At 39.1% G+C, this 144,179-nt stretch overlaps 5 protein-coding genes, 3 non-coding genes and 1 pseudogene across 9 annotated transcripts; 3 read left to right on the top strand and 6 right to left on the bottom strand.

Annotated features, from left to right (window-relative positions):
* Positions 1–21,572: 21,572 nt before the first annotated feature.
* Positions 21,573–25,120, top strand: LOC103698505 (cytochrome b561 and DOMON domain-containing protein At4g12980-like). Its single transcript, XM_008780534.6, has 3 exons — positions 21,573–22,569; positions 24,104–24,358; positions 24,582–25,120. The coding sequence occupies exons 1-3, from the start codon at positions 21,967–21,969 to the stop codon at positions 24,900–24,902; spliced, it is 1,179 nt and encodes a 392-aa protein (XP_008778756.4). The 5' UTR covers positions 21,573–21,966; the 3' UTR covers positions 24,903–25,120.
* A 5,294-nt stretch (positions 25,121–30,414) lies between these two features.
* LOC120113192 (small nucleolar RNA R71) lies at positions 30,415–30,521 on the bottom strand. Its single transcript, XR_005514996.3, has one exon. It is a non-coding gene; the product is annotated as a small nucleolar RNA R71 (small nucleolar RNA).
* A 21,569-nt stretch (positions 30,522–52,090) lies between these two features.
* Positions 52,091–53,102, bottom strand: LOC148703695 (uncharacterized). Its single transcript, XM_089930333.1, has 2 exons — positions 52,749–53,102; positions 52,091–52,639 (listed from the first exon to the last, which is right to left on the bottom strand). The coding sequence occupies exons 1-2, from the start codon at positions 53,100–53,102 to the stop codon at positions 52,091–52,093; spliced, it is 903 nt and encodes a 300-aa protein (XP_089786459.1).
* A 1,062-nt stretch (positions 53,103–54,164) lies between these two features.
* On the bottom strand, positions 54,165–71,202 carry LOC103696800 (U3 containing 90S pre-ribosomal complex subunit). Of its 2 annotated transcripts, none has more exons than XM_008778517.6 (6): positions 70,718–71,202; positions 69,888–70,083; positions 69,544–69,616; positions 66,974–67,023; positions 54,718–54,831; positions 54,165–54,617 (listed from the first exon to the last, which is right to left on the bottom strand). In XM_008778517.6, the coding sequence occupies exons 1-6, from the start codon at positions 71,037–71,039 to the stop codon at positions 54,491–54,493; spliced, it is 882 nt and encodes a 293-aa protein (XP_008776739.3). In that variant the 5' UTR covers positions 71,040–71,202; the 3' UTR covers positions 54,165–54,490. The 2 variants fall into 2 exon arrangements, 1 of the variants encoding a protein (XP_008776739.3); XR_015977073.2 differs by having other exon boundaries at positions 54,319–54,617; positions 60,365–67,023; positions 70,718–71,197.
* Positions 71,203–72,034: 832 nt separating this feature from the next.
* On the top strand, positions 72,035–81,663 carry LOC149753633 (uncharacterized; annotated as a pseudogene).
* Positions 75,139–75,247, bottom strand: LOC148703694 (small nucleolar RNA R71). Its single transcript, XR_015982325.2, has one exon. It is a non-coding gene; the product is annotated as a small nucleolar RNA R71 (small nucleolar RNA).
* Positions 81,664–100,770: 19,107 nt separating the features above from the next.
* Positions 100,771–100,876, top strand: LOC148703693 (small nucleolar RNA R71). Its single transcript, XR_015982301.1, has one exon. It is a non-coding gene; the product is annotated as a small nucleolar RNA R71 (small nucleolar RNA).
* Positions 100,877–112,474: 11,598 nt separating this feature from the next.
* LOC120112351 (uncharacterized) lies at positions 112,475–116,977 on the bottom strand. Its single transcript, XM_088719736.2, has 6 exons — positions 116,822–116,977; positions 116,632–116,691; positions 115,779–115,905; positions 115,133–115,234; positions 112,855–113,022; positions 112,475–112,785 (listed from the first exon to the last, which is right to left on the bottom strand). The coding sequence occupies exons 1-6, from the start codon at positions 116,932–116,934 to the stop codon at positions 112,768–112,770; spliced, it is 588 nt and encodes a 195-aa protein (XP_088575862.2). The 5' UTR covers positions 116,935–116,977; the 3' UTR covers positions 112,475–112,767.
* A 2,304-nt stretch (positions 116,978–119,281) lies between these two features.
* LOC103722520 (U-box domain-containing protein 9-like) lies at positions 119,282–121,494 on the bottom strand. The gene is made up of 3 exons (XM_089930347.1): positions 121,456–121,494; positions 121,210–121,422; positions 119,282–120,371 (listed from the first exon to the last, which is right to left on the bottom strand). The coding sequence occupies exons 1-3, from the start codon at positions 121,492–121,494 to the stop codon at positions 119,307–119,309; spliced, it is 1,317 nt and encodes a 438-aa protein (XP_089786473.1). The 3' UTR covers positions 119,282–119,306.
* Positions 121,495–144,179: the final 22,685 nt, after the last annotated feature.

Genomic DNA, 144,179 nt, shown 5'->3' with positions numbered 1-144,179 from the left:
ATATGGATCAAGTCCTATTATGCATTAATGCATCAAACTCTAGCCCCATAGCAGCACACCAGTTAGGATCTGACACTGCCTGTGAGAAACAAGTAGGCTCAGATTCAGTTAGAATGCTAGAAAGAGCCCGGAGAGGATGACGAGTAGAGTAGAAGATTTGGAAATCCAGGAATTGTTTCGGTTTAGACTGGCCTGTTTGAGACTGGGTTATAATAGTGTTTAATTGTGATGTAATTGGAGGAATGGGATGGTCAGCAACCTGATCTAACTGGGATGATCCTTAAGACTCCTCATGCCCTACTGTTCGACAGAAATAACACAAAATAGAGAGATTTTGATACATGAACTCTTGCCATCTTCTTCTAACCTTTGCCACAATATCAATACCAGAACGACAAGGCTTGGATAAATCAATTTGAATGCAAGCTTTTGCGTACCCATCCCTGATGGTTTCCTCAGTACAATTGTCAATGAACTTTGGAACACCAGACACAAAAGCAATGCGCAGGAGCATCCTCCGCTCCCAAAGCTCCATGGGACGATTAAGGAACCTTACCCGCATCGTAGCGCTAGTATTAATGGAGTCAACACCAGCACTGAAATTCCGCTGCCAAACTTCGAAAGCCACAGTTTGCCCTGCTATGGTCCACGGCCCATTCGCCATAACCCAAACCTTCCCTGTTTCCTTCTCAATGCGGAACGCCATATGTCCAGCAGGTAATTAAGGAAACGATTTTGAACTCCCACACACTACCTCATCTCTCGTTCTTTAGAGAGAAGCCTAAAAGGAAAGCCCTTACCCAGCAATTTAACGAAGAGGGAGTTGATCCATTTTTTGCTGGCCCGCCAATTTCATCATTAAGGAGGACAATGAACTCCGTAAACTTTTCCTAATAAACTCAAACGGTTTGGCTTTGTGTTTTGAACTCCTGATATTAAATTATTAAGCGGGTGTATAGAGAATTTTACACACAATGTATACGTAACCATCTCAATGTGTGTCATGCCCCGAGCCCGAGGCGCGGCAGACGCCGCACGCCCATACGGCGGACCGCACAGGCGTGCAAGGCAGCAGATCATATCAAAGCAATCACACATATTTAAAGATGACATAATTATTTAAGTTGGTCAAAAACAGTCTTATAGAGTTCCAAAATAACATTTGGTAACATAATTCAAAATACTCCAAAGTGAAAATCAAATGTCCAAACTAATTCAAATAACATATGCCAACATAATTCAAATGTCCAAACTAATCTAACAGAAATGCCAATAACTGAAAAATCATCGAAAAATCTAACGCACTTCCCAATCCCGTACAATCAAGCTTCTGGATCTGAAAAATAGAGAAAATAAAATAATGAGCTACACTAGCCCAGTAAGCAACAAAATACCCCAAAGTGGGGTCAGAGCATATCAGATCAAAACACAGGATAATGACTGGAATAAATTATAAATAACATCGTTTTACTGTTTTCAAAACTTATTATCATTTTTTCAAAAACTCTGATACCAGAATCTCAACATGATAGACTATGGCCACGTAACCCAGTGGCATGGGTTGCACAAAATGCCAGAAACCACTATTCTAATCACCGGTGGCGCGGTGTCGAAACCGATTCCTCACAGATTACAAGTCGACAGGTCCAACGTATAATCCCCATTGGCGGGGCCAGAACAGAACAGAACATAACAGATCATAGCCATGCTGAGAGTGCATATATATAAAAATAGCTTTCATAAATTATCCAGTCATATTTCATGGATTTCAGAGCATATAACATGATTTTTAAATAAAATTTAACATGCCTGACCCAATTTACTGAATACAAAATATATGTCAAAACTTAATCAGTTTATCAAATAATTTATAAATCACACTTGAAGTATTAAGTCACTTACCTCTTCTCGCTTAATCCCTACTTCAGATAGGCGAATCAGGTTCACCGGTTTAAATTTAATTAATTCTTTGTTAATTTCAGAACTAAGCAAAATCTAAAAATAATTCTATTGGACACGGCCCAACAGGGCCTAGAGTTGGCCCATAATGGGCATGGCCTGATAGGGTCCATATCGGACACGGCCCAATGGGCCCGCATAGACCCAGCTGAATAGGGCCCAAGGTTGGCTTCTAATTAGTTCATTTATACAATAAAATTTATTACAGGGACTAATACTTAATTATAGGGTACTATTCTATAGAGCTTGAGTGGACTAAATAAATATAGTTGGGGACCTTTATGTAATAAACCTTTCCTATATGGATCAAATACAAATTACAGAAGGCCTTTTTTTTTTAAATAGTACACTGCCAAGGGCTTAACTGCAAAACTTCATTTATTGGCTAAATGGGTTCGGGTTTCGGGTCCCGGGTTTCGGGTTCGGGTTCCGGGCTCGGATCTGAACTGGGCCCAAGTTGGGCCTGCAGTGGACTAGGCCCAAGTTGGGCCTGCAGTGGACAGGGCCCAACGGCCCATCAAAGGTGCTCACGGCCCACCGTGGGCCTTCTTCCTCCACAGCTCCCCATTGACAGGGGAGATGAGAGAACGGAAGAGGAAGAGGGATCAGCGGGGCGGCCGGCCCGGGTGGCCTCCGGCCACCTCTCGGTCGACGACTAGCCGGCCGCAGTGGTGGCCGGCGGCCGTTGCGGTGGCCGGGATCAAGAATCAACCGAGAACAGTCTCGGTTCATAGGGCCAAAACAAAGGGAGGAAACATGCATCGGCTAAGATCGGAGAGCACAAGAGGAGGGAGGCTCACCGGCGGTCGACGGAGGTGGCGAATCTCAGCCGAGGGAGGCTCGGTCCGGTGTCAAGCGGCGACGGCGATGTTTGAAGCCGAGAGGTTGGATCTCGGAACAGGGGATGGCCGTGAAGGGAATCCGGGCGGTGCTCGGTCGGGAAGGCACGCCGGTCACCCAGGAGAGGAGGAGGAGGGAAGGAGGGAAGAGGAGGAGGAGTTCGGAGGTGCCCTAGGAAGGAGGGCTTGGGAGGTTTTATCACCCCCCTCGTGATGGCTCTCCGCCGCGAAGATCGCGGCGGCCGAGCGAAATCCGCAGCCGCAGTTCGGCCGCGGATTAGCTGGAGGGGGGGTGCCGCGGAACTTGCGGCATCCTCACCCCGACCGCCCCCGGAAGAGCCGGAGAGGATCGCAATCGCGATCCTCTGTTCCGGTCTTCCCAAAAGAGGGAACGGGACTGAAGTCGGCGGGGCTGCCGACTTCAGCTCGTGTCTCACATTCTCTCCCCCTTAGAAAAATTTCGTCCTCGAAATTTAATATACCTTAGCTTGCAAAAAGGTCCGGATATTTTTCCTTCATCTCGTGCTCCAGCTCCCACGTAGCCTCACGTTCTGAGTGATTGCTCCACTGAATCTTAACATAAGGAATCGTGCGCCTCCTCAACACTTGCTCTTTTCTATCAACCACACGTACAGGCTGCTCGGGATATGTCAAATCTTCTCTAAGCTGCAAGGGAGCCACTTCTACCACATGGCTCATATCTGGAATATACTTTCTTAGCATGGAAACATGAAAAACATTGTGAACTCCAGACAGTGAAGATGGAAGTGCCAATTTGTATGCCACAGCTCCTACTCTTTCTAGAATCTCAAAGGGGCCCATATAGCGTGGACTGAGTTTTCCACGTATTCCAAATCGCATCACCCCTTTAGTAGGAGACACTTTCAGAAACACATGATCTCCGACCTGAAATTTCAATTCCCTTCTTCTATTATCTGCATAACTTTTCTGTCTGCTCTGAGCTATCTGGAGGCGTTCCCTGATCAGCTGGATCTTCTCTACTGTTTGTTGCACAATCTCGGGGCCCATAATTTTTCTTTCACCAACATCATCCCAATAGATAGGTGATCTACACTTTCTTCCATATAGAGCCTCATAAGGTGCCATTTGAATACTTGCCTGGTAACTGTTATTATATGCAAACTCAACCAAAGGCAAGTGACGGTCCCAAGAACCTTTCATATCCATTACACAAGCTCTTAGCATATCTTCCAAGGTCTGAATGGTTCTTTCTGATTGGCCATCAGTCTGAGGGTGGAAAGCTGTGCTGAAGCTCAGAGTGGTCCCCAAGGCTTTATGCAAACTACCCCAAAAGTGACATACAAACCGCGAGTCCCTATCGAAAACAACGGATACGGGTACTCCATGCAACCTCACTATTTGTTCAATGTAGAGCTCTGCAAACTTTTCCAAGGTCATTCCTACTTTGAATGCCAAAAAGTGTGCCGACTTTGTCAATCTGTCCACAATCACCCATATAGCATCATAACCTTTAAACCCGGAGACGAAGTCCATAGTGATGTGTTCCCACTTCCATTCAGGAAGTGGTAGGGGCTGCAACAACCCTGCCGGTCTTTGATGCTCTGCTTTAACTTGCTGACATGTCAAACACCGAGCCACAAATTGTGCAATTTCTCTCTTCATATTATTCCACCAAAATGTACCTTTCAAATCCTTATACATCTTAGTACCTCCAGGATGCACTGTATATCCAGTATTATGAGCTTCCCTCATAATTTCATTCTTTAAATCAGAGTTATTTGGAATACAAATTCTGTTCCTGTATCTCAATGATCCATCCTCATGAAGTCTGAATTCTGATTGAGAACCTGATTCAATATCACTTCTAAGCTTTTGCAACTGAGGGTCATCTGCTTGAGCAATCCTGATCCTCTCTATCAAGGTAGGTTGGACACGTAGGTTTGCCAAAAGTGCATCAGGATCATGCCAACATACCTCGATTTCTGCTCTTCTTAGATCTTCCAAAATTCTCCTCTGAGAGGTGAGTAAGGCAGCAATACTACTAGTGGATTTTCTGCTCAGTGCATCTACTACCACATTAGCTTTTTCCGGATGGTAATGAATAAACAAATCATAATCCTTCAGTAACTCTAACCATCTTCTCTGTCTCATGTTTAGTTCTTTCTGGGTAAAAAGGTATTTCAAACTTTTGTGATCAGTGTACACCTTACAAGATTCACCATATAAATAATGTCTCCAAATTTTTAATGCAAACACAACAGCAGCAAGTTCAAGATCATGAACAGGGTAGTTCTCCTCATATGACTTTAATTGTCGGGAAGCATAGGCAATCACCTTATCATTCTGCATCAACACACAACCCAATCCTTTCTTTGAGGCATCACTATAGATTGTATAACCTTCACCACTAGAAGGAAGAATAAGGATGGGAGCTGACACCAAACGTTGTTTAAGCTCCTGGAAGCTCTGTTCACATTTATCTGACCACTCGAACTTAACTTCTTTACGAGTTAGTCGAGTTAAAGGTGCAGCAATAGAGGAAAAACCCTCAACAAATCGTCTGTAATATCCTGCTAGGCCCAAGAAACTGCGAATCTCAGTAACACTGTTGGGCCTGCTCCAGCTGACCACTGCCTCGATCTTCTTTGGATCCACATAGATACCCTCTTTAGATATTACATGCCCTAGGAACATTACACTGTCTAGCCAAAATTTACTTTTCTTCAACTTACCATACAACTGCTCTTGCCTTAGGGTTTCCAGTACTAACCTCAAATGCTGCTCGTGCTCGACCTGACTCCCAGAATAGATCAAGATGTCATCAATAAAGACCACTACAAATTTGTCCAGAAAGGGTCTGAACACCCTGTTCATCAGATCCATAAAAGCTGCAGGGACATTTGTCAGTCCAAAAGGCATGACCAAAAATTCATAGTGCCCATACCGAGTACGAAAAGCAGTTTTTGGCATATCTTCAGCTCTTATCTTTAACTGATGGTACCCAGAACGAAGATCAATTTTGGAAAATACCTGAGCACCCTTTAACTGATCAAATAGGTCATCTATTCTTGGTAGAGGATACTTATTCTTTACCGTTACCCTATTTATTTCTCGATAATCAATACATAATCTCATGCTACCATCATTTTTCTTTACAAATAAGGCTGGAGCTCTCCAAGGAGAGACACTAGGTCTGATGAAACCCTTATCAAGAAGATCCTGCAACTGCTCCTTTAATTCTTTCATTTCAGCTGGAGCCATTCTATAGGGGGTCTTGGAGATTGGTGTGGTACTGGGAATCAAATCAATTGCAAATTCAATTTCTCTATCTGGTGGCAAGCCAGGGAGGTCTTCCGGAAAGACATCGGGGTATTCATTTACTACTGGAATATCTTCAAATCTTTGATCTGATAGTCTAGTGTCAACCATTGTGGCAATATATGCCAAACTCCCCTTTCTAAGTAGTCGCTCAATTTGCATAGCGGAGATAATTCGAGGGGAGGTATATGCACCACTGCCATAAAGCTGAATTCAGTATCTCCTGGGGTCTGAAAGTTTACCCGTTTTTCATGGCAGTTAATGGTGGCAAAATATGATGCTAACCAGTCCATACCGAGGATTATGTCAAAGTCATGCATATTTATAACTATTAAGTCAGCAGGCAAGTCTCTACCTACTATCTGAACTGGACAAGTCTTCCAGACCTGATTACCAATCATCCCACTTCCGGCAGGAGTGCTAACATGCAGATCATACTCTAATTGCACACAAGGCAGGTCATGTTTTTGCACAAATGTAAATGACACAAAGGAATGCGTAGTACCAGAATCAAATAGTGTATGAGCATAAACAGAAGCAACTGACAATGTACCTGACACCACCGTGTTGGATGTCTGAGCATCCTGCTGAGTCAGTGCATAAATACGACCCTGTGTGCGCAGTCTCCCCCCTTTCTGCTGCTTAGGAGAAGAAGGCTGAGCTGACTGAGCCGGAACAGGAGAAGCTTGCACTTGCTGGTTTCTTGTAGTTTGAGGCCTTTGAACTGATCGAAGGTCCTGTTGAGGACACTCAGCTACCTTATGACCCTGCTGGCCGCATCTGAAACAAGCACCAGATAATCATCTACAGTGTTCAGTCTTATGCATACCACCACATGCATCACACTTATGCTTCTCTTGCTGAATAGTCTTTCCATAAGATCCTTGCTTCCCTGATTGCCAAGATTGGTTATGTGATTTTGCAGTCTTGCTAGAATTCTGTCTACTGCGAGCATCATAATCTCTGCTTCTCTTCTTTTGTTTCCTATCTTTGGCATCATATGTTTCTTTCCAAACAATTTCCAGATTCTTAGCCCTGTCTACCAGATCATCATAGTTCGTCGAGTGTATTGCGGCCAAACTCCGACGTAAGTGAGGCTTCAATCCTTCTTCAAATCTTCTCATCCGGGACTCTGCATCCATGACGAGGGTGGGAGCAAACCGAGATAGCCTGTCAAACTCTACCTCATACTCATCCACAGTCATAGTTCCTTGATTCAGATTGAGAAATTCCCTCTCTAGCTCTCTCAGGTGACTGGAGGGAAAATACTTGGAGTAGAATGCTGTGCGGAATCTTTGCAAGGTGAGTGCCTCTTGCTCGGGTGCCAATGTGTGCTCCACAGACATCTACCAATGATGAGCTCGATCCTGAAGCATATAGGTGGCAAATCTGACATTCTCTTCATCGGTGCACTCCATTGCCCTGAAGGCTTTCTCCATTTCATCTATCCAGGTTTCGGCCTCTTGAGGACTAGTAGTGCCTTTAAAAGCCGAAAGTGCCATTCTCTTGAATTCTGCTATACTTCTTCTTTGCTCAGGAGGAGCAACATCCTGCTGGATTGGTTGCTGAGGTTGTTGCCTCTGTTGGCGTACTAACCCGACGACCTCCTCGATCAGTTCGAGCACCCGAGTTTGATTTCCGGCGGCAGCTTCTGGAGTTGATTGACCCTGGGGCCCTGAGTTATGCGATGCCTCGCCCGCTTGGTTAGTGGGGGCTCTTCCCCAAGAGCGCCCAACCATCCGATTCAAGCTACGGACACGGCGAGGCGGCATTCTGATTTAGTGAAAATATATAAATTTTAAAAATTTATCCAAACAAAATAATACAAAATAGTTAACAAAACAAATGAACATTATCCCTTTGTCTAGTTACTACCCCATCTCTCAACTTTCCAACGAATCCTAAGGATCTTAAAATTTAGGCTCAAATATGACTGTTTCAAACATAATCCCTATGAATCTGAAACCTAAGCTCTGATACTACCAAATCTGTCACGCCTCGAGCCCGAGGCGCGGCAGACGCTGCACACCCACACGGCGGACCGCACAAGCGTGCAAGGCAGCAGATCATATCAAAGCAATCACACATATTTAAAGATGACATAATTATTTAAGTTGGTCAAAAGCAGTCTTATAGAGTTCCAAAATAACATTTGGTAACATAATTCAAAATACTCCAAAGTGAAAATCAAATATCCAAACTAATTCAAATAACATATGCCAACATAATTCAAATATCCAAACTAATCTAACAGAATGCCAATAACTAAAAAATCATCGGAAAATCTAACGCACTCCCCAATCCCGTGCGATCAAGCTTCTGGATCTGAAAAACAGAGAAAATAAAATAATGAGCTACACTAGCTCAGTAAGCAACAAAATACCCCAAAGTGGGGTCAGAGCATATCAGATCAAAACACAGGATAATGACTGAAATAAATCATAAATAACATCGTTTTACTGTTTTCAAAACTTATTATCATTTTTTCAAAAACTCTGATACCAAAATCTCAACATGATAGACTACGGCCACGTAACCCAGTGGCATGGGTTGCACAAAGTGCCAGAAACCACTATTCTAATCACCGGTGGCGCGGTGTCGAAACCGGTTCCTCACAGATTATAAGTCGACAGGTCCAACTTATAATCCCCATTGGCGGGGCCAGAACAGAACAGAACATAACAGATCATAGCCATGCTGAGAATGCATATATATAAAAATAGCTTTCATAAATTATCCACTCATATTTCATGGATTTCAGAGCATATAACATGATTTTTAAATAAAATTTAATATGCCTGACCCAATTTACTGAATACAAAACATATGTCAAAACTTAATTAGTTTATCAAATAATTTATAAATCATCCTTGAAGTATTAAGTCACTTACCTCTCTTCGCTTAATCCCTACTTCAGATAGGCGAATCAAGTTCACCTGTTTAAATTTAATTAATTCCTTGTTAATTTCAGAACTAAAAAAAATCCAAAAATAATTCTATTGGACACGGCCCAATAGGACCTAGAGTTGGCCCATAATGGGCATGGCCCGATAGGGCCCATATCGGACACGGCCCAATGGGCCCGCATAGACCCAGCTGAATAGGGCCCAAGGTAGGCTTCTAATTAGTTCATTTATACAATAAGATTTATTGCAGGGACTAATACTTAATTATAGGGTACTATTCTATAGAGCTTGAGTGGACTAAATAAATATAATTGGGGACCTTTATGTAATAAACCTTTCCTGTAGGGATCAAATACAAATTACAGAAGGCCCTTTTTTTTTAAATAGTACACTGCCAAGGGCTTAACTGCAAAACTCCATTTATTAGCCAAATGGGTTTGGATTTCGGGTTCGGGTTCCGGGCTCGGATCTGAACTAGGCCCAAGTTGGGCCTGCAGTGGACAGAGCCCAACGGCCCATCAAAGGTGCTCACGGCCCACCGTGGGCCTTCTTCCTCCACAGCTCCCCATTGACAAGGAAGATGAGAGAACGGAAGAGGAAGAGGGATCGGCGGGGTGGCCGGCCAGGGTGGCCTCCGGCCACCTCTCGGTCGACGGCTAGCCGGCCGCAGTGGCGGCCGGCAGCCGTTGCGGTGGCCGGGATCAAGAATCAATCGAGAACAGTCTCGGTTCATAGGGCTAAAACAAAGGGAGGAAACATGCATCGGCTAAGATCGGAGAGCACAAGAGGAGGGAGGCTCATCGACGGTCGACGGAGGTGGCGAATCTCAACCGAGGGAGGCTCGGTCCGGTGTCAAGCGGCGACGGCGATTTTTGAAGCCGAGAGGTTGGATCTCGGAACAGGGGATGGCCGTGAGGGGAATCCGGGCGGCGCTCGGTCGGGAAGGCACGCCGGTCACCCAGGAGAGGAGGAGGAGGGAAGGAGGGAAGAGGAGGAGGAGTTCGGAGGTGCCCTAGGAAGGAGGGCTTGGGGGGTTTTATCACCCCCCCTCGTGATGGCTCTCCGCCGCGAAGATCGCGGCAGCCGAGCGAAATCCGCAGCCGCAGTTCGGCCGCGGATTAGCTGGAGGGGGGGTGCCGCGGGACTTGCGGCATCCTCGCCCCGACCGCCCCCGGAAGAGCCGGAGAGGATCGCAATCGTGATCCTCTGTTCCGGTCTTCACAAAAGAGGGAACGGGATTGAAGTCGGCAGGGGCTACCGACTTCAGCCCGTGTCTCACAATGTGTATATAACTCTAATACCATTTGTAACAACCTAGTATCTCATCCAAAAAGGTTAGCTAGAAAATATTATTTAGATTTCTTAATTCGTTATAAATACTTAATATCTACCCAGCAAATAATTGATGTAGGACTAAACATATGCCCACGTGGGTCTAACAATCCATCGCATGGAAAATCTCCTGAGCCACCTCTATGATATTATCTGATATATTTCAATCAGGTATAAGTGCTCTTTGTTTAGCTGAAATCAAACTAGGCATAAGAGGCTTGAAGCGGTTGACCAGAACTTTAGCAACCAATTTGTAGTGCATCGCAAACACTAACAGGCCTGTAGTGTCTCACCTCCTTTGGTCAATCATTCTTCAGAATAAGAATAATATAAGCAGACTTCCAACCTCTGGGCATGTATTATGATTTGAAAGCTTCTTGAACAGCAGCAATTACATCAGATTTTATGATGTGCCAAAAAGATCTGAAAAATAAAGGTTGAAGACCATCAGGACCTGAGGCCCTATCCGATGGGAGCTGAGTCAAAGGAATTTTCAATCTTCTTCTCAGTTACCTCATGGGTAAGGTGCTGGTTTTGCTGATCTGTGACCGTCAAGAAAACTCATGGCCCCATGGGTAAATAAAGAGCTATGCCGACTCCAGAACCACTTTTGGATAGAAGGAAGCTCAGTGGATTGACATGCCCGCCTTAGAAACGAAAAAGAAAAAGAAAAGAAAAGGAGGAAGGAAGCTTAATGGAGGAAGTAGGGCCGGGGGAACACCAATGATTCTGAAAGAAATCTAATATAGTGGATGCGATCTCTATTTCATCATATGTCATATTTCCATCAAATTTAGTAATGCTACTGATTCAATTTTTCCTTCTTCTGAGAATAGTAAGTAGAGCAATGAAAGAACGTGTCGGCATCACCTTCTTTTAGCCATCTCAGCCTGGATTTTTGACACCAATAAACTTCTTTGGATCTCAAAAGCTTTTGATATTCATTAACCTTCCTTGTAAGTGTAATCTACACTTGAGCATCGGTTCCACCATATCGGATATTCTCTTCTTGAAGATCTTTAATTTGAGGTTCGAGTCTTTTAGCCCTGTGAAACAAGTTACCCCCATGCATGCTCCTTATTCCACCTTTGTAATGCTAGCTCGGTATTTTTTAGAAGGTGGAGAATTTCAATAGCAGGAGAAGCATTATTACTATGCAGCCAAGCTCTCTTTGCAACTTCATCAATTCCATCACAAGAAAACCCAAACTTTTCGAATCTAAAAAGGAAGGAGTGCGTTGCTTAGAACTTCTATTAGAATCAATCCACAATAGTAACAGGCAATGATCAAACCCAATTCCAGCAGGGTGTAGGTGTGAGAACCCATGCAGGCGTGTATTTAGCCACACCTCGGTTATTCGCCGAAGAGATCTTGAGTACTTATACAGGTATAAGGAACTTAAATGGTACCTTCTAGCTAGCCATTTTGAGTGCGGTCCTAGGTTGTTACAAATGGTATCAGAGCGAACTTAACCCATAGCCTATATAGAATAGCAGACACTGCAGCACGGGTTAATAGACGTTGACTACAGGCCTATCGTGGTGCATGTGATTAAATTTGAATGAATATGAACTCCTAGCTTAATGAGAACGTCAGGGCTTAAATGAAGGAAGTATGTAAGGACCTATATAGACGTGTGTTTAGTACCACATCGGTTATTCGCCGAGAAGATCTTGGATACTTATACAGGACTAAGGAACCCAAATGATACCTTCCAGCTAGCCATTTTGAGTGAGGTCCTGTGTTGTTACAGTAGGAGCTTTGTTTTAGGAAACATATCCACCCAGTCTGTCCGCAGTTGCTCAGCCCAGGTTACTACAACAATTTTTCAGGCCCGAGCCTAGCTTGCTAAATAATCTACTTGCAAAAGACCCTCCCAACCCCAGTACCAATGTCCTAATTCGGTCCATCTTGCTTCAAAAAAAGTATAGCTCCTCCCTTGCTTCTCCGATGACGCTTCAACTCTATTTTCTTCTTTCTTCATCCTCTCCGCCTCTTTTCTTCTAATATGAGTGCACTTAATGAAAGAAAACTAAGAAAGATGGATAACTGGTTTGGCCAACTTACCAAACCACGTACTGTTCATTCAAGTATTTATAGAGTTTTGGAGAGAGAAAGTCCTAGAGTTTCAGAGAGAGAGAGGGAGTTCCAGGTAATCGTTACAACAAACTTTAGTTATAACAATGTTTAGTTATAATGAATATAACAGAGAGAAAGATGGGCTCGTGGGAAAACTCTTCCGTGTCCAAACAGCTCGTGAAGCTCGTGGGAAGGACTTTGAACTGTCTGCACCGTTGGAAGGAGCTAGCCGTTAGGAGAAGTTGAGCTAACACCCCCTGCAAACTGATGGGGATGTGACATACCATCAGTTTAGCTCTCAAGAAACTGAAACGAGCGGTAGAAAGACCCTTCGTGAACACATCAGCCACCTGATCTTCAGTGGCAATATACCGAACCGTAATGTCTTTGTTCGCCACTTTCTCTCGGATAAAATGATAATCAACCTTGTTGCCCAGATAGACAACCCAAGAGGGGGGGTGAATTGGGTTTTAAAATAATTTTGCAATTAAGACGTTTGTGGATGACTAATTAATACCTTTGCAAGATGATTAATTAGATGCTATGTGCTGTGAATGAAATGAAAGTATGAGAGAGACACAAGCAATCACAAACACAATGATTTTATAGTGGTTCGGAGCTAACCCTTGCTCCTACGTCCACTCCCCAAGCCTCACTTGGGAATTCACTATAACCCCTCGGATTACAGCCGGTTGTTTTACAAGCTCACAACCCAACTTGTTGTTTTACGAGGTCACAACGAACTCGGTCGGTTTTCCCAGGCTCACCGACTAGAACCACCCGATTGTTTTTCCGGGATCACAATCGAACCCTTACACGTTGGTTTCAACCTAGGCTCACCAACAAACCTATATACCCTTGATTCAATCCCCTGATTGAATCAAGTAAAGAACAGGTAGTCTAAAACAAACAGAAAAAGAAAGCTTCTTAAAAGCGTATTTAACAATTTAAGCAAGGAAGAGTAAGAAGCCCTCAAACTATTTTTGGAGATGAAGGAAGGGGCTTTTCAAACTCTTTGACTCCTCTTGAATTTGATGTAGACTTGCTGTCAGGAGGAGAGCCTTGAATGTGAGGAAGAGAGTTGGAAAGTTGACTTCAATGCACTTCTTCCTTCTTTTTCGTGTAATCACTCTAGAGAGCTCTTGGTTGGTGGGGATCTCTTTAGCTTTGAATGGAGTCTCTATTTTCTTCCTTGCTATAGTCCTCTATGGCTATTTAAGCCATTCCCTACAGAAACTAGCCGTTAGACACACTTTTCTAGCCGTTCTGCACATTCTGCACATCCTGATAATGTGTCCGTTGGGATCGGAGTCGACTCGCGCGATCTGGAGTCGACTCGACTGTAGCAGGAGTCGACTCATGCTTTTCTGGAGTCGGCTCGGCAACTGTTCCGGATTTGAATTAAAGTGGTCTTCTCGACTGGGAGTCGACTCGACTTAACCCGAAGTCGACTCCCCAAAGTCTGGAGCTGACTTGGCATTTTTGGAGTCGGCTTATTCCACGGAATCCAAGGATGCATTCTTCAACTTGGCTTACTCGAGTCGACTCGTGAATTCTGGGAGTCGACTCGGTACTCAGAGCCCGAACTCCCGATCTTCTGTCTTTTGGCTTGTCCAGTCTTGGAGTCGACTCGAACTGTTCCGGAGTCGACTCGGCTCTCAGTATCCGAAAAATAGTCTTCTGTCTTTTTGGAGTCGCGCTGCCTTGGAGTCGACTCGAACTGTCTTGGAGTCGACTCGAGTCTCAGAGACAAAAACACTGTCTTCTGTCTTTTGGTGTAGCGCTGTCTCGGAGTTGACTCGGGCTTTGCGGGAGTCGACTCGGCTCTCAGTGTCCGAAAGTTGCTCTCTGACTTTTGCCTTGTATTACCCTGAGAGTCGACTCTCGCTTTCTTTGGAGTCGACCTGCCAACCATCGGAGTCGACTCGCGTTCCTCAGGAGTCGACTCGGCTCTCAGGGTCCGAAAACTCCTCTCTGACTTTTGCCTTGTATCACACTGGGAGTCGACTCTCGCTTCCTTTGGAGTCGACCTGCCAACCATCGGAGTCGACTCGAGTTTCTTCGGAGTCGACTCGGCTCTCAGGGTCCAAAATAACTTCTCTGTCTTTCTGTCTGTAACTCCCTGGAGTCGACTCGTACTACCCTGGAGTCGACTCGGCAAACATCGGAGTCGACTCGCGCTCTTCAGGAGTCGACTCGTTGACAGGTTCTAAGATGGATCTTTCTGTCTGTCTGTCTGTTCTCAGTCGGAGTCGACTCGTAATGTACAGGAGTCGACTCGAGCCTGTGCCAGTGCTTCTGATACGCTTGGAGTCGACTCGTAATATCTCGGAGTCGACTCGAGTCTCAGACTTTGGTTCATATTGACTTCTTAACTTATCCAAAATGTGTTGAACCAAATCTAGAGACACTTAACCATAAATTTACAAGGATTACACTAAAACACTAGATTGAATTCATTAGTAAACATCATAAGATATACTCAAATGCTTTGAGCTCATCAAAATCAAATAGGGTTATAATCAATCACTCCACAAACCTCTATATGTTCAGTTCGAGCATGGAAGACTAGATTGGATGCAAGATCGAGAGCACCAATATTGTCACACCATAAAATAGGAGGTGAGGACAAAGAGATGCGAAACTCACAAAGCAGCATCCGGAGCCAATATAGTTCAGCCGTGGCGAGAGCCATGGATCTGTATTCCGCTTCCATACTAGAGCGAGACACCACAGGTTGCTTCTTCACACTCCAAGAGATTAGATTTTGGCCAAGAAATACACCATAGCCACTAGTGGACCGACGATCATCCGGGTTACTAGCCTAGTCAGAATCACTGAATGCATGTAACTGAAGGGAAGACAGTGAGTAAAGTAAACCAAAATCAATGGTACTCTTGAGGTAGCGAAGAAACCGCTTTGTGGCAACCTAATGTGGGACTCTAGGGCTGTGCATAAATTGACAAAGTTGATTAATGGCATAAGCGATGTTTGGACAGGAGATGGTGTAGTATTAGAGGGTGCCAACAACATGTCGATATGCAGTAGGATCGGGCAGCAAGTCGCCTGTAGCAATAGAAAGCTTGGTACCAGAAGCAAGTGGAGAAGCTAATGGCTTGGCGCTAACCATCTTCTCTTGATCAACAAATCAGTGATGTACTTGGTCTATCTCAAATGCAGCATGGTGGAATCCCTTGAAGCTTTAATGCCCAAACAATAGCTTAAAGGACCGAGATCCTTTGTATGAAAGCAGGACTATAGTTTACATATGAGATCCATGATAGCACTTGAGTCTGAACCAGTGACAATTATGTCATCAACATATACCAACACAAAGATAAAAGCTTGTTAGAGTGGAAAGTAAACAATGAGTAGTCAACAGAAGATTCGATAAAACCAAACTCCAACAATTACTGTGACAGCCTCCTAAACCAAGTTCTTGGGGCTTGTTTAAGGCCATAGAGAGATTTGTGAAGATGACAGACGAAATCTGGTTGTGAGGAATCAACAAATCCTCTCGATTGTTCCATGTAAACCTCTTCGTCTAAAACCTCATGAAGAAAGGCATTAGAAACATCCAATTGTCGGATTGGCCAGTGAAATGAAACGGCAAGAGCCAAAACAAGGCAAATAGTAGATGGTTTGATAACTGGACTGATGGTTTCATGGTAATCCACTCCACTTTGCTGATCAAAACCCTTGGCAACTAGACAAGCCTTAAACCTTTTTATACTGCCATTAGGTCATCTTTTGATCTTGTAAACCCATTTATTTCGGATAATGGAATGATTTTTAGGACGAGGGCATAAGGATCAAGTCCCATTATGCATAAATGCATCAAACTCTAGCTCCATAGCAGCACACCAGTTAGGATCTGACACTGCCTGTGAGAAACAAGTAGGCTTAGATTCAGTTAGAATGCTAGAAAGAGCCTGGAGAGAATGACGAGCAGAGTAGAAGACTTGGAAATCCAGGAATTGTTTTGGTTTAGACTGGCCTATTTGAGACCAGGTTATAATAGTGTTTAATTGTGATGTAATTGGAGGAATGGGATGGTCAGCAACCTCATCTAACTGGGATGATCCTTAAGACTCCTCATGCCCTACTGTTCGACAGAAATAACACAAAATAGAGAGATTTTCATACACGAACTCTTGCCATCTTCTTCTAACCTTTGCCACAATATCAATACCAGAATGAAAAGGCTTGGATAAATCAATTTGAATGCAAGCTTTTGCGTACCCATCCCTGATGGTTTCCTCTGTACAATTGTCAATGAACTTTGGAACACCAGACACAGAAGCTATGCGCAGGAGCATAATCCGCTCCCAAAGCTCCATGGGACGATTGAGGAACCTTACCCGCATCGTAGCGCTAGTATATATTAATGGAGTCAACACCAGCACTGAAATTCCGGTGCCAAGCTTCGAAAGCCAGAGTTTGCTCTGCTATGGTCCACGGCCCATTCGCCATGCATAACCCAAACCTTCCCTGTTTCCTTCTCAATACGGAACGCCATATGTCCAGCGGGTAATTAAGGAAACGATTTTGAACTCCCACAGACTACCTCATCTCTCGTTCTTTAGAGAGAAGCCTAAAAGAAAAGCCCTTACCCAGCAATTTAACGAAGAGGGAGTTGATCCATTTTTTGCTGGCCCTCCAATTTCATCATTAAGGAAGACAATGAACTCCGTAAACTTCTCCTAATAAAGTCAAACGGTTTGGCTTTGTGTTTTGAACTCCTGATATTAAATTATTAAGCGGGTGTATAGAGAATTTTACACACAATGTATACGTAACCATCTCAATGTGTATATAACTCTCATACAGACACACACTGCGCGTAGATTCAACAGGAATAGTGTTTGTATGCGTGCGTGCATCTGTCCGTGAGTGTGTGTGTGAGAGAGAGAGGAGAGGTACATAAAAATGGCCGAAATGTACGTGTTCAAGGCTTCAAGCCATATTGGGTCTCTCTTGAGTCGAAGTTTGGGCCTACCCGGAATCCGAACCCGGAAATGGTTACATCCGGCGTCACGCAGTCGACACGATGACGTACGTGTTGTTCTATGAAACCCCCTCTTCTTTAACGAACCACCCTGGTCTTCCTCCCGCGTCCTTTTCACCATCCCTCCTTCCACGGCAATCACCATCGGCGTAGGAGACACGGACGTCGAAACCTCTATTCTTTAATTTGCCCCAACAACAGTCTCGTCTCCTGTCTCTCTCTCTCTCCCTCTCTCACTCTCTCAGTCGAGTCTCAAATCTCCATATAAATATTTTTTTGACGGCAGTGTAGTCCAGAGCCGAAGCCTCTCCTCTTTCCCGGATCTGAGGGAGTTGGTCTCCCCAGTTCCCATGTGGACTAACATCCCACCACCATGCAGTGCAAGAGTGTGTGTGAAGTAAAATGAGAGGTAATGGATGTAGACGTCTCACCTTTTCTTTTCGGATTGTGATAAAAATCATAAAATAATTTTATCTATTTGTAAAAAATAATAAAAGAAGTGAGATGCCTCATCCATCTTATGAATCAAAGAATGGTACATTTAAAAAGATGTCAAATTTAAAAAAATGATAGAATTTGGGGATGAAAGACAGGAGAAAGAAATTGAGAAGTGGAAGCAATCAGTCTACAAAGCCAGGAGGGCCGGATAAGGAGCTCTAGAGTTTTCAGCGACTATCAATCAATTTATCTGAGCATAAGTTCTTGCAAAGTCGAAATTTGTTTGGAGTCCTTTAGATTACAATAAAACAATTTAATCTCGGATCTTAAAATATATTTGTATGTTTAGATTTGTAGTAGCACTTCTTGTTAGATACGATTGAAGATCCAAGAACTGAGTTTCAAACTACTGCAAAATGTGACCAATTCATGAAGAATCCACTAGGCTAATAGAAGAGAAACGACACCATGGAACGAGGATGGCAAGAGGAGACGTGAGGACACAAGAGCCATTGAGCATCCATCCATTAGTCCAACAGGATATAATTGAACCTTGAATTAATCAAATAATTCATATTTTCCTCTTTGATTGATAAAATGATCCTCATACTCAAACATTATATTAAACACGAATAAAGATATCTTGGAACACCATCATAAAAAAACATTCCATTTATTTTCTCATCAAAATGTTAGGGCCGTTAAATTTCAAATTCAAATTGTATCTTATATCTTCAGCAAATAATACTGATTGTCCGTTTCTTATATACTCTCCTCTCAATCAAGGAATGTATCTAGAAAATTGTATGTTTATATAATCTCCACTTCTTGATCAAAAGATGCTTATATATTATTTACACTCATTCAATCTAGTGGAATGACAACTCTTTTCTGTTTAACAAGTTTGACGGGCTACATACAGCCATTTTTATTAATATACCATTAGATAATTAAACTGAAGTTTACAATCTAAAAATAATCTATAAAGCTATGCAACTTTAAGATTAAAGGCATGCTGTCGGCCAACAAGGATTAATAAAAGCTCCAACTTTTGCTTATGCGACAAGCAAAAGTTGCAGTTGCATTACAAGGGCAAACAAGCGTCCCCCATCTATTTGCTGAACCACTTGCATGATATGCATCACGATGATGTTTAATATCAAAGTTTAAATTAGTTTAATTATAGTGTGTTCGGTTGCTTGCATCCCTATTTGTTGTGAGAATAAGGCATTATATTATTGCCATCTCCTTCTCATCCATATCTCTAATATAAGATTAGTGGTCTAATTCCGAATTTTTAACTCTGTGGGCCCAGTAAAGATGCCAGTGACTCAGACCAAGTAGCTGAGTTTGTGCTGACTAGTAAGCATTGTCTCTTTGCCTATGTTCACTGGCTGTGGACTAGGTTTGTTTCTTTAAACAAAATTGAACCAGAGAAATATCCATAAAGATTGATGTTCAAGATAGCATTTAAACCGAAGTTCTTCTATCCCTGGCTTCTATATTGCACTCTCTTTTGAATCAATAAATATTTCCTTCTAAAAACTTTAAAAATTTTATAAATATTTGGAAAAATAGAAAAATATTATGATGCAAGTTAATGAGTCTAATTCAATTTTTTTTTCTTGGATTCTTGAAAACCAAAACAGAAATCAAGAGAGATAACGGGCCACCTTATTTTTGCTTGGAGTGGAGACCACGAGTGAAGTTTCCGTTACTAAAAGATCTGGCATGTGAGTGAATAGTGTAGTTAGGTGCTGCCATTCTTTAGTCAATGCTACTAGTAGGTGACAGTACCCACTGCCAAAAAATATTGTTAAAATTTAAAGTTAATTAATATTTTTGTAATTTATAATCTTAAAAAAATTATATCAAAATTGTGTTGTGTTAAAATAAATATAGTATCATAATAGTGCTATTAAGACAAATGTTTGAAGTTTATTGACGGAACCACCCAGGATCATATAACCCACTTAATTATCATCATGGGCACCTGTACGTCCACTGTCTTTTTTTAGACTCCTCAGCCCTATGTCATCCCACCCATGCATCCCAAAGCTATCATAAACCCATACATAAACATGGCATGTCCAAATTCCTTCCTCCTTCAAATTATGACCCAGTATTTTAGACAGAATGGCAAGCAGTGCATCCTATTGGAGCTTAACAAAGTGGGACCATGCTTAGCTTACATAATAATTGAACCATTCGTTGGTATTTAGAGCCTTACCCTCAAGCTTATGCATGGCATGACTAACTAGTATTAAGGGAATTTAGAGCTGTGCACAAGCATCTTGCTTAGGGAAAGGCAAGAAAAATTTCCCAGATAATTAAGCTTCAGATTCATTATTAAAGAAATGCTTATTTAAAGGAAATTGAAATTTTGGAATTTTTCATATAGACATCGGTATATCTATTGAGCAGTTTTTTTAAAAAAATTATTAGTAGAATGAGGACAGGGGGATTGATTCAGATAATTTATATCTAACAGCCAATGACATTACCAATTCAATCACTTGGCATGCTAAATTTATTTCCAAAAACAAAATCAATTCACTTTTATGCATTCATGAATAGCTTGATTGCAATCATGTTTTTAGCATTGGTTATCAAAAGGCATTGAGCAGCCATAGTGGAAATAAAGTTTCCACTATGCGGCCAACAAGAACTACGCTGTTTTGGTGTACAGGGCTTATTTGGTGCTCAAATGTAATAAATTTTTCAAGCCAATTCACATATTGGTTCTGAAACCTTTTTTTACTCCAAAAACATAATACTTTCTTAAACAACCCTATGTCATCCCACCCATGCATCCCAAAGCTATCATAAACCCATACATAAACATGGCATGTCCAAATTCCTTCCTCCTTCAAATTATGACCCAGTATTTTAGACAGAATGGCAAGCAGTGCATCCTATTGGAGCTTAACAAAGTGGGACCATGCTTAGCTTACATAATAATTGAACCATTCGTTGGTATTTAGAGCCTTACTCTCAAGCTTATGCATGGCATGACTAACTAGTATTAAGGGAATTTAGAGCTGTGCACAAGCATCTTGCTTAGGGAAAGGCAAGAAAAATTTCCCAGATAATTAAGCTTCAGATTCATTATTAAAGAAATGCTTATTTAAAGGAAATTGGAATTTTGGAATTTTTCATATAGACATCGGTATATCTATTGAGCAGTTTTTTTAAAAAAATTATTAGTAGAATGAGGACAGGGGGATTGATTCAGATAATTTATATCTAACAGCCAATGACATTACCAATTCAATCACTTGGCATGCTAAATTTATTTCCAAAAACAAAATCAATTCACTTTTATGCATTCATGAATAGCTTGATTGCAATCATGTTTTTAGCATTGGTTATCAAAAGGCATTGAGCAGCCATAGTGGAAATAAAGTTTCCACTATGCGGCCAACAAGAACTACGCTGTTTTGGTGTACAGGGCTTATTTGGTGCTCAAATGTAATAAATTTTTCAAGCCAATTCACATATTGGTTCTGAAACCTTTTTTTACTCCAAAAACATAATACTTTCTTAAGAACATATTTATATATGCCTTTATGTGTGGAAGTAAATTTAGCTGAATAAGAGTACATCATGGCTCTACTAAGAGACTAGGAGAATGCAAAGTGAAAGCAAAATATTTTATTCTCAGAACATAGTCACAAGATTTAAGAAAAAGAAGGAAAAAATTAATAAGGAGAGAGTGAACAAGGTGTGATGTAACAATCAAAAGACTTTGCTAGCTTGATAGTCTCAAATCACTTCTAGAAGCTCTGCTCTTTGATTCCCTTTGATTTAGTTGAATTAAATAAATTGAAAAAAGAAATAAATGATTAAGCTACTTCTCCCTTTTTACATATTAGATTCATTTTTAATCAAATGAAATAGATAGATTAAAACGTAACAAAATGAAGCACACGAGTCAAGCATCTGACCCTCCTCCCCTTATAAAATCTCACAGGCAGCATAACCTCCTCTCTCCAATGCTCTCCCTCTCACTTGTTTTCTTCTCCATAGCTCACACCACCCATATATTTAAACACTCCAAACACCCCAAAGGGAAGAAGAAAAGCTGCTATTCATTCCCTTGGTCATGGCATCAACTCTACCTTTTCTCTTCTCTCTCCTCCTCCTCCTACCTCTTCCATCCTTCTCCCAGACCTGTTCCTCCCAAACTTTCTCCAAGAATCGGCTCTTCGCCACCTGCAACGACCTCCCCCACCTCTCCGCCGCCCTCCACTGGACCTACGACGCCGCCAACTCCACGCTTTCCATCGCCTTCGTCGCCCCCCCATCCCGCTCCGGTGGCTGGGTTGCATGGGCCCTCAACCCCACCGGCTCCGGCATGGTGGGGGCGCAGGCTGTCGTCGGGCTCCGCCAGTCCGGTGGCTCCCTCGTAGCCAAGACTTTCAACATCTCTGCTTATGGCCCTGTCACGCCGTCGCCGATCGCCTTCGAGACGTGGGGGCTCGAGGCCGAGGAGGATGCCGGCGGCGTCATGACGGTGTTCGCCATGCTAAAGCTGCCAAGTGGCGTGACGAGGATGAACCAGGCGTGGCAGGTTGGGCCGAGCACTACTGATGGCTTGCCTAACAAGCATGACATCGGGGTGGCGAATTTGAACGCCAAGGGGACACTGGATGTGGTCAGTGGGCAGAGCTCGGGAGGAAAGGATTCAAGGTTGCAGGAGAGGAATGTAAGTGCTTATGGCTCTCTCTCTATAATAAACAGAGTAAAGGTTTTTAGAACTTGGCAAGAGTTTTAATTAGTGTTGATAAGACTTTTTTTTTGGTTTATCTGAAAGTAGAACAATATTTTTTTTTCTTTTATAAATATGATGGTAAGGAAAATTGGAATGGGTTTGGGGAGTTTGAGTGAACTCTGTTCCTACTCTCTCTGAGAACATTGATTTTTTGTTAGTTGGAGGATTGAAGGGAAATGAATATTTATCTATCGGCCGATCCATCGATCTATATAGATAGATATTGAATTGGTTCTGCACAATTTGAGTGGATTGTATTCTCCTTTGCCCTTTTTTTTTTTTTTTGGTTGGTTGAGTTGTGTATTGAATTGCGGCGAACCGTCTCATTTTCTAGTTTTAAATGAAGACTATGTTTTCTCACTGATATTTTGGATTTTCTAGTCTTTTTTCCATTTCTCCTTTTGCGCCAGCAGAGGGAACGAGAAGAGCCAAAGAATCTATACACTTACATTTAAAAGAATAAAGTGTGGAACGTAGATAATTGTGGAACACTGATAATTTGTACGCCACTATGCTTTCTTTTTTAGCAAATCTTTAATGGAGTTATTTTGCAACAATCAGAATCTTGTGCAACTCTCAATGACAACCATCAAAAGATGGATGGCCATGGAACAACGCACAGCATACATAACATAGTATACACTTGTGGATTCTTTTGTTTGATGGCCATCCATCTTCTAATGGCAACCATCAAGAGCTGCACCGCTGTGATATTACAACCCGTGCATAGCAGAGGATCAGTGGCTATGCCATATTAATTCTTACAAGTACTTTATTTTTTAGATATTATTTCTTTATTTCTTTATTCTTGTTTATATATGTATTTTTTCTGCTATTCACTATTTTTCAGTTTGTCTTTTTTTGGCGCCTCTCTTTTCTTCTCTAGAACCCTTCAATTATATTTTCAGAATCTAAATAGTGAAATCTGCAGAAAAGTTATTTGTCTTGTCTTTCAATTTTCCTTTACCTTCTTGGCGTTTCATGCCGATCCCTGCAACTGTCACTAAGGCAGATGGAAGGTCCTTGTCATGTTACTTATTATAGTTGATAGACTTGTTCAGTGGATAAACATGTCTAATTCTTTATTACTAGTTTCCTCTACAACTATGAACATGGTGAGCTATGGATACCACCATGAAGAACTTGAGGGAGCCAAAGTCCCTAAAATTAACAGATGGACTTCATATTACTATATTTCCAGTGATCACCATCCTAACTCACCCTTTGAATAAGATGGCAATTATCTTCTAATGTTTCTGGGAAGTACTCTCAGTAAGCAACAAAAGTTTATTGCGTCAGGATCACTATGGCTATTGTATATCAAGCATATATATGTTAGAGAAAACTCTTCAAAACTCCAGTTTGTTTTGCAAAATAATTCTGAAAACTTTCTTTAGATCCATTTTGTTGTAATCAATATTTCAGACTGTTTTCAGTTCATTGCTTTTGGCTTTTCTTTGTGGTACAGATACATGGCATTCTAAATGCTGTGAGTTGGGGAATTTTGCTTCCAATTGGAGCAATCATCGCAAGGTATCTGAAGGCATTCAAGTCCTTAGCCCCAGCCTGGTTCTACCTTCATGTGTTATGTCAGCTAATTGGTTATGCTTTGGGGGTTACTGGCTGGGGAATCGGTCTTAATCTTGGGAGCAAATCCAAGGGAGTTCAGTACACCACTCACCGAAACTTAGGCATCACCCTCTTCTCCCTTGCCACCTTACAGGTAACATTTCATGATCTATAGGCCAATCTTAACCTTATCTTCCTTCTGGTATTTATGAAAAATTTTTATGGTCACTTCCTATGTTATTATAACAAAAAGCTTTGCTTCCCTCTTCTAAGTCCAGATTACCTTATGCACAATTCTGCTTCTAATTTTTTGATATAATCTATATATCATTAAGTGTTTGGATCAGTGTAATGGAGAAAAGTTGGATCTTTTGTAGATTACTGCTTTGTTCCTGAGGCCAAAGAAGGATCACAAGTACCGTGTCTACTGGAATCTATACCACCATGTAGTAGGAATGGCCATCATTCTTCTGGGCATCATCAATGTGTTCAGGGGCCTACAAATCTTGAATCCTGCTCAGAAGTGGAAGGATGCTTACATTGTTGTGCTTTGTTTCTTGGGTGGTATTACATTGGTGTTGGAAGTCACCACCTGCATCATAGCTCGGAGGAGAGAGTCTGATGGATCTACGAAGCAGTATAATGGCTCAGGTGCCACCAATGAGCAGCGCAGCGTTCAGCAGCCACTCTCAGTCTGAGTGTTATTACCATTGGGTTTTGGTTTGTGCTTCTGTAACTGTTTTGTTGTCTCACTAGACTTTGAGGAGGATTAGAGTGTTATAGATTAGAATTTTCTTTATACTTGAGAGTGCCCTATATGTACCATGGATTCTACAGTGTGTTACAAAACCTTCACTTTGTAACCTAATGTATTGTATTCTGTATTGGAACATGAACTCCAGCATTTTAGCCTTCACTGATATTGTTTCTTCAATCCATTACCGGCGGACCGAGCTTAGAGTTGACATTCATGAAACATTGCTATAGAACTGCTGCAATTTAATTCCAAATTGTATTTCCTTCAGTGGGAGCTAGGTCTCCCTAACTCTTTTCTCGACAAAAGAAAAAGTATTTACTTCAGGTGATCTGTTAATTTGGTATCAAAATGCTTGATGGGCTTTCTAACAATGTCAAAATCCATAGGAGACTGCCTGGTAGATGGTGATCAGATTATGAAGTGCTGGCGTGGGTAAATCTATTTATGAACTGCAGGTCTTATTCTTCTGATTTTGATGGTCTTTCCAGACTAGCAGACTAATCAGAGTATGTGTTACTGTGTATTCCCCCGTATTAAGCATGGTTCCAAGAGCAGTTTCTAATCAACAGAAACTATATGCATGCCAAAACAACTGCCTGCCAAATGTGTGTGAACCATGCTGGTATATTGTCATGTCCATAGATATCTCTTGGGAATATGCAAAGCCTACAGATTGAATAAAATCTCAACAATATAATCATCATTTCCAATAATAAGATAAATAGTTCCAATATTATTAGCTAACAAAAATAATTCACTTACAATTTCTAAACAGCCAACCATATCAGAGACATTCTAATTTCTTCCATCTCTTACTAGTAAAACCCAAACTTCAGCAAAGTACTGAGGTTCATGTGGCTCCTAAAAGAAAGACAAAAAAAATAGTATGAGCGAACAGCTCAGTAAGAATCCTTACATGCGCACCGACATTATAAATAAACAAGTACATGGGAGATAACAGTAATGATTCTATAATGAATATAATCATTAGAATAATGTCAAGATATTATTATCTTGAAATGCACTAGCTGGCTATCTAAAAAATTTTGAATTTTATTTGCTCAACAAGTCATGATATCTCAATATATCACATAACCCAAATGATAATTTTTTCCAACAGTTGTTTAATATCAATAATTTATGATCATTTCATAACATAAGATAAGCGGTTGAATTTGGCATATATCCCAAGATTATTATATAAGTATTTATGGCTTTAGATTAGTCACAGTCATATTTTTTGTTCATAATGGGGTAATAAATTGGAAAACCCAAAGACTGGGCTTGGTCCATTTGACCGGCCTAGCCATTTGGCCTTGGGCCTCACGTGCGACGCACGTGAGGGCAATTGGGAAGAAGACTTCGGCTAGAGTCTTTTTTTCTCCCCGATCACAATGAAGATCCCCTTCCTTTTCCTTCGATTTCACTTGAGTTTGAGCCACCAATCCCAAGCTCCTCCTCCAATCTTCTTCCTCAATTCGTTGTTGGATGGAGCCATCGGATCACCTCGCCGGACCGAGGTAGGCCTCCTTCTTGTCCCTTTTCTCTCTCTTAGTATTTTACCCATGAACCCCCTTTATTTGGGAGTGCGAATTGCTGGGGAACCATCCAAAACAGGGTGCCCCTATTTTGGCCCCTTGTTCTCCCGAGTTCGCCACTGTCGGCCGCCGAGGTTGGTCGAGCTTGCCTTGCTGCCTCCTACTATCGTCAAAGCTGGACACCATGGCTACCCCTTAAATCTGATCATAGAGGAAAGGGAGGGACAGAGTCCCCTATTTTGGGAAAGAAGAAGAAGAGAGACTCTCTCTTCTTTCGCTCTGCTTTCTCTTCTCTCACTTTCTCTTTTCTCTCTCTTGTTTCTCTCAATACTTGAACTTTCTCTCTCTACTTTCTCTAGGGAGTTGGATCTAGTAGGGACACTTCATAGTGATTTTGAATTGACTTGGTGAATGGCCCTGATCAAAGGTCGTTAGGCAGCATGTCAGCCCCCAACCTGGCTCCTGCTAAATACTGCTAGATTTGATCACTTTAATTCTTTTTAAACTATCTGTGTCTTAGGCCGAACATGATTCGATGAATTTCACTTTGATCGGACAACCAGAGTACCGGACACTCCACTTGGTCAGCTTTGTGAGGGTGTTAGAAATTAAGTTTTTTTATAATTATTATAAAATTTTAAGAAAAAATATAATTTTTTGATATTAGACTCTAAGAAGAATTTTCGAGATTAATTGGATCTGTTAGTTGGATTGCCTTCATAAGGTAAGTAATGTTTCACTTTTTCTAAATTTATCAATAATTATATAATTATTATATTTATGACTTTGAAGTAGTGTTATTCATGATGCATGAATTTGATGCATAGTATATATTATTATAGAATATATTATTTTGGAATGTTATGACGATATACGATCTTATTGTGGATATGATTAATTGATTTTGACACTGCATGATTTTGGTACGGAAATATGAAATCTGAAACTATTTGAATTTCGACCTAGCTATGTTGAGAACTCTGTCAATGGGGGCTAATACATTGGCATATGATTTGTCCTAAAGATTGTGTCCAAGATGATTAGCGATATACCGTCAGCAAACCAGCGGTCTTGAAGGACTTTGCTGCAAGATGATGGTAGCTCATTGCAAGAAGATTAGTCGGTGTTATGACCCTACCTCATAATGATGTAGTCATAGCTCATAATCGATAAGATAAAATGAATATTTGAAAGAATTTGAATCCATGAATAAAGTTTTAAGATTTTAAGAAGAATTTGATTAGTATATTAGTAATGCATATATGCTTATTTTCTATAAATTATTATCTAGCTAATTGTCTAATTTATTTAGCTAAAGTGATCATTACTTACTGAGTTGTCTAGCTCATTATACGATTTTTTTTTTTTTATATAGATTCAAAAAACTAGCCTATTGGGATTTTCAATATGGAAGAGCGACTAGAAGAACTGTCGCACAAGTTATCTTAGATTAGAGTTTATTTAAATTGATATTTTATCTTAGAATAATGTTAAAATTGTGAGACATTGTAAATTAATTTGGTTAATGAAATAAAGTTTGCATATTATTGATTAAATTATTTCACTGCATATTTATGATATCATGTTGAGATGCCTTGCATGCTTGTGGAGAAAGTTTTCAATGAGTATGCGGCGGTAGACGTTGCCTCTAGCTCACGATCTCGGGTCGAGGGCATGTCAATTATTATGGTATCAGAGCATAAGTAAAAGAATCATAAGTTATAGAATCAAACATAACATGAGTCTAGTGATGTGGACATTTATTTCACACATTTTCTTAGTCTTAATTATTTTATTTTAGAGTGTTTTGTATATTCTTAGCTCATTTGTCTAGAATTTAGGTGTCTTTTACATTTATTTAATTCTTGAAAATTCTTGGTATTTTGTAGGTGTTTAATTATTGAATTCGGTTGAAATTGGGCTGGTCTAGTCAACCCAGAATACTGTTTAGTTTCTGGGTTCTAACTGGAGCTACAGATCTCCGTTTTATATGTTGTTTGGCTTGCTCGAAATATAAGACGTAGACCTAAAACTTTTATGAAGATCACAAAACCAAGTTATGCCGTTTCGAAGTCCAAAACTTAGCTGAAACGGAGAAGTCCGAATCTGTCCAGAATTTTACTGTGGCCCAGACCCTATTTCGGTTTTCAGCTTGTATCTGGAGTTATATAAGTTAGAATAATGCAAACCCAGGTGCGTTGGAAAGCTGAGAATGAGATCTAAAACTTTTATGAAAAAGTATATCGTTTTGGTGCTCTAAATCCAGCTGGAAGTTGAGTCTAAAAATCAGCCTAAAATTTCGGATTTCAGCTAGCAGATAGGGAGGAAATCTGTTTTAAAATTCAAAAAAAAAGAAAATTCTGATAAGAGGAGGGGAGCCAGCAGATATGAAGAGGAGGATAAGCAGATAAAAAAAAAATGTGGAGAATCTGAAATTCTGAGAGGAGGAAAAGCTAGAAATTCCGAGAGGAAAAAAAAGCTGAAATTCTGGGAGAAAGAACGGAACGGAGGATTTTTGCAAATACAGAGTTCTTTTCCTTTCTCTTATATATATATTTTTTATTTTTTTATTTGCTGAATTGTTATTAAGAATGTTGAATGCGAATTTATGTTTGAGAAATAATTGGATTAATTTATTAGTTATGATTTGCTAGTTTTCTTATCCTAGGACTAGGACGTAGTCATTGAATTTTTGATATGAATTGAGTATGGTTGTATTGAATATCTTTTGTTAATTGCAATTTGATGAATTCAGTTTTTATTCTTGCAATTTACTAGCCATGAATTGCATGCTTAAGATGTTGAATGAAGTAATGAAAGTTGAAGTTCAATATTAGTTGGTGAATTTATCAAACATTGGTGGTGTAGTTTAGAAATAAATGCACACCCTTGTGACCTACAATCAAGAATTTCACAGATCATAATGAATTTATATTAATTTCTATGATCACAAAAGTAGACATAGGATTAATATAGGTACGTATAGGTGTTATGCCTTGAAAGAGGATATCACATAAAAAAAAAGGGATTCGGTCATTGTAATTAGCAGAATATTAACAATCAGATTTAAATTCATTGAAGAAATTCAATTGATGAAATCCAATTCCTAGGAACCTTTCATATTTGATTTTTCAGGTCAAGAAATTGCAGTTAGTCACATCAATTTGGGCTTGTCTAAATAATATAGGAAATTTATAAATTGGTACTTGAATCACCTCTTTGTGGAAACGATACTCTTTTTGCCCTATTTTACTTGTCATGACCCATGCACTTGTGGTAGAGTCTAGGGACTATCAAGTTTTTGACGCCGTTGCCAGGGAGGATTGTTTTTAATATCAATACAAATAATTTCCTGCATTAATTTAAACTGTTTTGTTCTTTTTGTTAATTTACGTTTTCTGTATTTAGTGTATGCCACGAAACTGTGAGCTAATTGAGCCTTTTGATCCAGAAATTGAGAGAACCCTATGAGCATTAAGGAAACAACAAAGATTAGAGCTCAAGCAAAAATAAGCAGTAGCCATGGCTGATAACCAAGATAACCAGAATAAAAGATTGTTGAGTGACTATGCCGTGCCAAATGTCAATGGTGCTCAACCCAGTATTGTGAGACCTACAGTCAATGCTAATAATTTTGAGATTAAGCCTGGTCTCATCCAGATGGTGCAGCAGGAGCAGTTTGGTGGAGGACCTGTTGAGGATCCACATGCACACCTTGCCAATTTCTTGGAGATTTGTGATACAATCAAGATGAATGGAGTTAGTGATGATGCTATTCGACTCCGACTTTTTCCATTTTCTCTAAAGGATAAAGCTAAGGCCTGGTTGAATTCCAAAGCGCCTAACTCTTTCACCACCTGGAATGCCTTGTCACAAGCTTTTCTGAGTAAGTATTTTTCCCCAGGTAAGACCGCCAAACTTAGAAATGATATTACCAGTTTTGCTCAGTTTGATGGTGAATCTTTGTATGAAGCCTAGGAGAGGTTTAAGGATTTGCAGAGAAAGTGTCCACATCATGGTCTTCATGTCTGGCTGATTGTACAGACTTTCTATAATGGATTAACACATTCAGTCAGAATTACCATAGATGCAGCTGCAGGAGGTACTTTAATGAATAAGTCAACAGAAGAGGCAAATGAGTTGTTAGAAGAAATGGCCTCTAACAATTATCAGTGGTCTAATGAAAGAGGTATGCCTAAGAAAGTTCCAGGTATGTATGATGTAGATGGCATAAACATGTTGAATGCCAAGGTTGATTCTCTATAAAAATGTTCAGTAAGCTGGGTAATGTGAATTCCGTTTCTAGTCCTGTATTGAGTTGTGATTGCTATGGAGGAGCTCACATGAGTTCTGATTGTATGCAGGTTCAATTTGTGTCTAATTATAACAGGCAGCAGCAGCAGAACAACCCTTATTCCAACACATACAACCCAGGCTAGAAGAATCATCCCAACTTTCATGGAAAGATCAAGGTAACCAAGGTAGCAGTTCTAGACCTCTCCATCCTCCTAGTTTCCAACCAAGACCATCCCAACAAAAAAACAAGCAGTCTTGGGAAATAGTTATTGAGAAGTTAGCCAATGCCAGTTCAGAGAGATTTGAGAGACTGGAAGCAAAGGTTGACCAGTTGGCGAGTTCCACTAGAAATGTGGAGATGCAATTGGGGCAGTTTGCCAATTCCATCAATTCTCGTGGACAAGGTAATTTGCCTAGTAAGACAGAGGTCAATCCGAAGGAGTATTGCAAGGCAGTCACCTTGAGAAGTGGTAAGCAACTTGGTCAGGTAAGTCGTGAGACTATAGTTGGTGATGAAGTAGACTATGAAGAGATGAGCAAGAAGGTCAGTGAAGAAGTTGAGGACCTAGCCAAGACACCATCCCCACTACCACCAGTCGAACCTTATGTTCCTCCCATTTCTTTTCCTCAAAGGCTTAAGCAGAATAAAATTGATCAACAGTTTGAGAAATTTTTGAAAATGTTTAGGCAGCTTCACATTAATATTCCTTTTGCAGACGCCTTAGCACAAATTCTTGCATATACAAAATTTTTAAAGGAGATCATGTCTTAGAAGAGGAAATTGAAAGATTTCGAGACCATTGCCTTGACGGAGGAATGCAGTACCATTATCCAGAATAAGCTTCCACCAAAGCTAAGAGATTTAGGAAGTTTTTCTATTCCTTGTACTATAGGTGATGTTGATTTTTCTAGAGCTTTGTGTGATTTAGGTGCTAGTGTTTCACTAATGCCTTTATCTGTGTCTAGGAAGCTTGGATTGAAGGAGTTGAAGCCTACTACCATCTCTTTGCAGCTAGCTGATCGATCGGTCAAATATCCTTTGGGTGTTCTTGAGAATGTGCTGATTAAGGTAAAAAAATTTATCATTCCAGTTGATTTTATTGTTTTGGAGATGGAAGAAGACACCGAGATCCTTATCATTTTAGGGCGGACCTTTCTAGCCACAGTTGGAGCTATCATAGATGTTAAGAATGGTAGGTTGACTTTGAAGGTTGGTGAAGAAGAGGTAGAGTTTAATTTATTTGAAGCTACTAAATATCCTTCTTTTACTGATCATGTTTTTTGAGTTGATGTTGTAGATGAGTCGACCAGAGAGATTTTTAGGGCTGAAAATACTAAAGAACCTCTTGAGACTTGTTTAGTGAGTGCAGGGACAAGTAAGGATGATAATCTAGAGGTTGCTAAAGTGGCGTGTGCATTAGAGGCTACATGTCCTAAGCCAAAGAAGAGAGGTATTTATTTTGAGGATATCGGCAAAGGTAAGCCACCCTCTCCCCCTTCTAATATGCAAGCACCAGTTCTGGAGTTGAAGCCATTACCCTTACATCTCAGGTATGCATTTTTAGGCAAAAATAATACTTTGCCTGTGATTGTGAGTGCTTCATTGTCGGATGAGCAACTTGACAAATTGATACGTATTTTGAGATTGAGAAAAAAAGCCATAGGATGGACTATATCAGACCTTAGAGGAATTAGCCCTTCATTGTGTATGCATAGAATTTTAATGGAGGATAACCATAAACCTATTGTTGAAAATCAGAGACGGTTAAATCCTAACATGAAAGAAGTAGTTAGGGCTAAAGTTCTTAAATGGTTAGATGCAGGGATTATTTATCCTATATCTGATAGTTCATGGATTAGTCCAGTGCAGGTAGTACCTAAAAGGGGTGGGATGACTGTGGTGCATAATGAAAATAATGAATTAATTCTCACTAGGACAGTAACTGGATGGAGAGTCTGCATAGATTATTAAAAACTTAATAGTGTTACCCGTAAGGATCATTTTCCTTTACGTTTTCTTGATCAGGTACTTGAGAGACTTGCTGGGTATGTGTATTACTGTTTTCTAGATGGTTATTCAGGGTATAACCAGATTTCTATATCCCCCGAAGATCAAAAAAAGACCACCTTCACTTGTCCTTATGGTACTTTTGCATTCCGTAGGATGCCTTTTAGTTTGTGTAATGCACCTGCTACATTCCAATGTTGCATGATGGCTATTTTCTCTGATTTCGTTGAAAAGAAGGTTTTCATGGATGATTTTTCTGTTTTTGGATCTTCTTTTGATAGTTGTTTAGATAACTTGTCTCGAGTTTTGCAGCGCTGTGAGGAGACCAATTTGGTCTTGAATTGGGAGAAATGTTATTTTATGGTGCAGGAAGGTATTGTTTTAGGCCACAAAATTTCAGCAAGAGGCCTTGACGTGGATCGAGCAAAAATAGAAATTATTGAAAAATTGCCACGACCTACAAATGTTAAGGGAGTTAGAAGTTTTCTTAGTCACACAGGATTTTACCGGTATTTTATTAAGGATTTCTCTAGAATTTCTAAACCTCTTTGTAATCTATTGAATAAGAATGTTGTGTTTGAATTTGACAAGGACTATTTGAATGCTTTTAACAGGTTGAAGCAAGAGTTGGTGTCAGCACCAATTATGGCAGCCCCAGATTGGAGTTTGCCTTTTGAGCTAATGTGTGATGCTAGTGATTTCGCCTTGGGCATTGTTCTCAGCCAGAGAAAAGACAGAAAGTTGTATGTTATATATTATACTAGTAGAGTTTTAAATAATGCACAGTTGAATTATGCAACTACTAAAAAAGAATTGTTTGCTGTTGTGTTTGCTTTTGACAAGTTTCGATCTTATCTTGTAGGTTCCAAGGTGATCGTATATACGGACCATTCAGCAATCAAGTACTTGCTGAAAAAGAAAGATGTCAAACCACACTTGATTCGGTGGGTGCTGTTGCTTCAAAAATTTGATCTTGAGATTCGAGATAAGAGAGGCAAAGAGAATGTGGTGGCAGATCACTTGTCTAGATTAGAGGGGCAGTCAAGAGAAGATGAGGTGCCCATTAATGAAAGCTTTCCAGATGAGCAGTTGTTGGCAGTTTCAGTCATCCCCTGGTATGCTGATTTGGTGAACTATTTGGTGAGTGGCATTGTTCCCCTTGATTTGACCTATCATCAGAAGAAAAAGGTTTTGTGGGATGTGACGCATTATTTTGGGAAGAACCGCTACTCTATAAACACTGTGTAGATGGGATGATTAGAAAATGTGTGCCCCAAGATGAGATGCAGGATATACTTGACCATTGCCATTCCTTGAAGTGTGGTGGACATTTCAGTACCTCCAAGACAGTTGCAAAAGTATGGCAGTCTGATTTTTACTGGCCGACCATGTATCAAGATACTAGACAATATGTGAGCATGTGTGATAGATGTTAGAGGGTTGGCAACATTTCAAAAAAGAATGAGATGCCCTTGACCAATATCTTGGAGGTTGAACTGTTTGATTTATGGGGAACTGATTTCATGGGCTCATTTCCTTCTTCCTTCAATAATCAGTACATTCTGGTAGCAGTGGATTATGTGTCTAAATGGGTTAAAGCTACTGCAACTCAGACTAATGACTCTCGGGTGGTGATGAGATTTGTGAAGAAAAATATTTTTTCAAAATTTGGTGTGCCGAGAGCTATTATTAGTGATGAAGGCTCTCATTTTTGTAATCGGTCATTTGAGGCTTAGTTGAAGAAATATGGGGTTACTCATAAGGTGGCACTTGCCTATCATCCCCAGACAAATGGGCAAATAGAACTTGCAAATAGGGAATTGAAACAAATTTTGAAGAAAACTGTGAGCAATTCAAGAAAGGATTGGGTGAATAAGTTAGATGATGCACTTTGGGCCTATAGGACAGCTTTCAAGACACCTTTGGGTATGTCTCCTTACATACTTGTCTTTGGAAAGTCTTGTCACTTACCAGTGGAATTGGAACACAGGGCCTATTGGGCAATCAAGGAGTTGAACATGGATTTGAAAGCTGCGGGAGAAAAGAGATTGTTACAGTTGAGTGAGTTGGAGGAGTTTAGGTTGGATGCTTATGAAAATACTCAGATTTACAAGGAAAAGACAAAGCATTGGCATGACAAACATCTTCAGATTAGAAACTTCGAAATTGGGCAGCAAGTATTACTCTTCAACTCAAGACTTAAGTTATTTCCAAGCAAGCTTCGTTCTAGGTGATCTGGCCCATTCACGGTAACGAAAGTGTATCCATATGGTGCTGTTGAGGTGCGTAGTGAGGTCACTGGTGCATTCAAGGTTAATGGGCAATGTTTGAAACCTTATCTTGCTAGCAATGCGGTTTCTAAAGGAGTGATTTACTCTTTGAAGAATCCTACCTATGGTTGATGGTGTGGAAGTCAAGCTAATGACTGTAAACAAGCGCTTCTTGGGAGGCAACCCAACCACAAAAAAAAAAAAAAAAATCCTTTCTTTTGTCTTTTGTTATATGTTTTAATTGTTGTTTTTATTTAAGTCTTTGAATAATTATTGTTGTGACCCCTTTCTTTTTGGTTGTGTTGTGTAGGTGCAGAAAAATCAAGCAAGAAGCTAGTTCGTGTTCAATTTAGTAGGACATTCATTGTGTTCAGCCTTGCTAAAAGGGAAGTATTAGTCTTCCATTTTTCTTTGCTTTCACATTGAGGACAATGTAAAAATTAAGTTTGGGGGAGTGGATATTTGATTATGCTGAATGCTAGTGCTGGTTATGTTTGTTTGAGAAAGAATTTTTTTTCGAAATTCTGGTTTGTTCACTTTCATGCAAGTTAATTGGTGATCATATCCATATCTTCCAAACCAAATTTTTATGTGAAAGATTAGGAGAAATGAACATGCATTTGCACTTGTGTGAGACTTATCTAGGATCAACATTACACTTTTGGGTTCTTTATTGTGTTTAAGCATTGAATTTTGATTTAGGATAGGCAATATCTTATAAAGCAAGAGTAAGCATATTTGTTTTTCTTTGGAATTATTGAAGTACATCTTTTCTTGCAAAGTTGTATGAGTTGTGTGATTATGCATAAAAGATGAGTGTGATGCTTTTCTTGTGATTATCCCCTTTGATCTAGTCCTAAACAGGGTTTAAGTAAATAGAGTGATAATGATTAAACAGTCGAATAAATAAATGTGTACAAAGTTCTATCTACTCCAATGTTTTGAGTTGCTTAGTAACTAGGGGTATTCATCACCAATGTTTACTTTTACGTCAAACGGCAACTTGAAATATGAGTATGCAAAAGCACTTTAAGTGTGTGACTTGTTGAGTAACCGGGTGCATCCATCACAAATGCTTGTATTCGCGTCAAAAGGCAAATGACAACCTAAAGACAAAGAATAATTCAAAAAAAAACAAAACTCTCTAGTTTGCTACCTTGTTTGTAGTAGTGAGAAGGGGTGATTGCAGGTTGAGTTGTTACATGATTTAATTGTGTTGGTCGCATGATAAATATGATTGAGTTTGGAATTATATATGAATATTTGATCTAGAGAATGTGAGTATGCTTAGTTTTCCTTTATTTGCTATTGTTTATATACTAAATTGAAGATTTGATGTTTGCATGATAGGTTCTTTGGGTGTGATGAGTTGAGCCTGACTATGGTTATTGTCCTTTGTTTTTATGGTTTTTCTTTTGCTTGAGGACAAGCAAACATTCAAGTTTGGGGGTATTTGATGTGGAATTTTATTTCATACATTTTCTTAGTCTTAATTGTTTTATTTTAAAGTGTTTTATATGTTCTTAGATCATTTGTCTAAAATTTAGGTGTCTTTTACATTTATTTAATTATTGAAAATTTTTGGTATTTTGCAGGTGTTTAATTATTGAATTCGGTTGAAATTAGGCTGGTCTAGTCAACCCAGAATACTGTTTGATTTTTGGGTTCTAACTAGAGCTACAGACCTCCGTTTCATATGTTGTTTAGCTTGCTGAAAAGATAAGACATAGACCTAAAACTTTTATGAAGATCACAAAACCAAGTTCTTCCATTTTGAAGTCCAAAACTTAGCTGAAACAGAGAAGTCCGAATCTGTCCAGAATTTTACTGCAGCCCCTGTTTCGGTTTTCAGCTTGTATCTGGAGTTATATAAGTTAGAATAATGCAAACCTAGGTGTGTTGGAAAGCTGAGAATGAGATCTACAACTTTCGTGAAGTGTCCAACTCCAAAGTATATCATTTTGATGCTCTAAATCCAGCTGGGAGTCGAGTCTAAAAATCAACCTAGAATTCCGGATTTCAGCTAGCAGATAGGGAGGAAATCTATTTTAAAATTCAAAAAAAAAGAGAAAATTCCGAGAAGAGGAGGGGAGCCAGTAGATACGAAGAGGAGGACAAGCAAATAAAAAAAAATGCATAGAATCTGAAATTCCGAGAGGAGGAAAAGCTAGAAATTCTGAGAGGAAGAAAAACCTGGAATTCTGGGAGAAAGAACGGAACGGAGGATTTTTGCAAATACAGAGTTCTTTTCCTTTCTCTTATATATTTTTTTTATTTTTTTATTTGCTGAATTGTTATTAAGAATGTTGAATGCGAATTTATGTTTGAGAAATAATTGGATTGATTTATTAGTTATGATTTGCTAGTTTTCTTATCCTAGGGCTAGGACGTAGTCATTGAATTTTTGATATGAATTGAGTATGGTTGTATTGAATATCTTTTGTTAATTGCAATTTGATGAATTCGGTTTTCATTCTTGCAATTTACTGGCCATGAATTGCATGCTTAAGATGTTGAATGAAGTAACGAAAGCTGAAGTTCAATATTAGTTGGTGAATTTATCAAACATTGGCGGTGTAGTTTAGAAATAAATGCACACCCTTGTAACCTACAATCAAGAATTTCACAGATCATAATGAATTTATATTAATTTCTACGATCACAAAAGTAGACATTGGATTAACATAGGTATAGGTGTTATGCCTTGAAAGAGGATATCACATAAAAAAAGGGATTTGGTCATTGTAATTAGCAAAATATTAACAATCAGATTTAAATTAATTGAAGGAATTCAATTGATGAAATCCAAATCCTAAGAACCTTTCATATTTGATTTTTCAGGTCAAGAAATTGCAGTCAGTCACATCAATTTGGGGTCGTCTAAATAATATAGAAAATTTATAAATTGGTACTTGAATCGCCTCCTTGTGAAAACGATACTCTTTTTGCCCTATTCTACTTATCATGACCCATGCACTTGTGGTAGAGTCTAGGGACTATCATCTAGTTAGGTATACTCGGAATATTGGAACATTACTTTATGATGATTGTGACAAGTTATTCTAAATACTTATAATTAATTGGTAAGCTTTTCTTGGGTATGCTACTATCTGATGGATATAGGTTAGGATGACTCCACGTCGAATGAGAAAGACTACTGTTGGTGCTACTGATGAGGCACCAAACCAGCAAGATGGCGACACACCACAATAGGTTGATAGCACCCCTCAGCAGAAGGGAGTTGTTGATCCTGCTAGAGATACTCAGACAGGACAATAAGACCGAGCTTAGGCAGGTTACGGAGACCTTAGTTAGTATGATATATATGCAACAGCATGTGCAGTAGCAGTTGCTTCAACAGCAGCAAGTGCATCAACAATAAACATAATTACACAATGTGCAGCAACAACAAGGACGAAGGAGCAATACATGCATCGTAGTAATATATTTAAATTCAAGAAGCTGGCTCCTCCAGCTTTTAAGGAAACTACGGAACTTTTGGAAGCTGACAATTGGCTTACAGAGGTGGAGAAAGCATTCGTTGTTCAGAGATGATGGGATAATGAAAAAATTTTATATGTGTCATACATGTTGCAAGGCAAAGCATTCAGCTTGTGGCGGATGCTAGAACATAAATTTGAACAAGATGAGAAACCTCTCACCTGAGATAGATTTTGAAGATTATTCTATGATAAATACTTCCCTCATAGTGTGAGAATGCATAAAGAGAAGGAATTTATTCACTTGAAGCAAAGAAATATGTCAATGGCCAAATATGAAGCTAAGTTTACAGAGTTAGCCAAATTTGTTTCAAGATTAATTGAGGATGAGCAAGATCGAGTGCACAAATTTGAGATGGAATTGAAGGCTAAAATTAGAAGACAAATGGTACCCTATGCAGTTGTGTCGAATAAAGTATTAATAATTGAAAAGAAGTCAACGAAGCTTTTGCTGAAAGGTACTTTAGCAGCAAGAAATCTTGGTTGTATGCCTTCACCTCTCGAATACCCTCTTTGTTTAACTTCCTTTCTAGAAAAGTTCACTTTTTTAAATGGACTTTTTTTTTTTTTGAAATGGTTCAAAATCCTATTCTTAATTATCCCACATTGGATAATTAAATATAATTAAGTTCACTAGCATTTAGCGATATCCCGTTGTTTCAGGTACAATTAGCCTTTGGGGATGATGAGTTCGCAACCATATGCACTTGCTTGCCTAACTCACTCATGACATGCACATGTACATGCGCCTCGTGTCGCATGTGAGCATAGTGTGCACGTTCATGACATGTACCGCACATTACTAGCATATACACCCTCGCCAAATTTAAATTTCTATTTAAAGTTCATTCAAGACCAACCAACCGATTCAGAGCTCCATTTATTTTTATTATGTATTTTTTCTATACTCTGTTGTGATAAGTTTTAGGGACTGAAACTTGGAGAAAGGTCCATTGTAACCTTGAATAAGATTGTATTGAGCTTAAGGAAAGGCTCGATGGTGGTTTTAGTTAATTTTTAATAAAAATCAACTAGATTGATTGTGAGCCCGGTCGAAACAATCAAATTGTAATCTTTGAGGGATTATAGTAGAAATTTCCAATAAGGATGTCTAGAAAGTGAATGTAGGTGCAGAGTTGGCACTAAACCACTATAAGTTTGTTGTATTTGTGGTATTTGATATGTGTGCTTTGAACTTCTACGTATTTACTTACTGTTTGTTATCAATTGCAAATCACACAAGTTTTATTTCACTGCATTTTGTTTAAAACTTTTGAAAAGTCCAATTCACCCCTCTTTTGAGCTGCATAGTCGAGCAACATAAGAAAATATTAATTCTATTTCATTAAAATTGTAAATTCATCTACCTAGAATCTCAAGGGCTTTCATTGCTATTTAAGTTTCAGTTGTAGCTACTTTGCTAACTCCTTTTGAAGCCACACATGCAATTACCACTATCAATAAGCACAAAGATCCTATTGCCTAACAATCGACGTTTCCATGGAAAGTTATATCTCGTCACCAATCTTCTTCTACTCCTTTGGAAGCTGCAGATAGTGTGGGCCTTAATAATTATATCTTTCTGCAAGTCCTACGGTATCTCATATAACAAGGAAATAGTTGCCCCCCATGTGACTTAGTAAAAGGACCACCTTAGTTCATCATTTGTATGTAGAAGAACACTTCCCTCATCACTTTATCCTTTTCATGAAAGTGCCTGCCTTTTCCTTTCCCTTTTTCTTCCGTTCTCATTAGGCAATTTATACAGTGAAATAAATGTTCAAACATTACACAGTTCAATTATGTTGGCTCCATATGCCTTCCCATGTTTCCTTTGCATCTTCTATTGTACAGTTCTACATCTCTGTCACTATACATCCATTTCTGACGGCATGAATGGTGAAGGTAAAGGGTACATATCTTTCTGAGAAATAGGTGTAGTATATGAATTATTAAAAAGAAATGTTGAGAGACACAATTAAGAGAGGTTGAGACGATAGCTAAATCGCAGGCATCCAATTCAGCACGTCAATCTAGATGTGTGTGATGACTGCCTTATTTCAGGCATTTCATAATGCATGGCAAAATTCGGCGTCCGGTGCCTGGTGCCCACGACCTAGTTTACGTCATTGCATGCAGGCTATTCTTTGTCCGCATGCATCATGATTGGGGGTGGGTAAAACTTAATCCAACACCCCGAGTACAACTCCACCTAAACAATTAATGTACCAAAAAGAAGAACTCCACCTAAACAAAGACGTTTATTAATGTCCTTTCAGCTCTTTTGATAAGCAAAGAAATCTCACTGCTTGCTTCTCCACCTCCCCACATGGACCAACCTCCGACCCCTCAAGACTACCGACCGCTCGCATTTTTCAGGCGCGAGGTAGGGCTGTTAACAGATTAAGCTGTTTGGGCTCGGCTCGGGCCTGATTCGGTAAAAACCTGGCTCAAGCTCGGCTCGTTAGTTAAACAAGTCCGAGCCCACGCCTAAATTAAAGTCCGTTTAAATTCAAGCCTGAGCTCGAGCAGCTTACGAGCTCAAATAAGAGCTTAGTCCAATTAACAATTTAATTAGATCCTAATTAAACTTAGACTCAAGCGAATTAAATTTTATTTGGCTTAATCAATTTAAATTTCAATTTGATTGAACCCAGTTGGCTTTAGATCAAACCCAACTCGAGCTAACCCAAATCCATTTAATTTCTTTAAATCGGATTGGATTGGTTCGGGTTCGGACTCAACCCGTTAACCTGAACCCAACCCATTAACCCATTCCCTCCTCCTCCTCTTTCTTCTTCTTTTTTCTCCTTTCTTCTCGGTTTCTCCAGAACGTTCCAGCGACTCAGCGAGGCCCCTCTTTCTTCTCCCTTTTTCTCCTTTTCTTTTTCTCGCTTTGCCGACTCCTCCACAAGCAACAGAAGCCCTCCTCAGAAGCTCTCCTCCACCAGCGAATCAGGGGAGGGGAGGAGAAGCCCTCCTCCACCAGCAAATCAGGGGAGGAACCCCTTGCACGGAAGGGTCGGGCCACGGCGCCCGTGGCCGAGCCTGCGGCATCCTCGGCCGTGCGTGTGGCCAACACCCATGCCGGCGGTGCTCGCGGTCGAAGCCGGCGGCCACCGCACGCGGCGACGAACCAGTGAGTTCTTACTTCTCTTTTTTTTCTTCTTTCTTTCTTTCTTCCTTCTTTTTTCTCTTCTTCTTTTCTTTCTTTCTTTCCTTCTTCTCTTCCTTTTCTTTCCTTTCTTTCTTTCTTTCTTTCCTTTGTTCTTTTCTCCGACGACAAACCAAGTTCGAAGATGGGGATGGGGATGGGGCGGGCTCGGGCTCGGGCAAACGAGCTTTACGAGCTCAAGCCCGAGCCCAATATAGGGCTCGATACGGAGCTCGAGCCCAAGCTTGAGCTTGCAATTTTGTGAAACGAGCCGAGCCGAGCCCTAGGAGGCTTGGGCACGGCTCGGCTCGTTAACAACCCTAGCGCAAGGCCAGGGATATAAAATAAGAAAAAGGACCTACCCTCTTTCTCTCTCTCTCTCTCTCTCTCTCTCTCTCTCTCTCTTTGTTGATGAACCGGCGTCTCACTACATGCCGTGAGTATGCCCAGAATAATCAGAGGACAAAACACGCTCTAGTGCCACCGGTACATTTTCCAAGACCCCCCATGCGACGATCCCAGAATGATGTGCTGCAAAGGAGGTGATCTAATCCGTTGCACTATTCACCTCCCGAAAGATATGCGGGACTCAGAAGAAGTCAAACTGTCCCACAAGATGACAGATATCATAGACTATATGGTGCAAGTTTATCTGGCACCCCCACTCAGAATTCAGTCGACCACTATAGTCGAATCACCTTCAAGAAGGACCCATCGAGTACCCAGGTGCACTCTGGCCTAAATGACGCCCTCCCACGCCGTATGCAGCTCCGCCACTAGGACAGACTCATCAAAAATACACCATCCTCCAGCTGCAATTAGCCCAAAGTCGTGGTATCTGATCACAAAACCCACACCGCATCTGCTGTTGCCCTCTGAGGTGCTGCCATCAAAATTCATCTTGAGGAAACCAGGGGATGGGGGCTCCTAAGATACCAAAGGTATCATTGCGTGCCTAAATGCTGTAAGAGCCAAAAAAAAGAATCCCAGATGTCCCTGTCACCTCCAGATGAGCTCACAACTATAGCGCTCACCAGCTCGGCTACATGTACAAAGGCTCTGTCCACCACCGATCTCGGATAGAACCCTCTTTGTCTTTTGGAGGACAGATGATTTGATTGGCTTTGTTAAAGTGGCAGCAAAAGAATAGCTGAGAAGGGAGAGGAGGGAAGACAGCTAAAAAAGGATTCGTGGAAAATAGTCCTCTCTTATTCAAACTTGTGGCCTAAAACACTTCAGCGCCCGTTTGTCTTATTGTTGACGGCGGAGTATTAGCAACTGAATGGCTACGTTATTGCATGGACTTGTATTAGAAGCTAAAACTCGGTGCATCCAGGATATGTTTTTCTCACCAAAATAAAGTTTATGAGTGAAGGGAAAGGGAAGTTACTTCTGTAAAATTTGGAGGCTAACATCGATGCGCCAATGTTTGATACCTCCTCTCTCATCATCATCATTTTCATTGATTGTTCTAATGGGCAATCTAGATGTGCCTCCATAGTCGCAGCATCAAGCACCAGGATATTGCGCCTTATGCTCAAGCTCATGATAAGCCAAATATAATATCTTTAAGAAAAGATGGAAATATTTTTAAGTCTTTCACAAATAAACAATATTTACGAATATCATGCCTTGCATCCAATCTGTAGTTTTCTTTCTTGATGCATACTATGTGAGATTTGATTCTCTCATATTATGTGAGATTTGAATCTGTAGAATATGTATTTTTTATTCTTGAAGCATATTGTGTGGAATTTAATTTTGCCATATTATATAGGATTTGATTATGTACAATATATATTTTTCATTCTTGATGCATATTGTGTGGGATTTGTTCCTTTTTCTTTGTATATATATCCAGCTACTCTTCTATTCATAAGCTAATCATGATCACTGATAGTACTTTCTAAAGTTTTCTTGAACACTTTGCTCATTGTAAAAAAGGATGCTTGGATTTTGCAGCCTTTGTTATGATAATGTGCAATGCAATACAGGAAGAATAGATGTTCAAAGCTGCTTGCAACTTGCCGTCTCTTCCTTCAATAAGCTAGGACTCAATAAAGATGGCAAGTTACAAGTAGCATCTGAGCATCTTTCCTTCTAATATTGCATTGCCCATAATCATTGCAAATTAAGGTGCCAAGGTAAAAGTAGTTCTAAGCATCTTTGTCACGTTGAGCCAAATGTTTAGGAAATTCCAGAAAATATTATGAGTGTTCATGAATATCCTATGAAAAATGGAGCAATTTCTTTCTTTAGATTCTTAGAAGAAATGACAACTTTCAAATAGCTCCAAGTTGCATTTTTTTTAAAAAAATGCATTACAATTAACATATTTGGGTTATACTTTTAGGGTCTACCCTTCAAGAGCTATACATACCCCACTCCACGCAAGTAGAGATCCTTCTTTTGTTAATCTTTTGATTCTATTAGTTTCCTTTAGGCTTAGAATTTAAGATAAATTAGAGACAAGAAGGGAAACTCTACCAAAATAGAGTCTTTTAACTCTTCTCTCCTCTTTTAGATCTTGCCTTCAAACCTCTAGATCTACTCTCCAAATCTAGTAGATCTAGTTTCATCAAGCTTTGAATTATCCAAGATCTAGCAAGCTAAGTGCTACACAAGAGGAGCGTGAGAGCGGTTGCATAAGGACCACCTTCCTCCAAAGGAGAAGACCTTCAACTATGACTTTGATCCAATAAGCTTTTGTGTTGAATTTTGTTGTTTTTGCTTATGAAATTATGTAATGTATGAATTCTTTTGCTTTAATGGATAAATTTTCTACAGGTCTTCTATTGTTGTGTCTTTCTTAGTTTAGATCCTTTGTTTCATAGTTTAAACGTATAGATCTATAGTCTAATAGTTTAGATTTACTTTATTTCCTCTTCTTCTTCCTTTGGAATCCGATTCGACTTCAAATGGGAAGATAGGACCAAATCCTTTTGCTCCATATCCCCTTGAAAGTTCCAAGAAATTATTATCAAAATCCTAGATTCAATCCACCTTAGGAGCTGAATTTTCTCATTTCTACAAGTACAATAACGAACGCCACCCAAAAAAGCATCTTTTAGGGGCACCTGATGCTCACCCTACAAGGGAGCGAGTACAAACCTCATATCTCTTAGTGTAGTGAGGGTGCGCTAAAATCTCTTCACATGCACCCTTTATCTATATTTTTATTTCTCAACATTGCTTTATCCATTCTTTGAGTACAAGATTCTCAATTTTTCTTTCCTTTTCCCAAATATATTGCTAGCTACTCCAACAACCTCCTAGTCTTCATTTGATGAGAGATATTTCGATTGAGTGTTTGCGTAATCTTTTTCTGGCCAAATAAACTCAATAGCTTGCACCCTCATTGGGACATGGTGACACTCTAATGTAATCTTGAGAAAATCTGATATAATCTTTGCTTCCATGAATGCAGATTTTGTTAAGATCATCTTTTTGTTTTTCTTTTTTACCTTAATCTTTGATCTTTTTTCTTTTTTATTTCAATTTGATAAAATATCATGGATAAAGGATCTTAGGCTTCCTCTTTTTGCTATGTCTTGGATAAAGTAGCCAAAGATCCTAAATCGCCACCAAGAATTGTTAAGAGAATTGGATCAAATCTTTGGTCCAATTTTGATGCACATCAACATTTGCTAGTATTTAGAAGAAAACCATCCAAGTAAAATTTTAAATCCTATAAGATAGGAGCATCTAGATTTTTCCATGAAATAGGATGCCTTGCATCCTACTCAATCTCGGTAGCCATTACGGTTCAACATTCTGATACTTACTTGGAACATCCTTTTTCAAATTTCTAAATTTTTCTTAAACTATTTTATTTTTAAACATATTTAAACTTCAAAATGAATATATTTAAGATAAATTGGTTCTATATAGTATGCTAAGTCTAAGGTGAGAAGCTATGTAAAAGAAAATATAATTATTTCAATATTTTCGATTAATATTTCATTATTGATCAAATAATTCTAGCTAATATTATTGTGCCACGATAGATAAATGTTGCTTAGGTTGTAATAAGACCTACTATTGTCAGATTTTATGAGGATACATATTCAAATAAGCTAAGGAGATATATTTACGTTTGTCCATCATTCACAAAAACTCTTTAGCTGAATATTCTAATACGTTTTGGATTATACGGTCTTATTCATATATTTACTACACAAAGATTGGTTTCATAACCAATGACTTTTGCCTTTAGTTTTTTAGTTTTGCAACTACAATTTGTTGCTTAGATGCCACATAAATGGTAGTGAAATAAGCAAAACTACAATATTGTATAACAAAATAATATGAGTAAAATCTATTAACCATATGTTCTTAATTATTTTATTGTTATTTAATTTTCTTAACTTGTAGCTCCAAGCAATTAACATGGTGACCCATTCTCCTCAATTTTAAAAAATTATTAGAGAGAAGCAAGATGAGCAAGAACCTGGTCTAAATTTGTATAACAAATAGAAATAAAAGATGGATTGGGTACTTACTTTCAAGATCTTTTTTTTTTTGGATTTTTATATAATATTATTTCTAAAATATATATTATGTTGTATATATAACATAATATATATTCCCTTTTCTATCTGTTTTTAATTTTTATATAGGAGTATTTTGAGGGAAAATATAATGCTGAATGTGGAGTCTGATTCTATATTTGTTGATTTTTTATACAATATTAGTTTGGCAAAAGAATTAATATTGAATGTGGTATGCTTTTTAAATTTTATGTAATATTATTTTGATGAAAAGATATTATTGGATGTGAAGTTCAATTCTATATTTTTTTATTTTTTACATAATATTATTTTGATGGAAAAAATTAATATCGATTGTGGGGCTCAAACATATGCAAGAGTCTTAAATTACACCCTCTAACCACTGCAAGTAGTTATTAAGTTTGCTTAAAGAGCACAACTAATGATACTTAATGACCCACCCCGCCCCCCACCACACCCTCCCTCCCTCCCTCCCTCCTCCCTTTTCTCTTCTTTTTCTAGATTATGAGGAAACACAAGGGGCAAGATGTGATACCTTGCGAGCAAGTGCTTTACATGTCACAAAGTTAATTCCTTTTTTTATTTCCTCAAAAAGCACCTCCCCTTTCCTATGTTTATTTCATCCTTTTATCAGCAATCTTGTACCATGCATGAAACTACACTGTAACCATGAGTGTACATGCAACGGAGTAAAGAAATTACCAATGGCTTGATGTGGTTTCTCATGTAATTTCCCTATTCTTCTCTGAGGAAACATTGCTTCACTCCTATCATCCTTCTCAAAGTGGCACCTACAGTGATAATAAACGGTTAAGAAGGTGAGGCAAGATCTAGGTCTAAGGCATCGAAAATGGCACACAAATCTAACATTGTGATCTGGACTACATCAGCGGTTTTATGTGCCTCGATTATACCAGGTGCCTTTCTAACACAAGCAGAGATTAGCATGACTAAGTTAGGCATGATCTTTGGTGAACATAATAAAATTCACATCCAATTGATGATTGTATTTATTTTTTATTTCCATGCCAAATGGTTGGGTAAGTGGAGAACTGATTTAAACACCCCCAACTACACTTAAACAAAGATGTCTATCATTAGCCGACAAATCTCATCATAAGATTCTGCTTGCTTCTCCACTTCCTCACATGTACCAACCTCCAACCTGTAAAACTACCTACCACACAATCTCATGAGCCTTTTGAGTGGATTGGTCAAGCAAAAGACCACAAAGGATTAGAGATAAGAAAGCAAAAGAGAACCCTCTCTCTTTCTAAAAAGAAACTAAGCAAAAGTTCCACATGACATTCTAGAAGATAAGAACTCTATTGGTTCACGGGCCTGTTATTGTCACCTAGCAGAATTTTTGAGACAATTCGTGAAAGCATAGGGAAAAAGTTATCTCTAATTAATTTGGAGATTAATATCTAAATCTTTTTCTAATCGCTGTGGCATTTCCATCACCATGGTTGCAATGTGAAGCACGACATTGTGGGCTGTAGGTTCGGCCTTGTGGAACCCAACATCAAATGCTAGTACTCTGTATCATCATGCCTTCATCGAAGACTTGTATTATTGATTACCAAAAAAACAAGAAAAATACATGTATTAAAAAGAATTGAGTGGTATGAAACTAAAAGTAAAAGTAATAAAACAATAGAAAATAAAGAGAAAGAAAACACAAGAGAGCATGAGATATAAATGGCTCTTTTATTCTTTCTTACTTTTCACCTCTCGATACAAGATTACATATCATCCATTTATAAGCCAAAGGAGAAAGATCAAAGGCCATAAGATTAAAGGCCATAAATACATTAATTCATCATTAATGAAGAAATTGGAGGGTTACGAGAAGTTGAATAGTCATGGATGAATTCAGATGAATATCCATCTAGAGATGAAGATGAAGAGTCAAGATTTTATAACACTCCCCCTTGGATATTCATCTCTTAAGAATATGCCTCATTAAAACCTTACTAGGAAAAAACCCTGTGGGACAAAAATCCTAGTGAAGGAAAAAGAGTACAATATTCTTATTATATGCTTTTCAAACTGTCTCATTAAAAACCTTGCTAGGAAAACCCAATGGGACAAAACCTAGACGAAGGAAAAAAAGAGTACAGTGCATATAAGCCTCCTCCTCATGTGAGCATGTCAACAAATGGCTCTGAGTTGACACATACCAATCTTCTGTACTAGTTTCTTAAATGTTGTTGCAGGCAATGCTTTGGTGAATAAGTCTGCTAGATTTTCACTTGAGCGAATCTGCCGAACATCTATTTCACCTTTCTTCTGGAGTTCATGTATGAAAAAGAATTTTGGTGAGATGTGCTTGGTTCTATCACCTTTAATATATTCTTTTTCTATTTGAGCAATACATGCAGTATTGTCCTCATATATTATTGTTGACTTCTCGTTGATTGTTGGAAGATTACATTCTTCATAGATATGTTGAAGCAAAGATCTCAACCACACACATTCTCGACTTGCTTCATGAAGCGCAAGTATCTCGGCATGATTGGAAGAAGTGGCAGTGATAGTTTGCTTTATAGATCGCCAAGATATAGCAGTACCACCATATGTGAATAAATATCCTGTTTGTGATCGCCCTTTATGTGGGTCAGACAAATATCCAGCATCTGCATATCCAACCAGTTCCGGTTTTGGTTGTTTTGAATATAATAATCCCAAATCAGTTGTTCCTCGAAGATAACGAAATATGTGTTTAACACCATTCCAATGTCTCCGTGTTGGTGCCGAACTATATCTTGCTAATAAATTGACAGAAAAAGCTATGTTCGGTCGCGTATAGTTAGCAAGATACATTAGTGCACCAATTGCACAGAGATACGGCACTTCAGGGCCAAGAATCTCTTCGTTATCTTCTCGAGGACGAAAAGGGTCCTTCTTTATATCATAGGATCGAACAACCATTGGGGCACTTAATGGATGAGCTTTATCCATATAAAAACGTTTTAACACCTTTTCTATGTAATTAGATTGATGAACAAATATTCCATCTGATAAATGCTCGATCTGCAGTCCGAGACAAAATTTTGTCTTTCCAAGATCTTTCATCTCAAATTCTCTATTTAAGTACATAACTGCTTCTGCAAGCTCTTCAGGAGTTCCGATGATGTTGAGATCATCAACATACACTGCAATAATAACAAACCCAGATTTTGATTTCTTTATAAAAACACATGGGCTAATAGCTTTGTTAACATATCCTTCCTTCACGAGGTATGTACTAAGACGATTATACCACATTCGTCCAGATTGCTTTAATCCATACAAAGATTTTTGTATCTTGATTGAATACATTTTTCGGGGTTTTGAACTACATGCTTCAGGCATTTTTAGTCCTTCAGGGACTTTCATATAAATATCATTATCAAGTGATCCATATAAATAAGCTGTGACTACATCCATAAGACGCATATGAAGTCCTTCAGAAATTGCCAGACTAATTAAAAACCTAAATGTAGTTGCATCCATTACAGGAGAATATGTCTCCTCATAATCAATTCCAGGTCTCTGAGAGAAACCTTGTGCTACAAGTCGTGCTTTATATCTGACAACCTCATTATTCTCATTCCTTTTCTATACAAACACCCACTTGTAGCCAACAGGTTGTACATTTTCAGGCGTTTGGACTACAGGTCCAAATACCTTTCGCTTTGCAAGCGAATTTAATTCGGCTTAGATTGCATCTTTCCATTTTGGCCAATCATTTCTATGTCGACATTCTTGAATGAACTTTGGTTCAAGATCCTCGCTTTCTTTTATTAAATCAGTAGCTATTGCATATGCAAATATTTCATCAACCACAACTTTATTTCGGTTCCATCTTTTTTCTGTAGTGACATAACTTATTGAGATTTCTTCATTCTCAATATTTGCAATTCTTTCATCATTTTCAGGCGCTTGACACTCTTCTGGAGTTGTTTCTTTAGTTATGTCTTCTACTGGCTTTTGTGCCATAGCCTCTTCAGGAGGATCAAGAACTAAAGTAGTGCCAACTTGTTTATTTTGCTTCCGTCTCTTTCTTGGATTTTTATCTTTGAAACCAAGAGGTCTACCACGCTTCTGGCGTGCAAGAGACTCATTTGCTAATGTACTAGTAGTTTGTTCCTTTGGAACTTCAATTCGAGTAAGAGCATTTACAGCTGGTATATGTGACTTGGTCACTTTCTTAGCATCAGTGAATGCATCTGGTAATTGATTTGCAACCTTTTGCAAATGAATAATTTTCTGAACTTCCAGTTCAGACTAATTTGTACGAGGATCAAAATGAGATATTGATGATGCATTCCATGAGAGTTCCCGTTTTTCCAGCTTTTGTTTTTCTCCCCCTAATCCGGGAAATATTGTTTCATCAAATTGACAATCAGCAAAACGTGCTGTAAAAATATCTCCAGTCAATGGTTCAAGATATTTAATAATTGACGGAGATTCAAATCCAATATAAATTCCCAGTCTCCTTTGTGGACCCATCTTTGTGCGATGTGGTGGGGCAATTGGAACGTATATTGCACAACCAAAAATTCTTAGATGGGATATATCTGGTTCTTTGCCAGAAACAAGCTGTAATGGGGAGTATTTATGATGAGCAGTTGGCCTAGTTCGAATTAGTGCTGCAGCATGTAATATAGCATGTCCCCAAACAGAACTAGGCAACTTTGTTCGCATAAGTAATGGTCTAGCAAATAGCTGCAGGCATTTAATCAGAGATTCTGCTAGACCATTTTGTGTATGCGTGTGAGCCACAGGATGCTCAACAGTAATCCCAATTGACATGCAATAATCATTAAAAGCTTGGGATGTAAATTCTCCTGCATTATCAAGACGAATTTTCTTGATTGTATAATCCGGAAATTGAGCTCTTAACCGGATTATTTGTGCTAGAAGTCTCGCAAATGCCACGTTACGGGTGGATAATAGACTAACGTGTGACCAACATATTGAGGCATCTATCAATACCATAAAATATCGAAATGGTCCACATGATGGAATAATAGGCCCACATATATCCCCTTGAATCCGTTCTAAAAACGTAGGAGATTCAATCTCAATTTTAGTTGGGGATGGCCTAGCAATCAATTTTCCTTGTGCACAAGCAGCACATGATAATTCATTTGATAAAAGAATCTTCTGGTTCTTTAATGGGTGTCCATATAAATTTTTAATAATTCTTCTCATCATTATTGCACCTGGATGACCTAAGCGGTCATGCCAAAGAACAAAAGTCTTTGGATTGTTTAACTTCTGATTAATCACAACATTGGATTCTATTGGATTGATATAAGTATAATATAATCTAGAGGAGAATGATGGCAATTTTTTCGCCATATGTTTCTTGCCAGAAATAAGCGATGTAATATAGAGATATTCTTTATCATTCTCATTTATGGTCTCAATATGATAACCATTTCGACGTATATCTCTAAAACTTAGTAGGTTCCTTTGGGATCTACTACAAAACAAGGCATCGCTTATTGATAATACTGTTGCTCCAGGCAACACCATACAGGCTCTTCCGGAGCCTTCAATTAGATTTGAAATACCAGATATTGTGTTAATATTTGCTTCAGCTAGTTTTAACTGGGAAAAATATGCTTTACTTTTGAGAATGGTGTGTGTTGTTGCACTGTCTGCCAGACACAAATCTCCATCATTGATTCCAAATGAATCCATATTCTTCAAAAAATAAAAATAAAGTATGTATAAGCATTAAAGATGCATAAAACATAGAAGTTAGCAATTAAGAAAATGGAGCACCATATATATTTTATTACAAAAGAGATAACATGCTTCAAAGTAAAGTAGATTTCTAAAAGGAAAAATAAGATTTAATCATATAGAACATTTCCATCACCACTCAGATGTTCAAACTTTCCGTCATCATTCTCAAAAAAATCGGAGACATCTAAATTGGTGATGTTCAGTGGATCTTGATCTTCAACAAAATTTGTTTCTACATCATTCCCTTTTCCTTTCAGTGAAGCTTGGTAAAGGTCAACAAGGTGTTTGGCCGTACGGCAGGTACGTGACCAATGTCCTTTCATGCCACATCGATAGCAATCACTTTCTTTATTTTTAGAGGAGTTCTGTGGTTTCTCCTTGTTTGCTGATTTCTTAAAGTTTATGCCATGGTAGCCTCCACGATACCAATGCTTATTACAACCACGGCCACGACTACGTCCACGGCCACGTCCATGACTATGACCACGGTCATGTCTATGATGAACAGATGATGCAGCATTCACTTCAGGGAATGGATCTGAACCAGTTGGTCGTGATTGATGATTTTTCATCAAAAGTTTATTATTTTGCTCAGCAACAAGTAGGCATAATATCAACTCAGAATATCTTTTAAAACCCCGCTCTCGATACTGCTGCTGCAGGAGCACATTCGAGGCATGAAAAGTAGAATATGTTTTTTCTAACATATCATGTTCAGTAATTTTTTTCTCCGCATAATTTTAACTGAGAGGTAATTCTGAATACTGCGGAATTATACTCGCTTACAGTTTTAAAATCCTGCAGCCGTAGGTGAATCCATTCGTAATGGGCTTTTGGAAGGATCGTATATTTCTGATGATCATATCTCTCTTTCAAATTTGTCCAAAAGACATATGGATCTTTCACTGTAAGATATTCGGCTTTCAAGCTTTCATGGAGATGGTGGCGAAGGAAGATCATTGTTTTGGCGCGATCCTGCAGGAATGCGTCATTTCCTTCTTTTATAGTTTCTCCAAGATTCATTGCGTCCAAATGGATCTCGACATCAAGAGTCCATGACAAATAATTTTTGCCAGATATGTCAAGAGCTACAAATTCAAGCTTGGTGAGATTTGACATTATGAAATAAAAGGAAAGAAAAATATATTACCACAAATAAGTGAAGACCCTTAGTTGGTTAGAGTCTCGTGCTGATAACGTGGTATGAAACTAAAAGTAAAAGTAATAAAGCAATAAAAAATAAAGAGAAAGAAAACACAAGAGAGCATGAGATATAAATGGCTCTTTTATTCTTTCTTACTTTTCACCTCCCGATACAAGATTACATATCATCCATTTATAAGCCAAAGGAGAAAGATCAAAGGCCATAAATACATTAATTCATCATTAATGAAGAAATTGGAGGGTTACGAGAAGTTGAATAGTCATGGATGAATTCAGATGAATATCCATCTAGAGATGAAGATGAAGAGTCAAGATTTTATAACATTGAGCAAATTCTCTATTGGGTACCTTGCTGCTTCAAATTATTGAGTCTCCATAATTTCACTCTTAGAATATCTGGAGAAAGAATTCACCGACTTTAAGAATTATTGAACTAGTGTTTTGTTACGCCAGCATCCAATTATGTGCATACCTTCCAGTGTTACCTTCCCCACATTAAGCAATTCAAGTTAACATGGAACTTCGTGATGTCATATTTCCATGCCCATATCGCATGCAAGACAAACCCCTATACGCCAGTTTGGTATATAGGAGAACTGCATGTTAATATACAGGATTTGGAAGATAAACATCCTCTCAACTTTTTATACACTCCCCATAATTCTGTTTTCTGAAAATTTTGATCATTTCAATCACTATTGCATGATCTTCTCACGCAACCATAGGATGTGACAACATTTGAGTCACACCATTTAAAAGATGCAAGTAGCAACCTGACCAAACAGGACAGAATTTTGGCTGAGTTGGGCAAACATAAATGTAGCCCAAATTTCTTAGAACGAACCCAGTTTTACTTGGGCTGGCTTGGACTACTGGCTCAGGTACTTCGTCTGAAGAAGGCTAGATGTAGAAGCAAGAGCAGAGCAACCATTGAGAATTGGAAATGCAAAACTTGAACCTTCTAAAATTAATAGAAATGAAACAAGTAAATAAAAAGAAAACAGTGTGAAATAGATGTACAACGATAATTAGATTGCAACAGTCTGTCATATAGTTGCTGCGATCAACTGATTAAAAATTATGCAAAATTTAACATATTACATGCATACTTGTTAGATTTCAAAATATATAAAGTTTCATTTTATGAATCAAGCTAAATGAAATATGGAAGAATCCAGAAAGGCATGAAAATATTACTTTTACACAAGATTACCTGAATTGCAATATTTAATTCAACACAGGTACAGAGAACAGAACAAATTTCTTTTAAAAAAAATCTGCAGGAGAGGCAAATGTTAACCGCTGCAACAAATTGCAATCACATGTATGAAATAGGCTGGTAATCATTCATTATCCTTAACCACTTTTTTAATCTGACCACTAGGTACCGCTCCGTATAAACATATCCGTGTGTCACCTTGAAGAAGTCTTTGAAGTAAATGACTTCTATACAAGTCCCAAAACTCAGCACTGCAAAGACAAAATTCAAAGGCATGTTTAAGTTGCATTCAATTAAATCTCCTCAAACAGTGCAAGGACTTGGACATGTACAAGGAATTCATAGTTCAACCTGACTTGTGGTAGTGTCAACAGTGAATAACCCTTCACATCTCTGTGCATGTCGAGAACAACCACAGCAAGGCGTGAAAGGGACAATGCATCGATGTCAATTAACTTCTTGATCCTGGAGAGAGAAAAAAATTATGACTAGCATTTAGAAGAAACATTATTGACATCCGAAATGAAATTATGCAGAAAAATCAGGGGGCACCCCATCTAACCAGATAGGAAATATATATTCTTCTTCGTGCATTAGCGTGTGAGAGAGACAAGAGGGACCATCTTACAGGCTGGGTGTTTCCAAGTGTATCTATGTAACCTTGACATCTCAAGTTACAGTAAGGTATCATGAAGTAAATAACAAAGACATACTAAATGACAACAGATTGAATATTCAATATGTTATACTGGAACGCGGTAGCTGCAACCACAGTTGACAAAATGCACAAGGAAATCCATCCCACTGACTAATATTTCGAAGTTATCATGCTCTTAATTGTATCACCAAGATCTGGAAACTGAAAATTTCCAGTCAGTAGTCCTTATCAGGGGTGCAACTCCAGCCAGGTTATCCCAAATCCAACTCAATCCAACCCATAGTTTGGCTAGGCTGGACAAATGTATACCTGACCAGGTTACACTTGGGTTGAAAAACAATAGCCGTATTTCAACCTAGGTCCGATTTAGGTTGGAAACTTGACTAACCTGACCATACTTAACCCAACATAAGTTTTCATAACAGGAAATATAACCTGATCCAAACTTAACCTAGACCCTAACTTTTGTGGGGCTTCCAACCCAAGCTGACTACTCTTCTAAACCTAAACTTGCCCATACTTTTGCAACAAAGCTACAAATCTAATCTAAGCTGGGCTCTTCATGAATATGCCCTAACAAAGCGAACCTGCTGTGTTTAAGTGCAAAATTTTGGAGATGGTTCAGTTTAGTGCTGAGAATTTCTTAGCTGGGTTGGGTCAGGTATAGCCTTTATACTAAACCTGCATGCACAAATTGCAGCCTTAGTTCTTATGTCATTTCCCCACTTCAATAATTTTTCCATTTGCTACTACCCCAATGGAGAACCTATCGAACCATTTGGACTGTTTCAACGATGGAAGCAAGCAGTTTAAAATATATAATCAAAAAGGCCACTTTCTAAATACTTCCTTTCCTAAAAGACAGTGACATGGCAACAATGAAAAATGTCAATGATGCTTAAGTATTTAAACTGTTACTACCTAATGTTCTCACCCGTACAAAGTACCTCACTTGATGCTATCTAATAAATGTTTCCAGAGGGATGACAAATATGAGCCACAGAAGGAAATGTTTATCAAGTGGATATAGGATGCATGGTTCAATTAGTTATTAATGAACCCAACAAACTCATCCTATGACAAATGGTCTTAGTTTATGCGGGTCTATGGCTTGATCTTCTGTCCATTAACCCTGCAATTTAGGTACCCCGAATTAACAGACTAGTTTAAGAGAACAAATTTAAAATTAAAATGAATTCCATTAAGTCACTTAACATTTCGTGCTAGGAGCATACTCCTAGTACACATCAATAAAAAAATTATTCAGTTTGGATCATGGTTGCTATGCCACACCGAACCAAGCATGTAGTGTATCGTACCAATATCAAACTGTACAAGGGGCGTATCAAGTGTCAATACCAAAAACCAACCCGTACCAACACTCTACAAGCATGGCACTGGTATGGGTACTGAAATCAGTACTGCAAACCATGGATTGGATAATACCAAAAGTGGATAAGCATTTCATCAAGGATTTTGAAGAAAATTTTAATCTTTATTTTGACTTCCTCAATTTAACGATTGAATGTCAACTGTACATCCAAAGTTTCAGTTTTCTGCTTATATTTAGGTCAATCTACTTAGCGTATACCTTGTTTCTAAATGTGGTGATCAGCTTTGTTTGAGAGGTCAATCTTGCTTTGATTAGGCTTGAAAGACTAAACACATGATGATTTTGATGAGGCTGAAAACCAACAATGATTTGTTCTGATTAGAGTCATTACCTCACAAGATTCGAAAGACTAGCCCTATTTGCACAAGCAGAACTCAAAGAGGTAAAGTCAATTTTTTGGCTAAGCTTGAAGGACTAAATCCATTTCAGTCGCCTGGACTCAAAAGGCAGTCCAAAGTTGGTTTAGCTGGGATTAGAGGATACATTTTCGAAGAGGTCACCAACTAGGATTGTAAAAAATGGAGCTAGCAACATTCTCTCTTTAGGTACTGAAGTTCAAGTGCAGTAAGAAATTATGGACTATGATTCCAAAGATGTCATTTTAGGTCCTTTAGTCCAACTATTTTATGGATTATGTTCCCAAGCTTCTGGATAGTCCAAAAGTGGTATGGGTTTCTGGCTAGTTCTTAGCTCAACGCACCATCATGTGATGTCACAGTGGTTGCTAAGAAAGAGGAGAGGAGCTAAGCATTTTGAGAACAAATGACAAGAAAAAAAAGCTGGGAAATCCCAAAAAGTAATAAAAAATAAAATACCTCGATTTGGACAAACCATGCTGCCGGCCAACCGGTACGGGTAAGACTACAAATGGGTCAAGTTGACCTACTTAGACCCGACCCGACCCGACCCATTTTAAAGAGCGCATGGGGTTAGGTCGGGTTCTAAAATTGGACCCATTCCATTTTCCGGGCCAAATTTGGGTTTTCTGAATTTTGACCTGATCCGACCCAACTCGATCCATTGAAATTTGGGTAATTTTAAGTTTCAAACCCTACGACTCGACCCGAACCCGGTAAACCATTTGAGCCCATGAACTATTTGTGTAATTAGACTTTGAAATCATTTTTTTCTGCTACCTTGGTTAATTTTATATAAGTTTGAATACAACCTTTTATTTTATCTATGCACGAATTTTATATATTTCCCCTCCCAACCTTTTAGGGTGGTAACTGATATTGATAGGTCATGCTTCTTCCCTGAGTGATCCTTGTGCATGTTCTTCTGACTCCGGTATTTCAGTCCAATTGTCACTTTAATCATATATAAATAGTAAAAAGGACTATTATGTTGTGTCATATTCAATGATTTGCAAATTATTTAGATAGCAAATTACATCTTCAACGCTTTGCTTGGTCCCCTATCATTTTCAGTGAAGTTTATTAGAGAACCATCCATCTGCATACCAGATAATCAAACATCTAACTAGTAAAAAACCAATCTTTTTTCTTTCTGACAATACATGTTCAATTTCTAGAGGAACCTACCTATGAGAGTATTATTTAGTTTTTCGAATCTTCATTACTGTTAGAAGAAAAAGAAGCATGCTCACTCTAATTATCTGTCAATGATATCTATTTCCTGAGTTGGGCTTTTTTCTCCTTATGAAAGAATGGGAAGTCAAGCCTTGGAGATGCAATCTACAAGAGCATTATTGTTGAAGTGCTTGACCCTAAAGAATTTCTATCATCAATGGACTTGTCCATGGAGCACAAGGTCCTTGACCTTAAAAACCGGATTGAAGCATCCATTGTAATTTGGAAGAGGAAGATGCACAATAAGGATGGCAAGTCGTCTTGGGGTTCTACTATTAGCCTAGAGAAGAGGGAGCAGTTTGAAGAGAACAGAAACCCGAACCCGAACCAGACCCAACTCGGACCTGTCCTAGACCCAAAGTTTTTGGGTTAAAACCAGATTATACATAGATCCAAACCAACTAGAATGACCCATTGGGTCAAAAATTGTAGCCATGGACCCAACCCGACCCGACCCGACCCGATCTTCTATTGGGTTAGGTCTGGGTCCAACATTAGGACCCGAACAAGAAACCGAGTTGGGTCGGGATCACTCATAACCCGATCTGACCCAGCCCATTTGCAGCCCTAGGTACGGGCTCTAGTATCAACACGGCAGACCTTGGTTGTAGCTTTACTCGAAATGCAAATGAGTTAAATGCTCTTTAGTAGCTAAACCCAACTTAGAATTATGGTTGTCACCAACCCGCAAACTTGGTATCAATTTGGAACTAACCTAACATGGATCCCAATGAATGTAAATGGGTTGGTATGTGTCTAAAGTAAAATTTCAGGTTGGGTCTGGGTTTGAGGATTTTAGACCTGACCAAACCCCATCTTGACCAATTATCTGGCATATTTATACACATATATAATGCTGGTTTTATTTACATACCCTTCAATTTCTAAATTCTTGGCATATGAAACATTGTTTTGTAACTTAATCGGGAAGAAAGAATAAAAACAATCACATGTTAGAACATGTTAGGGTAATTGTTGTTCGTGTCAAATCATTTCAAATTTTAGTCGATAATTCTTATATAGTCAACTATCAACTGCTTATTGTCCATGATATAATTTTTTGAGCATGTAATTGGATGTTTCAATGATCAACTTATCAAATCATGGATGGTTTTAGCTTGACTAATTGCTCAAGTTATATTGTTTCACAGCTGATGAGAACCTGGACCTGTCCACATAGACCCAAACCCAATGCACATCGAGTAAGATACAGATTTAACATACCCACACTCGAACTGAAGAAGACATGATAGATCTTGCAATATTTTTTTTATCCAATCCCGAACCTAATGTAATCCTTCAATGGACCGGATATGGAACAAAAGATCCAAAACCCATGTGGTCTAGGTCCACGTATCAGATAGCACCCCTACTTACAGTAATCCTTTGCACCTAAGCCAAATGCAATGGGTTTAGTTCCTAGGGCAGAAAACGTAATGTAATCCTAAAGTCTAGACAATGCAACTAATTAGTCATATGACCTTTATCAAATTAAGCATTGGATTTATTTTTCGAGCCTAATCAAATTAAATCTGCTTTAGCCTTCCAAACCTAATCAAAGCAGGATGGATTTAGTTCTTTTGAGCCCAACCAAAGCACCATCAAAATCCACAACATTAAACTTAGTAAATTAAAAATAAGATCAACCTAACTATTGTTAAACTAGGGAAACTAAAAGCTGGAAAGTTCAAAGAAACTTTTCATCAGTAAAATGAGTAACTCAATTTCAAGATGAAAATAGTTCTCCAAGGACACAAATTCGAGCCATACTGTAATTTTGGATGTAAATGATACTTACCTCCATGGTTATGCCATGTAGTATGAGGTAAATTAATGAAATTCAATATCTTTGATATATCAAATTTAATTTGTAATATATACTGGTCCTCTTTCCAACATTTGTAAATAAGGTCTCACAATCAAAGGTGCCGTAATTTCAAAAGTAATTAGCGAAGATTGGTTAGCCTACAAGAAGTCATGAGCAAGATAAAACCCTCCCTAGTAAGGGGAATTTGGCTTGATAATCATTGACTAATGTGTATCCAATATCTCCCTAGGGAATTTTGTTCCAAGGGGCAAGATTTGTGTTCCCACACAAAGCATCACTGACATGTTGCAATTGCTAAAACTTAACCTTTCATTTCAACTACTATTGAAATTCTATTCAATTCATCTACTTTTACATTGTTCTGGGTATGACTTAAGAACATAATTATAATATTTTAAACACAACGAATGGGGTCAAACAATATTGATTGCCAAGTCATGTGTCCATTATTCAACTGCAAGTCAACTGGTTTATAGTTTATTTATATATTTTTACCCTAGCCCCCCTTGACCACAAACAACTATCACCTTTCTCATGTCAGAGATGGAAATGTGCTCTTTGCTCGTGCCAATGTCGAGGATTTGGCTCCTTCCTAGCAAACCCATTAGTCAGGGTCTTCAATGATGAGAAGGTTCAAAGCTTCAAGAGAGACAAGGAATTTGCCTCTTGTGCACTTTGCCACCTCCAATACAAGGCCTCCAGCCTCAACTGCTCAATGCAACATCCGTTGCTGTTGTCGATAGGAAACTAATGGTTAGGCAAGAAGACAATGATGAAAGCAAAGGAAAGCTTACCTCGACCTTTCCAAATTGGAGGATGCTCAAGCAGATAGTCTTGCCAACATTGGCAATGATAGCAAAGAGAAGCAAGGAGAGGTCAGCATAATGTGCAAGGAGAATGGTCTTCAATATAAATAAGGAGATAGTGCCCTTCCCTTTATGGTTTTACTCTTTACTAACCTTTTACATTATTGACCTAAATAGATAAAACTAGTTTACCCCAAACAGCCACCATCAACTAGTCAAGCAAGTAATCAAGTGGGTCAACAAATCAAACCTCGAAGTTTATAACATTGGACAAAAGTTATCTCCAATGGGTAATTATTGGCCACAAAGATATTCATTACAAACATCGCGTTATTTCTATTCCCATAAAAGTTGCAATTCATCAAATTTAATTAATACTCCGAGATTTAGATCCTTATCCTACAAACTTTGTAAATTCTGAGTTAGAATTCACACGTTTAATCATCCAATAAACTAACATATCATCCACAAATAATATAAATCAGCAAACCTCTTAATTGTCAGTAATTTATTTGATTATGAGCAAAACAAGATAAACTTTGGTGATTTAATCATGGCCTAGTTGCCTTTTGAATTTGCAAAACTGTCCATCTTAATTTTATCTCATGGTTTTCATGGTAGACTTTAAGAAATCAAATAACGCTTAACAATGCATTTATATGCTACCAGCCTTTACTCCTATTGATATTTATTATCATATCATGCAACATGTCCTAATAGATAAGAAATTAATCTGACGAGTGGCTTGAATTCTTCTATGGGCATCAAGCATATTGAATTACTAACTAGGTGTTCGTCATCAAGCCTCTAGAAACAGCAAGTCGGTTGTGGATTTTCTATGTGAGAAACATTCATTTTCTTGTGGCTCAGGCAACCTACCAAGAGGCCAAGTCAATGAATCATTTCTTTAAGAATTATTTTTAGGACATAAGAATGTTGCATAAGGACCTAATTATTTTAGGGAATTAAAAACATTGTATAAGGACCTACAGAATTAAGGTTATTGGAGAAAACATAAGCACTGCAAATATTATAGATAAAAGGAAAGAGACAAAATATCCTTTTTTCTTAACAAGAGAAGGAGAGATAAGGAAAGATGAGGAGAAGAAAAAACAATATAAGGGAGTAATCTAGGTAATCAAATCACAAAAGTATCCAGATTTGAAATATGTGATGTGATCGAAATTCAATTCAGGTTTTAAGCAATGATCTAGTGACTCCTCAAGCCCAAAGAACAAAGTTGAGATAAAAGAATTGAGAAAGAAAAGAAAATTTTGTTAATCCATCAAAATCCCCTACTCATCTTCCATTTCCTCCTTTTTTAAGCCAAAAATGATCTCAACAAATCCAACTAGTGCTAGAGTCTTCCTGCCAAAGCTCCAAATGTGTGAGATAGATGACCAACACAGACCTGCCCAACCAAGGCAGCTAGTTTTCTCTTTTTAAGTTTATTCCTTTTTCATGTCTCCTTGATTCGTTTCTCTTCTTTATTTCTCTCCCTATTTTCTCCTCTCTCCATTTCTTTTATAATGTTACAACCTTCTTACTGCAGCCAACAAATGTGCTGAGACCACATGCCCCATATTTTTTCTTTACTGCCAGTGCATCCCACACTCAACCACCTTCCTAGGCTGAGTTGAATAGGATGTGGTGCATAAAGCTAGTGCAACATTGCATAAAACTGTCCACAATTGAGATTTAATATCAGCTGCTGATGCTTAGAGGGCTAAATTAAACCCTAAAAAACAGAAATCACAGAAGATATGCCGAAATCCTTTAAGTCCTCTCTACAACTGAAAATTAGATCCCTAATAATAAATTTGCCTCACTTTGGACCCCCAACTCTGAACAACATTAAGAAGCCTTAAGGTTTAAGAAAAAAGTCATAAGCAAGGTTAGGCAACAACAATTTCGAGAGAGACCAAAGCTAAAGGGAGAGGAGAGAGTTCTATTTAATAAGCATTCAATAAAGATATGCTTTCATCCTTGATAACAGAAAGTCTCAAGTTGCTACTAAATAAAGTCCCTTAACTATTCTTGCTTAGTGATATTCATTAATACTTTTCAAGTGTTCTTATGATGCTTAACTCATGTTTATCTCTTTGATGTGGTTGCTAAGGGGGAGGGCAATACCTTCAAACGGAAAGGGTTGTTCCCTCCAAGTGTGAAGGGTGCTGTATTTTGTTCTCACTCTTTTTATAATATAATATGAAGTGTTTTGATGTATTTAAATTGTGAAGGTAGGCCACATTGTGGTGAGCAGGTGAACCATTTAAGATAACTTATTGGGTTGCAGTATGTCTCTCTTTTGTTTGCATAGACTACAAATTTTCTACAATCGTAACATTGGACGGGTGTCAAGACATTTAACTAATTGACCTTCTTAGCATAAATGATAATTGATTATTGAAGATTGTCATCATATTTCTTAATATGCCTTCAAGGTACAACCATCTTGAACAGATATCTGGCATTGTATTTATGCATTTCAATCCTCTGGTCATCAGAAACCTTCAGTGTGGTGGCAAGCATTTCCTTCCCTATTCTTTTTCACATTTTTCACTAGAGCTAGCTTAGGACTTCTCATATTTCATGATCACATAAATTTGAGAACCTCTCCTTATTTGAGGACTCCTTAAATCTTCATTGCACATGCTTATACAATTGAAATCAGCCCTTTATCACTTCATTCTCGACTAATGCAACTCTCACGCCTCTAACTTAAACAATTCTAATTGGATCCTTCCTATCTCATCAATCTTATTCATACATTGTTGCCACATAATTTTCTATGTTTCATCTTGACTTGGTAAATTGCATGAGAATGAATTTTTGGGCATTAGAATCCTTGAGACCAAGGAACCGGAAGCTACATGTGCATTCAAGAGATTGCTTGTAGATGTCTACATTCAAGAATCACTGAGGATATAAAGCAAAAGAAGAAACACCGGATTCTAGACTAGTGTGAGGGGGATACCGCATATCATTGAACCCATCTATTAGATTTTCTGACTCACAAATGCTTGATAGGATTCAGTGGATCTCATAATATAAATAAGAGATGAGATATACAGGCGGGCAGTGATATACATTAGGAAGGATTTAAGTCTTTAAATTCCTTTAGGATATAAATCGTTTATTATTTTCTATATAAATATTTATACAAAGACCTAATGCATATTATCTACATCTAGACTTAAGTATAAATGCAAACTGACCAGGATGGATGAATTTGTGATTGCCTTCACATTCTGGGGATCAGGCTTGACAGGATCCTAAGGATGCAGCTTCACCTAGGCATTTACAGTAATATGAAATGTGTTCTTGTGACAATACAATACAAGCAACAAAGAAAGAAAAGAAAGAAAGAAAGAAAAAGAGTTCTGGTGATTAGGCTTGACAGTGTCCTAAAGATGCAGCTGCAGCTAGACATTTAAGGTGAAATGAAATGTATTATGTTATATACTATACAAAGAAAGGAAGAATCAAAGAATGATAATTTTAACAAACCTAACCTTTCTAAACCAACCTAACTACAACCATTTTGGATATACTTACAATAGTACAGTTAATGAATCTAAAAGGGAACATTTTTTCCCCAATCAGAACTGTTTATCTCACCAACTAAAGTTTTGAGAACCTCTAAGAACCTTCAAAATTTAGCACTCTAATTAATTTGGAATTGAATTAAAATTAAAAATAAATTACAAGGTATGTTAATGAATCTGGTAATCCACCTAAGGCTCCCAAAGGCAAGGGTCAAGGATGGTAATGAATGGGAAGTGAAGTGGGAGCATGCAGCCCATTCCTAAAAGCCTAAAATGTGATGATAGTGTTCAGGATTCAGAGCTGTTGCTTCTCTATAGCAAATGACGACAAGTCGACAACCATATTAATTTGAATTTGAGGGACCTGTCTCGGGTTCACTGTGTGGACAATGTCTGACAATACAGCATAAAGGACTTGTTCCGGGGTAACGTCTTTAGTTGTGCAAAGGAATCCTAAAGTCTCTATGGTAGATTATGGGAGTCCAAAACTAAACCCTTCAGATAGCAAAATCCCATGTTCAAATATGATGGGAACAGCAGTGATGATAATTATGGGGCCATGGCAGCAGTAGTGAAGTTCTACATACATAGTCCAAGTGAAGCTTGGTGTCAACTACAGAGTTCGGATTAAGCAACAAAACCTAGGATGTCTATCATAGAACTCAGGCCAGTGTTGGTGACATGGGTACTTCTCATAACATAAACGTTTGAAGAGGCACTATTGGTCCTTTAAGCATGTCTATTTGACATGGAGGCTATTAGGAATGACCTTAAATACATCCAGATGAAGACCAGTTACATGTAGTCAGCCCTCTAAATCTTTGCTGTCATATCCATATGGTTTCATTTAGGATTCATTAACATTTTTCTTATGGTTTCATCACTCTTCGTAGACAAGTATAACCACCAACAGAGTACATGCATGATTCAGATGTGTAGCTCATGCCACACTAAGCCAAAGCCATGTCCGCTACCATGTGATGGCTACTCATGATATCAACCTCATCTTGCCTTAACAGGTATTTTTGTAATTGTATTGGTCATTCTCAGTATGAATCACAAAGTTTGAAATAAACTAGTCATCTCACATAGCACGGAAACTATATCTTCAATATGCACCTCATTATTTTGGCATTGGATAAGATATCTGAAAACCACATTGACATTCTATTAAATCCTGTATGATTCTATCATTTATGTATGTGTACTTCTCACTTAGGTCATCCCTTACATGTTTCATGAAATTTGTATTTTCATGCAGCATTCATCTTAAACATTAAACCTATTGTCTTCACCATTGTTTGCAATTTCTCTAAGTGCAGTAGATTTCTTTAGATAATAGTATACACATATCGAAATGGACCATCGAACAACAATTATTGTGTGAAATGTATAGTGTCAGTTCTAGACCCTACAACATGCAGTGTCAGTTCTAGACACCATACTAGTACCTTATTGGTATCAGGTTGTGTGGTACACCCCCATAATGACACAGTACAATGTTGGGATCAGCAGCAGCAGCACCATATGTTAATTTGGGACATACTGAGCCTTCATGCATACCAGTACAATGCTGGCTTGGTACGACATGCCTCATACTGGATTGGTATTGTATGCCCCATAGAGTTGGTACAATATGCCCCGTACCAAACAATTAAAATCAGTATTAAAAATCTTGATTACATGTATTTGATATGATATATGATACTAGATTTATTTGAATGACTCAAAAAAGTTTGAAATAATATGTCAATGTAATAATAGAAAGCAATCAAAAGTAACCTAGGACTGAAAAAAGGTATAACTAGTGTATATGGGCATGTCAGTGTACATGTTTTAGATGTATTGGCATGTGCCGTGCTAGCACTTTACCGGTGCGGACACAGCATGTGAGACTAGAATCCTTCAAGATATTAAAAATCATTAGATTAAGAAATCCTAATGGATTATTTCAATCATTTTCTAATCATGTGTTCAATAGCATAGCTCATCATAAAAGTGTACCTAACCCTTCCATGGGACCTTCTTGACAATAAGTCCCAATATATAAAAGAGGCACAAGGCAAGACACAAGCCTCGAGAAGTCTAACCTATGCATAAAAAAAAAATCTATTATATTAGAGATATGTATGTATGTATTAATGATCATGTCAAAAAGTATAATATTAGGATATGACTTGTGCATAAGACACCCAAGGCAAAGTTTGGCATTTTGCCCACATAAAACATCATCTAAAAAAAAAAAAAGGTATTTTTTCACATTTGTTGTGAAAAATAATCAGTGTTTAATTTGTATGTCCCCCATATAAGGCATAAAAATTAAGGTTTGTGAATTTGCTTCAAATAAGTTTCTATAAGCAATGAAGCCTAATTTATATAACTTCATTAAGAAGCCTCCAGGCTTTCGATGGAGCCTTGTCTCGAGCAATGCATTTACATAATTTCAGCATTAAGGCTTTTTAGGGAGCCTCATGTTATGCATGAGACAATACAAATCTGAAACAAGCCATTTTTAGACGATTATAAATCTTGACAAATCTTTATTGCTCACCCATGTGGGACAATAATCCCAGAATCCAAAAGATAAGACTAACAGTAGGGCTTTACAAGTCAATAGTATGTCACTGGGGTAAGGAAAGGCCATGGCATCAGCAGCCTTAACAACTGATGTAAAACTAGTGCATTTTTTGTCCCATTTTGCAATACATAAAAGAAAAAAATGTGTGATCCAAAACTAAGAGAATAACCAAGCTTCTGAAATAAGAAACTCCAAAATAAATACCTGCTTGGTGTACCACTAGCAAAATTTACTCGACTCTTAAGTAAGCCAACCTACAAAGTAAAAAAAGCAAGAGTTAAGAAATTAAGCTAAGATCTAATGCGAAGCATGCATACAAAGTTGAATACGAAAGGCGTTTTAGCATAGAGACATTCTTAATTGAGGAAAACACTGATTCCCAACTCCGATAACTCCTCGCTCTATCCATTCTAGTTTAACAATACATCCCTCTCAACATTCTCATTTCTACTACATATGATTTGTTATCTTGGACCCTCTTTATTGCCTATCAGTTTGAATTATACAATATTGCAAGCCATGTGAGCCCAAAATAAACATAAAAAGAGTAGGTCAAGCTTCAAACCTGTAGATTAGTTGGAGATTACAAGATTTAAGGCTTTTGGACCCACATGTTCTTGACCATTTCCTAATCTTACTCTGGTTGATGTTTCCTCCATATTATAAGATTCTAAAGATTACAAATATCTCATTCAAAAACAGGTAAATTTGAGAGCAATAACCCTTGATTTGACTAATTATTAGGAATATATGGATGATTCACGTATATTTAATTACTAAAATCTTTATATATAATAACAGATGACAATATTATATGATAAAAGAACCATACACATCAAAAGAAGGTGAGAGCTTTATAACTTGGTGTTGAAATGTCTAGCAATAATCTTGTCCTTGAATAGTGAGCTACTTTATCTCTTTTATTTTGTGATCATGACACATTAATTCTGATCAGACTTGCTGTACTTTGTTTCTAAATATAAATTTTCATCATGAAATAACCAATAATTTCCTGTTAGGGTAATTATTGCTTACCTGAAATCACTTTGATGTAGATTTCTATCATGCACTAATATTTCATTGTGGCTGATCCGATATTTCCAATAATCCCATATTTCTCGTATGTCTCCAATGTTTGTGTAGATCATATTACACCCAAAAGCACTTCCACTTCATCTAACCAAACTTAATTTTATTAGATATATCTTATCAGATATATCTTCATCCATCTCCACAATATTTTGTATAACAGATGTTAAATAATGAAACTAATCACTCTTTGGTATCTCTTGCTCATCAATCTTGACTAGGGCCTCATTCTCATACCCATTTTTGCAAAAAGTACTCAACAGATGCATAGTGACTAGTATTTGATTTGTGAGAGCATCATGACTTGAGGATGGAAGTTTCCTATTTGACCTTATCATCACTTGGCTACTGCATCTAATAGAGCAAAGAAAAAACTGAGTGAAGATGATGAGTATCCTATGATTTGAGAAGTTTCAAAATCCTCCACTTCCTAGTGTTCAAAGAGAACAAGCATCCTGCGGTAATCTTTTTGAAGCTGACTTCTTATGCTTGATACATTTAATAGAAAACAAAAATAGAAAGAGTGACTCTTCAACCTGGAGACTGGGTCTTAATGCTCTGCCCATCTGTTGCTAACTACTTCCCAGTCCCATTGCTTCGTCTGATGGGTCCTCCAATATTGTATAGTTCTAGAGGTTAGGAGCTTTCAGCTCAAAGTCTGGCAATAGAGTCATAAGGTGAATTTTTTTCTTTATTCTTTACCTGAAAATTATAGGGACAGTTTCTTTTACTTTATTTTTAAAGTTGTTATGTTTGAAATTGGATATTGAAATTACTATGAGAAAAGAACTATCCACTTCACTAAATCAGGAAAGTTTTAAATTTTGTCAGGGAGACTTTGTTTGACCCTTGACTAATCTAGAGAGATTCGTTGTCTTTGGGAAGGAATGGAAATGTGACTCTTCTAGTAATTCCAGGAACACAAAAAAAAAAAGCCAAATTATTTTAGTTGCACTTTAGTTCTTAGATACAATATTTTCCATCAAAAGGGAGCATTAATCTTCAATCATTGGTTGATCAGCATAAATTCGGTGACAGATGCCCAAATTGAAGATGGTATGTTGAATGAAATAGTTCAAACTAAATAGTCAAAGACTCAAAAATAATTAATCTTGAAAAGGTGAATCAAAATTTTGAATCAACAATGCATGAATTAGTAGCAACTTACTAGAAGCTCATCAAAATTAGAGAGAACAAAGATCCATAAACAATTTCATATAAGCGATGTCTCCATCTTTTAATCATACCAAATCATTATGTTATTGGGTTTTATTTTTTCCAATCATTTTCTTTATATCTATAAAAACTACGTGCTAAACAGTAAATGTCACGACTTGAGACCATTTTGAGGCCATCAGCAAATAGCAAGCCAGCCTCTGCTAGGGTAATTAACAAAACAAACTTAGCTGCTCGAGATCAAGCAACTTGTATCAAAGAACATGAGATGCCAAACACAAAGCAAATGGGCAAAAGATAGCAGCAGGGACAAAGAAAGGAAGCTAGTCTCAAAAATAGACATGTACTGTCCAAATGCTATTATAAATCAGAACACACAAGGGAAACACCAACAAGTATATAGTAAAACCTGTAGTATTCATTAAATAGAAGACTACTTAAGGGTAAGAAAAGAAAATAAATTGTTCTGTGTAATTGAATGAAAAACAAAAAACATGGAAAGAACTAACCTGCTCTTCCACTTTCAGATGTTTCGCAAAAAGCTTTGCTGGGCGGCATTCTCTTGTTAATGGTTTCAAACCTCTTCACAGCCAATAATATGTCATTTGTTACAGATAAACAAATACAAAGAAAGTTTACTAATTGGTTGTGTATACAAAGAAAGTATATTAATTGGTCATGTATCAGTTACTTTACATAATAAGTACATGTAAGATAACCAATGCAGAATGCCCATGACAATAATTTTATCACTTGCCACTGACTTATTTGTGATACTGATGAATGGACTGAATAAATCCACTCTCGCAAAAACTAGTTCATCTGTGTGTTTTCTAGAGAGAGAATGTTATACCTGAGAAGCTCCAATGACCTCAAAGCAGATGTGCTAATAATAAGTACCGCCGGACTCCCTGCATCAATTGTTCCCTCCAAAAGGTTCCCCTCGCAAAGCACTTCCTTCCACAAAGTTCCGAAAATAGCCTTCATATGCTTGCTTAAATTCTCCACATCCTGATCAATATCTTCAGCAAGTCTAACCATGGAAGTATCTGCATTTTCCCAGATCCCCACTTAAGTTTTCCATTTGCTTCCCCAAAGAGACTCCATAATTACACAAAAAAAGAAAACTCTAATGCTTGATGTACCCCAAATTACTTCCTAACTGTAGCTATAGATAATTTAATTAGAAGATCAACGCATGCATCATATTGTGAAGACACTCAGAAGCCAATGATTCAGAGTCAAGTGTTCATCAAATTTTGGAAAAATAAAAGAATATGAATTTGCAATGCTAGTGATTCTGGATGTGTTTAAAAATCTTCTGTAGTTTTAAAAAATGTAAATATATTAAAAAAAGGAATTGATTAATACTAGAAAAATAATGAATGAGAAGCCAGTATGAATATCTCAACAGCGCATCAAAATAGTTTTAAAAAATTTGAAACCAGTGGACAATACTATTATCAAACGTCAGCCATATTTTTAAATAAATAATTTGAAGAAAAAAAAAGACGGCATAAGTAAAATGATCAACCATCAACTAGACACAGAATTCCAAACAAATTCCAAGAATCATTTTATCTTACAAACGAAAAAGGCAAATAATTAAACACAAAAATAAATAAATAGGAAAAAATCGATGGAAAATTCCACATTGTAATGATTTGAGCGAAGTTTGGCTACCTTTGAAGGCCTCCAACTCGAGAGGGGAGAGCTTGATTTTGTTCGCGGATTGGAACAGGTTGAGGAAGAAGCGGAGCTGCTCGGCCGCCGGAGCAGTGGAGAGGAGGACGGTATCACTGCCGGCTTCTCCACTTTTCTTCTTCTCCTCCTCTCTATTCTTCATCTTCTCGGCTAGGGTTTTGTTCTTGCCGAGAGGTATGTGATTAGGGTTTTTGCTCTTCTTCGTCTTCTTCTTCTTGATGGAATGGCGTGAGAGGGGTTTGGATGGGGAGTGCTCTTGCGGCTTCTTTCGCTTGGGAGCTTTCGGTTTCTTGCTCGCCATTGCCCTCTGGGTTTCTCTTGCTAGCGAGGTTTTAGCTTCAGAAAAAGGGTTTTGGGGCTCTCTGATGGCGGAAGGATATTAGTGATGCAATTTGGGCTAGGTTTACAGCCCAACCTCTAGTTTGGATCGCGTTCGGCCGATACCAGGATTGTTACCGTACTCTGTATTATTAACTTAGGGCCGAAACCTTTATTGTGGGCAGTAGTAAAATTGTTTTGTTGTGGTACAGGTGTCACATATTCAAAATATGAATAAAGTAGTAAAATAGGGAGAGAGCTGAGGTTGAGAAAATGAGTTAATGTGAGATTGTAAAAAGGTATAAAGCATCTTAAAAGTTACAAAAAATAAGAAAATTTTTTGTCCAATAAAAAATAGATAAATTGATAACCTACCATAACAAAGAGTAGGTTATCAATATATATACATATATATATATATATGAGTAGACATTATGAGGCCGTCATATTTTTACCCTCCGCTCTTAGGAATGATTACGAAATATTATCGGCACGGATTTGCCATCTCACTAGTGACACCTTGAATCTCTCCATGACCAATACTCTTTGGTTTCGGCCAGGCACTGACCAAAATATCTTTTAATACTTTGGTCTGTCGCAACTTTGCTGCGACAATCATGATATCTTGGATATTAGATTTCAAGGTCTTTATAACCAAACTCTAACTAATCTTAGCAAGGGTCATGTTATTTTTACTATATTTGATTCGATCAAACATAATCCATATATCATTTCTATTGATTTCAAAAGCCGATTTTGAGAAGTACAAGTTGATGAGAGCACAAAAGTGCGTTCTACACGTTGCTTAAATTAATATTATTACTAACAAATAATGATAAAAGGGATGCATTAATTTTATATTTTATTTGGCACAGATTATCGTAAATCAGAGTTTAAATGTGCATTTGGTCGACTTCAAGCCTGATTACACTGGAACAGAATTGAACCTGGTCAAGCACACTTGCACCCGAGGGACACATGGCAGCCATCTGGAGGCAATGCGTAATGAAACATCCAAAGGCTTAGATTCATCAAGCCAAGAAGATCTGCAATTGGATCTCCCAGCTCCATCCGAGTCCCAGCCGTCCGCCCGAGCCCTTCCGCCCGCGATCACCTCCCAGAGCATCCACCTCTTCCGGGTTCTTGCTTTCGAGTCCACGCTCCTTCCTTCCGCGCATCTCCCACGTCCGCATCACCAGCTCCTATCTCCACGATCAGCTCCTTTGTCCATCCGAGTCCCAGCCATCCGCCTCCTCCGTTCTTCCGCGAAGCACCCGCAATCAACACTCCCTTCTTCCGCCCGCGATCACCTCCACAGCGTTCGAGCCCGTGATCCCCTTCTTCCGGACCCGCATCAAATCCCCTACAAGCTTCCGTTGCCGCATCTGCATCCTAGAACACCCAGCCGACCGTGCCGTCCGCCTCTTCCACAGCGTCCGCGATCCCATTCCTTCTTCCGGAGTCCTCGTCTCAGTCGAGATCAGCGCCCATTCCTCCAACGATGCATCCATTCCGTGTGGCCAACTTCCGAAGACAGCGCCCAAGATCACCTCCCGGATCCGTGATTTGATCTTCCGTTCCCATCTTTAGCCAGCGTCCGCTCCTCCTCACGCCTCTTCCGCAATCCAAGCACTCTCCCGATGTCACAGCCGGATCTGGCGACCGGGCATCCTGCGGCCAGCTGAGATGGGCATCCCGGACGACCTCCTCCTCCCAGCAAAATTCCAGCATCTTTAGTTTGGAAATTTTGGTTTTAATTTGTGAGGAAATCTTGTTTTTGGGGAGGTTTTCATCGTATAAAACAGGGGAGGGGTCGGCTGGGAGGTTGTCCTTCATTCCCACACAAAAACGGGAAGCTCTCATTCGGAAAAACAGAGAAGGAGACTCTGTTTTCAAAGGAGAGAAAGGAAAAGAAAAAAAAATAATAAAAAAAAGGGAGGCTGCTATTGTAATGGGAGGCTAATCCCTTTGGTTAAGGGTGATGGGAGGACCCTTAACTTGTTACTCTCTTAAAGTAAACTCTGAACCTTAGTTTTAATTGAGTTACATCTTTTCATATGTTCTGTTTCTCTCTTATTTATTTATTAGATAGATTCATCATGTTTTATATTTATTGATGTATGGATTGCTCTGATGTTTGATTTGTCGTAGACATAATTGACACGATGAATGCTTAAACATTGAGTTCATGTATTCAAACGATATATTTCATGATTAGAACTATTTTATTTATTTGATCCTAGATCGAGAATCGCCGAGTTTATTTGTTGAGAGTAATATTATCAAGAGGGATTCCGGATCCCTAACCATCTCTATCTTATTGAACTTTGTTTATTCACCTAGTATTCTCTGCTTTTAATTTCTAAAAAAATCAACTGAAAATTACACCTGAAGTTACGCTAATAATACATATACCGTTTCCTGAGGATTCGACCTCGAACTTCCGAGTTTTACTGTTTGTGCGATTCTTCTGCACTTGGGATAGCAGTTTTATTTTTGCATCAAGTTTTTGGTGCCGTTGCCGGAGGACGGCTGAGTTATTAGTATAATTTTAGATTTCAATTTTACCTTAGTAGTTAGTATTTTTTTTTAAAAAAAATTAAATCTTTACTACTATTTTTAATTCCCTAGACAGTCTGTATCAAACTCTGATTGACATTCTGAGACTTTTAAGACCATTAGATTAATACGAAACCTTACTGCTTTCTATTTTAAATTTTCTGCATTTATTTTTTTTTTAGAATCAGAATTTTATTGTTATTATATCTCATTAACTCTTGTTGCTAATTGAAAATCAATAAAAAAAAAACTTTAAGAGAAGATCAAGGGTGATTATTCAAAAATTAAAAAAGAAGAAGAGAAAACCTAAAATTTCAAATTTCAGAATTCAAATTTCAAACTTCAACTCATAAAATTTAAAATAAATAAATAAATAAATAATTTGCTTGATCACCTATTCAATGAAATTTAATGTCATGTCATAAAATATTAAAAAAAAAAATCTCTTGATTGTTGCATATAGTATAAGGCATCAGCATAAAATATTCTAAGGGCCGAACCCATTAAAAAAGATAAGGTCGGGATTTCATTACTCGTCCTTAGCCCAAAAATCACCCCAGTGCATAAATATCCTAAGCTTAACTAAAATCAACTTGACGTTGGCCCCTAAGGACATTCGAGCTCAATAGGACGAAGACCACCAAAAGTTGCACCAATTTCGCTCTATGGCCCAGTCGATGTCTAGGCAAGCTTTGTCCCTCTAAGGGAGACAGTCTCTGTTCGAGAAAAGTGGGTTTTAAGTGGGACCCTTGCTAAACGCATCGTGACCCCTCCATTTATCTGGGAGCTTATCTGGTCGACTAGGTTACTAGACCGGATTGGAGGCTTAGGTGTCCACTTCAAACCAGTTAGGAGCTGTCTAGAAATTTAAGAAAAACATTAGGAATTGAGGTGTAATGTTTTGTTGCATGTTTGATTGTGAATAGATTTTCGTTTTAGGGTATCTTTAGTTGGTACTTATATTTAAAAAAAAAAGAAAAAAAAAGAGAGGGAAATATTTTGCATGCTAAAGCGGAATAGGGACAACACCGGTCGATTAAGTCGTACAACTTTAGATCATCCCTTAGGACACATCCCTGAAATTCCTTCGCAGTATCTCACACCTTGTGAGATGGCTGATTTAAATGAAGATGCAGGGAGTCACCACAATCGAGAACGAGAATCTCATGTTATGACTCTAAGACAATACTTACAACCGGCTAGGACTAGTCAGCCTTCATGCATAATTTTTCCTGATAATGTAGGACATTTTGACATCAAACCAGGGGTAATCCAATTGTTGCCCAAGTTTCACGAGTTAGAGTCCGAGAGTCCGTATCTTCATTTAAAGGATTTTGAAGAATTGAGCATTACATTTAGAGTGCCAAACGTTACCGAGGATGTCCTCAAGCTGACATTGTTCCCTTTCTCTCTAAAGGATAAGGCCAAAACATGGCTAAACTCCTTGCAACCTAGATCAATAAGAACTTGGCAAGATATGCAGAGAGAATTTTTAAAGAAGTTCTTTCCCACACAAAGGACCAACTTTTTGAAAAGACATATCAGCAATTTCCAACAAAAAGATAATGAAACATTTTATGAATATTGGAAAAGATTTAAAGACCTTCTTCTCTCATGCCCTCATCACGGGTTCGAAACTTGGAGAACCATTAGCTTCTTTTATGAAGGTTTATCTCAACAGTTGAAACAGTTTGTAGAGACCATGTGCAATGGTAGATTTTTAGAAAAACAACCTGATGAAGCATGGGAGTATTTGGATTCCCTTGCTGAGACTGCCCAACTTTGGGATAACGGGGATAGAAACAATAAATCTTTACCTAAGCCTACTAGCTCTGTACAGGAAGGCCTTTACAACCTCAGAACTAAGGATGATCTTCATGCTAAAATGAATTGTCAGGATCAAGCGCTACCATTACACCAAAACCCGCAGGTGTTAGTGAAGGCGCAACTTTATTTCCTTAAACTAGCGCAGGGGCCCATAGCGCCACGAGTCGACTCCGACCAAGCCTCGCCCAACTCCGGACTCCGACAGGGCCTCGCCAGTAGGTTCAGGGACCCCCTAGTGGTATAACCCACCCTACTCCTCCAGCGCATCCACGTTGGCAGGCGGCAGGACTGACTCGGCCCTCCAGGCCTCCGCCAACGTTGACTCGGCCCCTCAGGCCTCCGCCAACAATCCCCCCCCCCAACGTGATGCCTGGGTTTCGAACTCGAGACCTATGGCTCTGATACCAATTTTCAGGATCAAGCGCTACCATTACACCAAAACCCGCAGGTGTTAGTGAAGGCGCAACTTTATTTCCTTAAACTAGCGCAGGGGCCCATAGCGCCACGAGTCGACTCCGACCAAGCCTCGCCCAACTCCGGACTCCGACAGGGCCTCGCCAGTGGGTTCAGGGACCCCCTACTGGTATAACCCACCCTACTCCTCCAGCGCATCCACGTTGGCAGGCGGCAGGACTGACTCGGCCCTCCAGGCCTCCGCCAACGTTGACTCAGCCCCTCAGGCCTCCGCCAACAGGCAACCCTCACTAGGAAGGTAGAAGAAATTGAGCTTAGGAAGGTTGAGCCTGTCAAAACTATAGAGCTTAGAAATGAATGTTGTGGTATCTGCGATATGTTGGGTCATACCACTACAGATTGCCCCACCATACCGGCATTCAAAGAAGTCTTGCACGATCAAGCAAATGGTATGAACTCTTACCAAAAGCCTTATAACGATCCATACTCGAATACCTATAACCCTAGTTGGAAGAATCATCCAAATTTTAGATGGAGAAATGATCATCCTCAACAGTCACACCATTCAGCTCCTCCACCTGCATATCCTACTTTTGCATCACCACCCTCTCAGAAGCCGAATATCGAGGATACCTTGCAATCTATACAAACTTTTCTACAAGGTCAAGTGAATATCAATGCTCAAAATACTCGAAATTTTGAAGATATAAGGAACCAATTGTCAATGTTGATTACTGTCCTAAGTACCTAAGAGAAGGGTAAGCTTCCAGCTCAACCCCAACCTAACCCACAAGTGCACGGTAGTAATAATACGGCTCCTTCTAGTTCGCATACAGAACATGCAAAGAGCATCATGACTTTGCGTAATGAGAAAGTCATTGATCAGACCGTCCCATTGAGACCGCAGATCACTTCTAAATCTAATGCTCCCAAAGTCGATGAAAGGGACAAAGAAGAAGTTGAGGTCCTAACTTCTACCGAGAAAGTTGAATGTCCTTTTCCTCCACCTTTTCCACAACGGTTAAAGCCATTGCAAAAGCTCGAACCTAATTCTGAAATTCTTGAGCTTTTTAAGTAAGTAAAGATCAACATACCTCTTCTTGATGCAATCAAACAAGTACCCTCATATGCCAAATTTTTGAAGGACTTGTGTACTGTCAAGCGTCGATTAAATGTTAAGAAGAAGGCATTTTTAACTGAAAATGTGAGTGCTATTTTGCAGCACAACATTCTCCCTAAATTTAAGGATCCAGGTTGCCCAACCATCTCATGCATCATAGGCAACTTTAGGATAGAGCGAGCATTGTTAGATTTAGAGGCAAGTGTGAATTTGTTGCCATATTCTGTATATGAGCAACTTGGTCTAGGTGAGTTGAAGCCAACCTCCGTCACTCTGTAATTAGCTGACAGGTCAGTTAAAATTCCAAGGGGGATTATCGAGAATGTATTGGTCCAAGTAGACAAGTTCTATTTTTCTGTTGATTTTATCGTATTGGACACACATCCGGCTTCGAACTCACAGTCTCAGATTCTGGTCATTTTAGGACGTCCATTCCTTGCAACTTCTAATGCATTGATTAATTATAGGAATGGCGTCATGAAGCTTTCTTTTGGTAACATGACCCTGGAACTTAACATTTTTAATGTTTGCAAGCAACCCAATGATCACGAAGAGAATAAGGAGGTTGATTGGGTTAAAACCATCGTGGAGGAATATTTGTTAGCTAAAGCATTTAACGATCCATCCGGCGATAGTTTAATTGATTGGTGTTCTAATGGCACCAATGAAGATGATTTGTTGGTCAAACCTAGTATGAATTTTTCGAACGCCATGATGATCAATGGGTGGAGACCAAAAGTAGAAAAATTTGAACAGTTGCCACCTCGAGAAGCAAAGATAGTACCATCCCATGAGCAAGTGCCTAAGCTCGAGTTAAAACCTTTACCGAATGAACTCATGTATGCCTTTCTTAGACCCGAGGACACTTACCCTATAATTATCTCGTCTGATCTTAATCATGACCAAGAAAGAAAATTACTTGGTGTTCTAAAAAATCATAAAGGAGCTTTAGGATGGTCTATTGCCGACTTGAAGGGGATTAGCCCATTAATTTGCACGCACCGGATATATTTAGAGGACAATGCCAAAACCACAAGGCAAATGCAGCGCAGGTTGAATCCTACGATGAGGGATGTGGCTAAGACGGAAGTCCTCAAGTTGCTTGATGTGGGTATTATTTACCCAATTTTTGACAGCAAGTAGGTAAGCCCAACTCAAGTCGTTCCTAAAAAGTCGGGTTTGACGGTAGTAGAAAATGAACAAGGTGAACTAGTTCCAACTCGTGTTCCGACGAGTGGGCGCATGTGTGTTGACTACCGAAAGCTGAATTTGGTCACACGAAAGGATCACTTTCCTCTACCCTTCCTAGACCAAGTGTTGGAGAGAGTTGCAGGGCATGATTTCTATTGTTTTCTCGATGGCTATTCGGGATATTATCAAATTGAGATTTCACCAGAAGACCGAGAAAAGACTACCTTCACTTGTCCTTTTGGCACATTTGCTTTCCGATGAATGCCATTTGGGTTGTGTAATGCACCTGCAACATTCCAAAGATGCATGCTCAACATTTTTGAAGATATGAACGAGAAATTTTTGGAAGTGTTCATGGACGACTTCTCCATTTTTGGCGACACATTTGATGATTGCCTGTCACATTTACAAGCAGTCTTAGCTCGATGTATGGAAAAGAATTTGATACTAAATTGGAAGAAATGCCACTTCATGGTGCCAAAGGGAATTGTCTTAGGACATATTGTTTCATCGAAGGGCATGGAAATAGATAGAGCTAAGATCGATTTAATTGCTAAGCTACCTGCACCCAAGATGGTTAGAGATGTTCGATCATTTCTGGGTCACGCCGGATTTTATAGGAGGTTCATCAAGGACTTTAGTATCATAGCTCGACCGTTATGTAACCTCCTATCCCTTGATACACCGTTCAATTGGATTGAAACCTGTCAAGAGGCATTTGAAAAGTTGAAATTTATGCTTAGCACTGCACCCATCGTGCGACCACCTGATTGGTCATTACCTTTTGAGATTATGTGCGATGCTAGCGACTATGCGATAGGAGCTGTCCTAGAACAACGCAAGGATAATAAGCCATATGTCATTTACTATGCAAGCAAAACCTTAAACGATGCTCAAATGAATTATACTACCACCGAGAAGGAATTGTTTGCAGTAGTATTTGCCTTAGATAAATTTCGCTCTTATATCCTTGGTGCTCCTATTGTTATCTTCACGGACCATGCGACACTAAAATATTTGTTGGATAAGAAAGAGGCCAAACCACGCTTAATACGATGGATACTTCTACTCCAAGAATTTGACATCACTATTAAAGATAAAAAAGGAGTAGAGAATGTGGTAGCTGACCATTTATCACGATTAGTTTTTAATGATTCGGCACCACAGTTTCCTATCAAGGACTCATTTCCTGAAGAGCAGTTGTTTGCACTCTCCACTGTGCCATGGTACGCTGACATTGTAAATTTTCTTGCTACAAACTGGATTCCGGAGCATTGGGGGTCGACAGATAGAAAAATTATCTTGCGCGAAGTAAAGAATTATTACTATGACGAACCCTATTTATTTAAATATTGCAACGATCAAATCTTTAGACGATGCATACCAGATCATGATATACAAAGCGTACTCTCTTTCTGCCATCTGATGCTTGTGGTGGACACTTTGCTTCTAAGAAAACCGCTGCAAAGGTCTTGCAATGTGGTTTTTATTGGCCTACTATGTTCAAAGATGCCCACGCGTTCTGCAGGACATGTGATTCATGTCAATGTATTGGAAGTCTAACTCGTAGGCAAATGATGCCTCTTCAACCCATTACTATTATCGAAATTTTCGATTGTTGGGGAATCGATTTTATGGGCCCATTCCCACCGTCTTTTGGATATGAGTACATTTTAGTCGGTATCGAGTATGTGTCCAAATGGGTAGAAGCTGTCGCTTGTAGGACCAATAATCACAAACCTGTCCTGAAGTTTTTAAAAGAAAATATTTTTTTCACGATTTGGGATGCCTAAGGTTATAATTAGTGACGGTGGAAAACACTTTTGTAATAAGCCTTTCGAGATCTTATTGAAAAAGTATGGTGTCACCCATAGAGTTGCTACCCCATATCATCCGCAAACTAGTGGCCAGGTAGAGTTAGCCAATAGGGAGATCAAGCGTATTTTAGAGAAAACAGTGAACCCATCACGGAAAGATTGGTCCTTGAAACTATCAGATGCATTATGGGCTTATCATACTGCATACAAAACCATTTTTGGCATGTCTCCCTACCGGCTAGTCTACGAAAAAGTATGTCATCTGCCTGTAGAAATAGAGCATAAATCGTATTGGGCAATTAGAAAATTGAATTTTGATTTACATGATGCCGGTCCAGCTAGAAAATTGCAATTGAACGAGCTTAATGAGATTCGCAGAGATGCTTATGACAATGCTAAAATTTGCAAAGAACAAATGAAGATCTTAAATGATAAATCAATTTTGAAAAAAATCTTTTGAACCTTTGCAAAAAGTTCTTTTATATGATTCCCGCTTACATCTGTTTCTTGGTAAGTTGCGATCAAGATGGACAGGTCCTTACATTATAAAAACTATTTTTCTACATGGGACGGTTGAGATTGAGAATCCACGGGATGGTAGAATTTTTAAGGTAAATGGATACAGGTTAAAACCTTTTCTTGAGAATTTTTCAGATAAAGAGGACTCCTTTTTCTTGGGGGAACCTTTTTATAACTGAACCAGACGGCAAAAGGTATGTGTATATTAGTTAGAATTATTATTTTCTTTTATTTCTAGTTTTCTTCTTATTTTGTAGGTCTTATTTTCTAGATATCAACAGCTCAAGGTATTCCTCTTCTCTCCAGTATTATTTTCTCCACTGTCTTTCATATATAGTTTTCTTGTATCTATTACATTGAGGACAATGCAATGTTTAAGTTGGGGGGAGAGAAATATTTTGCAAAAAAAAAAAAAAGAAACTTGTTTTTGCATTTGATTTATTCTATTACCTTCTTTTCTAAGCAAATGCACATGTATTTTCATATTGAGTTTGTGCAACCATTAAGGCAAGGAACATATGCACATTATGACTGATCAGAGACCTATTATTAGATCCCCGCACATGTACTTAATGATTATAGGAAGGCCTCAGGAGTTCATATTTGTTTAATACATTTTTATTAAGCCGTATCTGTAAAAGAAGTACGAGTATCCTTGTCCGTACTATAAGGTTCATGATTTGGTTCAATTTTTCTACCGGCTAGTCTACGAAACAGTATGTCATCTGCCTGTAAAAATAGAGCATAAATCGTATTGGGCAATTAGAAAATTGAATTTTGATTTACATGATGCTGGTCCAGCTAGAAAATTGCAATTGAACGAGCTTAATGAGATTCGCAGAGATGCTTATGACAATGCTAAAATTTGCAAAGAACAAATGAAGATCTTACATGATAAATCAATTTTGAAAAAATCTTTTGAACCTTTGCAAAAAGTTCTTTTATATGATTCCCGCTTACATCTGTTTCTTGGTAAGTTGCGATCAAGATGGACAGGTCCTTACATTATAAAAACTATTTTTCTACATGGGACGGTTGAGATTGAGAATCCACGGGATGGTAGAATTTTTAAGGTAAATGGATACAGGTTAAAACCTTTTCTTGAGAATTTTTCAGATAAAGAGGACTCCTTTTTCTTGGGGGAACCTTTTTATAACTAAACCAGACGGCAAAAGATTTGTGTATATTAGTTAGAATTATTATTTTCTTTTATTTCTAGTTTTCTTCTTATTTTGTAGGTCTTATTTTCTAGATATCAACAGCTCAAGGTATTCCTCTTCTCTCCAGTATTATTTTCTCCACTGTCTTTCATATATAGTTTTCTTGTATCTATTACATTAAGGACAATGCAATGTTTAAGTTGGGGGGAGAGAAATATTTTGCAAAAAAAAAAAAAAAGAAACTTGTTTTTGCATTTGATTTATTCTATTACCTTCTTTTCTAAGCAAATGCATATGTATTTTTATATTGAGTTTGTGCAACCATTAACGCAAGGAACATATGCACATTATGACTGATCAGAGACCTATTATTAGATCCCCGCACATGTACTTAATGATTATAGGAAGGCCTCAGGAGTTCATATTTGTTTAATTCATTTTTATTAAGCCGTATCTGTAAAAGAAGTACGAGTATCCTTGTCCGTACTATAAGGTTCATGATTTGGTTTTCACATAAAGATAGAGGTTGAATACCCCGGCTAGATCACCTAAGTGCCTTATGTTCCAACCTTGGTTGACCTATAGTTTCGATGTAGTCACGTTATATGGTTCAGTTTACCTACTCTTTTGATTAAAAAAATAAAAAAAATAAGAAAAAAGAAAGAAGATGACAAGTCTGACCTCGTGGCGTAGTCTGGTTCGAGTAATTAAGCCTGAGGGGTGTTCCACCTAATGCCTTGAGCCAACTGGATCAGGAGTCATTGGCCGAAAACTCGCTACATGGACCTTACTAGAGCCTAAGGGGGTTGGACTATTGTAATCGTCATATTTGTTTAAAAATAAAAATAAGGATGAATAAGGTTGGTTGGACTGAACCTAGTGACATGTGGTAATGGCTGGTTTGACTCCATTAATTTGGAACTCTGTGTACTTTGGATGTTTGGCTGGGTTTGATAGCTCCTTCTTTATATGCGAACCATTTTTGACAAATTTAGACAACATGAGATATTCTGAAAATTTGATGGATCATGCTCTAATAAACTGTAGTAAACACTTGTAAACTTGAGTAGTGCACCTAAAAATTCAAGCAGTACCATGTTGTGGTGGAGGTATTAGTGCTCTAAGAAAGTTATTCTGTTTATGCACACTACACTTTAGTATTCCCCTTGCTTTGACAGTTGCCATGCTTGAAAATATATATTAATTACATGGGTATTAGCCTAGAATTTAGGACCTCATGTCATATCATTCATGATGTTTGTGGGTAACATCTCTACAAACCCTCACGAGACAACACTCGTCCACTAGGGTAACCTAGGGGTTTAACGGCTTGTTGCACGAGCTAAGTGCAATCGTGATGCCCTATGAAAGTGGGTACGTATCTTAGTTTTGTATCTTTAGTTTCAATAAAAAGTCATAGGTTAGACCGCATCTTTTGTGTCCTCATTATCGTTTGCTCGTTAATTACTAGAAACTAGCAATAAGCTAGTTGGGGGGTGTGATGAGAGCACAAAAGTGCGTTCTACACGTTGCTTAAATTAATATTATTGCAAACAAATAATGATAAAAGGGCTGCATTAATTTTATATTTTATTTGGCACAGATTATCGTAAATCAGAGTTTAAATGTGCATTTGGTCGACTTCAAGCCTGATTACACTGGAACAGAATTGAACCTGGTCAAGCACACTTGCACCCGAGGGACATATGGCAGCCATTTGGAGGCAATGCAAAATGAAACATCCAAGGGCTTAGATTCATCAAGCCAAGAAGATCTGCAATTGGATCTCCCAGCTCCATCCGAGTCCCAGCCGTCCGCCCAAGCCCTTCTGCCCGCGATCACCTCCCAGAGCATCCACCTCTTCCGGGTTCTCGCTTCCGAGTCCACGCTCCTTCCTTCCATGCATCTCCCACGTCCGCATCACCAGCTCCTATCTCCACGATCAGCTCCTTTGCGAGTCCCAGCCGTCCGCCTCCTCCGTTCTTCCGTGAAGCACCCGCAATCAACGCCCCCTTCTTCCGCTCGCGATCATCTCCACAGCATTCGAGCCCGTGATCCCCTTCTTCCGGACCCGCATCAAATCCCCTACAAGCTTCCGTTGCTGCGTCTGCATCCCAGAACACCCAGCCGACCGTGCCGTCCGCCTCTTCCACAGCGTCCGCGATCCCATTCCTTCTTCCGGAGTCCTCGTCTCAGCCGAGATCAGCACCCATTCCTCCAACGATGCATCCATTCCGTGTGGCCAACTTCCGAAGACAGTGCCCAAGATCACCTCCCGGATCCGTGATTTGATCTTCCGTTACCATCTTCAGCCAGCGTCCGCTCCTCCTCACGCCTCTTCCGCAATCCAAGCACTCTCCCAACGTCACAGCCGGATCCGGCGACCGGGCATCCCGCGGCCAGCTGAGATGGGCATCCCGGACGACCTCCTCCTCCCAGCAAAATTCCAGCATCTTTAGTTTGGAAATTTTGGTTTTAATTTGTGAGGAAATCTTGTTTTTGGGGAGGTTTTCATTGTATAAAACAGGGGAGGGGTCGGCTGGGAGGTTGTCCTTCATTCCCACACAAAAACGGGGAGCTCTCATTCGGAAAAACAGAGAAGGAGACTCTGTTTTCAAAGGAGAGAAAGGAAAAGAAAAAAAATAATAAAAAAAAGGGAGGCTGCTATTGTAATGGGAGGCTAATCCCTTTGGTTAAGGGTGATGGGAGGACCCTTGACTTGTTACTCTCTTGAAGTAAACTCTGAACCTTGGTTTTAATTGAGTTACATCTTTTCATATGTTCTGATTCTCTCTCATTTATTTATTAGATAGATTCATCATGTTTTATATTTATTGATGCATGGATTGCTCTGATATTTGATTTGTCGTAGACATAATTGACACGATGAATGCTTAAACATTGAGTTCATGTATTCAAACGATATATTTCATGATTAGAACTATTTTATTTATTTGATCCTAAATCGAGAATCGCCGAGTTTATTTGTTGAGAGTAATATTATCAAGGGGGATTCCGGATCCCTAACCATCTCTATCTTATTGAACTTTGTTTATTCACCTAGTATTCTCTGCTTTTAATTTATAAAAAAATCAACTGAAAATTACACCTGAAGTTACGCTAATAATACATATACCGTTCCCTGAGGATTTGACCTTGGACTTCCGAGTTTTACTGCTTGTGCGATTCTCCTGCACTTGGGATAGCAGTTTTATTTTTGCATCACAAGTTATTTAGTTGGTGCTTCCTTTTATAAACCAAATCACATAATTCTCATTGGCCCTCTAGTCTCGTCTAGAAGCCTCATGAGAATCCAAAATGTCTTGAAGAAATGGTTGCTTTGCTTTAGCAACTACATGGCCAATATTCCTTTACTGGGACTTCATTAAATGGTCCATTGCCAGAATTTTTAGCTATAGTTTGGCTAGGCCAAGATTTTTTGGCCTTTCTTGGCCTCGTAATTGAAGGACTTCCTTCTATGGGTTAGAAGCTATTTCTTTAGTATGTTTATCCAACAATCACGAGATCGTCCTGGTAAAGGGGATTCTTATGTTCATTAAATAAGGGAGCGATAGGCTCCATATGATCATTCTGTTTGGAAGTTTCACCTTGGCCCATTACCTTAGAGCTTTCCTTTGGCATTCTTCCTACTAAGTCCTACCGCGTGTAGTATATTTCTAGGAAACAAAAATGATGGTCAATTAGGATGTTGGCAAGCTAGATCAAGCAATGATTTTGTTCCATCAGGAGATAGGGTTCGAACTGGCCTTGGTAAGAGAACCTCACAATTTCCAGTAGAATGCAAATAACATAAAGAAATTAAGCAAAAAGGGAAGTAATAGCTCCCAGGTAAGTGAAACAAACTACTTCTAGCAAAAAAAAAAAAACTACGAGCATTGATTACACAAGGATAACGGAATAATAGATAGGGGATTCCGAAATAACTGAATAAAAGTTCCCTCTATGGAAGCAACTACAAAAATTCCGAATAATCATTGGAATGTTGGAGATGCCATTGATCATGAGCGTACCTTTTAAAAGGGATAACCGTAAATAACTGCTTGAGAAAACTACCGAAGTCCATGTCTCCCTTAAAGTGATGTCGTTTCTTCGGACAGCCTAGACCATATGTCATCCATGCACTAATTCATGTCCTCGCATGCTTCCATTCAAATCAACATCAAGCTAAAATTTCTCCTAGTAAGGCTTTTACGATTAAATTTTAGCCAACAACCACCACAAAGCTAAAATAAAAATAAACACTTGGAAGTTCTCTCCTAAAGGTTCTAGGAGTAGTAGTGGTCTATGATGGGAGGCAAAATGGATCGTCTTACTCCAACGTGGAACCACCCAATTCCTGCTGAGCAGACCTCAGAGCCAAGCAGGCCAGGCTGACCTCGAACTCTACAGAAAACCAAGCCGACCTCAGCCAAAGGCCAAGCTGACCTCAGACCCCGCCGAAGGCCAAGCCGACCTCTACCTGAGGCCGAGCTGACCTTGCCCCTGTCAACCTTGATCCCGTCAAAGATCCCACAGGTCCTCAAAATCCATATTCAAACAAATCTAGAAAGATATCTCCTGAATTTTTCGCCCGCGGGATTGATTTACGTGATTCACGCCACCTCTAGCTAATGGCCAGCTGATCACAGCTCGGCCCCAGACTTCAGGTAACGGTCAAGACCCTCATCCTATAAAAAGAAGGTAGGGGAAGGCCTAAAGGGGGCCATGAAAAGCACTCAAATTTTTTTTTAAAACTCTGGATCAACTCTAACTTAGCCATCGGAGGGCCTTCGCCGGAATCTCCGGTCAAGACTTTGTGCAGGTACACCGGAGCACAGGAGGTGGCTCTCTTTCTCCGTCTCGGCCGGCGGCTTCTCAGATTCCTCTGGCGTGGTCACCCTCAGGCCAAATTTCAACCACATATGGCACTAGAGGAAGGGCCTAAGTCATGATCATAAGATTGAGGAGTTGAGGAGCTTCTAATGCATCGAGGCGTCGAGCACCAACTCCCGGTAACTCGCTCCAAAGCCCATCCCTTATGGCACCGGCGGATCAAACTCCTCAGGTCCAGCCAAAGCAGTTTAATTTGCTCGTCCAGTAAGTCCAAACACTCACCGTGATCGTTCAAGGCCTGCAGCAGGCAGGAGCCAAGCCTGCACCCCCTCCTCGTAGGCACAAGTCCTTAGGACGATGCTTGCGATGCCATTCTCCTGCCAGGCAGCACATAATGGCTAATGAAAGAGAGCGTCGCCACTACCGAAGCTCCCACCGAGCTCGATCCCTAAGCCAAGAGGATTTGTCGCGCATCCATCACCCTGAGAGCCTACGCCGAAGTCTGATGCCCCGAGCACAGGAACAACCATCGGAGGTGGGTTCCACCCCATGCCGCATTACAACAGGAGCCCCGCCCGTCGGCGAGCTCGACAGGAAAGTCGAGGAGTTGGAGCGACAAATCCAGGCGCTCCGAGACTAAGGCCCGAAGCGCGATGTAGATCTCGAATTCACAACTAAGTCCCCATTCCCTCGATGGATCATTGACGAGTCGATCCCCTTGAGGTTCAAGATGCTGCAAATTGAGCCGTATGATAGCTCGTCCGACCCCTTGGATTATTTGGAAAGACACAAAGCCCTCATGACACTCCAAGGGGCCACATACACCCTACTCTGCAGCGCCTTTCCGGCAACTCTCTGCAAGGCAGCTCGTCTTTGGTTTTTCGGACTAAGGCCTGGCTCGGTTCTATCTTTTGAGCAGCTGGGCAGGTAGTTTGTAACTCATTTTGTTGCTAGCCGGTGTCAGCGTCGGACCTCAGATTTTCTCCTTGACATCAAACAAAAAGTGGAAGAATCTTTAAAATACTATATTGATCCCTTCACCTTGGCTACATCAGAGGTTCGCGATCTCGACCAGACCATCACTATGTCAGCGTTGAAGACTGGTGCTCGGTCCTACAAGTTTCTCTTCTTCATCGAAAAAAACTTTCCTGCCAACTTTGTAGAGATGCTGGCCCGAGCTCGAAAGTATGCCAAGGCTGAGGAAGCCATGGCCTCGTGGCAGGAGGCAGCCGAACGACCTTCCTAGATGCAGAAGAAGCACCATGAGGAGCGCGGCCAACCAAGGAGCAGATCTCTCCGGTGCGAGAAAAATCCTCCTCATCCCAAGAGCCCGGCTCGTCCGAGGTCCCCCCTCCAGAAGTTCGGAAAATAAATTCTCCTCACATCCACCCGAGCCGAGATCCTCATGGAGATCGAGGGCTAAAGTTGGTGAAAGAGCTCAACATCCGCTGCCTAAAGGTCTTCAGTGACTCCCAACTGGTGATGAGCCAAGTCTTGGGAGATTTCGAAGCTCGGGAGCTATCAATGATGAAATACCTCTAAAAGGTATGGGACATCATTTCAACTTTAAACAACTTATATCACATTTTCAATCGGAGAACGTGAGAGCCGACTTGCTGTCAAAGCTAGCGACATCTAGTTCGGACGAGCTCTGGATGACCACTTTCCTCGAGTACCTGAAGGCACCAAGCATAGAAGATCCTGAACCAGTCCTGTACAAAAAAATCGAACCGAGTTGAATGGGCTCTCTTATTAACTTCCTACAAAACGGAGTCCTCCCTACGAATAAGCTTGAAGCCCGACGAATTGAGCGCCAAGCGATTCGGTACCTCATATATGGGGACAAGCTATACCATCAGATGTTCACATCACCACTCCTCAGATGTCTTTGTCCCTCAGAGGCCAACTACACGATGAGGAAAGTGCACGAAGGAATCTGCGGAAGCCATCAAAGATGCAATGACGCCCTGGCCCGAGCTTGGGGTGCCCTGTAGTTTTGACCGCGATCCGAAAAGGCTCCCTCGATCATAGACATGATGCTCCAGCCCGGGCCCGGGGCGCCCTGCAGTGTCGATTGCGAGCCGAAGAGGCTCCCTCGACCGCAGGAATAATGATGCCCCAACCCGAGCTCGGGGTGCCCTACAGTATCAACCGTGAGTCGAAGAGACTCTCTTGACCGCAAGAACATCCAATATGCCCCGGCCCGAGCTCGGGGCACCCTGCTGCGTCGATCGCAAGCCAAAGAGGCTCTCTCGACCTCAAAAAAAATTTGAGGGTGCCTCGACCTTAGTTCGAGCGCCCAAGTTAAAGCCTAAAAAGGTCAAAAGGCATCAAAACTCACAATGACCTTCTACCTAAAAGATACCCTAGTGAACTGCAGTGCGAAAGTTAAACGGAGTCCCAACCTCAGGTTTCACGTAAAGGTCCAAAGCAAACCTAATGTCTGACCTCAACGCCTAAAGTGCATCAATGGATGAGCTCAGAAGCAGTGAGCTCTTCATCGACTTTGCAAGACTATGTATCTTACTATCAGGTAACGCTTCAAAAGGGAGTGCACACACAACACATTGAAGAGCTCCCTCAACCACTTTTGCTTGGAATGACGTGGCAGCTTAAACCACCCAAGCTCGGCTCGGGAAGCTCGGCCTGAAACCGTTAGCTCCAATGATACGAAAGGTGCACCCCACTCGGCACATACACCTTCACAAACATTTGGCTATAGCACAAGACGATCGACAACTACTTCCTTCGCTCGAGCCAAAGAACGACTCGAACTCGAAAGTCGAGGAGCAAATGATGGGAGGCAAAATGGATCGTCCTACTTCAGCTTAGAACTACCCAATTTCTGTCGAGCAGACCTCAGAGTCGAGCAGGCCAGCCTAACCTCGGATCCTGCCGAAGGCCGAGCCGACTTCGCCCCGAGGCCGAGCCGACCTCGCCCCTGTCAACCTTGATCCCGTACTCAAAGCTATATAACCCAAACTTTATAATCATAAACTAAATTTATTGATAGCTTGCTACTATACTTGGAGCTTATTCTCTCATCCTTCATTTCATTTATTCTTCCCCGCTCCTAATAATCTTAATTATATACAAAAAAATATAAAAAGAAGAATGAGCTTCGCGGCTCAATAAGTAACCATGCACCACCTTTTCAGATCAAGTAACCATGCACAAATCATGCAAATTCGTAAAAATAAAAATATAATTTAAAATATTCATAATCATCAAAAATTTTCCATTTATCCGTACTATCAATTAAAACAGCACTCACAAATTTTTTGCGGTACGTTCACAATAATCGTGATAGGGCCATTTTTGTAATCGATAAGATATTATACTTCGTATTCATTACTAACTTTAACCCATTGGTAGAGGGTTGTCTTCACTGGATGCTAGCTCTAGGATATTGATTGACCCTATTTCTAGGGGCAATCATAGCTATCTGAGCACTCATAAAATATTTTTGAGAACTAAAACCAAGCTGCCTAGCTAAGGTTGTGGGGAAGGCCTTGCGAAGCACGACGTCGATGGATCCATGCAGCATCATGAGAGCTTTGAAGCTCTCCAAATGATCCAGTGGATCTGAGATGCCATCGTATGACTCTACTTGGGGCTTCTTGAACTAAGGTGGGTTTGGTTCCTTCATGATTCATTGGGTGAAGGGGGTTCTGAGGAGAAGTTGAGGCCGTTGTTCACCCTCGAAGCCTACCCTCTTAGGGTTTGCATCTGTCAGCCCATCTCCACAATTTTTCTATTGAGGTCGGCATCCCACCGAGGAGGAGTTCCGGAGGTGAGTGCCTCGAAGTGGAGTGCTTGTCGGAATGGGGGTTTCGAGTATGCTATTTTCTATCTCGATCAAAACTTCTCCATCATGTGTGCCAACTCTGGCGAGATCGCTTTGAGTCTTGGCCTCGAGAGTGGTGGTTAGGTTGAACAAATTCTGGCCAGGCTAGTTCCAACCGTGCTAGTGCTTGCTGCAAGCTCGAAACTGCCGCAGTCAAAGTCACGCCTATTGAATGAGTAGGTTGAATTGCTCATTATTCACAAGCGCAGTGGGTTGTCCTAACGAAGCATGTTTTGGGCTCTATAGAGACCCTCATGAGGCCAGAGCGTGGCGTTGCGAGGCATAAGATGCACTGCGAGGTCCTCGCAACCTCATGTTGAAAATTTCTTCCTTTGCTTGATACCAATGTAGCTAAGGCCCTTCCTTTAGCACCACTATGTTAACGTTGAATCTAAGGCTGAGGTTGAAGCACAGCTCGGCTGACCCTGAGGTCGGCAGAAATTAAGCTGGACGAGGTGGCCGAGGTGCGCAGGGGTTAGCCTCCTCCAGGGATAGCATGCAAAAAGCCTGTTTGTCGAAGAGTTTCTAGAGGGGGGCCCTCCAATGCCTAAGGGCTCCCGAACAACCCCTTTATATAGGGTTGTTGCCGCTAAATCTCAGACCGAGATCAGAGCCCAGCTCGGCTAACATTGAGGTTGGTAGAAATCAAGTTGGACGAGGTGGCTGAGGTGCGTAGGTGCTGGTCTCCTTCGAGGATGGCCTGTAAGAAGTCTTCTTGCCGGAGAGTTTTTGATGGAAGATCCTCCGATGCGTAAGTTAGAATAGAGAAGCAACAATGGAAGGGAGAAATTTTAGTAGAGCTTTCTGAGTGAGAATCACACAATATGGCATAGCATGAGCTTACTTGAGGGCCCTCGGACCACCCCTTTATATAGGGTGGTTCGTTTTGTTGTTACCTGGGTTGATGAGACATCCATCAGTGGTAAGTCATACATTTACGACATGTGCATCATTCTGCGTGGGTGGCGTATGACACTGGCCGCATACCGACTGCAGTGCTGCCACAACTGCTGATTATCGGGACTATCATTTTTTGTCAGAATGTGTCGATTGGCTCCTTGGCTAATAGGCTCCTTAGCTGACTAGCTACTCGGCTGGGACCGAAGTCGCTCACCTTAGTTTATACCAAGGTCAATGAGGTTGTTCTAGTTTGAGGTCAAGGTATTCAATATTGTTAGAAGTATGCCCTAGAAGCTAATGTGGTTAACACATATTTGTAATCTGGGGAATAAATTTATAATTTGGCACTTATTAATAAATAAGATTGGATAATTTATTTTTCATTCATGTTTATATGTGTCCATGAATCGTCTAAAAAATTAATAGATGATGATACATATTCTCAAGGAGTTGAGAATTTGAGGCATGTGTCATTAGGGATTAACTTCTAAATGCTCATGATCGATGGATCTATCATGAGGGACGGTGATCGATCCGCTGAGATTAGTGCACAGATCACTTAGTCAGATGGACGAGTCTCGAATCCACGGTGTAGAGACACTGGAGTGATTATGCAAGTACTTGTTAGAGAACAAGGTACTGAGCATGACCAAAGATAGTAGTCTCATGGATGTCTATCCACTCGTCAGTGACTACTTATGTTGCAATTGTATGACTGGTTCTTTGACCTACAATGCTTCAGCTATTCACTGTGAGGTTGTTGTAGTTTGACGAGCATGTGAACTTGGGTCCTAGCCATTTGGATCCTTGTAGTGCGGATTGGCTACAGTAGGTTCATTTTGGAATAGGGTTGCATCTAGATAGGATTTATCGACCTTGATAGATTAGGAGTGATCCTATGTGATTTATAAGACTAAGTTCGATAAATTTTTTGCCAGGTATTTTGAAAAAAGAGTTTTCCATATCTCGAACTAGAAGTCGAATAAATTAGACATATGACAGACGATAGAGTTTGACTAGTTATCCATAACCTCCATCATGTCGGAATCCATGATAGAGGGACTGTATCATACGTTAACTGCACCTAGAGGTTCAGACATTCCATTCTGCTGAGTTGCCACCACATACTGCTAGGTGTCACTAGTGGATTGTGAGACTCGAAGGCATTCACTTGGTGATCAGTGAACCCTGAGAGTAGAACTGAAATCGTTTCAGTCCACTGAAAAGAGTTTCAGTGATATTGAGATGGAGATCTCAATATGTCTCACTGATCGGTTATTTCAATTTCAAAAATAAACCACGCAATAGCACGTATCCTGTAGGATAGTGATTACGGATGTCGGTCCACAGGGATTGGAGAATAAGTTATTTTTCTTTTAAAAGTAAATCAAGAAGAAGAATTTGCTAACTTGATTTAACTAAATTAATTCAAAGGGCATAAGCTAGAGTAAAAAGAATTTTAAGTTATCGATTAATGAGAGCTAAAAGTAAGATGAATGCACTTATAGGAATATTTTACGGGAAGAGATGTTTAGGATTAGAATCCACCGATGGATTTGTCAATATGATGCTTTCAATGATTTAGATGCGTGTATGATCTGATTGCTCTTAACTACAAGTTAGGGCAATCATATAAAAAGTTGAAATCTAACCCACAGTATGAGTCATCTAAGCCTGGTACAAACCATCTTCTCTAAGGATAGGCATGGTCTGTCCTATTAGCATGATTCATCTGATGATAAATTTCTCAAAGATAAATCTGGTAGTTGCATAACAATCTCCTCCAAACCACAGATATTGAATTCAATTTCGATAAACTATATTAATTCATGCAGAGGCTTTCTACAAGATAAACATCTTACACAAATTAAACAAGACATTTCAAGATCATAATTTCATTAAATATGCAACTGTCTTACAATGCTAAAAATCAAAGAAATGCAACATAAATACTCATCCACGGCTTCATCAAACCCATAAACCAAGATTTAGCTGCTCATGGTGGCCGGAAGTCCTCCCATCTTCATAAAAAAATTACTCTTCACTCCCTTCCACGCACGGCTTTTTCCTTCCTTTTCTTCACCGAAACAGGGGGTCCCCTCTTTCTGTCGAAGCCCGCTCCCCCCCTTTTCACCGAACGCCTCAGCTCCCCTTTTATAGCCGTCCGGCGCACACTGAGAGGAGGAAGGAGGGATCACGGTGGCTGATTTTGGGGCGTAGTGCCGGGAGGCAGATCGCGGGAGAGGAGGAAGAGGGGCCGCGGGATCTCAGGCTTGATTTGCAGGTGCTGGTCGCTGGCGGAACATCCGGGGATGAAGACGGTGCTGCAGTTGCTCGGATGCGGAAGATGCCTTATTTTGAAGCGAGGGCGGAGGACCGGGCTGATTTGGAGGGATTTCTGGGCGGCAGGGTCGCTGATCATGGAGGGGAAGATGCCGCGCGCGGTCGATGGCGGAGGACTCGGGGACGACGATGACGCTGGGACGAGCTCCTTTGATCGCGCGGTGGGAAGGATTGCATCGTGGGAGGCGCCGCGGGAGCTGGTCGGGGATGGCGGAGAAGGTGGCCGATTGCGGAAGGAAGAAGATAAATAGTGAATTCCCATTTTTTATTTTTTATTATTTATTTATTTATTATGTATTATTTATTTTTTTCTCTAACACTGTTCACATGAAAAGTGATTTCACGAACACTGTTCATATGAACAGTGTTTTAACTGGACACTGTTCATATGAACAGTGAATCATGAATATTTAGTTATTATTATTATTATAAATTTTATATGAAGGCAGGTAACGAATTGGTTGGAAATTAGCTTTGGATTTGCGGTGGATCATGATCGTTGAGTTGCTTGAACTTGTTCTCGAGCCCAATGTCTTCCAAATTTAATTATTGCTAAACTGCTTCAGACCGGACTCGACAAGACCAAAAACATGACCGGAACTTAATAAAAAAAGTTAATCAAAGCTTTTTCCCATACAAAAATAATTATCTAATCAGGACCAAAACCTATTTAATTATAGCCTTAGCTTAATTACAACTCCATCAGGTTACTCAACCGGGTCAACCCAATCCCCTATTTTCATGAAAGATCGCAACCAAGAGAGAGACGAGTTCATAATCTGTTTTAAGAAAAAAATTATTTACTTATTACCATATTTTAAATTTATTTCAATGTTTATTCAATTTCATGGTAAAATATGTATTTATTAGTTTAAGAACATTGATAAGTGCTATGGAAAGATAGCTAAATTATGAATTATTAAGCACTTATCACACCCCCAAACCTATGTTTTGCTAGTCCTCGAGCAAAATAAAATTAGAAAAGAAAAACTCTAACTCACTTTCACAGGCATTGCGATTGCATTTACCATATGCAACAAGGCTTTAAACCCCTAGGTTACCCTAGTGGACGAGTTATAGTCTCGTGAGAGTTTTCAGTGAAGATACCCACAAACTTCAATAAATCATTTATTATTATTGTTTATTTATTTATTTATTTTTTTTAGATCGATTGATCTATGAAGTGAAAATCGAATTCCAAATGCATACTAGTAAAGAATTTCAAAAACTCTTTTTTTATTAAAATCTAATTTAAGATACATAAATGATAAAACACACACGGTTTTATTTACTAAGTCAGCCCAAATTCTAGGTTAGTATGCAATCTAAGTTAAAGTCATTAAGTTTCCGTTTAGAAAGTTGTAAGACTCATTTATATTGGAGTACTCAGTGAAATCTGGACCGTTCACAAGCTAAGGGTTTGGATCTCCAAAATATTGCTAATACCAGTAGTTTCCAAGGATTGGTCGAAAGAACCTGCTCACTGATTCAAAATCATCTTATCTGCAGGATTTTGAGAGTTGTGGATGTTTACTTTAGTACCTCACGGGCTTTATCTGTAATATTCTAGTTTACTCGAATTTTTACAACGACGGCTTTCACACTATTGTCTTTTTCAAGGTCAATACATAGTTTTTTTTTTATAAAGACATATAAATTGTGCACTTTTACTCTTGTGGTGATTTCTCCGTGTAACGAGCAATCAATCGACAACTCTCACACCAGTTGGCACAAGGTGTCAGGCATCAAGACTTCCCTACGGACTTATGCTCGAAGTTCTCATCACAAGCCCATTTGACCTTTGACAATAGATAGCCCTTTTCGATGTTCCTGACTAAATCCATTATTATTGATGATTTTTTTTTTGGATTAGATAAGTATGATTCATTAGGGTCCAAGGTTGCTACTATACTATCAACATAATATCGAGCCTAGACCTTAGAAGTGTCGGCCAGTGTGTAGTGAAATTCCGAAGTATTAATTAGCTTACAACTCCCTAAGAGAGACTTAATGAAAAGAACTTAAATTTGTATTACTTCCGACTAGTCATTGGGCTTTTTAGATTTTATATACCTTGTGTGTTTATCATTCTTGCATAAATGTATAGAAATTAGGTTTTTAAAAACAAAAACTTTTTTTAATTTTATTATTATTATTATTATTTTATAAAAAATGAAAATGAACACATTTTTTCTATTTTTTTTTTGTTTTTTTGTTTTTTTCTTGGATGAAAATCAAGATGAATACCCCCAAACCTAAACCTAACATTGTCCTCAATGTTAAAAAAAATCTAAGAGAATTGGGTTGCCTCCCAACAAGTGCTAAGTTTATTGTCTTCAGCCAGACACAGAACATCCTTAATTATTTTGGTAAACAGGGTTCGTCAAATTAAGAGATTCGATCAATTGCCCGTCGGCAACACAGTCCACATAAGGTTTTAACCTTTGGCCATTGACTTTTAAAACATGTCCACCATTGAGGTGTTGGATCTCTACTGCACCATAAGGAGAAACCTTTTTCACTATGAATGGTTCATCCCACCTGGAGTGAAGTTTACACAGGAAGAGTCGCAACTTGGAATTGAATAGCCAAACCTTTTGACCAGGTTCGAAGGATTTACGGTTAATGTTTTTATCATGAAAAGCCTTAGTCCTTGCTTTATAAATTTTAGCATTTTCATAGGCCTCATTGCGCAACTCTTCAAGTTCACTTAGTTGGAGTTTTCGGTTAGGACCAGCTGCTGCCATGTCTAAGTTAAACTTTTTGATAGCCCAGAAAGCTCTATGTTCAAGTTCTACCGGTAAGTGACAAGCTTTTCCAAAAACTAATCGGTAGGGGGACATGTCAATAGGAGTTTTGTAGGCAGTACGGTATGCCCAGAGAGCATTATTTATCCTTTGAGACCAATTTTTTCTATCGGAACGTACCGTTTTCTCTAAGATGTGTTTTAACTTCCTATTGGACACCTCGACTTGTCCACTCGTTTGGGGATGGTGTGGGGTAGCAACTTTGTGGGTGATGTTATATTTGCGAACCAAAGCCTCGAATTACTGGTTGCAAAAATGAGATCCCCGATCACTGACGATGGCTCTGGGTATGCCAAAACGATAAAAGATATTTTCATGTAAAAATTTAACCACAACTTTGTGGTCATTAGTTTTAGTGGCGACAGCTTCTACCCATTTTGAGACATAATCAACCCCTACTAGAATGTATTCGAAACCAAAAGATGGTGGGAAAGGGCCCATAAAGTCAATACCCCATACATCAAAGATTTCTATAATTAAAATAGGATTGAGAGGCATCATATCTCTACGGGAGATGGTACCCATCCGTTGGCACCGTTCACAAGTTTGGCAAAAGTTATGGGCATCTTTGAAAAGTGTGGGCCAATAAAATTCACTCTGTAAAACTTTTGCTGCAGTTTTTCTTCCCCCAAAATGTCCCCCACAAGCTTGTGAATGGCAGAATGAAAAAATACTTTGAAATTCGCATTCGGGGATACATCGACGGATTACTTGATCGGGACAATACTTGAATAGATCGGGATCATCCCAATAATAGAACTTTACTTGTGAAAAGAATCGGTTCTTGTCTTGAATTGACCAATCATCAGGAATTTGTCCTATGGCAAGGTAATTTACTATGTTTGCAAACCATCGCGTTTTCATTCCTTGTACCCCAAATAATTGTTCATCTGGGAAAGCATCATGTAAGGGTGAGGTATTCTTAGAGGGCTCAAGAAGAATCCTAGATAAGTGGTCTGCTACGACATTTGCAGTTCCTTTCTTGTCACGAATTTCTAGATCAAATTCTTGTAGTAAAAGAATCCATCGAATCAGACGGGGTTTGGTGTCCTTCTTTGCAAGAAGGTGTCGAAGGGCAGCATGATCAGTGAATACGGTAACCTTGGATCCTAATAGGTAAGATCGAAACTTGTCTAGCGCGAATACTACAGCTAGCAATTCTTTCTCAATGGTGGTGTAGTTCAATTGTGCATCTGAGAGTGCTTTACTAGCGTAGTAGATGACATGAGGTACCTTATCTAGCCGTTGCCCTAAAATTGCCCTAATGGCATAGTCAGATGCGTCACACATCAGTTTAAATGGAAGGGTCCAATTAGGAGGCTGTATGATAGGTGCAGTGGTCAATTTCGAGCGAAGATTTTCAAATGCCTCTTTGCATGCTTCATTAAAGACAAAGGGAGTGTCCTTGGCAAGAAGATTGCACAAGAGTTTGGAAATTTTACTGAAATCCTGAATGAAGCGACGGTAGAAACCAGCATGGCTAAGGAATGATCGGATTTGTTTCACAGTTTTAGGTGGAGGGAGATTGGAAATAAGATCGACTTTGGCTTTATCTACTTAATGCCCCTCTTGGACACGACGTGTCCTAAAACTATGCCTTCTTGAACCATGAAATGGCTCTTTTCCCAACTTAATACTAGGTTGGTCTCCTTACATCTTTTCAAAACTAAAGTCAAATTGTCCAGACAATCGTCAAAAGATAGGCCAAAAACTGAGAAAGCATCAATGAACACTTCTAGAAAATTTTCCACCATATCTGAAAAAATGGCCATCATGTATTGTTGAAAAGTTACGGGTGCATTGCATAATCCAAAAGGCATCCTCCTATATGCAAATGTCCCAAATGGGCAAGTAAAGGTGGTTTTCTCTTGATCGTCCGGGTAAACAGGTACTTGATTATATCCAGAATAACCTTCTAAGAAGCAGTAGAAACCTTGACCAGCCAACCGTTCCAAAATTTGATCTATGAAAGGTAGAGAAAAATGGTCCTTCCTAGTCATTGAATTAAGTTTCCTGTAGTCAATGCACACGCGCCAACCCGTGGTTGTGCGTGTTTGTATCAATTCTCGTTCCGTATTTTCAACCACAGTGATATCTGATTTCTTGGGTACCACTTGTGTCGGACTCACCCACTTACTATCAGAAATTGGGTAAATAATTCCGGCATCTAATAACTTCACCACTTCTTTCTTGACTACCTCCTTCGTGTTAGGATTGAGTCTTCTTTGCATTTCTCGGGTGGGCTTTGCATCATCTTCTAGATGAATTTGATGCATACAAACAGAGGGGTCAACCCCTTTCAAATCGGCTACAGACCATCCTATGACATGTTTATTCTCTTCTAGCACCCTTAAAAGTTTACCCTCCTATTCAGTAGATAAGTTGGCCGCGATGATTACAGGGAGGGTATCTTCTGGTCCTAAAAAGGCATACTTAAGAATTGTCGGAAGTGGCTTTAACTCAAGTTTAGGTGGAGAATCAATGGAAGGACAAAGTGGTGCGCTAGCAATGGGGGGAAGAGGTTCAGGTCGGATCTTCCAAGGAAGGAAACTCATGGAAGATTGATTGTCGAGTAAGATATTGACTTCTTCTATGGCCTTGTCCATGTCAAAGTTGTCAATGTCAAAATGGGCCAAGCATGCCTCTAGGGGGTCATCTGCTAAGATATAGGGAAGGGCTTCCTCTACAAGATCATCCATTTCATCAATTAGGCAACACTCTTCTTCCCTCACATGTTGGTCAGCGACATAAAATACATTCAACTTAATTTTCATGTTCCCAAATGATATATCCATTGCCCCAGTTCTACAGTTGATACATGCATTGGCTGTCGCTAAAAAGAGACGACCAAGAATCACAGGGATTTATTTTTTTAGGTTGGGCACATGTTTCATGTCAAGGACGATAAAATCTACTGGAAAATAGAATTTGTCTACCTTGACAAGAACATCTTCAATCATTCCCCTTGGCATCTTCACCGATCTATCAGCCAATTGTAAAGATACCGAGGTAGGTTTCAATTCACCCAACCCAAATTTTTCATAGACTGAATAGGATAGAAGATTCACACTTGCCCCTAGATCTAAAAGTACTCGATCAATGGAGTTATCTCCTATGACACAGGAAATAGTGGGAGTGCCAGGATCTTTGAATTTTGGAGGGGTGTTGTGTTGGAGAATGGAACTTACCTGCTCAGTTAGGAGGACCTTTTTAGGCACATGTGTCCTAGATTTCCGCTTTTGGGTGCAAAGGTCTTTGAGAAATTTGGCATAAGAGGGAACTTGTTTGATGGCATCAAGGAGTGGGAGGTTGATTTTAACTTGTTTGAAGACCTCTATCATTTCTTCTAATGAAGTTTCCTTCTTGCCAAAGGGAGAGGGTGCATTAAGTGCTTCAGGGAATGGAGCCTTTGGAATGTGGGTTGTGGCAGATGATGGACTAGCTGAAGAAGGTTTTGGGTTTTCATGTGATACATTCCTCTCCTTTTCTTCATCTTCCTTATAGTTACCCTCCCCAACCTTATTATCTATTATACGTCCACTCCTTAGGGTAGTCAAAGCATTGGCTTGCTCATGATTTAGTCGAGTTTCTTGAGCCACGTATTGTCCCCTAGGATTACTCATTGGTTGACTTGGAAGCTTACATTCCTCTCGCTTGTTTAATGTATTGGCTAGTTGACCCATTTGGGATTCTAGCTTAGCAATTCATTGCGTGTGAGAGTGCAATAGTTGTGTGTTTGCCTCCAAACCTTGAAGGGCAGTCAACACTTTCTCCTCAAAGGCTGTATTTTTTTGGGTTGGAGGAGGAGGGTGTTGAAATTGAGTTGAGGGACGGTAGAGATGAAAATTTTGGGAGTAGGGTTGGGCATTATTCGAAGCTTGCTGCCTCCAAGAAAAATTTGGATGATTCCGCCATCCCGGATTATATGTATTGAAAAATGGGTCATTACCCGGTCTAGGCTGTGTCTGAGCAGCATTGATGTGTTCTTGCACGAGTTCGGAGAATTGGGGCGCTGAGGGGCACTCATGAATAGGGTGCGATGGGCTAGAACATATAGCACACACTTGTGCTTGGGACGAGCTAACGATATGTCCTCCTATCATCAATTGATCAATCTTATGGGACAATACATCTACCTTGCTAGACAGGTCCATGGAATGACTTATTTCACAAATGGTCCCTTTTCTTTGAGAACTCGAGGGTACTTGACGAGAACAGGAAGCATGGTGGAGGGAGTTTTCATTAAGATTTTTAAATAATTGCCATGCTTCATGCTCATTTTGAAGCATGAAAGTCCCCCCGCATGCAGCATCGATCATCTGACGGTTTCGTTCAGTCAATCCGTCATAGAAACATTGCACTAGCTGCCACTTAGGTATTTGATGATGAGGGCATTTATGGATTAGGTCCCAAAATCTCTCCCAAGTTTCATGAAATTCTTCTCCCTCAGTTTGGGAGAAGCTTGTAATGGCACGTCTAAACTGGTTCATTCTTCCTATGGAAAAGTATTTTTTAAGGAATTCTTGTTGCATTTGATCCCAAGAACGAATCGAGTTAGCTTCTAAAGAATTCAGCCATTGTTTGGCTCTATCTTTAAGGGAGAAAGGAAATAATCTAAGTTTCAGAGCATCATCAGTGAAGTTCTGAATCTTGACAGTGGTGCAAATCTCAAGGAATTCATCTAGGTGTTTATATGGTTCTTCGTTGGTGAGCCCATAAAAAGATGGAAGCATTTGGATCACACTAGACTTTATTTCGTATTGTACAGTTGCTACCTCAGGTAATCGAATGCGAGATGGGGAAGTATAAATGGTGGGAGTAAAGTACTCCCTCAGGAGTTTGGGTTGTTCTTCAGCCATCTCAGGAGGTGGGGATGATTCTATTGTTCTGATCTCAGCTCGAATATTTCTAAGGGTCCGTTCTATTTCAGGGTCAAAAGGTAATAGGTCACGTACTCTAGAACGACTCCCTTGCATACACTAGTACTTGATCAATCAAGCATGCAATAAAAGAAAAACACATAAATCCTTGTATTTGTCCTAAAATCACTAGATAGCTCCTAACTGGTTTGAAGAGGGCACCTAAGCCTCCAATCCGGTCTAATGAACCGAGTTGACCAGGTAAGCTCCTAGGTAAGTGGAGGGGTCACGATGCGTTCGCAAAGGTCCCACTTAAAACCCACTTGCCTCGAATAGATGAACTGTCTTCCTTATAGGGACAAAGCTTGCCTAGACATCAACTAAGCCACAGAGCAAAATTGGTGCAACTTTCGGCGATCTTCGTCCTATTGAGCTCGAATGTTCTGATGCGGTTGGATCCACTAGACCGCCTCGGACTTAATCATTTGGTTATTTTTGCTTTTGAGTCCTTGATGTTAATTTTATTTCAGCATAGCCTTGCTCGGGTTAGCCGACTTGGCCTTTATTAGAGTCGCTTTGGGTTTAGTTGTTTCTTGAATTCAATTAGATCAAGTCAAGTTAAGGGGTCAGGTAGCCACCTATAAATAGATGTGGTGAGCACCTATTTCAGTATGCAAAAATTAATTGAAAGGCTTTTGCCCTAGCTCTCTTCCCTTCTCTCTTCTCTTCTTGCGACGCCTTCCCCCTCTCCCTAGGCCGCCGTCCAAGGCCGCCGCCCCCTCCTTCATCCGGCTGCACCACCTCTGTCCCGAGAGGCCAGCCACCTCCTCCCTCTTCTTCCTCTCCTCCTTGATCCCTTCCAGCTTCTACAAACAACTCCATCCCGTTGGATTATCAGCCCGTCATTCCCTGCGCAGTCATCAGTCGGAGGCTGATATCTTAAGATCCCGACGTCCTCTCTAGACCCACGACCTACCGTTGGAAAGCTAATGTGGAGATCTACAACATATCCAAAATTGAGATCGATCTGACGGACGGATCTTTATAAATCGTGTCTGCAATCAGGTCGGAACTACCCTTCCAGAAATCAAGAAGAGTCAAGAATCTTGGGATACAGATCAAATTCTATCGGATCGCATCATGTTCCTAGGAGCCAACGTCTAATTGATTTTAATTAAAGTGACACTATGTGAGATTGAGTTCACCTAAGTTGGGCAAGAGTCCGGTGATGAAATCCGGCTCTTATCTTGTTGGGGTGATTGCCCTTACTATGTGTGGATTAATTTGTGTATGTGTATCAAGCATGCATTCACACTTTTGCTGAAATTAAAATCAAACAATCACCATAAAATTTTAAGCTAATTATAAATTTAAACAAGAAAGGTTTAGAGGTTACCAAAGGGAATTTCTCCAGCAATTTAAAATTTTTTTAGGCAAACCTCTATAGCATTCCTTTTCCGGCAGTTCTCTTTTGGATCATCCCAGATTTTTTTCTCGATTCTTGATCAAATAATATAAAAAAAAATTAAAATTTAGTAGGAGAGAAAAAGGAGATAAAAAAAAGTAACAACAATAGAAAATATTTTTATTTTAGATATATATATATTTATTTTTTTTTAAAAAAAGTTTTTTTTAATAAAAGAAAAAATAACTATGCTAGCAATCCCCGTCAACGGCGCCAAAAATTGATCGGTTATTTCAATTTCAAAAATAAACCATGCAATAGCACGTATCCTGTAGGATAGTGATTACGGATGTCGGTCCACAGGGATTGGAGAATAAGTTATTTTTCTTTTAAAAGTAAATCAAGAAGAAGAATTTGCTAACTTGATTTAACTAAATTAATTCAAAGGGCATAAGCTAGAGTAAAAAGAATTTTAAGTTATCGATTAATGAGAGCTAAAAGTAAGATGAATGCAGTAGTAGGAATATTTTACGGGAAGAGATGTTTAGGGTTAGAATCCACCGATGGATTTGTAAATATGATGCTTTCAATGATTTAGATGCGTGTATGATCTGATTGCTCTTAACTACAAGTTAGGGCAATCATATAAAAAGTTGAAATCTAACCCATAGTATGAGTCATCTAAGCCTGGTACAAATCATCTTCTCTATGGATAGGCATGGTCTATCCTATTTAGTATGATTCATCTGATGATTAATTTCTCAAAGATAAATCTGGTAGTTGCATAACAATCTCCTCCAAACCACAGGTATTGAATTCGATTTCGATAAACTATATTAATTCATGCAGAGGCTTTCTACAAGATAAACATCTTACACAAATTAAACAAGACATTTCAAGATCATAATTTCATTAAATATGCAACTGTCTTACAATGCTAAAAATCAAAGAAATGCAACATAAATACTCATCCACGGCTTCATCAAACTCCTAAACCAAGATTTAGCTGCTCATGGTGGCCGGAAGTCCTCCCATCTTCATAAAAAAATTACTCTTCACTCCCTTCCACGCACGGCTTTCTCCTTCCTTTTCTTCACCGAAACAGGGGGTCCCCTCTTTCTGTCGAAGCCCGCTCCCCCCCTTTTCACCGAACGCCTCAGCCCCCCTTTTATAGCCGTCCGGCGCACATTGAGAGGAGGAAGGAGGGATCACGGCGGCTGATTCCGGGGCGTAGTGCCGGGAGGCAGATCGCGGGAGAGGAGGAAGAGGGGCCGCGGGATCTCAGGCTTGATTTGCAGGTGCTGGTCGCTGGCGGAACATCCGGGGATGAAGACGGTGCTGCAGCTGCTCGGATGCGGAAGACGCCTTATTTTGAAGCGAGGGCGGAGGACCAGGCTGATTTGGAGGGATTTCTGGGCGGCAGGGTCGCCGATCACGGAGGGGAAGATGCCGCACGCGGTCGATGGCGGAGGACTCGGGGACGACGACGACGCTGGGACGAGCTCCTTTGATCGCGCGGGTGGTAAGGATTGCATCACGGGAGGCGCCGCGAGATCTGGTCGGTGATGGCGGAGAAGGTGGCCGACTGCGGAAGGAAGAAGATAAACAGTGAATTCCCATTTTTTTTATTTTTTATTATTTATTTATTTATTATGTATTATTTATTTTTTTCTCTAACACTGTTCACATGAACAGTGATTTCACGAACACTGTTCATATGAACAGTGTTTTCGACATGTTGGTTTTTTTTTAACACTGTTCATATGAACAGTGTTTTAACTGGACACTGTTCATATGAACAGTGAATCGTGAATATTTAGTTGTTATTATTATTATAAATTTTATATGAAGGCAGGTAACGAATTGGTTGCAAATTGGCTTTGGATTTGCGGTGGGTCATGATCGTTTAGTTGCTTGAACTTGTTCTCGAGCCCAATGTCTTCCAAATTTAATTATTGCTAAACTGCTTCAGACCGGACTCGACAAGACCAAAAACAAGACCGGGACTTAATAAAAAAAGTTAATCAAAGCTTTTTCTCATACAAAAATAATTATCTAATCAGGACCAAAACCTATTTAATTATAGCCTTAGCTTGATTACAACTCCATCAGGTTACTAAACCGGGTCAACCCAATCCCCTGTTTTCATGAAAGATCGCAACCAGGAGAGAGACGAGTTCAGAATCTATTTTAAGAAAAGAATTATTTACTTATTACCATATTTTAAATTTATTTCAATGTTTATTCAATTTCATGGTAAAATATGTATTTATTAGTTTAAGAACATTGATAAGTGCTATGGAAAGATAGCTAAATTATGAATTATTAAGCACTTATCACTCACTACTAGTCAGAATAGAACCTACGGGATCACACACATAGAGGATTTAATTAGTCATACTATCATAATTGTGATTTGGAATCACAATAGAAATCAATCATCAATATGATTGGTGATTGAATTAACCCACTAAGTATTAGTGAGTTAATAGAAGAAGAATTAAGTGGAATTGATTGCAATTGGATTGCAATTGGGCTGATTTAATGAGCCAAATCAAATTAGGTTTGACCCAAATTGATTTGGATTCATGATTGGGTCAATTTGATTAAACCAAGATTTGTGCGGATTTTAAAGACCACATGTCGTCGTAGGATGAATATGACTTAAGTCGTGTTCACACTATGCGGACTTTAAAATCTACATGGCGTCGTAGGATGCATGCTCCCAAATCAATTAATTTTCCTAATGAGATTAGGAGTCCTAATGTGATTAGGAATTAATCAATTGATTAAGTGGACACATGTCATGCATCTATGAGCACAAGGATTGGACACTTGGCATTAATCCAAGGGTGGGTTATAGTCCCATACTCCTAATAAGTTAGGAGAAGCCCAAAACCCAATCTATAAAAGGGTAGCAAGGAAAATGTTATGAAATAATTCTCTCTTCTTCCTCTCCACGCCTCCTCTTCCTTTCTTCCTCCTTCCTACGGCAGCAAGAGGAGCCTTCATCCTCTTCCTCCACGGCAGCTAAGGAGTTCCCTTCTTCCTCTTCGAAGGCGTTGGAAGTTTGAGAAGAAAAGAAAGAAAGAAAGACCACACGACAACAAGAAAGAAGGAGTTCTTCCTCACGCCACATAGCTCTTCTTCTTCCTCCTTCTCCATGGCAGCAAGGGGTCTTCATCCTCCTCTACTTCCACAATAGCAAGGCAAGGAAGATCCACGTGCAAGGTTCCTCCTTCCTCTTCCTCCATCGCAAGCAAGGTTGAAGAAGAAAGGGTTCTTCTTCAAGGAGGTAAGTTGCAGATTCTTATTCTAACTTATGATAGTCATGAGAGGTCTTTGCAAGGAGCTAGCACTCCGGTAAGACCTATTCTTAGATGATTAGATCCTCGTGTGGATACTTGTAGAGGCCGGACAATTGTGCGGCTCAAAGAGAAACCTAGAATAGATCATCAGGCTGCGGTGTTCTACACCTGCAGAATTTTTGAAGATGAGATCTTTAAATCTAAAACTTCTGATTTTTGTTTCAGTTTTGTAAATCTTAATCAACCCTTCTCAGATCCTAATCTTTCCTTCCTAATGAGTTCAAAGATCTTCTGAATTTGGATATAGAAATTTTTTTGAATTGTACGATCCGAGGCGCGTTCATACGATGAACGACATTCTGTTCGAATTCCGCCGCGAACATCGCATCGAATAGGGTGTAACTCATCAAATATTTCTTCCATCGGATAATAATGATGTCGTCGATCACTGATAGCCCTTAGCTTGATTTTCTTTTGTTGTTTTAGATATGATGTATATATTTATATTTTTGTAGTTTCTTGAGTTATCATGGACATTTAATTATGTTTGATATTATGTATACATTTTCATATACGATACAAGTTTTGCTATGTGAGTTTTGTTATACATATTTGGTTGTACCATGTACATATTTTGTTCAAATTATATACAAGTTATGTTTGACCTTATGTTATATACAAGTTTTGTTCAAATTTGTTAAATTTAAAATATATCTATAAATACAACTAAGCGACGCTTTGAAGCATTGCAAAGTTTAAAAAGGGCGACACTTCAAAGCATCATCAATAGAGTGACTTAGCGATGTCAGTTTGAGATGCTAAGTGTTGGAAATAGATAAACTTAATTATGCATTGATTCAAGAGATATTATTTAAGACATTTGTGTTTCCAAAAAGACCTTTTATCTTACCTATAAAATTTACTTAGAATTCCTCTTCATGAGTAAAACCGAAGTGTCATTCTTAAATATGACTCTTAGTATTTTGTATAGAGGTTACTTAAAGGGTTGTAAAATCCTCTTTATAAAGAGGTTGTTACTTGAGTCATTTTGTAATGAAGAGAGTTGCAGAAATTTAATATAGATTAAAGTCCTCTTCATTCCCTAGTGAAAAATACTACAATATTCTTCTCCTCCATCCACCTCTTCAAAGTGGTATCAGAGCTAGATTCATGGCTACCGGAGTGCTTCCCATTCCTCGTCTTACCAATACCAACTATGAGAATTGGAGCATCCAAATGAAGGCCGCTTGGATCTCAAGATATTTGGGACATAGTCGAAAGAGGCTATGTAGAAGCCGAAGATAGAGATATTCTTACGGTGCAACAACGAGAGACTTTGAAGAAAGACAAGAAGGCTCTCTACTTCATCTACCAAGGCCTAGATGAGGCCGCTTTTGAGAAGGTTGCTAGTGCTACCAATTTCAAGCAAGCATGGGAGATTTTACAAAATTCTTACAAAGGTGTAGAAAAGGTGAAGAAGGTTCGCCTCCAAAGCTTGAGAGGCGAGTTTGAAGCTTTGCAAATGAAGGAGTCCGAAGTTGTGTCGGACTATTTCACAAGGGTGTTGACCGTTGTGAACCAATTGAGGAGGAACAGCGAGACACTTGATGATAATCGGGTCGTGGAACAAATTCTATGATCCTTGGACCACAAATTTGATTATGTAGTGGCGGCCATTGAAGAGTCCAAAGACCTGGACACTATGACGGTGGATGAGCTTATGGGTTCACTTCAAGCCCATGAGCAAAAAATACTAAAGAGAAGACAAGAGCCATTGGAGCAAGTTCTACAAAGCAAGCTCTCCATCAATAACAAAAAGGAGGAGTCAAGAGGCGAAAGTAGCCAAAGAGGTCGTGGTCGTGGCCGAGGACGTGGTCATGGTAAAGGTCGAGGTGGATCTTATGGTCGTGGTAGAGGTCGTGGTGACCACAACAATATTGAGGAAGGCAACCAAAATCGTGGAGGAAGAGGACAAAGAGGTAGAGGCCGAAGGTATAACAAGGGTCAAGTTCAATGTTACAATTGCAACAAGTTTGGGCATTATTCTTTTGAGTGCTACTCTAATCAATCTAGTCAAGTTCATGAGAAAGCCAATTATGTCAAAAAGGAAGATGATGGAGATGACGTACTTCTACTAGCACGAAAAGGAGGAGATGCTATCAATCAAAATATGTCGTACTTGGACTCTGGTGTAAGTAACCACATGTCGGGGCACAAAGAAATTTTCATGGAGCTTGATGAATCGGTGAATGGCCATGTCTCATTTGGAGATACTTCCAAGGTAAAGGTGAAGGGCATTGGTAAGATACTTATTCAACTCAAAGATGGAAGCCAACAGTTTATTTCCAATGTCTATTATGTGCCTGATATGAAAACAAATATTCTTAGTATTGGGCAACTCTAGGAGAGAGGATTTGATATGCAACTAAAGGAAGGAAGCTTCTATCTAAGAAAATAAAATAAATTGATTGCTCATGTTCCTATGTCAAATAACCGCATGTTTGTATTAAACATAAATCATATTGTTGCTAAATGTCTAAGTGCATGTATGAAGGATGTATCTTGGCTTTGGCATTTGCGGTTCGGACATGTAAACTTCGGTGCTCTAAAGCTTCTTTCAAGTAAAAGAATGGTGAAGGGGCTGCCTTATATTGATGTCCCTAATAATATATGTGAGGGGTGTGTTCTTGGCAAACACTCAAGGAGAAGCTTTCCAAAGAAGTCTTACAACAAAGCAAAAACACCACTTCAACTTATCCATACCGACATTTGCGGACCAATCACTCCAAGCTCATTTGGAGGTCGTCGCTATTTTCTAACTTTTATTGATGATTTCAGCAGGAAAACATAGGTGTATCTCTTGAAGGAGAAGTCAGAAGCATTTCAAGCTTTCAAGAAGTTTAAAACTTTGGTGGAGATCAAAATGGCTATACTATCAAGGCGTTGCGGTCAGATCGTGGAGGAGAATTCACATCCAAGGAGTTTGAAGCTTTTTGCAAAACTCATGGCATTTGGAGATCCTTGACCGCTCCATACTCACCTCAACAAAATGGCGTCGCAGAAAGAAAAAATCGGACTATACTTGACATGGTCCGAAGCATGCTTAAAATAAAGAAGTTGTCGAAGGAGTTTTGGGGCGAGGCTGTCAATTATGCGGTCTACTTGCTTAATAGATGCCCCACAAAAAACTTGGAAGAAGTAACACCACAAGAAGCATGGAGTGGATACAAGCCTGATATCTCTCATTTGAAGGTGTTTGGGTGCATAGCTTATGCACATATTCCGGATCAAAGGAGAAGCAAGTTAGATGATAAAAGCTTACCATGCATTTTCATCGGGTACAATGCAAGATCCAAAGCCTATAAACTCTATGAACCAAAGGAGAAGAAAGTCATTGTAAGCCAAGATGTGGAGTTCCAAGAAGACGGCGTTTGGAATTGGAACACTAACATGGTGATGATACAAGATGAAGAGCAGATCAAGGAGCAAATTAGAGAGCCAACACCACCTTCATCTCCTACTTTATCGGTTGAAGATGTTTCAATACCACTAAAGACAAGAAGCATTCAAGATTTATATGAGGTGACAACTCCCTTAAATCTTATTTGTCTTTTTGCTAATGAAGAAATAATTTTTTTGAAGATGCTATCAAAGATAAGAAGTGGAGAAAAGCCATGAATGAAGAGATAGAAGCCATAGAAAAAAAGAGACATGGGAGCTTACTTCTCTACCAAGTGGGCTTGAACCAATTGGAGTAAAGTGGGTTTACAAAGTCAAAAGAAATCCACAAGGTGAAGTGGAGAAATACAAAGCACGACTTGTAGCTAAAGGCTACAAGCAAAAGGCCGAAATTGACTACGAGGAGGTTTTTGCTCCCGTTGCGCGAATGGAGACCATTCGCTTGGTGATTTCTTTGGCGGCTCAAAACAAATGGAAGATTTTTCAACTTGATGTCAAATCAGCCTTTCTTAATGGCTATTTGAATGAAGAAGTGTACATTGGGCAACCCAAAGGTTATGTCAGAAGTGGACAAGAAGACAAAGTGTTGAAATTAAAAAGGGCGCTCTACGGTTTGAAGCAAGCACCTAGAGCTTGGAATTCAAGAATTGATGCTTATTTCAAGGCAAATGGGTTTGTTCAATGTCCCTATGAACAAGCTCTCTATATCAAGGAGAAGGATGGGAACAAATTACTTGTCTCATTATATGTTGATGATCTTATCTTCACCGGCAATTCTATACAATTGATCAAAGAATTCAAACAAGCAATGGCAAAGGAGTTCGACATGACCGACATGGGACTTATGTCCTACTTTTTTGGTTTAGAAGTGAATCAATTAGAAGATGGAATTTTTCTCTCTCAAGAGCACTATGCAAAGGAAGTGATTAAAAGGTTCAAGATGGAAGATTGCAATCCTATTAACACACCAGTGGATTGTGGTGTAAAATTGTCCAAGAATGATGAAGGCAAGGTGATTGATCCTACACTCTACAAAAGCTTGGTAGGGTGTTTGAGATACTTGACATGTACAAGACCGGACATACTATATGACGTTGGTTTGGTGAGTCGGTTCATGGAGGAACCAAAATCATCTCATTGGAAGGCGGCAAAGAGGATCCTACGTTATGTTCAAGGTACTTTAGGCCTTGGCTTATTCTATTTTTATTCTAATAATTTTCAACTTGAAGGCTATTCTGATAGTGATTGGGGTGGAGACTTGGATGACCGAAAAAGTACTTCTGGATTTGCATTTTTTATAGGTAATACGGCATTCTCATGGATGTCTAAGAAGCAAGCAATTGTTACTCTCTCAACTTGTGAAGCAGAATATGTTGCGGCATCTTCATGTGTTAGTCATGCAATATGGCTAAGAAGCTTGCTAAAAGAGATTAATATTGATCAAAATGAAGCTACACAAATTTACATTGATAGCAAATCGGCAATTGCTTTAGGGAAGAATCCAGTTTATCATCAAAGGAGCAAACATAGAGATGTTCGTTTTCATTCAATCCGGGAGCATGTGAAGAACAAAGATGTGGAGCTTATTTATGTGAAGACTCATGATCAAGTTGCGGATATTTTTACTAAACCACTTGGAGTTGATCTCTTCAACAAATTCAAAGATTTGCTTGGTATGAAGGATGGAGGATAATTAAGTTTAAAGGAGGGTGTTGGAAATAGATAAACTTAATTATGCATTGATTCAAGAGATATTATTTAAGATATTTGTGTTTCTAAAAAAACCTTTTATTTTACCTATGAAATTTACTTAGAATTTCTCTTCATGAGTAAAACCGAAGTGTCATTCTTAAATATGACTCTTAGTATTTTGTATAGAGATTACTTAAAGGGTTGTAAAATCCTCTTTATAAAGGGGTTGTTACTTGAGTCATTTTGTAATGAAGAGAGTTGCAGAAATTTAATATAGAGTAAAGTCCTCTTCATTTCTTAGTGAAAAATACTACAATATTCTTCTCCTCCATCCACCTCTTCACTAAGAAGCATCATCAATCAACAACACTATCCTCAGTCAGTGATGCTAAGAAGTATTGTCAATCAGCCATGCTTTTAAAAGCATCATTACTTAGCGACGCTTTGAGCATCGCTCGCTACAAAAAGCAACACAGCCTGCAAGCATCAACAATTTCTGTTTCGACGATTGCATAGGTGACATTTCTTTGACGCTTTCCAGAAGATTGGAGACTTAGTTTACGATACTTATAAGCATCAGCATTTGCCTTAAAAAGTGTTGATTTTTTCATGATTTCTTGCAGCGCTAGAAACTTTGATTTAAGGCAATACATACAAGTAAAAGGCATTTGACATCTCTCATTTTGCCTGATCTTGTACTTTCTCTGGCCTTTCTACCATGTAAGGCATTTATTCACAGACAATCACTACAAAAGAAGGAATAACTTCCGGCGGTTTTTTTTGACTCTACCGACGCTTATAAGCGTCGGCGAATTCCCAGCCCACGCTTCACAAAGCGTAGGTCAGACGTCGGGCAGGTGGGCGTGGGTCGGGTTTAACCCGACGCGTCAAAAAAGCGTCGTCGGTCTATCCCGACGCTTTTAAGCGTCGTTTGTTTTATAAGACTCCGACGCTTATAAGCGTCGGCGAGAACGTTGGTCTATACCGACGCTTTTAAGCGTCGTTTGTTTTATAAGACTCCGACGCTTATAAGCGTCGGCGAGAACGTTGGTCTATCCCGACGCTTTTAAGCGTCGTTTTTTTTTAATACTCCGACGCTTATAAGCGTCGGCGAGAACGTTGGTTACTATGGTCTTAGGCCGACGCTTAAAAGCGTCGTTAAAGGCGTTCCAGTAGTTTACTTTCCGGTTGCTTTTTCCGACGCTTATAAGCGTCCGGCATTAAATTTTTTTTTAAAAATTTTTTTTTATGAAAGTAATTTTTAAATACTCTGTGTACATTAAATTCTAACAAAACAATAGAAACAAATACACCGAATCACATATATAACAAAATACGAGTCACAAACAAGAACTTTGATTATATTCATATTATCATATTTGATTACATTGTACTTCAAAAACATTCTAAAAACATACAAGTCAAATTCCTACGTACACAATTTACAATATGTAAGGGTCGGCATCATCATCTCTACGAGTAGATGAAGTATCATCAACCTACAAGAAAAAAAAATATTTTAGAAACTAAAAATACGTTGATATTTTAGCTCTATTGATGGGCTGCCCCAATTCGTTGCATCGGATGATGATCTTCTCACTCGGAGGAAGCTTCCACACATCCTTCGCTTGAGTGGGTCCCCGTCTCGTCCTCACCGTCCCTTGTCCATCTATTAAAATTAAATAAAATGTCTTAAAAAGTTGAAGACAAATATGAACATAACTTTAAATCGAATTACCCTGGATCCGGAGCTCATCCTCCGGACAATCAGCAGGAGGCTCGTGCTGAGATTCTGACTCATGCTGCTGGTGCTCACATGACTGCTGGGACTGATCAGAAGTAGATCCCACCTGAGAATGCTGAAACTCCACATCTCTAAATCGTCTCCCTCGAGGCATATTGTTACCTGGTATGCACAAAAAAGAATCAATATTTGGTTAAATAATAAATTTATACTAAATAAAGTTCCCCACTATCTTTTGCTCTTATTTTAGTTTAGTGAGTTCCCCACCATCTTCTGATTCAAAAAACATTTTAGACATATAATAGAATGATGTCAACATGAATCTAAACTTCAACAAAGATACTTGGAACTCGACTGATCATTCTCTGCCATGTCATATGGTAATCTGAAAAAAAATTACCTCTACTAATGCATGTTACTGCTCGTCCTTGACATAAACATGTTACAAGGAAACATGTTTAGCTGCTGTTATTTATGCTCTATCATCCAGACAGCAAATTGCATTTAAAAGCAGAATGTAAAAGCCATCCAACATTTGATGCAAAACAATTACCAATGCAAGACCAAGATTCCAGCAATTTATAACATTACAAATAAAACTCAACTTTGAATTCACATGTTTTATGTAGAAACTTCGAACACTTAACTGTATGGGTATCATTCCACTGAAAAACAGCACAGGCTTTGTTTAGTTGTACTCAGAAACCTTGGCATACTTTGGAACATTGGGCCTTTGTTAACAATGGACAAAATCTAGGGTCTAGATGATGGGTTTGGAGGAAGTTGGAGGAAGCATGGTGTTTTCCCATTCTTGCTTCTAAACTGTCAAGTAATGCATTCATGGGGACAAGGTCAAGAAATTGTCTCAGTTAACAATATCAGAATAAAGAAATACACTCAAGAGGTTCTCAAATGACTAGCTGGGAACCCACTGAAACTATATGGTCCACTATCTAAAATTCCATAGTCTTTCAGAGTACAGGGTGAGGCAGCAGCAGCAGCCTCTCCAAAACAGCAAGAAAAAATTTATGGGTTAGTCATATATTCTGTAATTTCAAAGCCAGAATAACTTCCCCTGGATTTACAACTTGGTTTACTATGAGCACAGTATTATTTTCTATTCAGATAATTTAGAAATGAACTACTGGCAGAGAAATGTGCCAATCTTATTTAATCTTGTTATAAATTCCAGATTCCAGAATTGCTTTTTTGAGATTCTCTTTTTATATACAACAGAACTATTTAAAGCATCAATTTCATGTTCAGCAATCAGTGATCACTAGTTCAACTATGATATGGGTCCAGCAATCAGTGATCACTAGTTCAACTAGAATGAACAGATGTTCTAAGAAAATTTAGGACTATGGTAAATGAAAATGAAAGAGTGAGCAATGGCTCACTTGAGGTAGTAATGATTACAGGATAGTTACTTGAAGATATGAAGTAAGGAGTATCAATATAGAGCCTCATTACATGCACCCCGTGTCTATTGTCTGGCCAATTGATGCTTACTAGATGAAGCAACTAACAAGATGGTGAAATCAAATAGGATCAAAAGTGGTTCATTGTCGAAGGAACATGACTCTAGATAAAGCTTCATTGCTTGCGTCAACAGTTCGAGTAACTGGAAATTCACACACTTTTTTTCTCGGGGAAGAAATTCATATCAGTTGAAATCACAAATACACCTAAATGAAAGAAGGAACCACAAGGCCCAACCAAAAAAAAAAGTTTAGAGAGCCAAAGTTCATCTCAACTCAAGTTTAAGATGCTGCTATGGTGGGCAACAATGAGAGCATCATCATTCATGAAAGTTCTCTAGTTAAGACATCAGAAAAGGAAAAATATATATGTTAATTGACTTATTTAACATATCCTACATGCAACTAGAGTAACCAAATCTCAGTATCATTAAAAAGTATAAGTGCTTGTCTTATAGAATGCAGAAAAAAATATAACCAGATCAAACATACCCAAGGAAGGTCATTGCTACCACTATAAGATCTAACAATTGAAGAAACATTTTTCGCTTGGTACAAGTAAGAACAACATTATACTACTCGGAGCAGCTAAGAAAACAAATATACTATGCACTAAACAAATTCTAGGATTTGTTTATTGATTGAACAAGCATTTTTCTTCATGTTTTGTTTCATTTTTCTTATCATTGGCCCAAGAATCATATCACAATAATAAGGGATCAATGTTTTCCCGAAATGAAAAATGCAGATCAAGAGAAGAAAAAGTTATTATAAAGAATGAGTTATATTACCCCAAAATAGTGTTGCAAAACTGGTGAATAATGGTCCAGTGATATGTATATCTTCTGAATTAGGCCAAGAAGTACATCTACCTCATCACCAAGCAGATCCACCTGAGTTTAAATAAACACCAATGAAGCTTGGGTTAAAGCTTCAAGAAATTTTACAACTGCATGTATATAGAAAAAAAATCCATAAAAATATTAGAAACTTCAATGTGGTAATTAAACTTCTTGATGCATCATCGAAGTGCCTTCCCTGCTATCATTGTGGTACAATGTCTGTAGATACTAGTAAAATATGCAAGTTGAATGTATCTTAGAGGAGCATTGGGAATGCAATGAACTTAACAAATTTATGAAAAGGCTTGAAATGAAGAGATATGAAGAACGGGCATAGAGATTACCTTGAACTGCAATCAGTTTATTAGTTAATTTATATGGATGGGAAATACAGTTGGAAGCGTATGCTAGAGCATATATCTAGCCTGATAATGCTGGAACTGCCAGTAATGACTTAGCATGATGAGATTTTTCAAAAAAGACCTAGCATGACAAGAAACCTCTAGAGCTACTTGTTTGACTCAATCCACCTCATTAAGCTTTAATGGAACAGATTTGATGCACAGGTATACATATAACAGAACAACATTCTAACCTCTGCTTCAGCTGTTTGGAGGTCATAACATCGCCTTGTAAAAGCCTTATGATAGAGCAATTCTTTTCTCTTAATTGAGACTACTTGCTCAATGAGAGGATTCAATAGACTATTCAGACATTCCAACCTGCACAAAGGATTCCTCAAGTAACCACAATGTAGTTATGGTTCTTCCACAATTTTCAAAATCAATCACTTAGATCATGCAAACAATATAAGCTGCAAGAAGAAAGTACAAACTATGTTTCCAGAGAGCAATTTCCTTGTGCAATTTTCAGTTAATGAACCTCAAACCTCAGGTTCTAGCAAGCACAGACATAGTCTGGATTTTCCTGATTCTATTACTTGGATGAGCTCAAACATGTCTCCCTAAGCTCATCAGAATATGTGTATGATGCTATACAAGATACACGTCTCCTCAAAAACTTGAAAATAAACAAAAAGGACTCCCTGCAAAATGAAAGATCAAGTATTACTTCCTCTCTTCTACCGTTTGTCACTCTTTTTTTTCGCCTTTTCATCTCCTTTTCTTCTTCTTCTTTTTTGGTATCCTTCCTTCTATTATTTTACTTTGTACTCTCTTTCATTTACTTAATGAAACTGTTTGAGCTCTCTTGCCTAACTGCTCCTCAAAAAAAAAAAAAAAAAAAAGGAGGAGAAGAAAAGAAAAAGAAGAAAAAAGTATGCTGTTACTGAGACAGAACATTTTCGATCAAACAATGGATAAGCAAGCAACAAGTATAATCAAAGAATAAATAAAATGATCAAGAATAAATAAGCGTTAAAAACAAGAAGAAAACAAAGAGGAGGAGGAGGAGGAGGAGGAGGAAGAGAAGGAGAATGGGAGGCTTACCTCAGACGGCGGCGAGGTCGACGGCGGCGGAGAAGCGGAATCGTCGATCGCCGATCGGGGCTAGGGATGGGGCTCAACCGAGAGAGGATGAGGAGAGGGGGCCGGGCGAGCGTTAAAAACAAGAAGAAAACAAAGAGGAGGAGGAGGAGGAGGAGGAGGAGGAGGAAGAGAAGAAGAATGGGAGGCTTACCTCAGACGGCGGCGAGGTCGACGGCGGCAGAGAAGCGGAATCGTCGATCGCCGATCGGGGCTAGGGATGGGGCTCAACCGAGAGAGGATGAGGAGAGGGGGCCGGGCGAGCATTAAAAACAAAGAGGAGGAGGAGGAGGAGGTCGACGGCGCGTAGCTAGGGCATCGACTGATATAAAATGAGGAGAGGGGGCCTGGCGACGGGTCGGGGTTTTATGTTTTATAACAATGCTTAAAAGCGTCGTTGTTTCTCAAAGTTGTAACGACGCTATAAAGCGTCGTTATTGTTCCAGATTTACCGACGCTAGATCAAAGCGTCGGCAAAGGTTGGCGCTGAGCCAACCTTTTCCGACGCTTTCCCCTAGCGTCGGGAAAACATAATCGGCAAAACCCACATTTTCTGTAGTGAATATTTTCCTGCTTCTGAACAGACCTAAGAAGCTTAATTATCTATCATTCATAGAATCAGTTTGCTATATGCTGAAATGCTGGTTGAAGCTCAGCCCATAATGAGTTGGATATAGAATTCAAATCTCAAGGCTAGTCCAAACTAGGGTTGAAAACGGGCTAAAATTGTCCCATTGCTTGTCATACCAGGTTGCCTTCAGCCTAAGAAGTATATAGCATTAGGCTAGCCGGGCCAAAGATTTAGGCTTGCACAGATATAAAGCTAAATTTGAGCAAGCTCCGGCTAGGCAGGAACATGAGCCATATTAAATCATATACTGTATCATTACAATCCATTGGGTTCCTGATGAATGCCCAATATTAGCGAATTCTATCTTTTATTCTAACACTGTATAGGCTGTTAATTTTTCAACCTTTCAATTTCCATAATAACCTTCAACTCTCTCCCTTAAAGTATAAACCATGCTAAGCTTATATATAAAAGGTTTCACATTGTTTCTCTTTTTTCTTAGAGAAAAGGATTCTAATATTGTTGGACCCAAAAAAGAAGTTAAGGAAAAAAATTGTTTCTAAGCCAACATATGCATAGTTTTATGTCCACAGATCCAACTTCATAATATATGAGATGTTCTGCTATATCTCTTTGCATAGCCTTGTCTCTTAGGTAACTATGGTCCATGCATGACTGTCAGCTGGTGAAAAAGAGACAATGGCAATTATGAATTAATGCAATATAAATGCCTCTTATATGAAGCCATGTTTGAATGTAAAAGTCTAAAACTCAAAGCTTTTTAATAGAATTATCTTTTATAATTCTCCTGTTCTGTGCCACTGCAAGCTTGCAGTAGAATTATCCGTAATATATAATTAAAACTACTGAAAGTTGAACGTGCAAAATAAAACTGCAGCCTACGGAACCACGTATCAAATATTTGCGCTCTCATAAATAAGTTTTTTTTTTTTTTTTTTAGCGCAAGAAAAAACCTTTCTAGACGTTGGTTCGGCCGCTTTTCAGGCTCGGTCTCTGGTACTTTCTAAACCTAGTACTCTCCATCCCGAGTATTACTTTAAAGAACAGTTAATTGAAATAAAATAAAAGCGGAGAACATTCCAGGAGGAGGCATACCTCCTTCCGTCACCTGGCTTACTGATTGCAATTATCACAAGACAGTTCGATGCAGTACAAAAAGATGATCCAGGATGAAGTTAATCTATGAAAAGTTATACTGATGATTGTATAATGTATTAAAATGCTTCGGTTCTGCCCTTGCTTTTGATTTCTCTCAAATTTGGTGTCAAGCTAATTCACTCCATACACATCTTACTGAACTTGAACTGATTTATAGCAAACTCGCCATAAGCGAGAACTCCAAAACCAGTTTTGATATTGCATCTTCTTTTTGTTTTTATGTTTTTTTAATGGAAATAGGAGATAGCAATCAGCTACCCCCTTTTTAATAGATAAAAGATTACAGTTATGTACAGAGTCTGAAGTCATGATTCCACATGAATCAGAGTAGACGGTTGACATTTATCAAAGGTAGAGAAAAAACAGAAAACAATTTTGATATTGCATCATATAAACAAATAAGAAAGATTTTCTTAAAACATTAACAGAGAATCTGAACCACGTAACTGAGAAGCCAGCATTTGGATTGCGCTATAGCACACAATGAAACATACGAGCATCTAGGTATTGGGAGAAGAAACTATCTTGGTCCTCAAACACACACAACTTCAAATCAAAGCATCTCAAATAATGAAAATAAGGCAGCGTTATTAATCATAAACAAGCCAGAAAAAAGATTGATTGACTGAAAAAAAATTATAGTATCCATATAGAAGTACAAAATTTGATTGAGTAAAGAGGAAAAACAAATATGTGAACAATATTAATCTGTATGACGTGAAATCCTATAAAAAGAGGCAACAACTGCACCATCTGTTCACAAAATCCTGAAGCAGAAGTAACCTTCTTTCAACGTCCAAATTCTGAGAGCAGTAAAGTAACAGTGCAGTTTTACGTAACAGTGCAGAAGTAGGTAATATTTACATAGGATCCATTCCTCTTGTGTACATTAGTTTCTCTTATCTAAATTCCGCAGCACCTGAAGAAGTTTCCCGGCCTTGACAGAAGCCCCTTTAGTACCGAAATGATTCAGAGTAGAGATCGTCCTGTTCAAACTCTCCTCCTCCAAGACCTCCCTCAGCTTCGTTCGATCCCGCATGCAGACTGCGAACAGAACCGCCACTGCATTCTCTTTGCTCTCTCTGCAGGAGCTCTCCCTAATGATACCAAGCAAGGCAGGCACCCCACCGCTCCTACTAATCTCCTCCATTGCCTCATGCTCACGTTTAAACAGAGCTAAGATAGCCAACGACTCATCTACGAGAGATTGATCCATGATGGCCTTCCAGGCTACACCCACTACCCCTTCCTTCACTGCCCTCGCCTTGTTCTCAGGGGCCAAGCAGATGTTAAAAATAGCTTGTGCCGCATCCCACTTGGCAGTTTTGCTGCCTTGCTCCAGGAGCTCCAGAAGGGGTTTGATGGCTCCCAGTTCAACAATCTTAAGCTTGTTGGAGTCAAGTGCTGATAAGCAGAATAGGCCGGCAGCCGCATTGCTCCGAGTCTCCATGGTTCCATCCTTCAATGAATCAATGAGGAAGGGGATGGCTTGGGGGTCATCTCCAACAATCTTCTTGTTCCTATCATGGATTGAAATATTTAGGATTGCGGTCACAGTGTTGTTGTGGAATTCTGGATCATCATTCAAGCCTGGCGCAGAGAGAACGGAGAGCAGTTGGGGGATTGTATCTGGTTTCTCCCCTAAGAGGGCTCGGAAGGCCTCGTTGTGCTTGGTGAGAAGCCGGAGCTCCTTCATGGCTTGCTTCTGCAAGGAGGATGAAGAAATCTTGTCGAGGAGCTTGTAAAGTGCGTAATGCTCTTTTCTTGTGATCAGGTCTTCATGTTGGCTCCAAGGTCGAGGCTGAGGGATGTCATGCTCCTTGCACCATTCCGATATCATGCTTTGGAGAAGATGGTTGGGGGTGAGGATGGTGTTGGGGAGAACCTCATGGCTCCGCGGGCATATCCGGTCCCCAGAATTCAGCAACTTCTGAATGAATGGCCGGTCGTAGGTCTGCAAGAAAAATCATAGACACATATATAACTCGAATCACTCAAAGGGAACAGAGTTGTTATTCAATTACAGGACATGATAAGCATCAGACTTGTAACAGAGTGCTTCTACTCACATATTCCAAGTCACAGCCCCAGCCGTAAGAAAATATAAAATATATAAATAAATCTACCTCATTCTACCAGCTTAAGCTTTTAGGACAAATAAAGATTTCAACAACTAAACCCTAATTTCTCTATCCCAAGAAAAGATTTTGGAGTACCGATAGACATCGAAGCTAATAAAAAGCATTTGTGGTAAGAGGTTCCGAAACAGAGTCTAAGCATCAGAAGATTCACACTCGCTTCCAGTAATTCTAAATCACATTCTAAGCTCTCAGCCAAGAAACCAGTTCTTGTCAGATTCTTGAATCCAAAATAAGAAGAGGCAATTAAAGAAACCGGACAATAAATCCTATAAGATAAGAATAATTGTTACGTCAATATATTACTTACAAGAAAAGATTCTTGTAGTACAATGTAAAAACTCTCATAATCCCATCGACATGCATGCCATTTCTAACAGAAAACAACCCAAGATTTCGAACCCTAATGCAACTGGGAAACAAATGAACGAAACAGATTCAGAGATAAGGAGCATTGTCACGAAAACTATGCAAGAACTCGAATTAAAACCACATTTTTTAAGAAAAAATCACAAGGAAGAAGTATAATGCCCAGATTCTTGATTCACCAAGAACATTCTCCAATGTTGAAATCAGCATTTCAAACCTGAACCGATACGAGTTCTTGTAATCGCGGCAAAGAACTGGGAAGACCCTAATTCTAGCGATCTTTACCTCCCCGGATGCCACAATCACGGGATCCCTCATCAGCTCGCAGGAGATCGGGCACAAGAAGTGCTGGAGGACCGCCGGCGAACCGAACGTGAGATCCTTGAGCTCCGCGAGTGAGTTCGCCGCCTCGTCGTAGCTGTCGATCCGGCCGTCGTCATCGTCGGAGATCAACCTCACCAGCCTCCACAGCTCTCTCTTCAGCTCCCCAACCTTCTTCTCCGCCGCCAGCGCTGCCGCATTCTCCGCCACCGTAGACAACTCTGCCTCCGCCGCCCCTGATTTCTCCATCCCCCTCTCCTCCTCCTCCTCCTCCTCCTCGTACTCTCTCTTTTCCAATTGGATCAAATAAGAGTTTCTATCTCTTCTTCTCGTCTTCTTCTCCTTTCTCTCCTCCCTCTTCTTTCAGATCTTTCTTCCCGCCCCTTTTCTCTCGTGTCTCTTCTCGGTTTGAGAGAGAGAGAGAGGATGAGGCGTCTCCAAAACGAAAGGAAAAGGCGCGAGCATATGAACAATTTAAAAAATAAATTAAATATTTTAATTTAATTTATGGCGTTGTACGCAAGAAATCTGAGTGGGGCAAGGGGTATCTGGGTTGGGCGCAAAGACCTCCCTAAAATTGCAAAAGCATTCTTTCAATTTAAAATTATTTTTCCATAGGATGACAAGTGGATTGCAACAGACAAAATACGGATTAGTATAGGATAAATAAAAATACGTCAACCCAAATCTAATTTATTTATTAAATAGGTTAAAAATTTAGGTATGAATCAGACCATTTGATTACACAAGTTTGTTTAGGGTTTATAAAATTATGAAAACTATATATTAGATCAAGTAATGCCTAAAGAAAATCAAGGTCATTGGTCAATGTCCAAAGGTACAACTTTTTAAAATAAATTAAATGGATAAAATGGTTAAGCATTGCCAATCCCACTTACCACACTCGCGTTTAAATAATTTTAACCTCTTGCGTGCCTTCTTGAGTCTCCCGGAATCCTAAACTCCAGCATGCCGCTCTCCATGGTCGACTGTGATGCTTGTGCCATTGGCATCATAAAGAACTTCTAGTAAGCTCAAGCCTCGGATACTCTCTGCCCTCCGTCCTTTGCCTTTGTGTAGCCAGTTGAGTGGCCATTTTGATCAGAAGAATATATGAGTGCTAGAACTAGCATATCTAAACGGGTTAGTGGGTTGCGAGACATTCAGGAGGTTTCTCAGCACACTCACGCGCAAGGGTAGTAGAGACAACAATGGGGTTGGTTTCTCGAGGGAATGCTTCGACTATGCATGAGAGAACTATTATCCTACACCACGTGCAGGGAAGAAATTATATCCTCACATCAATCTTCTTATCTTCTTTTGATGGAAAAAATATTAGACATCTCAACCCCAGACCAAACCGACCTCGATAACCTCGGTACAAATCGAGATAGACATCTTTGGCCTCAGTCGAGGAGCCAACCGATCGAGATAAGAAACTTTGCCTTTGACAAAAAAGCCAATCAACATGTGTCGACAGTCCTGGCAATCGGCCATTGTGACAACAATTGGCCATAGTAGCAACCGTACATTCAGCGCGCGGTTGGTACTATACGTCGCCCACGCCGAAGCCGTACTATTGGCCACTTCTTGGTGACTGGTGCACACCATGCCGACCCAAGTAACGACAAAGTTGACCCCCCTATATAAAGAGGTGATCCGAGGGACCTCAGGTACGCAATGCGATATCATGCATTATTATCCAAAGAGAACCACACTCTACTAAACTTTTTCCCTTCAATAGTGTTGCCTTTCAATGGGTTGGAACAATTATAACTCATCTCACTAGGGATCATTGACCATCAAGATAATCCCTGTAAGTCTCACCATCCACTAGTGATATCTAGCAGCATATAGTAGCAACCCAGCAGAATGGAATAGATGAACCTCTAAGTGCAGTATCGTATGATATAGTCCTTCTATTGTGGATCCCTACAAGATAGAGGTCATGGATAACTCGTCAAACCCCTTCGTCTGTCATATGTCGAGATTTATTCGACTTTAGTTCGAGAGTGGAATACCATTTTTCCACTTCACATACTGCCCTGGCAAAGGTCTTACGAACTCAGTCTCATAAATCACATAGGATCACTCCTTATCTACCAAGGTTGATAGATTTTATGTAGGTACATATCCTACTCCTACAGTGAATCTACTGCAGCTAATCCGTACCACAAGGATCTATATGGCTAGAGACAATGTATATATGTAGTCAAACTACAGCAATCTCACTGTGGATAACCGAAGCACCGCAGGTCAAAGGATCAGTCACACTACTGCAACATCAAGTAAGTCACTGACGAGTGGATAGACATTCAAGTAACTTCTTACTTTAGTCACGCTCAGTATACTTGTTCTTTGACAAGCACCTACACTATCACTCTAGTGTCCCTACACTATAGACTCGAGACTCGTTCATCTAAAAGAAAAGTAATCTGTGCACTAATCTCATCAGATCAATTACCGTCCTCGTGATAATCCATCGATCAGGAGCATTTAGAAATTAATTACCAATGACACATGGCTCAAATTCTCAATTCTTGAGAATATGTATCATCATCTTATTAATTTCTTGGACGATTCATAGACACATATATATTATGAATAAAAAAGATGCTCATTTATTATTCAGTAATAATAAAGTTAAGTACAAAATTATATTTCAAAATAAATTATGCGTCAACCATATTGATTTCTAGGTCATACATCTAACATCTACCTACCACATGCTCATGCGACTCCCCACGAGGAGCAGAGTGGAAGAAATCTGAGATGACCGGATGATAGCTCGTCAATGCTATATAGCCACCCTCAAAGAAAAGAAAACGGTAGACTCTGCCAATTTGTTGACACTAAAGGGTTGATTTTGATGATACAAAATAGTTGAGCAAAATGTTGACTAACCTATTACTTTGAGTTTTAGTTAAAAATTTTAGAAAGCAAAGAAGAAAGTTTTCAGCTGCTCTCAAAAGAAGATCATCCATCTGAAGCTTCACTTCAAGAAGCTAACTCCAAAAGGCCATGAAAACATTCTTTAGAAGCTCACAACATAAGATAGAAAATTTCATTCTAAGCTACCTCAAGAGTCGACCCTAAATTTGTAACGAGTCGACCCGACACACTATCACTGACTAATGCATCTTCATAAGATGACTCCAACAGATTGCGAGTCGAACCCAGAACAGTCTCAGAAGATAGACAGAAAGCCAAAGAATTCATTACTTTGATGAGTTGACCCTTGAAGTACTTGAAACAACTCCAACATAGCATGAGTCGACCCCAGACAAAAGTGAGTCGACCCCAGAATAGCCATAGAGAAAAGACAGAGAGGCGAAAAAAATCATTACATTGGTGTCACGCCCAAAATCTAGAGCAGAATAGACGCCGCATATCTATATAGCAAACAATACAAGCATGCAAATCTACATATCATATCAAAGCAATAATAATTCCTAAAAATTTATTTAATCAAGAACTTATCCAGATGATTCTTACAATAGTTCTATAGTGACATAAGTTAATATTTGCTAACTATTAACATAAATCAAATAAAATATTCTAAATAGTCTAACTAAAACTCCAATAACTGAAAGTATCTTTAAAAGAACTAGCGCAGTCTCCAAGTTTCGAGTAATCATACATTTGGATTTAAAAAATAAAAAAAATATAATAATGAGCTACACTAGCCCAATAAGCAATATAATACCCCAAAGTGGGATCAAGCATGCCAAATATTTAGTTAAAGGCATAAAATATTGACTAAAAATAAATTATTTTTTGAATAATGCATTTTTTTTGAAGTATACTATAGTTTTCATAAAAAAATACTAGAAACTAGATATCAAGCTATGACCACGTAACCTAGTGGCATCGGTTAGAATGCATAAAGTGCCAAATACTACTATTATTAACCACCGGTTGTACGATGTTACAAATACCACTATTCTGGTCACTGATGGTGTGGTGTCGAAACTAGTTTCTCACATATTACAAATGGACAGAGACAACGAATAATCTCCATTTGCAGGGCTAGATCATAGCCATGCTGAAAATGCATATATATACAAAATAAAATTTGCCTAGTCACATTTTTCAGATTTCAAAAATAACACGTAACATATTTTAAAATAATAACTATTCTAACATCAACATGCCTGTCCTGTTTAACTAAGTATAAAACAAATATCATAATCAATATTTAATCAAATAATTATCATTTTATCAAAAATTTGGAAAACATACTTTGAAGCATTAGGTTTGTTGCCCAGTAGATACAACCCAAGAGGGGGGGTGAATTGGATCTTTTAAAACTTTTCAACTACTTCTAAACTTTTCAATTAATTATGCTAAGTTGTATAGATGCACAGTGGAATTTAAACTTAGCAATAGTTTGATTCTAATCTGATCAAGATTAAAACTATTAAGGAGCGGACTCAATAAACAATTAGTCTAGAATTTTCCAAGCAAGCATTTCAATATAATGAATCTTAATGCAGTTTTATTAAAAGAAACTTGATTAAACAATTTGAATATACTTGCAACTAAAGGATGCGCGGATAAGAGTTAAGCAAGTAATTTAATTAGATATTTATCTAAGTAAGTAAGTGAGGAAATTAAACAATGAAAGAAAGCATTACAAACACAACAAATGTATAGTGGTTCGGTACACCCCAGCACCTACATCCACTCCCCAAGACCTCTTAGAAATTTCACTATAATTCCTCAGATTACAGCCGGTTATTTTACAAGCTCACAACCTAACTTGTTGTTTTCACGAGATCACAACGAACTCGGTCGGTTTTCACAGGCTCACCGACTAGAACCACTCGATTGTTTTTTCGGGTTTATAATCAAACCCAGTTGGTTTTTCCCGGTTCACCAACCACAATCTTACACCGTTGGTTTTTTCTTTAGCTTATCAACAAACTTTAACCCCTTAATTCAATCCCTTGATTGAATCAAGTTACAAGATATTAGAACAAGAGTTTAAAACAAATACAAGCTTCTTAATCAAGCAGATATAACAATGTAAACAAATAGAGTAAAGAGAAGAAGCCTTCAAACAAGTTTTGTAGATGAAGGAACTCAGCTTCTTCTTTACTTGACCCTCTTCTGATTTCGCACGAGGTAGAGGATCACTGAGGTAGCACACAGTTGGAGAGGAAGCCTTGGGATTCACTCGGATGCTCTTCTTCACTCTCTTTTGCTTTGAATGGCCCTTTTTTTTGCTTTTGGGAGGTTTCTCTAGAAATTCCTTTGAAATCTCTTCCCTATGTGTTCTCTCCCACTTGCTTAACTTCTTCCCTAGCTCTGTTCTTGATTTTATAGCTTTGGATGGCGTGGGAATAAAGATCTAGCCGTTAGAGACAAAAATAGAGCCGTTGGAGTTGAGAAAAAACTAGCCGTTATGTCTCCCAGCGTGCTCGAGTCGACTCGGCTGAAGTAGGAGTCGACTTGGCTGAAGTAGGAGTCGACTCGTGAATAAGAGTCTGCCGGCACTGTAGCTGAGAGTCGACTCGAGCACTGTAGCGCTGAAGTAGGAGTCGACTTGAGCACTGTAGCGCTGAAAATCAACTTTCTGTCTTTTTGTCTGTTCTCAGTCAGAGTCGACTCGCCGAGTCTCGGAGTCGACTCGCCGAGTCTCGGAGTCGACTCGAGCATTGTTTCTTGAAACTCCAAAGTGCCAGAGTCGACTCTGAACTTCCAGGAGTCGACTCAAGGACTATTCTTTTGAATCTTTCTTTGAATTTGCTCCTCCAACTTGAATCCTTTGAACTTGAAACTTGGGCCAATGAAGTATAACTTTCTTTCAACTTTTTGAAAGCTTTTGAGGCCTTCTTGTATTTTTCCAACTTGCTATGTTCCTTGCAAAACAAATTATCTTTCTTCTTCCAACACAAACATTAGTAATCATACTTCAAGATTTTGTGATCATCAAAATCAATCTTTAAATCAATCTTTGGGTCATCAATATCCCCCTTTTTAATGATGACAAAACTTGGAGTATGTGCAATATAAAATATATTGTGTTCTAGAACTAATGCATAGCTAAGTTGCATGAAGTAGAAAACATATATCTTTAAAATATACTTCATGATAATGCTTTAGATTTAATCAACTTAACATAATCAACACATAAAGCATTATGAGCATATACTCAGATATTTCTCTCCCTTTTTGACAACATCAAAAAGGTTGCAAGATAATGAAACATTAAGCACAAAGCAGTAAATGATACTCAAATATTCCTTTTTCTTATTGTACTCTGATTTTCAGTCAATGCATGTCGAATTATTGCACAAATATGAATCATATAACTCAAGGCAATAATATCAGAACAAGATTAATGAGCATAGATCAGAGCCAATTAAGATGATTTCAGAGCAAATTATAATGAGAGCACATCGAATGTGATTCCAAAGATAGTTTTCAAATCAAGTGTATGTGGAACCTTTTTCAAGTTAATTCAAGGAGTATCAAGACTGATATTCAAAGAAGGCACGAATGAAAATCTAGCCCTCCCCCCTTTTTTTTTAAAAAAAATCTTTAATTACCATTATGAAAGCTTGTTCATTTAAGATCTTTTGCCCAATATATTAAATATATAGCAACATGAGAGCAATCTAATCAATTTTTTTTTGGAGTATAATATCAAAACTTATATACTCGAAAAAATATAACATCATGTTGGATCATTAATTCTTAATGACTTCAAAGTTCTTTTATGATATAAAAACATTGGGGCACAAAATACTGAAACATGAATTCATGCAATTTATGATATATCTTCGAGCATACATAAAATTCAAAGCCTTGAAGGTTCTTTTAGAGCTCTTTTAAAGACTTTCTTTTACTCCGTTAAAGAGAAACACATTTTGATACATATAAAAATGAATTGGCACAAAATTGAAGTTCTAAAGAGCAAGCTAATAAGAACTCATTAGTGAATTCCAAAATAGATTTTCTAATAAAGATAGATGGAATTCGTATTCACATAATTTTCAAAACAGCTGATTTGCCGATTAGGTGCGTTTTAAAATCTATAGATCTATCATATGTAGCAGCTATTTTTAAATTTGTGTTCACAAGAGATACTCAAGGAAACTCAACACATTATTCTCCCCCTTTTTCATTAAACTAGAGGCTCTTAAGATCAACTGTTTGAATTGCAATTTGGTTCATGATTGATGCATAAAATATATTAACCAAATAGTAAGCCTCAAGGTGTATCATAAATATTTTCAGATTTAAATTTTAGATGATACATATTGGAGAGTATTAGGATCACTACTCATTTAGTATTCTTTTGCTCTCCTTTAGTTATGGTTTTATGCGATTAAGTTTCATATGATCTTTCCCCCTTAAATTTTCTTTCTCCCCCTTAATTGAGCATTCCATTTAAGAGTTTAGAATTTGAAGATAATTTTTAATAAAACATTCAAATTGTTAATTTTGAAAATATGTGTTCTATAAGTTTCGGCACAACTTATACTAATGAGAGAATATTTTCATAAAGCTCAAAGTTCGAGATAAGACTACCTTTATAAAACTCAATTCAAGGTATAGGCTTTATATAGTTAAGACAAGTAATGGCAACACAAGGAGGTTCATCAAAATCAATTCATAAAATATTCAACGTATGCATCATATGATGGTGACTTTTGAATAAGATGAAGAAGGATTGATATGTCTAAAGCTCCCCCTTAAAAGATGTATTCTTCTTTAATCATTCTTTTCTTTTTGTTGAATTTCAGATTTTAATGATAAGCGTGAATAAAACTGAAATTCTATGATATCAGAAATGTAGAGTGATCTAGAATTATTCAAAATTTATAGCAATCACTCTTTTTAATCTTTTAAGAACAAGTTATGTTTCCTCTTAATCTTTGAGAAAATGTACTGAAATATTAATCAAAAAATAATTCTTTTGAAGCTCAATTTTTTTCAAAAGCAATTATATTTTCTTTCTTTTAAGAGTCATTTGAGTGAGCTGAAATGTTTCTAGCTTTAAGATCATTCACTTTTTTAAAAATAGCTTTTTCTTTTAGTGATGGAAGCAACAATCATGCAGAAAGGAATATAGAAGATCATTCAGGTGAATGTTTATAGAATTTAATTTCTTACTCATAGATTTACAGCAATGTATACATGAAATACAATGAATCTTTTTAATATTAAAATAAAGTTATATATTTAGAAACATTTGTTCGCAATCAAGATCATTGAAAAATACATCATTTAAACCAATTTTAGTACACTTTAAAGATAAGAAATGATATGTTTCAGATGCGTATCGGAGCAATCAACCAAGGCATCAAAATTAATTCTATTTTTCTTAAGTTAAGATTTTTATTTAGGAATCATATTGAGTTATTCTCCTGAATGTTGCGATCATTGAAGCATATAACTAAGGTTATAAAGATGTAATGATATAACCATTTTTAAATTAAGTTTAAGCTTTTATACAAAATCGGATTCTGAACTTCATAAAGATTTTCAAGGAGGCTTTCAAAGTTATAATTTGAGATATGTATCTTCCACATTGTAGCTCATCTTAAATCATTACGATTGAAAATACATATTTCAAACATATTAGAGCATATTCAGAATCTTTGTATTTAATGTTGAGTTTTGGTATGAATTAGAATATTATGTACCAAAGTTAGGCAAGTTGAAGGATAAAACAAAATCAATTCATTTTTCCTAAATAGAGATATCCTTCTCTTCTTATTTTTACAAATTTATTCAACTTTCAGATTTCAAAGATGATCGTGAACGACAAATCTGAATTTTTTTTTAATAATACCAAAAAAATTTATGTAGTATTTTAAACATTCAATCAAATTATCCAAGCATGGAGCATCACAAAGTATTGAGAACCCATAATTCAAAACATCATGCCACATGCAAAATATATTATATGTTAAGTCATGCATTAAAATATTAAGAACAAGCATGTCAAGGATCAAAATTAATACTTTTCAAATAAACTCCCTCTATTTAAATATAATCTTGCACTGATTTCATCCTTAAGGTATATTTTCAAGTGATTAAAACTTGATTTGATTCTTCTTATATACTTTCATTTACTTTGTTATTCATTTCCTCATTTTTTTTTGAATTTCTTTCCTTAACCAATTAATGAACATTTTGATTTTTTTTTTCTATTTTTACTTTCTTATGCTCTATACTCTATTTGCTCCCTATCCGGTGGAGTTGGAAGGGGCACGAGGTACTACCACTAGCCTTCCTCTTGTGCCGTTCCTAATATACCCTACACCGAATAGTTGGGTCAAATAGTACCGGGTACTACCACTAGCCTCCCTATTGGCACCATCCCTATGATGAGCAATATAGAAAGGTTAAAATGTTCACTTCAAATTTCCTCTGTTTAAGTGTAATTAATTATGAATTTTATTCCTTCCAAAAGAATGCTCACACAAGTCTCACAAATGTGCCAAATATATTATGCTTGTTTTGCTTTTTCTTAAGATTGGAGTATTTGCCTTTACTTAAATTTTACTTTCCTTGAATAATGTTTATTTTCTTTTCTTTATCTCTCTTTCTTTTTGTTATTCTCAAGTAATTTACATGAACGAGCAGAATAAAGAAATAATCTTATGTATCATATAGATGTATATCATGCAAACAACATTTTCATTATGCTCAAGGATTCATAGCTTCTCACAAGTTATTTTAAATCAAAATTTTAAGCATAAACTTGTGTATTTCATGGTTATGACATAGGCAAAGATATATTTTAGTTTGGGCAAACCATGAAATAATTTCTAAAAGCATAAGTCAATCAATACATATATAGACATGATATCAAGAAACTGATAATTAAAGACTTTAATCATGCCATAATAAGATTTAAGTTATTGACTTTGCTCAGCTAATTTATGAGAGAGGTATCTAAAACTACCGATTCATTCTGCATTGTTGCCCAGATAGACAACCCAAGAGGGGGGGGGGGGGGGGTGAATTGGGTTTTTAATATAATTTGGCTAATTAAAACTTTGTGGATGATTAATTAAAAACTATAGCAAGTTATTTAATTAAAGCCTAGTGCTGTGAGTAATGTGCGGGGAAGAAGATGAGAGACAATGCACTACAAACACAAAGTTTTATAGTGGTTCGGAGCTAACCCTTGCTCCTACGTCCACTCCCCAAGTCTCACTTGGGAATTTCACTATAACCTCCTTGGATTACAGCCGGTTGTTTTGCAAGCTCACAACCAAACTTGTTGTTTTACGAGCTCACAACGAACTCAGTCGGTTTTCCCAGGCTCACCGACTAGAACCAACCCCGATTGTTTTTCCGGGCTCACAATCAAACCCTTACACACGTTGGTTTTAACTTGGCTCACCAACCAACCTTAAACCCCTTGATTCAATCCCCCGATTGAATCAAGTAAATACAAGAGATAGGAGAAAACAGAAAATAGCTTCTCAAAAAACAGATTTACGACAATATAATCGTAAAGGAGTTAGAAGCCCTCAAACGCTTTTAAGCTGGTGAAGAGGTATGGCTTCTGGAACTCCGGTCTCCTCTTGAAAGAGTGGTCAACTTGAATGCAGGAGGAGGAAGCTTTGATTGTTGGGAAGAAGTTGTTGGAGCAGTAAATGCAGATCTCCCCTTTTTCGTTTAAGAGCACTTGGAGAGCTTGAAAACTTGAATGCTTGGAGTGGAGTATCTGTTCTCTTGCTTGCTACAGTCCTCTGTGGCTATTTAAGCCAATCCCCACGGAAACTAGCCGTTACTCTGCTTTTTCTGGCCGTTCTGCACACTCTGCGTAGCCTGACAATATGACCGTTGGTGGGTTGGAGTCGACTCGCGCGATCAGGAGTCGACTCGGCTGTAGCAGGAGTCGACTCACGCTTTTCCGGAGTCGACTCGGCAACTGTTCCAAATTTGAATTAAAGTTGCCGTCTTGACTGGGAGTCGACTCGTCTTGACCTGGAGTCGACTCGCCAACTTCTGGAGTTGACCTGGCAATTTTTGGAGTCGGCTCATCCACTGAAGTCCGTGGATCCAAATTTGAATTTTGTCCACTCGAGTCGACTCGACTGTCCTGGGAGTCGACTCGAATCTCAGAGCCCGAACTCTCGATTCTCTGTCGTTTGGTTCATCCAGTCTTGGAGTCGACTCGAACTTCCTTGGAGTCGACTCGGCTCTCAGTTTCCGAAAGTTGGTCTTCTGCCTTTTGACGTGAAGCTTGTCTCGGAGTCGACTCGAGCTGTCTGTGAGTCGACTCGAATCTCAGAGGCAGTAATATGGTCTTCTGTCTGTTGATGGTCGCTCAGTCTCGGAGTCGACTCGTGTACTGCGGGAGTCGACTCGAATCTCAAAGTCCGAAAATCGTTCTCTGACTTTTTCCTTGTGTTCCTCTGAGAGTCGATTCTTACCTTCTTTGGAGTCGACCTGCCAACCATCGGAGTCGACTCGCGTTCCACTGGAGTCGACTCGAATCTCAGATCCGAAAACTGCTCTCTGACTTTTCTGCCTGTGACTGCTTGGAGTCGACTCTTACTTCCCTGGAGTCGACTCGGTGAACATTGGAGTCGACTCGCGCACTTCAGGAGTCGACTCGTTGACAGGTTCTGAGATGAAGCTTTCTGTTCTTCTTTCTGTTCTCAGTCGGAGTCGACTCGTACTAATCTGGAGTCGACTCGAGCTCGTGCCAGTGAACTTGATACGCTTGGAGTCGACTCGTGATACTCAGGAGTCGACTCGAGTCTCAGACTTTGGTTCAGCAGACTTCTTACCTTATCCAAAATACTATGAACCAAATCTAGAGACACTTGGACAGGATTTTCACTGAAACACTCAATTGAATTCATTAGTAATCACAAGATATACTCAAATGCTTTGAGCTCATCAAAATCAAATGGGGTTTTAATCAATCACTCCACAATCTCCCCCTTTTTGATGATGACAAAACTTTGAGTATGTGAAAAATGAATTGCTCATAAAACAATGAAGTAAAATCCATAAATGAATTCAAATGTCTGATAATTTAATTTATCCAAGTTTGAAAGGAGTGAAACATTAAATTTCGGAGTTAAAACTCCCCCTTTCATTTGGAATTATATAAGCCTTCATATTATGCAATCAATTGTTTGGCTTATATGTCATTAATGATTTAGCTTGATTAAGATTCAGATTCTCCCCCTCAACATATGCATTCAACTATGTTTTGATTCTCTGAATTTCCTTTTAATGCTTTGAAGTTTTTGAACTGAATTTTATCTTTTTAGAGAGAAAATCTGTCAATTTGTTCTTGAGTAGGATTCAGCTAATCTCCGAATATCCCTTGAATAGATTCTGGAGATTACTCCATTAGGAGCCCCAAAAGAGAGATAATGAGCCTCGAGGTACCGAATCCACTTAGAACAAATTTGAGTGTGTTTTTAAGAGTTTATCTTTTTATTTATTTCCATTGATTTCTTTTACATATTTTTCCATATTTCTCCCCTTTTACACATTTTATACGTAGTTCTCCCCCTTTTTGTCATCATACCAAAAAGGAGGTAATCACACACAATCAATGGCACAAATGGCACAACCCATCATCAAATGGCACAGAACTGAAGATAAGATGTCTACTCATTGTATTGATATGAATGTGAATACATTTGAGCATACAATAAGTAAAGCAAAACAAAACAAAACAAAAAGAACATCTATGGTCTCCTCGAGGATGAAGATCCCCCTCTCGAGGATGCATCTCCTCCTCTGGAGGATGTGGCACCTCCTCTCAATCGGCTCTGCTCCATGAGGAGGGTGACTGCATCTGTCACATGTCCGAGCTGCGTGATAATAGACGTGGTGGCTCTGCTATGTGTAGTGGAGAGCTCTGTCACCGACGCCTGAAGCCCAGTTACCGATGTCTGAAGTGCGTCCAGCTTGTCGATGAGTACATTCGCCAAGCGCTCGGCCCCCTCGGTGGTGGTGTGCATGTCATGACCTATCTCCTCTCGCATCTGTCGAGTGGAGCTCGTGACCTCACTCATGCTGTGGAACTGGGCCTGGACCAAACTCCGGACATTGTAGATCTCTTCCCGTACATGAGCCGTCATGTCAGTCACGGCTGTCAAGGAAGGGACCAACTGAGAAGATACGGGTGCAGGAGTGGGGGCAGGCACTGCACCTCGGAGCTCCCGAAGCAGCTCATCCCTCAGATCTCGGACGATCTCCTGCCGCAGCTCCCCGAGCTGCTCTGTATCAATACGGACCTCCATAGATGGTGGAACTGAGGAGAAAGGTCCGGCAGAGGTGGTAGGAGCAGGAGGAGTGGATGGGAGGTCTGGATGGTCTGGAAGGTCTGGGTAGTCTGAATCTGGCTCAAGACTGGGTGATGGTCTGGTGGTCTGAGCAGTAAGAGTGGACTTCCTAACCCAGATCCCTTCTCTCTTCCGAAACCCCATCCTGTGCATAGTCCCCGTACATAAGCGATCAGTCCATCGCAAGGCACGAGAGGGTTCCCTCTCAGGAATGGGAATCTCGTACTGCCTAAAAAGAAGAGTGAACAACATCCCGTATGGGAGTGAGAGCCTAGGTCTATCTAGGGGCTCACACATATACCTATAAATGAGCTTTGGGAAGTTGATCGGGGTGTCCTGCAGGATATACGACATAATAGCTAAGTCCCTCTCATTCACAAAATCAAATCTCCCTGTCTTAGGGAAGATGGACCTGGACAGAATGCTCAAAAGGATTCTCACTTCAATAGGAAGTGAGCTAGCAGATACCTCATCTAGGAGGGACTGAGGTGGATGCCCTAAGACGACCGTAAGGGCCGCAACTCTATCCTCAGGGTGTGCGGGAGCCACCCCTACTAATGGAAGATGAAGGATATGGGCAATGAGGTCCTCTGTGACACGCAACGGGACACCTACTACCGTACCCTCGATACCTCCATCTCCCCGATGGACGGTACTGTAAAACTCTTGAACTAGGCCAGGATAGGTGGGAAGGTCCAAGGTGAGGAAGTACTCTAGGCCCTGGGCTCTAAGCCTATCGCCTATGGTGAACCCCTCCCGGGAGAGATAGTCGAAATCGACAAACCTCCCGGAGGTGACGGCCTTCCCGGCCAACGGCCTAACGAGAACCACCCTAGGCGGGGACCGATCCGGAGGTGGTTGCCTCGCGGGATCGTGCCGCGCCTTGGAGCGTCGCTCGGGACCGGCCTCGGGACGGGACCTCTTCCTAACGACGGTCTTACGAGGCATCTTGACTTAAACGGGAAGAAAAATACCTAGAGGACGGTGAAGAACCGACAGAGGAAGCTCGGGACGGACCGGAAATGACCTAGGAACGGACGGAAACTCAATGTCCGGCGAAGAATCGACGGGAAAAGGGCTTGGAGACGATCGGGGATGACCTAGGAGTCGGCTCTAGGGCTTTGTGAACAGTGGCGGCTTGAGGAAAAGTGTTTGCGAAACGACAAACCTAGGGTTAAAAAGTCGGATCCCGACTGCGAGTCGACTCCCGCTAATGCGCGAGTCGACTCCCCCTTAGGAGCCGGCTCTGAAACTTACTCGAGTCGTCTCTAACCTTGGCACGCACCTAAAAACCATGCCATAATCGTGCCAAATGAGGGAAAATCACCTAATTAAGGACTGATTTGATGATCACTGCATAGAAACTCTATTTTAACCTCATTCTAATCATCAAAATCAATTAATCTAGTGAAAAACTCCCACTAGGATGGATCAATCACTCCTAATCCCCTTCTAAGCACACTAAACCTCTCTTCACTTAGGGGTTTTGTAAAAATATCTGCTAATTGATTATCAGTACACACAAATTGGAGTGACACATCACCATTCAATACATGATCTCTTATGAAGTGATGTCTTATCTCAATGTGTTTAGTTCTTGAGTGTTGAATTGGATTTTTAGTTAGATTTATGGCACTTGTGTTATCACAATTAATGGGAATTTTATCTTGTTTAATGCCATAATCTTCTAATTGTTGTTTAATCCATAAGATTTGAGCACAACAACTCCCGGCTGCAACATATTCAGCTTCTGCAGTGGATAATGCAACCGAGTTTTATTTCTTGCTAAACCATGAGATTAGGTTTTCTCCTAGAAATTGACAAGACCCGCTGGTACTTTTTCTATCAAGCTTACATCCAGCGAAGTCTGAATCTGTGTACCCTATTAAGTTTAGGCTAGATTCTTTAGAGTACCACAGCCCTATGTTCTTAGTTCCAATCAAGTATTTAAAGATTCTCTTAACTGCAGCTAGGTGTGATTCTTTAGGATTAGCCTGATATCTAGCACACATGCACACACTAAACATAATATCAGGCCTACTTGTAGTAAGATACAGTAAAGAACCTATCATACCTCTATAAAGTTTTTGATCTACAGATTTACCTGATTCATCTTGGTCTAACTTGCATGATGAGCTCATGGGGGTGCTGATTGACTTGTTTCCCTCCATATCAAACTTCTTGAGCATCTCCTTGATATATTTTGCTTGATTGATGAAGATGCCTCCTTCAGATTGTTTGATTTGAAGCCCGAGGAAATAGTTCAGCTCTCCCATCATGCTCATCTCAAACTCACTCTGCATCAAATCAGCAAATTCCTCGCAGAGGCGATTGTTAGCAGCACCGAAAATGATATCATCAACATAGATCTGTACTAATAACATATCCTTATTTTTCTTTTTCAGAAATAATGTTGTATCTACATTTTCCCTAGAGAATTCATGTTCTAATAGGAATCTACTAAGTCTCTCATACCATGCTCTAGGTGCTTGTTTTAGTCCATAAAGCGCTTTGTTCAGTTTATACACATGATTAGGGTATTGATGATTTTCAAAACCAGGAGGTTGTTCTACATACACCTCCTCATTAATAAACCCATCTAGAAAAGCACTTTTTACATCCATTTGATATAGCTTGAAGTCCTTAGAGCATGCATATGCTAATAGAAGTCTAATCGCCTCAAGTCTAGCTACGGGAGCAAAGGTTTCATCAAAATCTATGCCTTCTTCTTGATTATAACCCTTTGCTACTAGTCTGCCTTATTCCTTATAACAATTCTATTTTCATCTAGTTTATTTTTATATATCCATTTTGTACCTATTATTGGATATTCAGAAGGTCTCTCTACTAGATCCCACACTTTGTTTCTAGTAAATTGGTTTAGTTCTTCTTGCATTGCATTTATCCAATTTACATCATTTTCGGCTTCTTCTATATGTTTGGGCTCAAAGTGTGAAACAAAAGCTAGATGGTTATTCAAATTTCTAAGAGATGCTCTAGTCCTAACCGGTTGTGATGGATCATCTAGAATTAGTTCCTTAGGATGCCCGTGAGCATACCTCCAAGCTTTAGTTAGCCCATGATCCACTATAGGCTCTTGGTTTGATGATTCTCCTTCAATCAACTTTTGATTACCATCTTGTAATCCCACCTCATCTATCTTTTCTTCAAGTATTTCAATATCATCATCAAGATTGGCTTTCTTACTAGAGGAGATGTCACTAGAGTCATCAAATACAACATGTATAGATTCTTCTATAACTAGTGTTCTTTTATTAAAGACTCTATAGGCTTTACTAGTTGTAGAATAACCTAAGAATATTCCTTCATCAGATTTAGGGTCAAATTTCCCTAGATTATCTTTCCCATTATTATGTACAAAACACCTACATCCAAAAACATGAAAATAGTTAACCTTTGGTTTTCTGTTTTTCCACAGTTCATAAGGTGTTTTCTTTATGATGGGTCTTAATAGAACTCTATTTAATATATGGCAAGAAGTATTAATGGCTTCTCCCCAAAAGTACTTAGGGAGGTTACTTTCACATAACATCGTTCTAGCCATTTCCTCTAGTGTTCTATTTTTCCTTTCCACAACTCCATTTTGTTGTGGTGTCCTAGGTGCAGAAAAATTATGGGTTATCCCCTTTTTACTACAAAATTCATCAAATAATTGATTTTCGAATTCGGTACCATGGTCACTTCTAATGGCTATGACTGAAGACTCTCTAGCATTTGTTACTTCCTTATGGAACTTTTTAAACATGGAAAATGCTTGGTCCTTATGTGCTAGAAACATGACTCATGTGTACCTAGAGTAATCATCTATTATGACTAGACCATATTTATTTCCACCTAGGCTTGTTGTTCTAGTTGGACCAAATAGGTCCATGTGTAATAATTCTAGAGGCCTAGAGGTAGAGACACATTTTATGAGTTTAAAAGAATTCCTAGATTGTTTGCCAAATTGACATGCTTCACAGATTTTGTTCTTTTCAAATTTTAACTTTGGCAAACCTATCACGGAATCTCTTTTAACTAATTTAGTTATTGTGTCCATGCTTGCATGACCTAACTTACGGTGCCATAACCAACTAGCATTATTATCTTTAGTTTCATTAACAACTAAACATTGGTTATGTTTTGCAAGGTCTTCTAGGTCTACCACATATACATTTCCACGTCTAATCCCTTTAAAAACTAAACTATTATCATTAGTATTTGTTATGATGCACAGTGATGGTTTAAACATAACATCATATCCTTTGTCACATAATTGACTAATGCTTAACAAGTTATGCTTAAGACCATCAACATATCTAACATTATCTATAAAAGTAGAAGGGGTGATTTGAACTTTACCAATACCAATGATGTGACCTTGGTTGTTGTCTCCAAACGTCACAGCACCTCCCTTCTTAGCTTCAAGGGTGAAAAATTGGTCTTTATCACCCGTCATGTGCCTTGAGCAGCCACTATCCAAATACCAGCAATTTTTGTTGACCTTGGCTGCAAGACACTCCTACACAAGCAAATCATGTCATCTTAGGTACCCAAGTTTTCTTGGATCCTTCATGGTTAGTCAAGTTGGTTCCTTTTGGAACCCATACCCTTTTAGTTTTTCTTTTAGTTTTACTTTTCCTAAAATTACATACATTTGCTTTATGGCCTACTGTACCACAACAAAAGCAGGTTATTTTCTTAGTTTTTGTTTCCCCAGCTTTAACAAAGAAGTTACTAAGAAGTTTTTGCTTATTCCTTGGTTCATATCCTAAACCGGCTTTATTAAACACTGCACGTTGACTATTTAGTATCATGTTTAATTTTTCAGAACTATAGGTAAATCTTTCAACTAAGGGTTTGTATTTGTTAAGTTCTTTAGTTAGTGTCTGATTTTCTTTAGTTAAGGTGTTGGTCTTTTGAGTTAAAAGTTGGTTGCTTGTTTTAAGTTCTATATTTTCTTTGGTGATTAAATCCTTATCCTTAACTAATTTATCGTATTTATGTAGGTATGATTGATTAGTTATTTTCAGTTCTTTATTCTTAAGATTTATAGCCTTATATTCTACCATTAATTCATTAAATGCATCATAAAGTTCATCAAATGAAAAATCATAGTGCGTATCGGAAGTTACCTCATTTTTGTTGGCCATGAAACAAAAATTGGCCTTCTCTTCTTGTTCTTCATCCGATGATGAAGATGATGCGTCGGAGTCCGATAGGGTGGTGACAAGGGCTTTCTTCTTCTTCTTGTACTTGCTGCTCTTCTTTAGTAAGGGACACTCAGCTCGGATGTGTCCCGGCTTTTTGCACTCATAGCAGCCGGTCCCCTCACTTTCCCTTTCCTTACCTTTGTCCTTGCGGTAGGAATTTGAGGGGCCTCTCCTTTGATAATAGGACTTCTTGTGGTTGATGAATTTCTTGAACTTGCGCACAAGAAGAGCCTCACCACCATCTTCCTCATCTTCTTCTTCTTCACTGCTGCTGCTGCAAGACAAGTCCTTGTTAGAAGAAGTAGATTTTAAAGCTATTACCTTTTTCTTATGGGAGGACTCTTCCTCGTTGTGTTGTTTCATGGTAAGCTCATGCGTCATAAGGGATCCAAGGAGCTCTTCAAGTGGAAGCTTGTTCAAGTCTTTAGCTTCTTGGATTGCCGTCACTTTAGCTTCCCACGACCTTGGTAGACACCGAAGAATTTTCCTGACAAGTTCACTGTTAGTATAGTTCTTGCCAAGGCTTTTTAGGACATTGACAATATCAGTAAACCTAGTGAACATGCATGTAATTGTTTCGTTAGAGTCCATTTTAAATAGTTCATATTTATGAACCAAAATATTTATTTTGGACTCTTTCACTTGATTCGTGCCCTCATGGGTCACTTCAAGTCTGTCCCAAATCTCTTTTGCAGAATTGCAAGTAGAGACCCTATTGAATTCATTACGGTCTAAGGCACAATAGAAGACATTCATTGCTTTAGAGTTTAATTGTGCCTTCCTCATGTCATGTTCATCCCAGTCCATTTCAAGTTTAGGTACCTTAACACCATCTACGTATATGGATGGGATGTATGGCCCATTTACTACAATGGACCACATCTCATAGTCTTGGGCTTGGATGAATATTCTCATCCTAGCCTTCCAGTATGAGTAGTCAGATCCATTGAAGAAAGGGGGTCTTTGGGTGGACTGACCCTCAATGTGAGAAGATCCAAATGGGGTTGTCATTTTGATCTTTTAACTCTTGAGTGGAAGAGTTTTTGGCTCTGATACCACTTGTTGCCCAGATAGACAACCCAGGAGGGGGGGGGGGTGAATTGGGTTTTTAATATAATTTGGCTAATTAAAACTTTGTGGATGATTAATTAAAAACTATAGCAAGTTATTTAATTAAAGCCTAGTGCTGTGAGTAATGTGCGGGGAAGAAGATGAGAGACAATGCACTACAAACACAAAGTTTTATAGTGGTTCGGAGCTAACCCTTGCTCCTACGTCCACTCCCCAAGTCTCACTTGGGAATTTCACTATAACCCCCTTGGATTACAGCCGGTTGTTTTGCAAGCTCACAACCAAACTTGTTGTTTTACGAGCTCACAACGAACTCGGTCGGTTTTCCCAGGCTCACCGACTAGAACCAACCCCGATTGTTTTTCCGGGCTCACAATCAAACCCTTACACACGTTGGTTTTAACTTGGCTCACCAACCAACCTTAAACCCCTTGATTCAATCCCCCGATTGAATCAAGTAAATACAAGAGATAGGAGAAAACAGAAAATAGCTTCTCAAAAAACAGATTTACGACAATATAATCGTAAAGGAGTTAGAAGCCCTCAAACGCTTTTAAGCTGGTGAAGAGGTATGGCTTCTGGAACTCCGGTCTCCTCTTGAAAGAGTGGTCGACTTGAATGCAGGAGGAGGAAGCTTTGATTGTTGGGAAGAAGTTGTTGGAGCAGTAAATGCAGATCTCCCCTTTTTCGTTTAAGAGCACTTGGAGAGCTTGAAAACTTGAATGCTTGGAGTGGAGTATCTGTTCTCTTGCTTGCTACAGTCCTCTGTGGCTATTTAAGCCAATCCCCACGGAAACTAGCCGTTACTCTGCTTTTTCTGGCCGTTCTGCACACTCTGCGTAGCCTGACAATATGACCGTTGGTGGGTTGGAGTCGACTCGCGCGATCAGGAGTCGACTCGGCTGTAGCAGGAGTCGACTCACGCTTTTCCGGAGTCGACTCGGCAACTGTTCCAAATTTGAATTAAAGTTGCCGTCTTGACTGGGAGTCGACTCGTCTTGACCTGGAGTCGACTCGCCAACTTCTGGAGTTGACCTGGCAATTTTTGGAGTCGGCTCATCCACTGAAGTCCGTGGATCCAAATTTGAATTTTGTCCACTCGAGTCGACTCGACTGTCCTGGGAGTCGACTCGAATCTCAGAGCCCGAACTCTCGATTCTCTGTCGTTTGGTTCATCCAGTCTTGGAGTCGACTCGGCTCTCAGTTTCCGAAAGTTGGTCTTCTGCCTTTTGACGTGAAGCTTGTCTCGGAGTCGACTCGAGCTGTCTGTGAGTCGACTCGAATCTCAGAGGCAGTAACATGGTCTTCTGTCTGTTGATGGTCGCTCAGTCTCGAAGTCGACTCGAATCTCAGAGTCCGAAAATCGTTCTCTGACTTTTTCCTTGTGTTCCTCTGAGAGTCGACTCTTACCTTCTTTGGAGTCGACCTGCCAACCATCGGAGTCGACTCGCGTTCCACTGGAGTCGACTCGAATCTCAGACCCGAAAACTGCTCTCTGACTTTTCTGCCTGTGACTGCTTGGAGTCGACTCTTACTTCCCTGGAGTCGACTCGGTGAACATTGGAGTCGACTCGCGCACTTCAGGAGTCGACTCGTTGACAGGTTCTGAGATGAAGCTTTCTGTTCTTCTTTCTGTTCTCAGTCGGAGTCGACTCGTACTAATCTGGAGTCGACTCGAGCTCGTGTCAGTGAACTTGATACGCTTGGAGTCGACTCGTGATACTCGGGAGTCGACTCGAGTCTCAGACTTTGGTTCAGCAGACTTCTTACCTTATCCAAAATACTATGAACCAAATCTAGAGACACTTGGACAGGATTTTCACTGAAACACTCAATTGAATTCATTAGTAATCACAAGATATACTCAAATGCTTTGAGCTCATCAAAATCAAATGGGGTTTTAATCAATCACTCCACATGCATTCTTCAAGTCAAATACCTACTAGATTTCTTATGTGTAAACTTTTGGCTGAAGAAGGTCCCCTTTCTTGTTTGGATGTGAATGTTTATTGTATCTTATGTGGAGGTGTCCTTCAAGTTGAAATCTCTCATTTTCTTACTTAAGGATCGTGCATTATTAACAAAATCTTTTTTTTTTTGAAGGAAAGTCATTAGTTTCTTCAAGATACAAAACATTCATACAACATATTTCTTAACTAGATGACTCAACATAAGATATGACAATAATTGAATATTGAGTCACTTTACTCAAGAGATTGCCTAAATATAAGCAAGTACATGTCACTTGAACTAAAGAGATAGTTTCATTAACCAAGATGGTTCAAGGACAAGCATGTGAGATTGTAGGAAAATTCATCAAGGTCAAATCAATTTCTTATTTTCAGAATCAATTTAGCTTAGATTCTATTTGCTTAAGATAATTATCAATAAGACATGCTAGCTAAGTTTTAATCAAATTATCTTAAACAGTTGTTTCTATCAAAATTCAGATTATAATTCATTTGTTATCAATAAAATATGATTTACTAGAGTTAGATTGAAGTCTTGCATAAGGGCACATAATGAGCATACAATCTGGTCTACTAGCTGTATGATAAAATAATTATTCTATCATACTTCAATACAGCTTTAAAACAATAGATCTACCTTGCTCATCCTTTTCAAATTCTACAAGATGAGGTCATAGATATGCCTTCTTCATGCCAATCTTCTATAAGAATTTTCTTATAGACTAACTTTGGTCAATGAAGATACCCTTTCTTGTTTGTCTTAATTTGGAGTTCGAGAGAAAATGTTAATTCATTCATCATACATATTTCAAACTCACCTTGCATGAGCTTAGTAAAATCTTCATATAAATCTTCATTAGTAGAACCAAAAGTGATGTCATCAATGTATACTTTGAGCAAATAAGATATCACAAATTCTTCTTTTTGATGCATAGTTTTATCACTATTACTTTCTATCAAAAAGTTATTGAAGCTTTTATATCATGCTTTTGGTGCTTGTTCCAAACCACATATTGCTTTATCATATTTGTAATGAGTGTTTTCAAATAAGATGGTTATTTTACATAGATCTCCTTTTTAATGAAATAACCACATAGGAGTGCATTTTACATATTCATTTGATAGAATATAAAGCTCATAAAGCAAGCAAATGATAATGGTGATCTTTATTTTTAATCATGCAAGAATTTCATCAAGATCTATTTCATCTTTTCTTGATTGAATCTTTTAGTAGTCACCAATTTTTCTTCATTAAGTGCATTTCTGAAAAACTCAATTTGGTTCTAATTATTAACAAGTTTTCAGATTTCATCGGCAAGATTTCAAATTCTATCACCAATTTTCATCGGCAAGTTTAACTCGACCAATTATAATCTTGTTCATTCTTAAGTGTT

This window comes from Phoenix dactylifera, chromosome 4 (genome assembly GCF_051530095.1).
Source record: "Phoenix dactylifera cultivar Ajwa chromosome 4, Ajwa_hap1_PhDact_Kaust_v1.1, whole genome shotgun sequence".
NCBI lineage: Eukaryota > Viridiplantae > Streptophyta > Magnoliopsida > Arecales > Arecaceae > Phoenix > Phoenix dactylifera.
The sequence above is the reverse complement of the archived record's forward strand: the minus strand, read 5'-3'. Positions and strand labels throughout refer to the sequence as shown.

Excerpts from the sequence above, each read along its gene's own strand:
- LOC103698505 (XM_008780534.6), top strand. The coding sequence starts at position 21,967 with ATGGCATCAACTCTACCTTTTCTCTTCTCTCTCCTCCTCCTCCTACCT. Across the intron at positions 22,570-24,103 it reads CAAGGTTGCAGGAGAGGAAT|ATACATGGCATTCTAAATGC; the intron begins GTAAGTGCTTAT and ends TTTGTGGTACAG. Across the intron at positions 24,359-24,581 it reads TCTCCCTTGCCACCTTACAG|ATTACTGCTTTGTTCCTGAG; the intron begins GTAACATTTCAT and ends GATCTTTTGTAG.
- LOC148703695 (XM_089930333.1), bottom strand. The coding sequence starts at position 53,102 with ATGTCAAATCTCACCAAGCTTGAATTTGTAGCTCTTGACATATCTGGC. Across the intron at positions 52,640-52,748 it reads TAAGCGAGTATAATTCCGCA|CAGCAGTATCGAGAGCGGGG; the intron begins GTATTCAGAATT and ends GTGCTCCTGCAG.
- LOC103696800 (XM_008778517.6), bottom strand. The coding sequence starts at position 71,039 with ATGGCGAGCAAGAAACCGAAAGCTCCCAAGCGAAAGAAGCCGCAAGAG. Across the intron at positions 69,617-69,887 it reads AGGTCATTGGAGCTTCTCAG|AGGTTTGAAACCATTAACAA; the intron begins GTATAACATTCT and ends TTGGCTGTGAAG. Across the intron at positions 54,618-54,717 it reads TTGACACTACCACAAGTCAG|TGCTGAGTTTTGGGACTTGT; the intron begins GTTGAACTATGA and ends TTGTCTTTGCAG.
- LOC120112351 (XM_088719736.2), bottom strand. The coding sequence starts at position 116,934 with ATGCTCGCCCGGCCCCCTCTCCTCATCCTCTCTCGGTTGAGCCCCATC. Across the intron at positions 116,692-116,821 it reads CGACCTCGCCGCCGTCTGAG|CCCCGATCGGCGATCGACGA; the intron begins GTAAGCCTCCCA and ends CCCCATCCCTAG. Across the intron at positions 115,235-115,778 it reads TCCAAACAGCTGAAGCAGAG|GTGGATCTGCTTGGTGATGA; the intron begins GTTAGAATGTTG and ends ATTTAAACTCAG.
- LOC103722520 (XM_089930347.1), bottom strand. The coding sequence starts at position 121,494 with ATGGAGAAATCAGGGGCGGCGGAGGCAGAGTTGTCTACG. Across the intron at positions 121,423-121,455 it reads CGGAGGCAGAGTTGTCTACG|AAGAAGGTTGGGGAGCTGAA; the intron begins GTGGCGGAGAAT and ends CTGGCGGCGGAG. Across the intron at positions 120,372-121,209 it reads TGATTGTGGCATCCGGGGAG|ACCTACGACCGGCCATTCAT; the intron begins GTAAAGATCGCT and ends TTTTTCTTGCAG.